We start from the raw sequence: 144179 nt of genomic DNA on the forward strand, positions 1-144179 counted from the left end.
CGGAGCCCTCTAGCGGCAGAGAACTGCAAGTACGTAGACATGGAGAATAAAGGTGCAGGAAGTTAATAACGTATAGAATTTTAATATATTTTCATACTCCATTTTTAAAAGTTGGCATTGACGTTTCATGTGCTGCAGTACTTTTCTGAAATTACAAAAATTACTCAGAAAAGGTAACGTTTACCCAAATGTGAATAAATATTGCAAGGTACAAAACGGTCTTGTACCTAGAAACAAATATTATACCGAAATTTAAAAGCCTTTCAGTTGACAAAAGATTCTCAGTAATGTGTTTAGGTACCTCTCTGTTACATTATTACTCTACAACAAAGCAGTAGCTAGTAAGTGAAATCAAATGAAGCAGAAGTCTTTCCAAACAGCAGTTACAAGTAGAATACATTTTAAAATTGAAACTATCGTACCACAGACCAAGTATTCATTCCAAGAGTCTCCATTTGCAGGCATAATTACTTTACAGAAGCGATTTCGTCACTCTCTGAATGTCGCGCCAGGCTGTTTCTTGTAACTGGCCAACAATAAGGGAGTTCAGCACCCGGCCACACTGTGTGAATGTAAGTAGGCAGCGAAGTCACGAATTGAGACTGGTGAACTGTCTTAGTTCCTTCCTGGTGTACAAATAGTATGCTTGCGGAAAGGCTAAGTCTCTTTGGTTCGAAATATAGCAAAGGGGAAATTACGAGACAAGAGATACTGGTCGCATGTGCGTAACGACAGGCAGACCTTTGAGAGCGGTTATGTAAAACGTCAGAGTTTCCTTAACACTTCAGGGAAAAATACGTACCAAAGACGGTAGCAGAGCGACTGTTGTATACGGGGCGATAAAATTACAAGCCGTAAAAACAAGACTGATTTAATATGAGACAAGGAGCGGGAGCAAGAGGGATAAAGGGAGCAAGTCTTTGGAAGAGGAATTTGTACGTCATGAGGAGCCTGTAGCGGCCCAAAGAAATTACTTAAAGACGGATTCCTCCGTTCATCCACTCAGTCACGAGTGAGTAGAGCACTATCTACATCTACATCTACATCCATACTCCGCAACCCTTCTATTCCAGTCTCGTATTGTTCGTGGAAAGAAGGATTGTCGGTATGGCTCTGTGTGGGTTCTAATCTCTCTGATTTTATCCTCATGGTCTCCTCGCTAGATATACAGGGGAGGGAGCAATATACTGCTTGACTCTTCGGTGAAGGTATGTTCTCGAAACTTTAACAAAAGCCCGTACCGAGCTACTGAGCGTCTCTCCTGCAGAGTCTTCCACTGGAGTTTATCTATCATCTCCGTAACGCTTTCGCGGTTACTAAACGATCCTGTAACGAACCGCGCTGCTCTCCGTTGGATCTTCTCTATCTCTTCTACAACCATATCTGGTACGGATCCCACACTGCTGAGCAGTATTCATGCAGTGGGCGAACAAGCGTACTGTAACCTACTTCCTTTGTTTTCGGATTACATTTCCTTAGGATTCTTCCAATGAATCTCAGTCTGCCATCTGCTTTACCGACGATCAACATATATATGATCATTCCATTTTAAATCACTCCTAATGCGTACTCTCAGATATTTTATGGAATTAATTGCTTCCAGTTGCTGACCTGCTCTATTTTTGCTAAATGATAAGGGATCTTTCTTTCTGTGTATTCGCAGCACAATACACTTGTCTACATTGAGATTCAATTGCCATTCCCTGCACCATGCGTCAATTCGCTGCAGATCCTCCTTCATTTCAGTACAATTTTCCATTCTTACAACCTCTCGATATACCACAGCATCATCTGCAAAAAGCCTCAGTGAACTTCCGATGTCATCCACAAGGTCATTTATGTATATTGTGAACAGCAACGGTCCCATGTCACTCCCCTGTGGCACACCTGAAATCACTCTTACTTCGGAAGACTTCTCTCCATTGAGAATGACATGCTGCGTTCTGTTATCTAGGAACTCTTCAATCCAATCACACAATTGGTCTGATAGTCCATATGCTCTTACTTTGTTCATTAAGCGACTGTGGGGAACTGTATAGAACGCCTTGCGGAAGTCCAGAAACACGGCATCTACCTGTGAACCCGTGTCTATGGCCCCTCTGTGTCTCGTGGACGAACAGCGCGAGCTATTGACTATGAGAGTCAATGAGGGACTGGCGAGAGCGAAAGATAAATCTGAATAAAACTCGGTAGAAGAACGCTCTGAGAGTTCTATTACAGTCAGATTAGGAAGATGGTAATTGTGTCAGCACACAGGCAACCTAAGGTGGAAACCTTGCAGGGCTAAGTATAGGCTAAGCAGAGTTATCTGCAGTGGTTGCAGCGTAACAGATGGAATCCTAGTCCTTTAGGTAGGGATTTCAGAGTGTGGTGTCGTGGGTGCATGTTCTGTTAGTACTGATTTTAAGTAGACGGAACTGTGGTAGGTGGTCACCGTCTCTGTGTAGAGACTTGGTCTCTTCCTTTGGAGCAAGTATATCAGGAACTGGTGCTGTTTTCTGAATAATTTCAGAAGTTGAAAAGCACTCATAGCATTTGTCATTTCATTACTTATTTCCAACTTTACATTTTGTAATAAGGGATTTCACTTAGACCAGCCAACTATTTCCCTTCTTCATGACAGCTGTCGCCCAATCCCAAGCATCACTCACGTTTGGGACGTGACACTTGCACACAGGTCACAGTGAGACACGTCGATACTTGTGACTGCTAAAGCCTACCTTCAGTGGAAGGCTGGATTCCTGTCAATATAGGACATTACTGATACCTGTATTCAACATTTACTCCTATTAAGCGATCCTTCATTCAATAGACTTTCCTTGAACTATGCTACAATAAAATAAAACCTAACGTACGACGCTTTTGGCACGTTAATTAGAGGTTGGTAGCAGCCGTCTCTCTGCACACATCTAGGATACTATATGTACTACATAATATTCAGCTTTAATGTTTCCAAAAAGTGTGACGTTAATTGAAACTGTAACATGATCAGTAAGCGTTTGCGGTTGACTTTTTCCAACTGGCATAGTTGAAAGGAACTGGTGTATGGTATCATTGGATTACGGTATTGCAGAAATACGAAATAGGTACATTACCATTCTACATGTGGGGCACTGAGCTGCTGTTACTCACATAAATAGTTACTCAGCTGTCACCAATGTACACAGTTCTGTCACAAAAAGAAAGCTCTCTTTAGTTTTCGGAACAGAACCTAGCTATTTGTCGTTGCTGTTATTTTTATCTGACCACTCGGCTATTGAAGCTGACAGCTTCATCCGAATACAGCGATCAATAAAAATAGGGAGGGACTAGCTATTCAGATGTATTTCTAGCACCCGTAGCGGAGTGCCTAAACGCGAAGACAAGTGTACTCGAGCATTTGGCGGGGTACGGGTCAGCAAGTGTCCCCTGCGTGTGTTGGTTTACTGCCAGGCTTGGCGCAGCGCAGCGGGTCTCTGGGGAAGACGGCACCAGTGCCAGCAGCCGCCGGCAGCGCATGAAGTATTCAGCGTGGCTGGAGGGGGGTAGCTGGGGAGCAAGGGGTGGCAGCTTGGCTCTGGACAGGCGGGCACCTCCCCCCACACCCCCTCCAAACCCCTCAAACGAACCCTCTTTCGCCATCTCTGGCGCAGATGCCGTCCCCAGAACAGCTCTCAGTAGCACTCCGGAATATCCTGTCCTGCCGACTCACTGAAAATCAACCGCTGTCGAAAACCACATCCGCTACACCACCCCATAGAAAGCTCAGGGACCAGGTCAGGCAACGAGGCAGCCCCACCGTTTCACTCAGAAATATTTTATTTTACCGCCACGTCCCAGCACTGTAAAAAATGCAGTTTATTGGGGAATGTTGTACAGTGGAAAACATTGCAGACTTTCACATCTAGCCAACCCTGTTCGAGGGCGTACTGAACAGCAATGCTTCAGAAATCTTTATGTGATAAATCTTCAAGCTTTTTAAATAAATTGTTAACATTCTACCTCTTTATTCTTCATGACAACATATTTATTTTTCAACATATTCATCCTGGTGGTGAACACATCTCTCCCAAAGAGAGACCAGTTAGTTGATACTGTCACTTTAGATATGTTTGTGACCCAACAGGTATCTTTGGTCGAACAGTGTAGTCGGACCAGCTTCCAGCTTCAGTGAAGCGACATTCGGTAGGCTTCACTGCTACATGTCACTCACTCTTCCGGTGTATTTCTACTCTTCACTGCCGTATTTCAGTGGCTCAATCGCAAGAGAAAAGCTGAAGACCATTGTCAGAATGGACATCTTTTGGATTGCGGAAAACATCAGATAAAGGCCCGAATGGTACTACGTGAAGTAGTCGAGTTCTTGGGCACTGCAAATGGATATTTTCTAAGAGTCCACAAAAATAAGCCAACAAGGGTTCCAAAAGGTACCAGCGAAGTAGATATACAGTCGATGCCACGGCGGTTGAGACTTTGGCCAAGAAGAAATTATTTGCTGTGGGGCCGAAAGATTTTCAGCACAAGCGCGACACTGTGACGTCATCCGTTCAATATTTCCGTCCACGCCCGCCCAAGCACAGTGCCAACGCGCTAAGTGTTTTTTTTTAGCACAATTCTCCAATGTCCTTGGTGGAACACTCGCAACACATCTTGTTGCAACACTAGGAATAAGCACACGCGATTGTCCACATACATGGCCTGCCATTCCACAAGCAAAGCAAGTCACATTACGCATAGGGCAATGTTACCTTTTTTGCTTGGAAAAGCAGCAGTGACATAATTTATCAGCAGACACACGCATTGACACTAGTTTACTCTGGCCACAGTGGGGTGGCCTGCTTGCGCACGGCGGTAGGTCGCAAGGCAATATGTTTGTCACTTTCCGTTACACTGCAGACGGGAGCTACCTCAAAGTTCCCACGGCACTATCACACCAAGTCCTCGTATGAAATAAATTTGTAATTTTTGTTTAAAAGTTGGATCAGAGTGTTTGAGAATTTGCTTTCGAATCCAACTGTCTGCCACATTGTACGTAATTACATCACGAATCATTGCGTCACAATAGCATAGTCCACTGCTACACTGCAAACAACACTGTCGTGTCAAACCCTGAAATTCACTCACCCATAGACAGTACATCTGTTCCAGCTTATTTCACAATCGAAAGAACTAACGAGCTGCTACAACCGGTATCTGACCGTCCGTAGTACTTATTGAGGGCAGAAACGAAATCGCCAAAAACTATCAACTCCAGCCTACTAGTCGGGAATAACTTCTGAGCGAGGCGATAAACTGCTTTGTTGGCCATTGATAAGAAATAAGGAACTTTTGCAGTACCTTGCACTTAATGTGCAGCACAATGAACGACGAACTGAGCGTGGCAATCGTTCCATCCCTTTTGTTGTTCATTGAAAGCTCTGAACCGCGGAATACACGGAGACGGTGCCATGGGAGTCGCTGGCTGTTGTGGCGGAGTTGATTCAGTAGCGGCTTGTACAGTAATAAGCTGCTAGACTGCCGTCATCAAGCGTTCTGAAAGTGAATAAACTTCATTATATCAAAGTTACCAACAGCTGGAGGTGTAGACGCAGGTGATGTAGGAGGCTGGTTAGAAGCCGTTTCAATGAGAGGAGGGCCGCAACAAAGTAATTATACACAATTAGCGGAAGCGCTGAGGCTAGTCTGAAAGAAAGAACACAGTTAGTATCAATGCGCCTGCCAAAGAAAAAAAAGAGAAGTATTAGTGACACGCTTTGACGGAGCGGCGAGGAGCAAAGCCAGCGTTGGTTCTGGAATGCTTCTCGCCAGATGTTGTGTCGGCTGAGCTGGGAGTCAGCACCAACACATATAAGGAAGGAGAGAAGTTCCGATAGCCTCTGGCAGGAATCCTAACACATCTGTACAAAACACTTTCTAATTACCAGATAATTTTATCTCTTATTGATTGGCGAGTCCACGGAGTGCTGTGTGAACAACGATCATATATGTTAAATTAAAAGGGAGGTCAGCGTTGGCCTTAATATTGATAGTTTATTGATAGCAGAATCGATTTTCGATCACATGGTGATCATCTTCAGTGCTGTACAAATTAAACTCAGACACTGGTATCAAGTTATCAATAACCAAAACTTAGAAGCGATCACAATAACTCTAATTATTTTTAGGAGTCTCAAATTATTGTGATCGTTTCTCAGTTTTGGGCCGGCCGCGGTGGTCTAGCGGTTCTAGGCGCTCAGTCAGGAACCGCGCGACTGCTACGGTCGCAGATTCGAATCCTGCCTCGGGCATGGATGTGTGTGATGTCCTTAGGTTAGTTAGGTTTAAGTAGTTCTACGTTCTAGGGGACTTATGACCACAGATGTTGAGTCCCATAGTGCTCAGAGCCATTTGAATCATTCTCAGTTTTTCTTACTGATGGCTTGATACCAGTGTCTGAGTTTAATTTGTACAGCACTGAAGATGATCACCATGTGATCGAAAATCGATTCTGCTATCACTAAAACATAAATATTACGGCCAACGCTGATCTTCCTTTTAATTTTAAGTTAATTTAATTTTATCTCTATTAGGGAAGAAACATAACTTGATTCCTATGCTTCCTGTGTCTCCTACATACAAGTACTCTACCCTGTATTACTACTTGCAGAATGGAGGCTGTTATGTCTTCCTAATACGCAGTACCGATGCTCTAGAAGTCCGAGACCGAACAGGGCCCAACCAGCGATGGGCGCCTAGATAATCAGCGTTGACGGGAGGCTCTGAACTCTGTCTTCCTGTTGGTGTGGCGCTGCCCGCTCGTTCAATTGGCACGTGAGTCACTACCATCTGCATTCGTTTCATGGCACTGAACTGGTCAGTGTGCTGTCGCTGCTTTAGTACAGCACACTAATAGAGTGGGCAAATGAAACACATAAGGATATTTATAACTCTAAATAATAAAATGAACATAAGGAAAATAACCAGCAAGAATTTCGACATAGAGAGGGAAACCAATTCTGTCACATTAAGCATAGATGATAAAACTTTTGGTTGTGTAACAAACGTAAACTTTTAGTGGTGAACATTGACTGTAAGTTAATGTGGAATGAACACAGACAGAGGTGAATAGAACGGCAGTAGTGTGTTATACTCTTAGGAGCCTCTTATCATCTTTGCAACAGCCCGTTCTCACAGTGTTCAGCTGTGTATTGATTTGTTAGCTATAGGATTCTTTTGTGGTAATCGAGTGCGCACAACATTGACCCAGTTCTGAAACTATATAAATGAACTGTAAGAATAATATGTAAAAGTAATCAGACTCGTAGTAAGGAACTATTTAAAAAATTTGGTCTCCTTACCGCACCATGAGCTACGTTGATGTTATACGGTGTACTCAGTGTATGACCATAGCACAATAATATGACCCAAAAATCTTAGCGAGGCATGATACGTACATCAAAAAGGCAGCTTAGACGCCATGGACTGTGGAGAGTTCGTTGCAGTCGACAAAAATATTGTGTGTATTGAGGTCGAAATTGAGTCTGACTGTGAAGTGATCTGGACGCGATTAACAGGTCAAGGGGCAAAATTAACGTATGTTTTGACACACCATCCGATTTCCCGTATCAGTTTCAGAATAATTCTAAGAAATTCAGCGTTCAGCAGCGCGAAAATGCACATATCATGCAATACTATTTGGAATTGAATTTAATATACCGAGTAAAGACTGGAATGTCTACGGATTCATATTAGGTGGTAACGACAGACAGTCTTGTGATGTACTTTTGAACATGTTTTATAAAAACTGTCTTGAACAGCAGTTTCAACAGTCCGAACACAGTGGTATAATTTAGACCTTGCAGGTATGACACTATCGACGGTGTCAGTACAGAGACGGAGATTAGTGATCATCATTTCATCATAACGACGATGGTTATGTACGTTAATAAATTCATCAAGAGTACTAGAAAAATATTTCTGCTAGAAAGATCAGATATGTTATTAGCATCGCTAATAGACACTGAATTGACATCTTTCAGTTCCAATATGATGGACGTAGAGGAATTATGGGAGAGTTTAGAGAATTTGTTAAGTTCGCCCTAAAGAAGTATATGCTGAGTGACGGGATTAAGGGCGGGAAAGACCCACCGTGGATTAATAGCAAAGTTCAGAAACTGCTGAGGATTAGATTAGATTAGATTAGATTAGTTTTTCGTTCCATAGGTCCGTGCTGAGGAGATCCTCGTGGATGTGGAACATGTCAATTTTTTTTAAAAGCTGAAATAACAATACTAATAGTATGAATATATACAATACATAATTTGTTTCTATTAAAAAATTCAATGGAGTAGAAGGAGTTGGCCACTAGTAAGTCTCTCAGGCTCCTTTTAAACTGATCTTTATTTGTACCAAAATTTTTTATGTTTACTGGCAAATTATTGAAGATGAGTGTTCCTGAGTAGTGGACCGCTTTTTGAACTAAAGTAAGTGCTTTTAAGTCCTTGTGCAGATCATTTTTGTTCCTGGTATTGTAAGTACGAACTGAGCTGTTTGTTGGAAAAAGAGATATATTATTTAGGACAAATTTCATTAATGAGTAAATATACTGAGAGTCAGTAGTTAGTATACCCAGTTCTTTGAAGAGGTTTCTACAGGACGTCCGTGAATTTACTCCACAAATAATACGTATTACACGCTTTTGGACTCTGAAAACGTTTGTTTGACTTGAAGAGTTACCCCAAAATATTATACCATATGACATTATGGAATGAAAGTAGGCAAAGTATGCAAGCTTTTTCATTTTTATGTCCCCTATGTCTGTTAACACTCGAATTGCAAATACAGATTTGTTAAGGCTTTTCTGCAGTTCTGTGGTGTGCTCTTCCCAACTGAATTAATTATCAAGTAGTAATCCCAGGAATTTAAGACTGTCAACCTCTTCTATCTGCTCTTCTTCGTATTTTATGCATATGCTGGGTGGAAACCTCTTACAGGTTCTGAGTTGCATATAGTGAGTCTTTTCGAAGTTTAATTTCAGTGAGTTGGCTTTAAAACATTTATTAATATCCATGAAAATATCATTAGCAGATCTTCCTAGAACTACACTTGACATACTATTTATTGCAATACTTGTGTCATCTGCAAACAAAACGAACTCTGCTTCTGGCAGTGTAAACTGATGAGAGATCATTAATGTACACAAGAAAAAGCAATGGCCCTAAGATGGATCCTTGTGGGACACCACATGTAATTTCTTCCCATTCTGATGATGACTGATGACTCAATTCACTAGTCCCTTGCACTGACACCCTTTGTTTCCTGTTAGTGAGGTATGACTTGAACCATTTTGCAGCACTGCCCGTGACACCATAGAATTCTAATTTACTTAAAAGGATGTTGTGGTTCATACAATCAAACGCCTTTGACAAATCACAGAAAATACCTGCTGCTTGTAATTTGTTATTTAATGAATCAAGTATATTTTCACTGTAGGTGTAAATAGACTTCTCGATATCAGAACCCTTCAGAAATCCAAACTGTGTTCTCGATAATATGTTATTTGTGGTCAGATGGTTGAGCAGCTGCCTGTACATTACTTTTTCTAAAATTTTTGAGAATGCTGGCAGAAGTGAAATCGGTCTGTAGTTTGATGGTATCTCTTTATCCCCTTTCTTGAATAAAGGCTTAACATCTGCATATTTTCGCCAGTCAGGAAATGTACCAGTTATAATTGACTGGTTACACAAGTAACTTAGAATTGTACTTAACTCACAAGAACATGCCTTAATTAACTTTGTTGATGTTTCATAGTACCCACTAGAATGCTTTGTTTTTAAAGATGTTATTATGGAAGTTATTTCTTTTGGTGAAGTGAGTGATATATTCATGTACTTGAAGCTATTTGTGAAGGCTAGTTTCAGATATTCAAGGGCATTATTTACTGATCCTGAAAGTCCCATTATATCAGTAACGGTTATAAAGTACTTGTTAAATAGATTTGCCACACTATGCCCATCAGTTACTAATGTGTCATCTACCCTTAGTGCTATTTGTTCCTGTTCCTTTCTGCTTCTACCAGTCTGCTCTTTCACTATATCCCATATTGTCTTTATTTTGTTCCCTGACATTGCTATCTTCTTCTCGTAGTGCATTTGTTTAGACATCTGAATTACTTTTTTTAATGTTTTACAATATTCCTTGTATTTAGCTAAATCATCAGCATCGGAGCTATTCTTGGTCGACAGATACATTTTCCTTTTAGTCTTACAGAAAATCTTTATTCCTTGTGTAATCCATGGTTTTATTATAGACTTCAGTTTAATTTGAGAAACTTTTAGAGGAAAACAGTTTTCAAACATGGTACTAACATTGTTCATGAATGTATTATATTTTTCATTCATGTCATGAGCACTATAAACGTCTTTCCAGTTCATATCTTTGAGCAGTTTTCTAAAACACTCAATTTTTGGTTGATTGACTACTCTCCTGTATTCAGATTTAGCAGTCTTGATAATCTGCTTAGTATTTACATCTAAAACAAGGAGCTGCATGTAGATGTATGTAGATGTAGATGTAGATGTAGGAAGCAGACTGTTACTCTCTCGGGTCAAAGAAGAAAGCACAAATGACGACAGACAAAATTTCGTAAATATACGTGCGTGTGTTAAAATATGTATGTTCGAAACATACGAAAACTACGACCGTCATGCCTCAGCAAAAGATCTTGCCAAGAACCCGAGAAAATTCTGGCCATATTTAAAACCAACCAGCGTGACGAGGGCTTGACCTTTATCGAGTCACTGGCTGACCAGTTCGGTGTAGCTATAGGAGACAGCAACAGGAAAGATGAAGTTTTAAATCTGGCGTTCGACAAATCATTTACATAGGATTTTAAAAACATACTGTCGTTTAGACGCCATACAGAATCCCATATGGAGGACACAATAACAGCCATCCCTGGCGGAGAGAAGCTACTGAAACTTTTGAATACAACTAAGTCGCCATGTCCGGATGGAATCCCTGTCCGATTTTACAGAGACTACTATACGACACTGGCCTCTTACTTAGATTGCGTTTATCATGACCCTCTCTCCTGGATCAAAGTCACAATCGAATGGAAAAAAGCGCATGTGACCTCCGTATATAAGAGGGGTAAAAGAACAGACGAGCAAAATTAAAGACCAATATCCCTAAGATAGGTTTGTTGCACAATTATTGAAGAAATTCCCAGGTCGAATACAATAAATTTCCTTGAGTCAGTACTGCATAAATTGGTATGGATTTACAAAGTAACGCTCTTGCTTATCTCAGAGCGCTCTTTTGTCGCGTGATAACCTGCAAATAATTGGTGAAGGACAAAAAGCAGAGTCCCTATTCCAGGTTTCGAAAAAGCGTGTCCCACTGCAAATGCTAACGAAGTTCCGAGTATACGGAATAGGTACCGAAATATTTGAGTGACTCGAAGACATCTTAACTAATAGAACCCACTAAGCATGTTGTCATCCACAGCGACTGTTCATCAGAGACAAGGATCGTCCCAGAGAAGTGTGATAAGACTGCTCGTACTCTCTATTTAGATAAGTGATCTGTCACACAGCGTGAGCAGGAATCGGCGGCTGTTTACTGATGATGCTGTGGTGTACGGGAAGGTATTGCCGTTGCGTAACTGTAGAATGATGCAAGCTAACTCAGACAAAATTTCAAGTTGCTGTGATGTGTGTAGAACAATGGACTGTAGAACAAGGGACATTAACACTATGGGTAAAAACAACAATCCCACAGTTTTATAGTGGGTGTGATGTGTGGCACCTATCTATAAACGCAAAACAGTTTTCGAATACTTGCCGGCCGGTGTGGCTGAGCGGTTCTAGGCACTTCAGTCTGGAACCGCGCGACTGCTACGGTCGCAGGTTCTAATCCTGCCTCAGGCATGGATGTTTGTGACGTCTTTAAGTTAGTTAGGTTTAAGTAGTTCTAAGTCTAGGGGAGTGATGACCTCAGATGTTAAGTCCCATAGTGTTCAGAGCCATTTGAATCATTTTTTTCGAATACAGCATTAGTAGTGTATCGCTTGACACAGTCACTTCGATTAAATAACTAGATGCAAAGTTGCAAAGCGAAATAAAACGGAATGGTCGACTTCGGTGTAGTAAATAGAACTTTAAAATAGTGTGATTCATCAGTACAGGAAACCGCGTAAGTAACACTAGTGCGACCCGTTGCGTCCTGCTCTAACATTAGGGTTCCCACCAGCTCGGATTAACGGACGATATTGAAGCAAATCAGAGGCGACCTACTGGATTTGTTTGCGGTAGGTTTGGTCATCAAGCGAGTATTACGAATAAGCTTCGTGAACCCAAGTCAGATTGCAAGGATGGGAAACGACGTTCTTTCCGCGAAACATTATTGAAAAAATTTCGACAACCAGCATTTGAAGCTGACCGGAGAATGATTCCATTGTCACTAACGTACATTGCACGTAAGAACCTCTCGTGCGAAAGCATGTAGATAACCTGATTTTCCTGGCTCTATTTGCGATTGGAAAAGGAAAGAATATAACTAGTAGTGGTACAAAATGTTCTCTGCCATGCTCCATAAGGCAGCTTGCAAAGTGTGTATGTAGATGCAGATGTAGACATAATTGAGGGCGTAGGATGGAAGAATGTAGGATGTCATATTACAGCTAATCGTGTCGGGCCTCAACGAAGCAATCAGGAGACTAAAATTTCATAAAAATGTTAAGGAACAAGAATGTAAAATATTTCCATGTCGCATTCACTGAGAAGGAACCTTCAATAACGGTATCGCTGGGGAGAGGTCAACAAAAGAAACGGCAGTCTTGACGTCCGTTCTCGCCCCAAGAGGATGGGCTCTGCGGCCGCTAGTAGAAAGTGTTGGAGGGCATGGAGGGGAGGAGTAGGGTAGGGGCATCCCGTGGATGCCGGCCTCGCGTCGCTGAATGGCGCCCTCAGACGAACAGCGACGTTAATTAACGTCGCTTGTTGGCCCTCTGGGCGAACAGTTCAGGCCAGCGCCGGCAAAGTGTTCTGCCGGCCGAGCGCTCTCATACCGTATGAAAGAGGCGCTTCTCTCTCAAGACTGCGCTAGTTGCCACGGTCATATTGAGGAACTGCACACGTACGTCACACCGTTCAACGTTTCAAGTTAGCCAAGTGGATTTTGGTTGCCTCCGACCAGAAAAGTTTGACAATCACATTTGGTTCAATTCCTTAGGAATAGTTGCAGAATGATGTAGGTTTTGTCATTAATAATACATTGAAAATAAATGTCTGAAACACATATAAATGGAGAAAGTACAAGAATGTTTCTAGGAGGATAGAACAGGTGTTCGCCTGTGGCCTTTCTGATGAAACCATTGTACCTGCACCTGTAGTTGTGGTCCTAAGTGTAATTTCGTGTGGCAGCTCAAACAATTTCCTGGTTATCCTATATACCCTGACTGCAAAACTAAACAGCATTCGATGGGATGTTTTCCAATAGAACAACTCTCGACCACATCCCGCATCTTGTAACTCAACTTGCTCTACAGAGTGTAAACATGCTGCCTTGGCCTGCGAGATCACGAGATTTGTATGGAATCGAGCACATATGGGACATCATCGGACAGCAACTCCACCGTCATCCACACCGGCATTAACTGTCCCTGTATTGACCAACCACGTACCACAGGTACGGATCTCTACTCACAAACTGACAACCGGCTGCTGTACAACAGAATGCATGCACTTTTGTGTGCTTACAGTCAACATTCCGGCGTGTACACAGGTTATGACTGTGCTAGCATTCCACATCGAAATTGTTTATCTCGCTCTTACATTAACCAGTGACCTTGCAATGTTAAACAATGAAAGATGTTACCTAGACAAATGCATTCCCGAAATTTGATCACTCTACAATCATTATTTCTTGCTGTTGCGAGTTTGTTTCTATCAGTGTATATCTGAAACATGTAGCAGCTTACTGCATACGTAAGAAGATCATTGTTATAGGAATTATTTGAGATGACAATTATGGAGGAAGAAACAGTAAAAACACTAATTTGCGGTATCCACAAGTGTTCATTTCCTTAGTCCGAGCTTGCATAATACTTCGTCGAGAATATCGCAGGTATTCTTTAATGGCAACAAATTTCTCTGTTATGCTAACAGTGATAATACAAATTAAAAGTAGCGTTAATATGGAGAGCATTATACGTGCTCTCTAATATGCCAGAAACAATAATCACAGCAAATGCAGAAATCGATAATGACAACTGAGTTATATTTTCATCAGGAATGCCTTACGCTGATTCCATTTACTTACATATATACGGTCCAGTCACATTAAGGGGCTCCGCAAAAGCTCAAAATCATGAAAAGTTCAATTTTCACTTTTTTGCGTTTTCTGAATCTGCAGACTATTACCTTTTAATAGATATATAATTTATTCAATTCCGAAGACTACAACTATTTTTAAATTTGTTTTGAAGTGTGTTCTACATGGGCGTGACCCACTGTGGCGCTGTTAAACTGCTGTCAAATGGTGTTATTATTAACGTCCGTGTTCATCAGGTACATTTTAGTGATGTGAGATAAAGTATGTGTTGTGGCTAACCTGTGATGGTTCAATATATATCGCTGGTGTGAATGTCGATTGTTTCATGTTTATTTACTCTGTCGTTATCTCGAAAATATTCGTAATTAATTCTGTTTCTTGAGTCTCTGTTTTGTTGAAGTATAATAATGAGTAAAAGTAAAGTTATTAGAAATCCTCTGAAGGCTTTTAAGAAAAGGAGAAATGTTGGAAAGCCAAAGGTATGTGTTATTACTGTAAACAATAAAGACGATGAAAATCCCCAACATAGCTTGTGTCCCAAAGAAGAAGACAGTTGGTGTAAATATAACAAAGGATTGCTAACTGGTGAAGTGTACACTCATAAGCATAGTCTGCCTCATGCAATAATGGAGGTGATAAAATCTATTTTCAGAGACTTAGCAGCACCTGAACTGTAGAAAAAGTGTATTCGCGGAAAAACTCAAAACCCCAATGAAAGTGTAAATAGTGTCATATGGTCGAGAATCCCCAAGACTGTATTTGTTGGAATAGAAACACTTCACTTTGGTGTGTATGATGCTGTTGCGACTTTCAATGATGGCAACATTGTAAGGTGCAAGGTATTTAGAAATATGGGAATGAAGATAGGTTCTAACATGGTATGAGCGATGCTTGCTTTAGACAAGGAACGCCTTCGGGCTGCAGACAGGGCTGTAGAGAGTCTATAAATACAAGCAAGAGTAAACTGGAGGAGGAACAAGAGGAAGCTGGAGGAGGAGTTTGCAGAGGATGAAGATAATCCATCCTATGGACCTGGAATGCACTAAAAAGTTAATCCAATCTTTGTCGCTCGATTCCCAAAACTTTTATTTTCTCATACTAATTACATGTTTTCTAAGGATCTTCCAAACATATTTGTTTCAAACATTCAGTAAATGTTACACAGTACCTTCTGCATAATGTAACACAGCCTTTTTCCAAAAAACTGTATATTTTTGAATATATAAATCAAAAATTGCAAAAAAATGTGAATTTTCATTACAATTGAAAAAAAATCATCTTTAATAACTGAACTAAAATTTTGTAAAATCCCTGTGTTAAGTTGTAGCCCATATTCCAATAAATAATCTGTAAAAAGTTCAACTTCCTACCTCAAATACTTTGTGAGGAAAGATGTAATTTATAAGCGTTATTTTAACATTGCAAGTATAGGGCGTTCCGGAGCCCCTTAATGTGACCACCTCCTATGTTCGACGCCAGTGTGCAATAACCACTGACTGACGCCACGTGTCAGAACTCATAGTATACAGTGATGTGCCTGAGATCGTGGGGTGCCTTCTAATATTATGCTGGAGCTCGTTTAGACTGTCGTAATGCAGCAACTATATGTGGCATGGACCCAAAATCTCGCTGAAAGTCTCCTGCAGAAATGGTGACCCATTTGCCTCTATAACCGTCCATAATTGCGAAAGGTTGTCAGTGCAGGATTTTGTACATGGACTGCTGACCTCTCAATTACGGCCCACAAATATTAAATTGGCTTGATGTCGGGCGAACTGGATTGTCAGATCATTACTTTAAACTGTCCGAAATGTTGTTCAGACCAATCGCGAATATAATGGCCCTGTGACAAGGCGCATTGTTATGGGAGCGTAAAGTCCATGAACGACTTCAAATTTTCACCAAGTCGCCGAACATAACCGTTTCCAGATCAACGATCTGTTCAGTCTGACCGAAAAACAAAGTTCATTCAATATTAACACAGCCCACACCATTATTGAGCAACCACCAGCCAGCACTGTGCCTTGTTGAGAACTTGGGTCTATTGCTTCGTGGGGTCTGCTCCAAAGCTGGACCCTACCATCAGCACTTACCAACTAAAATCAGAACTCATCTTCACAGGTCACGGGTTTCCTGTCATCTAGGGTCCACTCGATATAATCGCAACCCCGGGAGAGATGCTCCAGGAGATGTGCTGTTGGCAAAGGCACTTGGCGTGGGTCGTCTGCTGCCGTCGCCCATCAATGCGACACTGTACTAACGGTTACGTTCGTCGTACGTCCCACATTGATTTCTGTAATTGCGTCAAGCAGTGTTGCTTACCTGTTAGCATTGGCAGCTCTGTTCCAATGCCGTTGCTCTCGGTCGTTACGTGAAGGCCGTCGACCATTGCGTTCTCCTTGGTGAGAAGCAATGACTGAAATTTGGTATTCTCGGCTCACTTTAGGTACTGTGGATCTCGGAATATTGAATTCCCTAGCGATATCCGTAACTAAATGAGCCATGTGTCTAGCTGCAACAATCATCACGCATTCAAAGTAGTTATTTCCCGCTGTGCGGCCATAAGCACATGCGAGACCTCTCCACATGAATCACCGGCCTACAAATGATACCTCATCCAATGCACTGCCCTTTTTATATCTAGTGTATGTGATACTACCGCCATCTATATATGTGCGTACCGCTATCCCATGAGCTATCACCTCAGTGTATAAAGGGTGTCGGTGGGAGGGGGAGGATGTGGAAAACAGTGCTGCCTTTATCGTAATGCGGAAACTGAGCGATTTATCTAAAGGGCTAAAGGGCAAGCGTGGCAGACTTTCTCAACGACTAGGTCTGTAAATTGTTCGCGTGCTGCAGTGGTTAAAGTGTACCGTGCATAGTAACATGGCGCTATCGAAAACCGGAGCCAAGGCAGAAGTGGTGCACAAAGAGCGAGGGTGATCGAGGGGTGCGCAGATGTGTACGAGTCGTTGGACTTGCAACTAATGAGCAACTGTTCGCCCAGATAAGGCAAGGCGCTACCAACAGTGTCACTTCAATGATTGCTCAGCGAAGGTTCCTGCTTATTGTCCTCCGCACCAAGTGCCTCATTCGCGCAACAGGATGACTGCTGTTCACCGGCGATGAAGGCTGGAAGTTGCACTGGGTGTAAACTGAGGGGCGACAGGCGGCCTTATTAGATGAATCACATATTGTGCTCCATCGGACAGATGGCCGTTGGCCCGTATCACGTGAAATATCTGGAGTAAACACCCCGCAACTATCGTCGAGAAAATACAGGCCGGAGGAGGTAACGTTGTGATCTGGGAAATGTTTCCGTGGCATTGCCTGGGTGATCTCGACATTCTGGAAGGCACAGTGGAGGCATGTATCCTTGGAGGCCATGTATACCTGTACATGCTGATTGTTTTTCCTCGGCACGATGGCACCTGTCAGCAGAACAATGCAAACCTGGTACAGTACGTACATGGTTCGAAGAGTTCCAGAATAAGCTTACCGCATTCACCTGGTCACCAAACTTCCCGGATTGGCTGGCTCTGAGCACTATGCGACTGAACTTCTGAGGTCATCAGTCGCCTAGAACTTAGAACTAATTAAACCTAACTAACCTAAGGACATCACACACATCCATGCCCGAGGCAGGATTCGAACCTGCGACCGTAGCGGTCGCTCGGTTCCAGAGTCGCTCGGTTCCACACTGTAGCGCCTAGAACCGCACGGCCACTCCGGCCGGCAAACTTCCCGGATTAAAACCCAATCGGGAATCTGAGAGAGCACTTTACGCGCAGTGGAGCCTCAACCGAGCAGCGCAGTTGACATTCGTGTTATTACACGGTTATTACAAAACATCTTAAATATGCTAAAAAGCATTACGTATAAAGCAAGTCGCATTGTAATGGTACGAAAAATCACGTATAAATAAAATATTACTATAAGTATTATAATTAACGTATTATAAGAAAGGTGTCTTTTGTACTGCAGATACCGCCAATGAAGAGGGGATGACTGAAATTACTCCGGTAAAATGTCCTACATCCAACAAGCAGCTTACGTGACACCATTAATTATTAATATCCCATTAAAATGATATCTAATTTAAAGGCTGTAAATTGAACTAAATACCTAGGCATTACAATTGCCAACAACTTAAATTGGAGCGCTTTTATAGATACTGTTATGGGAAATGCAAACCAAAGACTCCGATTTAATGGCTAAAAATTTAGATGCGACATGTCCAGTAAACAAAACTTCCAACACTACGCCTGTTGCTCTTCTGCCACAGATTACTGTGCGGTATGGATTTCTTACTAGCAGGATTGACGGGGGCCATCCAAAAAGTCCCAAGAAGGGAAGATCGCTTTGTATTACCGCGAAATAAAGGTGAAAATTTCACGGGTAGGATAAGCGAGTTGGGGTGGCAATCATTAAAAGAAAGGTGTTTTTCCGTTGGTGTGAGATCTTTTCACGGAATTTTAATCGCGGACATTCTCCTCTGAACTTGAACATATTTCATTGTCACCACGCTAAATATGGAGGAATGACCATCGTAATAAAAAAAGATAAATCAGAGTTCGTATAAAAAGATGTAGTGGTTCATTTTTCCCACGTGCTGTTACGAGTGTGGAACGGCAGACAAATATTCTGAAGGTAGATTGAAGCACCCTCTGCTAGGCTCTTAATTGTGATTTCCGCAGCAATCGCGTGGATTTAGATGAGAGACATATTTACAGTCTCTACAAGCTGCAAAACATCAAGAAGACAGTAATAAATTTAATAATGAAGTCTGTGTACTAAAAGTGGTTTAGAGAAAGCAGGTTTATGTGGATGTAAGTTGCAGTAGGTGCGTCGGAATAAAGGCGATTGTACAGGATTGACTAGCATCAAGTCAAAACCGTGAGATCGGTTTTGATCAAATCGTGTTTCCATCCATCATGTGATCAGTGATTCCTCTTGTAACCGATTAGCAACCTTAAATTCGTTTCTATTTTTAATATGGTCTTAATCATACAAGAAATCAAAGGTATTGGCACCTCCTTATACGTTCAACTGTCAAGGTGACGTGACACTAACGCAGAATCCATTGTGTGTGCGGAGCCTAGGAACATATTTAGGAAATTCACCTCTACAAAACAATCGTTGTGAATTATGAAGCATAGAATAGCTGGCAGCCCTGCAGGTATTTGAAGCATTATACGCATTTACTTGCCTGTGGTAACAGACTGTCAAACCGAAAACATTACGTTGAAATGCCGCTAATTAATCGGTTGTTTACGTAATAGGCTTCCGGCAAAGAGTAAATTCCAAAAGCGAAGCAGTTAACGGTAAACACGGCAAACACTGTGCCATGGACAACACGCCCTGGGCGTCTATTATTGCAATAGTTTGTTCCGTCCGGAAGCTAAACATTCTCGGAGACGTGTGTACTTGATTCGAGCCTGTGTGCGACTATGCAGTGTGCGTAGTTGGCCTCAGTGTGAAACAATAACGGAACGTCCAAACATGGCCCCCAGTTATAAGCTCGTCACACAGATATGTACTTCATACAGCTAGAGGACATTTATACTGCTGCTTGGCTGGAGCGTCAACATAAACATCGCAACTGTTCCCAACAGCGGACTTCGGTAGGAAAAACATTTTTATCGTTAGAAAGTGGAAGTGTCGTCTGCGTATTTATGTTCTTAAACGAAAGTCTGTAAAATATACTTCCACGACAGGTACGCACAATTCCAGTTTTGCCATTAGGTTTTCTTATCCTTCATCATAGCTTTTTATTGATTGTATTGTCAATTCAAAAAGTTATATTACTAAACATTGCCATCATTTCAAAAAGCTGTACTGAAGTCAGTGTTTTATGGTTTTGAAGACTTTAAACCATTTGAGAGATCTAAACAAGAAATTTTACATTTAAAGTATCATTGTTAGACCTTAGATTTCAGGTAAAAAACTATTTCGTTCCTCATTAAACACAGGCAATAAATGTTGCACATACACGAATTACACAAATTTATGATCGAAAATTCTAGTTTTATAGCACCTAAAAATACCTAATTTCAGGCTAGTACCTGATAGTAGTGGGACTACTTTCGTATGGTCTCAGTCTGCACTGTTGACAAATTTATTCAAGATGGAGGCGATGACGTCACCCAAGATGGCAGCGTGTAGACTTGGAAACAGTGCATGACATTATCCAAAATGTTGGGTTTTGGCGGGAAAATAGGCCAATTGTGCTACCTTCACTAACCTAACCCCAGAAAAATAGCGCCAAATTTGAATTTTGGCAGGGAAATAGGCCAATTGAGCTACCTACACTAACCTAACCCCCAGAAAAGTGGCTGGAAATATCAATTTTGTCAGGAAAATAGGTCAATTGTTCTGTGTCCACTAAAATAACCCTCCATAAAAATTGGCGCCAAATTCAAATTCCAACATGATACTGGATGCAATAACTGTACATGTCTTTATTATTATTCATTATCATTTATTATCATTCATTACCATTTATTATCATTTATTATCATTTATTATTATTTATTATTATTATTATTATTTATTATTATTATTGGACTACCACCACTAGAAAATTGCGCCAGATTCAAATTCCAACACGATAATGTCTGGAAAACTGTACTTCTACTTATTATTATTATCATTTATTATTTATTCGAGATGTCCGATTTCGACGAGAAGAATGCCATTTGCGTTACATCCATAACAAAAATCTGTCACAAGTTCAAATTCCAACACCATAATCGATCACACATACGAAATAATCCACATCCTCCAAACTTTTACAGTCGCTTATCTTTTTTCACTGCTAACCTATCAAAATCGCGTCAAATAATAAACTCCACTTGTACTAACGTGATTCACATCCTCTGATTTTGCAAGGAAAAAGGACTGAAGTCTTTATTTCAAGCAGTACAGTCATCACTTGTTCTCCAACAGACTTAGTACACACCCTTGAGATCGCAGAAAGACCCAGTGCACTTGCCACTAGGTCCAGACTCCAACTGATTTAGTTCAAATCGTCGCCAGCAGGGAAGGCTACCCCTGGCGCCACCAGTCAGTGGGAGCCCACCACTGGTCCAACGGCTGCTCGGACCGCGCTAGCTGCTGAACCCTGTAAACATGTTTTCGCCGGACACACTGGAATCCGCTGATGCCAGCGTCGCACAACCGTCTGTCCATTCACGATCCACCACGTGATTGACATAGAACGCACTGCCACACTTTTGGTGCCAAATTGCTTTTGCTGGAAGGGTTGGTGCCTGTCCATGCCTACCTCACGACAGTCGGTCGGCCGCTCTACCCCTAAATATGTTTTGCTCGTTCGATCTTGCATATTATGACTTTGGCGGTGTATGGATTGAGGGAATTGTACTTGAAAATTAGCAATCTTTGCAAAATAACGAGAGAGAGCGCCTGAAAGCAAAGGTGGATGGTGCTTCGATAGCGATGGCGTTAGTAATTCGACTGGTAACTTGAATTAGAGCTAATGAGAATGCTCGATTGATTGTGATGTGATATGGGAGTGGTGAGAACATTTGCATATGTTGCGAGCAGGAAGGCTATCACATTATGTCCTGGAGGAAGACTGGATTAGGCGACATTTTGGTAAACAGGTACTGTTATGGGAGGAATTTCCGTGCATACAAGCTGAGGCATGAAGAAAGCAAAAGTTAACTATTTCTGGGACACTATACAGTCCCAGAGAGGTCAACTTGGCTCTTATTTTTTGCAAAGAGATGTGACGTAGAACAATTTTGAGAACGTTTGAGATGGTGAGTCATCACGCACACGTTTCGCGGCGAGGCGAGAGTCATGCTGGGTATTTAAGTATGGTTATACGTGTGTGTTGGTGTCAACATGCCTTGCATTCAACAGCAGAGACAAGCAGCTCTTGGAGATGCCTCGAATGTGAGACTGGTGTGAGAGCTGCTTGGAAGGCAACTTTCACCGGTGTTCGGTGGCAGCGGCTGGCGGGTGTGAGCTGTGGCTGCCTCACTTCGCGGGGGTTGTGGCGCGTGTGGTGAAGCGTCAGTCAATTGCCGGTCAATTGCCGGCCGGTTCTAGGCACTACAGTTTGGAACCGCGCGACCGCTACAGTCGCAGGTTCGAATCCTGCCTCAGGCATGGATGTGTGTGATGTCCTTAGGTTAGTGAGGTTTAAGCAGTTCTAAGCTCTAGGGGCCTGATGACCTTAGAAATTAAGTCCCATAGAGCTCAGAATGATTTGAACCAATTTTTTTTCGTCAGTCAATTGTCACTTACGGTCCGTTAGAATCGCTAAGAAGGGACAGCAGGTTCTGCTATTGTGGAATGGAATTCTGAAGCATCTTCGCCGGACTGCAGTTAGAGTGAGGAAGGCCGAACGCGCGTGGCTCTGCTTGGAGTGAGCGTTTTGTGTAAATAAACGCCCGGTCATTAACGGCGCCTACATACCACTTTGGCCTGCGTTTGGCTGCAGCTAGCGGTTGCACTCCCGCCCGATCACATCAGCACGTGTGTGTAGGCGAACACCTATTTGGATAGGAATTTCTAAGGTGTTATGTATGAATGGGAGGTGCCGCCACCTCATGATTGCAGAAGCCGAGCATAGGCTGTGCGCGGTTTGACATCTGAGGTATACGTCACTTATCACTACCTCCTGTGTACTGAATGGACTGTGCTTGCACGCATTGATTGCATTATTTCGCGATCGGGTGTGTAGGCCCTCATATGCGCTATTTGAATAGTTTACGAGTACTTAGCATGTCTACACATCATTGTGCTGTATTATTTAGGAGCAGTTTGCAGGTCTGCACTGAAATTATTTCCGAAAATTATGAGTTGTTTGGCTATTTGGACTTAAATGTTTTGCGTTATTTACGAGCAGTTCGCATGTCTGTAGGCTTTGCTATGCATTATTTTTAACTGTTTACAATTAGCAAGCGTGGGTGTAGAGCGTTATAAATGAGTTATGTAGGACTGGTTTGCAGGTCTGTATGGTGTGGGACGTCAGTGCATATGTTCTGTGATACATATACTGCATCCCTAAATAATGTAAATTCGTTCCTCCATTCATGGGTCTAGTGCAGGATGAGTTCTTTTACCAGAAACCCGTAGGAAGAGGTTGCGTCCTGTAGGCTTCACTTCCAACAATTTTCTAAGGTTGGTGGCGGAAGCGCAAGTTACCTTCCTTTACTGACAGAATTCAAACTCGGCGCTGGTTCCTAGGAAAAGGTGGCGGTCTCCACCTTGAAAGCATTTGAAATTAGATAATTGAATTGGTTTTCAAACTTATATGAAACTGTAAATTGAATTATTTAATATGAATAAAATTGAAATGCATGTAAGTACCCAGGCAATTACAGCTTAGATGTGTGATGTGGGTGTTAGTATACTTACGGAAGACTATGTCCAACGTGTGTGTATGGAGGTGGCGATCGAGGGTGTGTGACATAAGTGGTCGGACGCCCGTGAGAGCGTTCTTTGTCGAGCACACCATGTGATTTACCGATGGTTGTGTGACGCTAGGGCAGATTCCACTCTCCAGAAAACAACTTTGGCGCCAAGTGTGTCCTTTGTCCGCCACGAAACCATGTGCTGGATTTCTAACCGACTGTTGTGACATCAGAATCGGCAGATTCGAACGAGTAAAATATGTTTAGTGGTCCGAGCGGCTGACCGACCGTCGTGAGGTAGGCATGGACAGGCACCAACCTGTCCAGCAAAACAAATTTGTCGCCGAAAGTGATACAGTGCGTTCTATGTCGACCACGTGGTGGGTCGCGAATGGATGGGCGGTTGTGTGACGTCGGCATCAGCGGGTTCCAACGTGTCCGGCGAAAACATGTTTACAGGTTCCAGCGGCTAGCACGGTCCAAGCGGATGCTGTAACAGTGGAGAGCTACCGCTGACCTGTGGCGCTAGGGATAGCCTCCTCTGCTAGCGACGATTCGCACTAAGTCAGTTGGAGTCTGGACCTAGTGGCGAGTGCACTGGGTGTTGCTGCGATCTCGAGGATGTGTACGAAATCTGTTCGAGAACAAGTGTTGACAGTACTGCTTGAAATAAAGATTTCAGTCCTTTTTCCTTGCAAAATCAGTGGATTTGAATTACGTTAGTACAAGTGCAGTTTATTATTTGACGCGATTTTGATAAGTTAGCAGTGAAAAAAAATAGGTGACGGTCAGAGTTCGTAGGACGTGGACTATTTCGTACTTGTGATCGATTATGGTGTTGGAATTTGAACTTGTGACAAATGTTTGTTATGGATGTAACGCAAATGGCATTCTTCCCGCCGAAATCGGACATCTTGAGTAAATAATAAATGATAATAATAATAAATAGAAGTACAGTTTTCGGGAAATTATCGTGTTGGAATTTGAATTTGGCGCATTTTTCTAGTGGAGGTAGGCCAATAATAATAATAAATAATAATAATAAAAACAATAATAAATGATAGTAAATTATAATGAATGATAGTAAATGATAATGAATAATAATGAATAATTATAAAGACAAGTACAGTTTTTGCAGCCTTTATCGTGTTGGACTTTTAATTTGACGCCAATTTCTTCTGGAGCGTTAGGTTGTGTGGACACAGCACAATTGACCTATTTTCCTGCGAAATTTAAAATTCGCGCCAATTTTCTGGGGGTTAGGTTAGCGGAGGTATCAAAATTGCCTTTCTTCCCGCCAAAATCTGCCATCTTGAATGACGTCGCGGCGGCGCTCTCTGGTGCAGAGGTATGAACTAACACAGTTGCACTCCGGACCTCGTAGCGAACACATGTGCATCTTATAAGTAGTAATAATAATAATTGATAATAATTGATAATAATTCATAATAAATGATAAAAAATGATGATAAATAATAATAAAAGATAGTAAATGATAATAAAATTATAATAATAGTGGTAAGTACAGTTTTTGAGACGCTATCCTGTTGTAGTTTGAACTTCCAGCCATTTTCTAGGGGGTGGGGTGTTAGGTTAGTAAACGTAGCACAATTGGTCTATTTTCACGCCATTTTCGTGGTGTGACGCATTATCCTGCTGGAATTTGAATTTGCGGTCAATTTTTTTTCTGGAGGGTTAGGTTAGTAGATGTAGCCCAATTGACCTATTTTCCATCCAAAATTCAAATTTGGTGCCATTTTTCTAGGGGTTAGGTTATTGGAGGTAGCACAATTGACTTAGTCACCAAAATCCGCCATCTTGGATGATGTCATGCACTGTTGTCAAGTCTACACACCGCCATCTTGGATGAGGTCCTCGCTGCCATCTTGAATAAAAGTGGCAACAATGCAGTGTGAGACTGTACCAAGATAGTCCCACTACTCCTGACTGTACCTGAATTTTTAAATTCCAATTAAATGAAGATTTTTATGACTAATATTATCTCATGGTCTTCCCAGCTAAGAATTGCACAAATATTTTAAGGAAAATAGTAATGTTATAGTACCTAAAATTCCTAATTTCATGTTAGAACCTGATTGTACCTCATTTTTAAAGATCCTAAAAATCCTAATTTAATGTTATAACCTGACTACTAATTTTAAAAAATCCAGTGAAATAAAGTTTGTATGGCTAAAACTACTCTTCTGGTCTTCCCAGCTACTTAGAAAACAGTAATTGAATGATGAGTGGTTTGTTTGCATGCGTGACACCAATCGTGAGTCAGACGACGACAGCACGCGACAGACTGCTCGAGTCAGCGCTGCTGCGCAGAGCGTTGTCACTCGCTGTGAACCGACAAATGGGACGGCAGGGCACGGAGGAGCTTTGTGATCTGCCTTAGGAGCCATCCTGACTCGTCGGAACAGCCTGTTCAAAACACCTGCTCTGTCTTAGTTCAGTCGATCAGCGTGCTCCTTGGATGTGGTGAAATATTTCACAACGACAGTGTATTTGTGGAAAGTCAAGTATGTCGAAAGTAGCCAGCTCCAAATCATCTCTGATTCATCAGTGGTTACAAGTATTTCCTAATTTCTCGAGAAACAGAAGTGTTATTCACTGAAATGTATGCAACAAACACGTAAGTAAAACGTTAATCTTTTATGTGCTACCCCGCGCAGAGAGCAGTGAAGCCACTGTTTTCCCGTGTTAACTTGTACCAGATACATGTGAATACAAAAATATTGTTTCTAATCCCTTAATGTAGGTTAATTTTGCTAAGTAGATCTCGTACGTAAATTCTTCCTCAAAATATTTAGGATTTCTTTTTGTTTTCAGGTAGCATTTAAGTGAGCATATTGCAGGGGTTAAACACCAGTCAAATTTAAAAAATAAATCAAACTTAAAACAAAAGTTTGTAACTTAATCAAAAGCAACAAAAGAAAACGAATTTCATATTGACCTGTTTCGAGTCATTGTTGCAGGAAACATACCATTCAATGCAGTTGAAAACAGGCAGTTCAAAAGTTTTCTAGAGAAATACTGTCACCGTAACAATCGATCAGACTCCACACTGAGAGATAACTATTTGGATACTTTGCATGAAAATACATTGAGCAGGATAAGGGAAAATACAGGCGATTTGTATATGTGGGTCTCTGTCGATGAGACAACTGACAGACAAGATCGATAGGTGTCTAATTTTGTTGTTGGAAAGTTACTTCCTGGCACTCGCTCTTTACCTCATCTGATCTGCAGCTAGGAGCTAAAAAACACTAACCGGAAAACAATTGCTAACTTTGTTAATAAAGCCCTCAAATTGATTTACCCAACAGTCTAGATCAAAATAATGTACTTGTAATCTACACTGATGCAGCCGCATACATGAGTGCTGCTGTTAAATTGTTGAAAGTATTTTACCCAGCCTTGCTCCATATCACAGGTCTTGCCCATACCATGAATCGTGTAACTGAGACGATACGTCTTGAATTTCCATTTGTAAATAAGCTAGTTTCAACCATCAAAAAGGTTTTTATTAAAGCACCTAGAAGAATCCAGTTATTTCGAGAGGATCTTCCCAACGTATCACTTCCACCAGAACCTACACTTACTCGCTGAGGAACGTGGCTAGAGGCCGTGAAATATTACAGCAAGCATTTGGAAGACATTAAGAACATTGTTCTTAAATTGCGGGAGGAGGCAGTGAGCATTACTTCAGCTAAATATCCTCTAAAGTACCCAACAATTTCCAACAACACAGCAGACATAAAATCTCCTTACGCATTTTTGGTCTCAATCGTTAAAGTTGTAGAGAGTTCAGGGAAACCAGTCTACACGCAACAGTGACTGATAGAAGAGATGACAAAGAAAAATCTACTTGGTCCCAGGTTCTATTGGTATGAAAGTTAGTGACGACTAAGGACAGTGCTACATAAAAACACCAGGACTGACCGCCCTCTGCACAATGGCTAACGTCTTATCAAGTAAATCAACAGAAGATGAGTATGCGGTCCCATTGCGCCTAATACCGTCATTTAAATATGGTCCGATGACATCTGTTGACGTGGAACGCTCATTCTCGGCATATGAGATGCTATTAGCAGACAAGAGATGCAGTTTCTCAACGAAAAACCTAGAGAAAGTGTTACTTATTTACTGTGACTGTAATTATGGACATGGACACTAATATAATGCTGATTATTGTCAATCTATTCATCTTTCTGGACAAGTAAATGTCTGATTTTGATCACCTATTTTCTGATTTTTGTAACCTACTATTTTAAGTGATAGAACCTATTTTTAGGATTTTTACAACCTAAAAGTCCGAGGTCTAATCATTATGCATTAAGTAGAAATTGAAACCTCACTAATTGAAATGGAACTCAAAAAACTGGAGCATAAAGAACGACACGTGTGACTGATGTTAATGAAATATAATTATATTAAAATTGTACAGAGAAAATTCTTCACATCAATGATGCCTGTGTCCGCAGCTCGTGGTCGTGCGGTAGCGTTCTCGCTTCCCACGCCCGGGTTCCCGGGTTCGATTCCCGGCGGGGTCAGGGATTTTCTCTGCCTCGTGATGACTGGGTGTTGTGTGATGTCCTTACGTTAGTTAGGTTTAAGTGGTTCTAAGTTCTAGGTGACTGTTGACGATAGATGTTAAGTCCCATAGTGCTCAAAGCAATTTTTTTGAATGATGCCTGTGAAGTGCGATAATTTCTGGTTTCAGTTGTCTAAGAAGGGAAAAACCCTTACAGCAAATGGGAAACGTGGTTAATACCTACAAACATACTGAATAAGAGCTGCATTCCTTAAGTCGGTGCAGCTCCCCCTCTCACTACAGACAAATGCGTGATGCACAAGCATTAGCATACAAGGCAACGCATGTGATTCCATATGTCAGTTGTAATATTCCTGCGTCTTCCAGCCCTGATTGCTCTATTATCAATAAAATGGCACTACATTCGGTGGCAGATAACTGACGTCAATTTCTCTCTCACTCTCTCTGTTTTTATCAGTCTTCTGGTAAGTTTGATGCAGCCAGACAGAAATTCCTCTCCTATACAAAACTCTGCATCTCAGAGTAGCACTTGCAACCAGCCTCCTCAATTTTTTGTCGGATGTATTCCAGGCTCTGCCTTCCTCTACAGCAGTGGTCGTCAAACTGTGACTCGCGGCCCGCGGTGCTCAGCCTTTCTTTTTTATAATAGTATGTTTCTAGAAACTAGAAGCAGACTCCAGCAACTTAAGAGATTTTTTTCTCCCTGAGTAACAAACAAAATATTTATAGAGACTGTAACTTTTGTAAATGTGCTTGATGTTAACTGAGGACCGGCGAATTCGACCGTGAGCCGGGTATATTTTGCCGTTTACGTCTGGATTAGAGTGGTACGTACGCGCCCACTGCCCGCTGTACAGAAGCGGGAGGGGGAATATTTTGTTATTCCTCTTCCAATCCTGACAACTCACCAGCATGCGCAGCTAGCACCGATCAGCTGCTATGTATAAGTATCGAACGGAAGTAACATGGATTCGTGAATTAGTATTATAGAGATGGCCGTCTTCAAAAGTGGCACATGTTTGTATCGAGTAATATGAAATGAAATTAAGGTCTTTGTAATATGAGGGCTGTTAGGAAAGTGAGGTGCGATCGGTCGCGATATGGAAACCACGGTGAAAATCAAAAAGGATTTATTTTCAACAGTTACCTACACCTTCCAGCTACTTCTGTACATAGTCGCCGCTCCGGCTTAGACATTTATCGTAGCGTTGTACCAACTTTCCAACACCCTCGTCTCAGAAGGCAATCGACTGTGCATTCCGTCGATCCTCTATGCTGGTCTACATTCGTTGTCTGTGCGAGAATATTGTCTTCACAGGTAGTGGTTGGTGAGGGCAGAGATGAATCTCAGAGGGAGCCAATTACGGGCTGTTTGGTGGGTAATCAAGCACTTCCCACGAAAACCGCTGCAGGGGCTTCTTCACTACGCCTGCACTGTGCGATGAATAGTTATCATCAATAAGGAAACTCTGACCGTTATGTTATGTGGGCTGGATGACTTCAGGTGAAATCTCTCACCAGGCCCTCATATTTGGAGGAATACTCTATTTTCTAGGCATTTTTACGTGCTCACTGTGCGCTCACCACTGAAAAGAATGACGTGACGCGATCGACGGGCATACTATAGACAGTGCCCATCTGGGCAGAGCTCCATCGGACTTTCTCTGTAGTTTCCATTTCGCACCCTATCAGACCTTGCTTTCCGAACAGCCTTCGTACAATGCCATGAATAGAAAGTAAAATGACATTCAAAACACCTAGTAAACCTTGTAATCATGTCTCAGACTTCAGTTACCGTTGCTGATTAATGCACAGTTCAAAACAATAAGGGGAACACGTGTCTCACTTCCGGTATGTAAAAATCGTTTTTGATGCGGGCGGTACCTGTGGCCCTATTGCATGGCTTGAAATCTTCGCTTTCAATGTAGGCTGCACTTAAAATCATTTTCCATCTGTTGGCGTTGTTATGCATTGACAGTGTCTGCTTAGCTCTGAGACGGAAGTGAGACCTATGTACTAGAGTCTTTTAGTGAGGTACACAGACGACAGTTGTTCATTTATGGACGTTGTATTCCACTAAACACATGGAATGCGACATATTAATGCAGAGTAAGTTACAAGGGCGGCCTGTTTAATCCAAAAAGGATGGATATTCAGTCGTGTTGCTGAAGATACCAGTGCCTCTCCATCTGACATCCGTAGGTTGTGGTGACGCTACGGGGAGACTGGTCAGTGCACAATGCGAGTTAGACAAAGTCGCAGACGCATTGCAGCCCCACGTGAAGACCGGTATCTGACCAGCTATGTTTTGCCGGCCGCGGTGGTCTCGCGGTTCTAGGCGCGAAGTCCGGAACCGTGCGACTGCTACGGTCGCAGGTTCGAATCCTGCCTCGGGCATGGATGTGTGTGATGTCCTTAGGTTAGTTAGGTTTAAGTAGTTCTAAGTTCTAGGGGACTGATAACCACAGCAGTTGAGTCCCATAGTGCTCAGAGCCATTTGAACCATTTTGAACCAGCTATGTTTTGCGGCGTCGTACGAATACCGCCAGAGGACTGTAAAACGATTTCACAAGGTCGACTTTAGCCACTGTGTCCAATCAGACTGTAATGAAAATGTTACAGGAAATGACCTTATGACGCTGACGTCCTATTCGAGGGCCTCACTTGATACGACAACATGCTGCAACTCGCCTTCAGTTCTGCCGTTCCCATGTCGACTGGTTACTTTTTCCTTGTGAAACGTGTTATTCACACAGGAGAGATGACTGTATTCGTGTCAGGAGACCTGTGGTTAGCGGTACATGCCACATGTTAAAGGTTATATGATGTTGTGAGGGTTCAGTGCTGATATGCCATGCGTATCTTGTCGTAGATTTCTCAAGTATCAGCAGCCATAATATGAATATGAAACAAGCTCTAGTAAAAATGCAATCCGGAGTAATAGCCCCTCATTCGGATCTCCGGGAGGGGACTACCAGAGATCTCGTTTCAACAGTTCATAGGAAGAAAGGAAATAAAAAGAGCTATAGTAGAATTGGAACGTGGAACGTCCGCACCTTACTGCAGATGGGGAAGCTCGAAAACCTTAAGCAAGAAATGAAGAAAATGAAGTTGGATATACTAGGAGTGTCTGAAATGAGATGGCCTAACTGCGGAGGTTTCTGGAGTGATGAGTACAGGATAATTCACACAGGAACGATAGAGGATAGACCTGGACCAGGTGGGGTTGGAGTAGTTATGAGTCGAAAATTGGGGCAGAGAGTGAAGGGATATATACAATATGGAGGAAGGATAATACTTGTCAGTCTGGATACCAAACCTACAGAGACGGTTGTGATACAGGTCTATATGCCTACCACAAACCAGGAGGATGAGGAAGTTGAACCTGTATATGAAGAGTTAAATTGAGCCTTGAGAGGAATCAAAGGAGAAACAAATTTAATAATCATGGGAGACTGGAACGCAATAGTAGGAGATAAAGAGGTACAGCCAGCTGTTGGACGCTACGGCCTTGGTAAAAGGAATGATAGAGGAGACCGACTTATAGAATTTTGTAACAGGAATCAACTGATAATATCGAACACGTGGTTTCAACATCGCCCCCGTAGAAGATACACCTGGAAGTCACCAGGGGATAGAGAACGATACCAAATTGATTACATTCTAGTCAAAAATACATTTAGAAATCAACTAAAAGACTCTAGAGCATACGCAAGCCCAGATATTGTGAGTGATCACAACATGGTTGTTGCGGAATGCCGACTCAAGTTCAAATGCATAAGGAAGAAAATAGGAAATGGAAAACTGGATATAGGGAAGCTTGGAAACCGTGAGACGCAGAAGGAGTTCCAAGAAAGGGTTAAGGATCTAATTCAACAGCATCCTATAGAGAATGTAGAACAACATTGGGAAAATATGAGAGATGGCCTAATAAAAGCAGCTGAAGAGATAATTGGAAAACAAAAACTTGAAAAGAGGAAGGAGTGGATAACTGATGAAATAATACCTATGTTTGAGGAAAGAAGGAAGCTCAAAAATAATGAAACGGAAGAAGGGAAAACGGCATACCGAGTGCTTAGGAACAAAATCAACAGGAAGTTGAAGCAAGTAAAAGAAAGATTCCTTGAAGACAGATGCAAAGAAGTTGAAGACCTTCTGAAGAAAGGGAACCTTGAATTAGCATACAAAACAGTGAAACGCTTCTTCTCAGGAGGACAAAGGATTAGATGTAATGCCCTAATAAGAGAGGATAATAAGATGGTGTATAATCATGAAGATATAGCACTTACGTGGAAGGAATACCTAGAGAAATTATATGGAGGCAACGTACAAGATGACATGATTGAAAGTGAGGACGAAGTAGATAAAGATGAACTAGGAGACAGCATACTAAGGTCCGAATTTGATCAAGCAATACAGGCACTTAAGCACGGAAAAGCACCAGGAATTAACTCATTGCCTGCAGAAATCATCAAAGAAGCTGGAACAGAAATAAAAGATAAATTGTATAAATTAATCTGCCAAATATATGATACTGGAGAGCTGCCTGAGGACTTCAAAAAGTGTATTATTGTTCCATTACCAAAGAAAATGCCAGCAAAATCGTGTGCACAATACAGAACCCTCAGCCTAACATCACATGCATCAAAAATTTTGACGACCATCCTCCTCAGAAGAATTGAAGGGAACGTGGAATGCATGCTCACAGAAGACCAGTTTGGCTTTAGAAGAGGGAGAGGTACGCGAGAAGCCATTATGGCCCTAAGGCTCATAATAGAAAAAAGAATGGAAAAAGGAAAGGACACCTACATAGCATTTGTTGACCTCGAAAAGGCCTTTGATAAGGTTGAATGGAAAAAAACTATTCCAGATATTGAGGGAAACTGGAGCTAAGTACAAGGACAGGAGAACGATATGGAACATATACAAAGAAGATGTGGCAATAGTGAGATGTGGGGAACATCAACAACAAACAAAAATTAAACAGGGTGTGAGACAGGAATGTGCACTCTCCCCTGTCCTCTTTAATATGTACATACAGAAAGCGATGGACGAGGTCAGAGAAAAGTTAGGACAAGCTAATGGAATCAGGATCCAGGGAAAAGTAGTTGATATGCTGCGTTTTGCGGATGACATTGCTGTCCTAGCGGAAAATGAGGAAGAATTACAAGTAGTGTTGGAGGAAATGGAAAACACTCTTGCTACACGGTACAACATGAAAATTAATAAGTCAAAAACGAAAATCTTAGTTGCAAGCAAACAAAATAATCAAGCAATTACGAATATAAGGCTGAATGGAGAGAAGCTGAAAGAAATACAAGACTTTGTCTACTTGGGAAGCAGAATAACATCAGATTGTCGTAGTAGGAAAGATGTAATAAGTAGAATAAATCAGGCAAAAACTGCATTCTATAAAAGGAAAGGACTCCTCACATCAAATATGATAAGTCTGTCGTTAAGGAAGCGGTTAATAAAGACCTTTGTTGGGAGTGTGCTTCTCTACGGCAGCGAAACCTGGACACTTGGAGAGGACGAAAGAAGAAGGATTGAAGGATTCGAAATGTGGTGTCTGCGAAGGATGTTAAAAATTCCATGGACGGCCAGGATGACTAATGAAGAAGTCCTGCAGAGAGCGGAGGAAGTTCCAGTTCTTTGGAAGACGGTCAAGAAGAGGAGAGATATATGGATGGGACACATTCTGAGACATGAAAGTCTTCTCCACACTATAACGGAAGGCCTTGTGGAGGGCAAAAGGGCAAGAGGCAGACCTAGAAGAAAGTACATAAGCCAGATAATGCAGGACCTAGGATGCGGAAGTTTCACGGAATTGAAGAGGCTGGCCGACAATCGCACTGAATGGAGAGCTGCTGCAAATCAATCTTAGGATTGGCAACTTAAGAAGAAGAAGATCTTGTTGTTCATTGTCGCCTTACCGTCATCACATCGAATAGATCCTGCTGGATCATGTGATAGCTGACGCATATGGTGGCTGTCCTGAATTCCTTGTAATTCCAGGGTCCATGTGGCGGGCGTTAGCAAGGATGTCTTGCGAGGTGGACAATGAAGCAAAGCAATGGTCGGCGGTGAGTCCCGCCCTAAAGCCCATGGTGCGTATGTGGGGCATGTTTGACATACCTGCTCATGGTAGTCCTTTTCCGCCACAGCCTTAGCAAGAAGTCTCATAGGCTCTCATTGAAGCATTGGAACGGATGCAAGAGAGTGACCTCGATAGATTTGTACAGAGCATGGAATGTGTCAGCGGAGATAACACGTTATTGAAGGTCTCACAATCTAACGAAAAGCACTCGAATGACTGTTTGTTGCCACTTCGTTTTTGCCGTTTCAGTTCTTATATGTAACCCATCTATGATGTAACAATGTTATGTTGTGCACTTAATTAGCGATACATAAAGGTATAATTTGGTAACATACCTAGTCCTCAGTTACTGCTCTGTGTACTGTGGCAGACACGCAAAGCCATGTTCCCTTAACTCTTTTGAGTAGTGTATAATACATTAATTTGTGTAGGTTACCAATTAATAGCAAGATCGACAGGGAAGGTGTGTTAAAGTGATCAGGACGGGCAAAGTGTCCATTGGATATTTATTACCCTGAGCAGCGCTGCGGGCTGTCGAGAAGAGGTCAAACTAGTTTTAATATACACTGTAATTATTGTCAGTGAGATTGACATAAGAAAGTAGTAGCACAACTTTTTAGTAAAAGGTTTATGTTTTTGAGTCGTTTGATTTGAGTCATGTGTATTACTCTCGTTACTTCATTTGTACGGGCAGTAACAATTTTCAAAATATCTAAGTTCAAACAACTTCATTAGGCCTAGTAGATCTGGCGTGTGATCGGAAAAGTCGCCACATTACTACATCACTGATGTAAGAGTTCGTTACTTGAAAAGAAAACATGGATAACAGAACAGCTAAAACTGAGTAAACAAACACTGTTTTTTGCCTTGTTCACAAATTCTATTATGGTTACAGGACAACCTACATTTCAGGTTATAAGCCCATTTTCAAGTACATTACTGATTCCAAAGATGATAATGCAAAGATAAACATCATAATAACGCAAATACAGCTATCTCAACATGTTAATGCACCTATCCTTCGCTTAATGTAAAAATATTTCAACCACCATTTTTAACAAATTACGTATGAATTACACAATTCAGCAATTACACTAACATAACCAAACATATCTATGAATAAAGTTATGCATCAGCCAAGAAACTTTTATCTACTGATGGATCGAGGCCCAAAGGTTTACATTTATCCCGGAGTTGTGATTTCATCCAAAGAGGTGAATAATTGAATTGGGTATGCTCGTTTAATATCATGTGTGGGAATGTACACAACCGTACTTTAATTTCTAAAATTTCCAATTGGCTGATTTTGGTCCGCTTTTAATGCGTTTGTTACACTTGTACGTCTATTAGGTATTTGTGATTCAGGCTTCTTCAATCTCCAGCTTCTGTGATGTTCTCTAAGCATGGAGCAGATTGACTTCCCAGACTGACCATTGTAACAAGACTGACACTCCCGATATGTGATCTTACAAACCCTCCTTTTAGTGGTAGCTGTTTGTTTGTTTGTTTGTATTTTGTACTGAACAAGCAACAACATATTGTGTTAGGGACACAGAAAACCACAGATAAACCCTTTGCCTTCAAGATGTTACGTTTTTCATGAAAGGTAATCAGCACCATTTTTTTTTTATAGTTTGTCTGCATTTTTCAGTGGGAACAGTAGGGACCTGGCTTGCTTCTTCATCCTTTTACCTAGAATTTTGTCAATTGCATTGGGTTCAAATTGATTATTTGTGGTTATTCTTTTTATTGTATTAAGTTCCTCGTCAAGATCTTAGGACATATGGATAGAAAGGAAGAGTTGGATCATGTGGTGAAATGCTGCATATCTATAGGCTGTAGGGTGTTAGGAGGAAGCTGGGTGAATGTGTCAGTCAAGGAGTCTTTTCGATAAATGTTAAAACTATGGCTCCTGTATTCTATCTTTATGCTAATGTCCATGACATTTATGCTGCCCCCCCCCTCCCCCCAACTCCTTGCCGACTTTTTATATTAGTGTGCCACTGGATCATATTTTCAACAAATTTGCGGAGTTTTCTATTTTAAGCTCTCCATGTACTAAGGATATCATCAAAATATGCACAACATGTTTTGCCAACGGTTCCATCTTAAGAAAATCAGTCTACTATTTGTCCATGAACATTTCTGCTACGGAAGGGGGATAAAGGTGAGACCATTCCCAGACCGTCTGCTTGGTGATAATGGCCCACCTGAAAAAAGAAATAATTTTGATTTAAACATCGTTACACTATAGTAACAACGCTCTGCTGTGCTTCTGGATTAATATAGCGTTGATACAATGATGGAGATGGGTTAACTATGAACTTCATCCCATATGAGCACCATGACTCGCCTATGAGACTGAACGCCATCCTCGTGGGGAAGGTCAAATCCGACCGCGAAAAAATGCTAAAGCTCAAAGCGGTTGTGAGGATGCGATGTTGTTTACTCAAGGCAGAGAACAAGTTGTCAAAAATTGTCAAATGTATGTGAAATCTTATGGGACTTAACTGCTAAGGTCATCAGTCCCTAAGCTTACACACTACTTAGCCTAAACTATCCTAAGGACGAACACACACACCCATGCCTGAGGGAGGACTCGAACCTCCGCCGGACCAGCCGCACAGTCCATGACTGCAACGCCGTAGACCGTTCGGCTAATCCCGCGTGGCAGAACAAGTGGAAGCCGTAATTCTGAAAGCAGCCGTAAATCCTCTATGTTGGATCGAAGACAGCGAACGTTTAGGCCTGCAGCGCCCAGAGCAGTAAAACGGTTGGTGGTGAGCACTGGCGACATTGAGGTCGGCCGGGCGAGGGTATCGTGTGGTGACACCATCAAGAGGCTCTTCCAGACAGAGAAGGTGCAGACCATTTGTCTTTGTTTGACTTCTTGGAGTCTTTCCAGTTGGCACAGGAAGACTATGATGTTGGTTGACTTGAGGGACGGTTGTGCAGCTTGTAACTTCGCCCTGTGAGGAGATATTTTGGTGGCGTGTTGCACAGCTGGAGGAGCAGACGGAGACGCTACCATGACTCTGGGTGATATCACAGCCGCGGTGCTAAATCTGACATCGCATGTCGGCTTAGCCATGTCCTTCATCGAGCGAGATGTAGCAAGAACAGTACTGTACATGCCAGATGGTAGAATGCAGTGTTTCTGAGTTGGCAACAACTTGCTAGCGACCGGGTAAGGCACTTTACCTTCACCTGGATGTCCTGGAGAGCCCGCTCATTTAGGTAGATGGGACAATAGTAGGAGGAGGCGGCATGATCGTCATTTTAGCTGATGCAGTGAGGAGGAGGGAGCGGACAATCGCCCTCGTGGGCATCCCAACCATAGGTTACACATTTGGCTGGCTGTCGACAGGACTCTAGAGTTTGGTTGTAACGATGACACTGGTAGCAGCGGATCAGGTTCGGAATATATGGTCTGACTGTGATAAATTCATAACCTATTTTGATCTTTGATGGAAGATCCAATCTATCAAAAGTGAGAAAGAGAGTGCGTGAGGGCACTAAGGAGGCATCTACTTTTTTCCATCACCCAATGCACTGCTATGATACCCTGATGAGAAGGGTACGTTTCGATTTCTGCTTCAGCCAGACCATTGAGCCGCCTAGTGTAAATAACACCATGGGAGGAATTCAGCGTTTGATGGGCCTTGATACGAACAGGATAACCATGGAGGAGTGAAGCTGCAAGCAGTTATTGTGCTTAAGAATCAGAAGCCGTTGACTGTTAAGATAGTGGCTTATTGCGAGAAAACCCCCATGATTGCCAGCGTCTCCGATGGCGCGCTCCTTCCTACTGGAGAGCCCCTTCAGAAGGGGGCGCACCCGCCTTAGGTGACTGTTTGCATCTCAGGTCACACCTCCCGAACACCTGACACAGGGACCAATCGGCAATTTGGGAAGGTAGCAGCTCTGGCAATCACCCTTCCGTGGACCTAGCTTGTACCAATTTGTATGTGCGAATCCTACCTGTCGACCCAGGGCTAGGAGTTACTTGTTACTCTGTCACTTGCTACACGTCAGACTAGTGGGCTAGCCTTCAGGAGCGCACAGGGAGGAAGAAGGAAGAGAGGGACATCAAATACTGAAGCGAGGGAAGGGTAAAAGTAGGTGAACGAAGGAAAAAAAAAGGAGCAACGAAATACGTTGGAGAGTAATCTGATATTGACTACAGCAAATGCAGAACACATTACAAAAACAGCCCAGAGATGTTCTCCAGGGGAGGGGAAAAAGAGCAGCAATAGGACAGACATGCAGCGTGGTAGGGAAAAGATGCTACAAAGGTTGGGCCCCCATGGTAGCCAAGCACTAACCCGCCAAAGAGCGGCAAACCCTCTGGGGTTTGGAGAACGTAGATCTCCTGTATATTTAATTGAATGCTAATATAAGTAAGTAGAGGAATATTTTCTAGTTTCTTGCTTGTTCTAAGTGGTTAGTAGCGGAAACTGATTTCGTTTGCTAGTTGTGTATCTGTGAAACAGGTACATATGTTGTGAAGTATTAGTCAAATGGTTCAAATGGCTCTAAGCACTATGCGACTTAACTTCTTAGGTCATCAGTCGCCTAGAACTTAGAACTAATTAAACCTAACTAACCTAAGGACATTACAGACATCCATGCCCGAGGCAGGAATTGAACCTGCGACCGTATCGGTCGCTCGGCTCCAGACTGTAGCGCCTATTCCCGGGTTCGATTCCCGGCGGGGTCAGGGATTTTCTCTGCCTCGTGATGGCTGGGTGTTGTGTGCTGTCCTTAGGTTAGTTAGGTTTAAGTAGTTGTAAGTTCTAGGGGACTGATAACCATAGATGTTAAGTCCCACAGTGCTCAGAGCCATTTGAACCAGCCATTTTGTAGCGCCTAGAACCGCACGGCCACTACGGCCGGCAAGTATTAGTCTTGTTGGCATAATTTACCTGACGGGGACGAAGTGTCATTTAAATGTTGTTAGGTTCAGCGGGAAGGATTTTGTGCCATAATCCTCTTACTTCAAATGCTGCCTTAAGGAGCTGTAATTGGGCTGCAGACGAAGTTCATTTATATTACTGATTGTCAGTTTTCTAGAAGAATACCTTACGTTAACTAAATTGCTTGTAAAATTGAGGCTACACTAGCATAACACCCAACCCAAACCCCACTTCACCAAAGTCATACCCCGCAACACCTCGAAAGTCAAATATGTGCTCACTACAGTTCGAGGGGTTCGGAGAATTAGAGTAGACACAATGCTACGTATACCAGCTGTTCAGCCAAACCATCGATGATGACAGCTTCACAGTCAGAGCCCTTAGTATATATTCAACACTCTGGACGTAGCAGGACAGCTCTTGTATGTGAATCATCAGGTGATATCTGCAAATGAAATGTGACTTTTACTAATGAACTGAACTTTTCTAATGTGTTATCTGTCTTGAAAATGAAAAGTTGTGTGATATTTCCATTTCTTCTACTCCAAAGTGTATTTAACTTGCAGTTCGTTTTTGATAATAGATCTTCATTTCACTTTCATTATAATTATTGATTTCACTTACTGATTACTAAAGCGTGGTAGAGTAACATAACACACAGACTATTTTTGCAATACCTAAAAGATTTTTTTTTTCTATCAGACGCTTCTATATCTGTGTACAATATCTGTTCCTTGGTAGATGGCGATGTTGTGCATTGGAACATTTTCTTTTCGGGAGCAACTTTTCCGTAATGCCAAAAATAATTGAAGCACATCAAAACTTTATACTACGTTGTAAAACTGGAATAATAGGCAACATGAAATTTCTGTTACACAACTAACTGGAGGCGAAAGTATGAAAATTTTTCGAAAGTACAACACTCTCCCTTAATGCATCATTCTGCATTTTGCCACATAGAGCATAGTTCGCACAAAAAATTCGTAGTTCTAGCAGTGTTTGATGCTTAGCACAATTACATCATAAAAAAGACGACATTTCTTGAGAATATTTCATGTGATACCTGTTTGACCCTGTATCAGATACGAGGGCTGTTGAATATGTAACGATCCTAATTTTTATGGTCATAATTTCTCGCTCAAAAATTTCATCTTACGGTATTCTTTTAGCTTGATGTGTAACAAACACGCCGTAGTGGTTTCATTGTTGGGACTCCTGGTTCCCACCTGTGAGCGTCAGGCAAAGTCAGACATATTCAGTATCGCCTACCGCTGCAATGAAGGTAACACACGAGGAACAACATGCGGCTTTGAAATTCTGGTTTCGTCTCAACAAATCTTCAGCTGAGGTCTATACTATGTTACAGGAGCCGTATGGAGAGTCTATTTTTACCTACAGCACAGCTCGAAGGTGGTTTAAAATGTTTAAAGAGGGGAGACGATCAATATCAGAGGAAGATTGACCCGGTGCTCTAGTTACTACTCTTATGGAAGAAAACAACATCACTGCTGCTGTCATTGTGAGAGAGGATCGACGAATTACCTTAAGATCACTTTCTGAAATACTGAACATTTCATTGGGTGCCACCCACACGTTGGTGACAGAAAAATTACACATGACACGTGTTTATGAGGAATGGGTTCCAAAACTGTTGATTCCCATACAAAAGAACATTCGTGTGCAGGTCTGCATGCAGTTAAAGTTGATGTTAGAGAAAGATCCGGAGTTTCTTACAAATGTAATCACTGCTGATGAAACTTGGCTACTTTTTTTTGATCCTGAGAGCAAACAGCAAAGCTCAGTGTGGAAATCTCCTTCATCACCAACCCCCAAAAAAGCAAAAGCAGTGCCTTCTGCTGGGAAATTAATGGTCTTCTCATTCTTTGATATTCATGAAATGGTTTATCAGCATGTTGTGCTTGACATTATTAGAGGGATGTCCTGAAACCATTGTAGGTCCATATCAGGCACGACATTTCCTTGAAGCAGGCTGGATGCTGCACCAGGAAAATGCGGGGCCGCATATTGCCAATATTGTTGCTGAATATCTTGCAAAATTCAACGTTAAGTGCCATTCTCACCATCCCTATTGTCCTGATTTAGCCCCATGTGACTTTTTTCTACTCCCTAACTTGAAGAAACGTCTTCGTGGTAGACATTATCAATCATCAGAAGCAGTGGGGTAGGCTGCCGAGGCGATTTTGAAAGACCTCTCAAAAAAATGGATTCCTGCATGTATTTGAAGACTGGTAGAAACGCTGGGACAAGTGCATCGCATTCGTGGGAGACTACTTTGAGGAGTACCCTCTCTCTCTCTCTCTCTCTCTCTCTCTCTCTCTCTCTCTCTCTCTCTCTCTATATATATATATATATATATATATATATATATATATATATATATATATAGAGAGAGAGAGAGAGAGAGAGAGAGAGATAAGGTTTATGTTCCAATAAGAAAAGCTGAAAGTTTGTTGTTTACTAACCTTTACAAGCTCCAGAGGACATCGCTACAAAATCGTAATATAAGAAAGTCAATGATCCGGATTGTGATATACATATCAACATTCTCTCTTCCAAAACCTAGAGGGATATGATAAGCTAAATGAGGCGCTACGTTTGACTTTGTTGGTATCAGGAATGCGCAGCACTTTGTTTCGCATTTTCCCATGCAGTTCTTTCAGCAGTTCCTCAGTAGCGGCTCCCTCCACACCCGATTTAGCCACATCAACTTGGGCTTGAATAGTATATGCTTAATTTTTGTTCCAAAACTCTCTGCATAATCTGCATTGTTTTCCAGTTTCTTGAGTAATGCATGAGATCACTTATTCTCACTTTGATGTTAATGAATAGTAGTTATCGTGCGGTACTATGAAATGAAACAACTCATGGGCCATTTTCAGTCGAATAGGAGACGTGAAACTCAGTTCTGGGAGCGTATTGTTCATGATCTTGGACAGTAACAGGTGAGTACAGTTCGAGATAATCACACAGTGCTGATGTGCCTCAATCCCAATTTTCTCGATATCAGAGATATTGCGAACCTGATGCTCATGTAGTACAGGTTCTTCCACAAGTAATATATTGTTAACGCATGTTTGGTAAAGCGAAACACTCTTATACTTACATCTAGCACCCATCGACAAATGGAAGGGATAAATGATAGAGAAGGTGAGATCCGAACCACTGGTGAATCTTTTGTTATCTCTAATAGCAGTGTACACAGTTGGCATGTTCAGTTGGAGTGTCTGGTGGGTCGACTTTCGGATCAGTCAGTGGCAACGTGTGTACCTTCATAGGTGAAAGTGCTTTCTGAGAAATAATTCGTGAGTATGTACTGGAGCTGTCAAGGGACGGAAGTCTGAACTCCTTGGAGCTCGCAGCTAAGGAGGTGGCGATTTGGCAGGAGTGTTGTGTTGCGTTCCAAAGTCGTCATGCGTACATCTGTTTCAACGACCGTGGTAAATTATAAATCGTAGCCCAGTTATTCGCTTCCTTTATCTAGGACACAGCGTCTCAGTTCACGTAACTCGGTCGATACAGCGACCGTAACCTGTGCTGTCTGTGAGTATTATCGAGATTATGAATTTTATTGACTCATGTAGCATGTAAGTCGGGTGTAGAGGAAATGGGGTAGTGTGTGACAGCTTGTAATTTGAACAAAATATTTCGCTTCGTTTGCTACGTCTTTTGGAATAAGTGGCCTTTATTTAAGCAAAGATAGCAGCGTTACAATTGTTTTAGCTTTTCTGTGCTGTCCTCCACGTTGGTTATTTTGTTGCACTGCTTTACGCAGTGCACGTTAGCCTCACGGAATACGCAACGCAGCACTGCTTTCTGTTTATTTCACTGAAACTTCGTAGACTTCGTTTCTAGTTTGATTGCTGTTGTCAGACTAAAGCAGTTAAACCGAAAAAGTCTATCGGATTTTTATTTTTGTGAAGGCTCCTTCAACTTTTTTGTTTACGAATTTGATGAGCTTCGCAATTTTGCCTTCCGCAAAATTTTATCGTGTAGCGTGGATAATCCATAACCGGCTCATATCCTAAGGAAACGGGCGCAACACTTTTAGAGCAAGGATGTGACCGTAAGATCGTATACTTTCTCTGAGTGGGTGGAAATGACGATTACATTCCACGTACGTATGATTCAAAGAAGCCGACCTGGTAGGCTGAGCAGGCTGCAGATGATCTAGGAAATGGCTCAAATGGTTCAAATGGCTCTGAGCACTATGCGACTTACCTTCTGAGGTTATCAGTCGCATCGAACTTAGAACTAATTAAATCTAACTAACCTAAGGACATCACACACATCCATGCCCGAGGCAGGATTCGAACCTGCGACCGTAGCGGTCGCTCGGTTCCAGACTGTAGCGCCTAGAACCCCACGGCCACTCCGGCCGGCTATCTAGGAAATCCAGCTATGCATGAATGTTGCGATTAATATCACTCCAGCTCGCATGAAGCATACGTTTCCTTTTCTCGTACGCTTCAGACCTTGCAGCGACACCGTCAACAAGCTATTTCGGTTCGTCTTTCATATTACTTCATAAAAGTGTATTTTTATTAACCATTGAGATTTCCATGTTAAGATTTATGGAAAATGAAAAATTTTGTTAGAAAATAAAACCTGAATTCACAATCACTCGTATGTGTTTCTGTTATGATAAGCGGGAGGGTAGGTAGGTTAGAAAATTTAAAAAGGGAAATGGATAGGTAGAAGTTAGATACAGTGTGAATTAGTGAAGTTCGGCGGCAGGAGAAACAGTACTTCTGATCAGGTACAAAGTGAAATAGGGGCAGCGCAGGAGTGCGTTTAGTAATGAATAAGAAACTGGGAATTCGGCTAAGTTACTACCAACAGCATAGTGAACGCATTATCGTAGCCAAGATACACGCGAAGCCAGCACCTACCACAGAAGTACGAGTTTACATGCCAAATAGCTCCGCAGATGACAGGCACATTGAAGAAATGTATGATGAAAAAAAAAATTACTCGGATAGTTAAGGGAGACGAAAATTTAATTGTGATGTGGGAGTGGAATTCGATACCAGGAAAAGGAAGGGAGGGGGGCAAGGAACGAAAGAGAAAGCCACCTGGTTTACTTTTTCATTTGATTTAGAAGCATGAAAGAAAGATGTACACGTAGAAGAGACCGGGGGAGATCGGAAGGTTTGAGATTAATTGCTTAATAGTAGTATAGAGATTTTGCAACGAGATTTTAAATTAAAAAGCATTTTCAGGTGCCGATGTGGACTCTTACCACAATTTATTGGTTATTAACTGTGGAACAAAACTGAAGAAATTGTAAAAAGGTAAAAACTTAAGGAGATGAGATCCGGATAAATTGAAGTATCCAGAGGTTGCTGAGCGTTGGAGCATTAGGCAATGGTTGACTAGAAAATGAAAAAGAAATACAGTGGAAGACGGATGGGTAATTTTAAGATATGAAATACCAAACGAGCAGAGGTTTAAGAAGTACATAGAGGTTCTATACGAGGGAGCTGAACTTAAAGAAGGCAATGTTACAGAAATGGAAGAGGATGTAAGTGAACATAATATGGGAGATATTACATACGCCACTAAGAGAAGAATTTGATAAAGTACTATAAGACCTAGATCGAAACAAGGCCCCCAGGAGTAGACGACATTCCGCCAAAACTGTTGACAGCCTTGGGAGAGCTTTCCCGCGTAGTGAGCAAGATGTATGAGACCGACGAAATATCCTCAGCCGTCAAGAAGTATGTAATAATTCCAATTGCAAAGAAAGCAAGTTCTGACAGGTGTGAATATTAACAAAATATCAGTTCAATAAGTCGTGGTTGCAAAATGAAACATGAATTCATTACAGAAGAACGGAAAATCTAATGCAATCCGACAGTGGGGAAGGTCTGTTTGGGTTCAGGAGAAATCTTGGAAAGCGTGACGCAATACTGACCCTAAGGCGTATCCTAGAAGGTAGCTTAAGTAAAGCCAAACCTACGATTATAGCATTTGTATACTTAGAGAAAGCTTTTGACACTGTTGACTGAACATTCTCTTTGAAATTTTGAAGGTAAAAGGGTAAAATACAAGGATCGAAAGGCTGTTCACAACTCTTATAGAAACCAGACGGTTGCTATAAGGGATAAGGAGCATGAAAGGGAAGCAGTGGTTGAGAAGGAAGTGAGAGGGTTGTAGGCTGACGATTAGTTTAATCGTTTCTACATTCAGCAAGCAGTAAAGGAAACTGAAGAAAAAATTAGAATAGGAATTAAAATAAAAAATAAAAATTTTGAAGTCTGACGACATTTTAATTGTCTCAGAGACATAAAAGGTCTTAGAGGAGCCATTAACTGGAAAGGACAGGTCTTGAAAAGAAGATTTAAGGCAAAAGCAAAACGGGGATAATGGTGTATAGTCTAATTAAATCGCGTGATGCTGAGGGAATTAGATTAGGAAACGAGATCCTGAAAGTAGCAAAAAACTTTTGCTACTTGTACAGCAAAGTAACTGATAATGGACGAAGTAGAGACGTTACAAAAAAGAACACTGACAATGACAAGGAAAGCGTTTCTGAAGAGGACAAATTTGTTGACATCGAATATTGATGTAGATATTAAGAAATCTTTTCTGAAGATATTTGTATGGAGTGTAGCCATGTGTGGAAGCGAAACAGGGACGGTTAACAGTTTAGACAAGAAGAGTTGCGAATGTTGTTCTATAGAATAATTCTGAAGTTTAGATTGGTAGATCACATAACTAATGAGAAGTTACTAAAAAAATCGAGGAGAAAAGAAATTTATGGCGCAACCCGACTAGAAGTTGGAATCTGTTGATAGGATACATTCTGAGGCAACAAGGGATCGTCAGTTTAGTACTGGAGAAAAGTTTCGGAGGTAAAAGTCTTGTAGGGAGACCCAGAGATGAACACAGTAAGAAAACTTAGGAGGATCTAGTTTGTAGTAGTTATTCGGAGATCATGATGCTTGCACAGAACAGCATGGAGAGCTGCATCAGACCAGTCAACAAGTCTTCGGATTAAAAACCCCAAAAAAGGGGAGAGCTTGACGGAGAGCTTGTGTGAGGTGGTAATGGCAGGAATGTGACTCGCTGTGAGCTGTGCGGGAATATCAGACAACTACCTTTCCATTTCGCTTGCAGTCCATCAACATTGTTGTTCCACACCACCATCGTTGTCATTGTTTCGTGTAATCGATTTTGTAATCATCAGGCTGAATGTTGCCATTGAAATCGTTTACGGCTATTACACAGCAGGTAGTATTGGTCGTTGTTCGTGTCCTATTGCATACCAATTTGCTTAGCATCGTACCTGTATCTTCACTGAGCTTTGCTTTAGTTGTAGTGTGACTCTGAGGTCAAATTATGTAGTCATCTAGTTCCTGATCTAGCTTCGTGATGGTCAGCATGCATAACAATCGCTTCCGTAAGTTGTATTGGCGAAACCCGTATTGGGCAGTGCATGCGAATATTGGCAGCTTCCCAAGTCTCACATAAGTTATGATATGTTATCGGTTGTGAAAATTTCGGCTGTGGGCGCGCTGTAGCTACAAAGTACAGCTTTGGTCGAACGTGAAAGCAAGTGCTCTCTACCGTGAGAACGGAGTTTGTCGTCAAACACTGCTCAAGCTGAGAGTGTAGATTTGTATTAAAGTCGCAGAGTACGTCCAAATTATACAATATAAAAATGTGCTTAATTTAGAAATGCGTTTTTCATTTGGCCGAGTTGGCCGACAGTTCAAATGGGTGTAATGGCCACGTCTCTGTAGGCAGTATTCGTACTCTCTGTGTAAACAGTTTTTTTTATTTAATGGTAGAGTGTTCCCATTGTAATACAGGCGAAGAAACACGACTTTACACATCAAGTTTCGGCACCATGCCCCAGAGATTCTAGGGACAGCCGCTGTCGGTGTGAGATATGTGCAGCCTACTTTGTTCGCTTAACTCGTAGTGATATTTGAAGTGTCGGTTGTGTACAGTTGTTTTAAAGCATTTATATTTAGCACGGAATTTATGATTAAAGTCTATAAATAAATAAACAAGCTAACGGAATCACAAATAATTAAGCAAAATGATTGGAATAGTTCTGTTGGAACAATGATGTTGAAGAAACCGGAGGATTACATTTGAAACCAAATAAATGTTTATTAACCAAAGATAACACATATGAGATTGATGGCCTTCAGACGAATAATGGCTGCAAAATAATAAATGAAACAAAAAACAATAATTACACAGCTCTACAAAATAATTTTTTTTTTTCGTTGCCAGGGAAGTTTGAACGAAAATGGGATATTGTTATGATACTCATTCCGAGTATATTTGTACTTTTTCCAAATTGGCTCTGGTTTTTGAGATATAGGTTATTTGTGGAAATGAGAGTTTCATGTGGATAATATCGACTGCAGGGTCCATATATGGTGTAATGTATTTGCTACCTGTTTTTTAATTAGTGATATTGTACTATCTTTACTAAACAATTGTGCTCAGGGAGTGCATCTGTGTGGTTGAGGATTACATCATGCAAACATCACACTGTCAGCATGTGTTCAGTCCTGTTGTGCGGTGCATGTGTTGAAGATATTGAGGGTTGTGCAGATTTGAATTCGGCGGTACTCGACATTCATTTGTTGGCCGAGGTAATCCCCGCAACAGCCGATAGGTAGCGTTCAGTGTAAACAAGAAAAATGGCGATGGTCGAAAGTCACACACATGTGCAGTGCAGCTTCAAGGAGATAGAACCTTTTCATCGTGACGTAGCAAATAAGAGGTGAGTATTCATTTCACACAAAACAATTAATGATGTTTGTTGGATGTGATTGACATGCGAATACAAGGAAGTTCTGCATAATATGTAGTATTTGTGCAATTTTGTTTTAGGAAAACATGAGTTCTTCACGCCGTCTTTGCGTGAACCATCCAGATGAGTTCTGCTACATTTGTGGTGAATACGTTCTTCAAAAGAACAGGAAGAATATCACTCCTTTTGTGAAGGAAGCGTATCTGGCATATTTCGGAATTAAACTTGGAGATCAAGACAAGGCGTGGGCACCCCATAAAGTTTGTAAATGCTGTGTGGAGTGCTTACGGCAGTGGACAAAACGAAAAAGGAAATGCTTAACTTCGGAGTGCCTATGGTATGGCGAGAGCAGAAGAACCATACAGATGATTGCTATTTTTGCATTGTTAATGTGAAAGGTTTTAATAGGTTCAAAAAACGAAAGTGGGAAAGTCCCGATTTGGAGTCAGCAAGAAGACCGGTGGTGCACAGCAACGATGTTCCTGTACCAACCTTCACAACATTACCCACGCTAACATCATCAGATGACGATGTGCACGGCGAGGAATGTACAAGTAGTGGTTCGGAATACGAAGGACGTGAGACACAACCCCAGCAGTTCGACCAGAAGGAGCTCAGTGACTTGATACGAGAACTCAATCTTTCAAAGCAAGCATCAGAACTCTTAGCATCCAGGCTTAAGGAAAAGAACTGTCTTCATCCAAGTGTTAAAATAACAGCTTACCGGACGAGAGAAGAAAACCTTCTTCCATACTTCAACCAAGAAGAGGTTATAGTGTATTGCAGCAATATACCTGGACTTTTACTTGAATTGGGGCTGCCGGAATATAGACCAGAGGACTGGCGTCTCTTCATAGACAGTTCCACTAGAAGTTTAAAATGTGTTCTCCTACACAATGGCAATCGTTACGCATCTATTCCTATTGCCCACTCAACAAAACTTTGTGAAGCATATGCTAACATCAAGATGGTTCTGCAGAAAATTCAGTATATGCAGCACCAGTGGTTGATTTGTGTTGATTTGAAAATGGTGAACTTCTTGCTTGGACAACAAAGTGGATACACAAAGCACCCATGTTTTATCTGCATGTGGGATAGTAGGGCAAAGCACGAACATTGGAAGCAGAAAACATGGCCTCCACGGGAACATATGGCTGTTGATGAAGCAAACATCATTAATGAACCTCTGGTTAGTAGGGACAAGATTGTTCTTCCACCATTACATATTAAGTTAGGACTAATGAAGCAATTCACCAAAGCTTTAGACAGAAATGGTAATTGCTTCACATACATCTGCAATACGTTCCCTGGACTCAGTAGTGAAAAACTTAAGGCAGGAATATTTGATGGTCCTCAAATTCGCAGGCTCATCAACGATACCAATGTTACAAGTGTCATGACTGTCACTGGGTCCTCAAATTCGCAGGCTCATCAACGATACCAATGTTACAAGTGTCATGACTGTCACTGAAGCATCGGCCTGGAACAGTTTTGTCGCTGTTGTAAAATGTTTTTTGGGCAATCATAAAGCTCCCAATTACGAGGAACTGGTCAAAAACATGCTCACTAACTTTCAAAACTTAGGAGCTAACATGAGCATAAAATTGCACTTCCTTCACAGCCACTTGGATCGATTTCCTCGTAATCTAGGTGATTTCAGTGAGGAACAAGGAGAGCGGTTCCATCAAGATATGAAAGGAATAGAGGAAAGATATAAAGGAAGATGGGACAGGCATATGATGGCAGATTATTGCTGGAATCTGCAACGTGACTGTTCTGAAGAGACCTATAAAAGGAAAGCGTGCAGGAAGCGGTTCGTCATGGACGGAAAATGATATACTTATAGAGAAACTTTTCAATTATGTTTTATACGTGGACAAATGCCTATCAGGTTTTCATAGAAGCTATTTATAAAGATTATTTTCTTTTTTCATTGTAGTTTGTAGCGCTCGAGTTCAGTATTAGCAATTTTTTCTAATTTTTTGAATAAATCATGCATTATCTCAAAACATAGAGCCAAACTGCATAAAAGGTTGCTATATTCGTCCTCAGCACCACTAACCCATCCTAAAGCCACTCAAATATCCTTGGCAAGAAAATGAGTGTTGACCAGTGTTATTTATGTAGCGCAAGCACAGCGCTGAATACAGAAACACGTTCGAGCAGGTTTCATTCACCTGTACAGTACTTAACGATAATCTACAGCAAACATTCAATTTCCGAAAATGTATTTCCCAGGTATTGGTCGTGACTTAACATTAAGGTTGTTATTCTCAATAATTACTGCTACAGAAGTGCAACAAATCTGTCACACACAAATATATGTATCAATTGCAGCAAATACGTGTAATTATAGTTCACATTTGCCTCAAATCCCATAAACAAAATTCGTGTGGTATGCCATCATCCAGTTGTATAACATGACTGCAGATCTGCCGTTGCTATATGAAATAATCTCAAAATCATTTTCTATGCTCAGTCATGCCAGGGAGACTCTCAACTGAAATTTATTCTCTGCTGAGCACGTCTGCTACGAAAGATCCTCGGTCCTCACTCACCGAACACGCGACACCCTTCTCTCGCAACGGAGCCTCTCTGTCGTTCTCTACTACTAATGCAACCTCTGGTACCAACGTGTGATTTATCACTCATGTTTTCAGGCGTCCTAAGATAGTCAAATGACTGTCATAACCTTCCAAAGTGATTTAGGGAACAATACATTATCGAATTTCGAATTTGCAAAATCACGACAGTGAACTTAAGTTGCGTATGAATGCTGCGTTTTGCGAAAATGTTCCTACGGGTGATGATCCGGAGGTGACGCCGACGGATGAATAGCAAATTATCAACTTAACACTTTGCTAAGGGCTTAACAACATATCAAGCCGTAAATGTTACTCGCCGTTTCAACACTAATCTTGCATCTCGAACGGGACGCTTACAATCAGTGTATGTTGCCCGCTTCAGTGAGAGACATTAATTTTGTGGCAAAACATATGCACGAACTGAGACTTTCGCTGCGAGCAATCGGGAGATGCATTATAAAAATTACTAGGAGAGATGAAACAAAAACAAGTGTGTCGGAAAACGGAGTTGAGTGCAAAGTGCAATAAAAATTACGTGTAGGCTGTGTAATTTAAAACACATCACATGTATTTTTGTGGTACATGTCGATATTTCTGGCAATCACCACGAGTGCAGGAACATACAACCACACAGTCATTGAAAACACTCACGGCATTGAGCAGCTCATGTTTGTAGGCTCGCAAATTCGTGGAAACGAAATATTATATCTGTGCAGTTGGTAATTAGCATAATTCAAGTATACTCCAGTTTTTAGCGAATACCGTTCAGTTAGCAGTCGGCATAGGTCAGTTATATCATAATATCAGTTGTACGCAGGAAAACAGGTGAATAGATGCCATACGGAGAACCGAAGTCCTCTGCTAGATCCGAGAGAAGGGCTACGAAACAAAAATGGTTCAAATGGCTCTAAGCACTATGAGACTTAGCATCTTAGGTCATCAGTGTCCTAGACGTAGAACAACTTAAACCTAACTAACCTAAGGACAACACACACATCCACGCCCGAGGCAGGATTCGAACTAGCGACCGTAGCAGCAGTGTGGTTCCGTACTGAAGCGCCTAGAACCGCTCGACCACAGCGGCCGGCAGGCTACGAAACAACTATGTAATGGAAGGCAGGTGATCGAATTAGAGAACAGAAATTCTTAGAATGGATGGGTGTGAGTGAAGATCATAATGCGTGATGCATGGAGAAGATTTCTGTCCAATGTACTAAAAAAAAAAAAAGAAATGGGCGCCCCTAAGAAATTACCGAATGGTTTGGAAGTCGGTAGATGTGATGCATATGTACAAACATGTGATTATAATTTCAGCAAAATTGTCCTATTTCTTCAAGAGAAAGAGCTTCACAAATTGAGTAAATCAATAACGGTTTGGTCTACCTCTGGCCCTTATGAAATCAGTTATTCGGCTAGGCATTCATAGAGTTGATGGATGTCTTTCTGAGGCATATCGTGTCAAATGTGTCAAACTGGCGTGTTAGATATTAAAAATCCCAATCTGGTTGGAGGGCCCTGCCCATAATGCTTCTCGAGGCTCAGCTCGAAGCAGGACTCATCACTGAAGGAAACTGTAGTCAGTGTTATTCCTGGCCGAAGACGTGTCTCGAGGCGCCCCAGACAGCAATAGCATACCAACCAGACTGTCGCCCGTCATACGGACCGACAACCAGGAGTTATGGTCTTGGGTGCCCGTTCATTTCGTAGCAGGACCACTTTGTTTGTAATCAGCTGCACCCTTACAGCACAGCGATACGTTGACGACATTCTGCTCCCAATCGTACCCTCACAGCACAGCTGTACGCTGAAGATATTCTACACTCCTTTTTGTTGCCCTCCGTAGCAAATTATCCTGAGTTTACATTTCAGAAGGATAATGCCCGTCCGCACAAGGTGAGATTGTCTACTGCTTGCCTTCGTGCTTGCCAAACCCTACCTTGGCCAGGAAGGTCACCAGAACGTTTGGACCATTATGGACAGGGCCCTCCAACCAGCTCAGAGTTTTGACGATCTGACCTGCCAGTTGAACAGAATCTCCCTCAGGAGGAGATCCAACAACTCTCTTAATAAATTGAATGCCAAGTGACTGCTTGCAAAAAGAGCAGACGTAGTCCAACACGTTATTAACTTAATCAATTTGTGAAGCTCTTTCTCTTGAATAAGTCTCCAATTTTTCTGAAATATTAATACTAATCATTTGTTTGTCTTTGAATATACTGGGTGATCAAAAAGTCAGTATAAATTTGAAAACTGAATAAATCACGGAATAATGTAGGTAGAGAGGTACAAATTGACACACATGCTTGGAATGACATGGGGTTTTATTAGAACCAAAAAATACAAATGTTCACAAAATGTCCGACAGATAGGGCTTCATCTGATCAGAATAGCAATAATTAGCATAACAAAGTAAGACATAGCAAAAAGGTTGTTTTTTACAGGAAATGGTCAATATGTCCACCATCATTCCTCACCAATAGCTGTAGTCGAGGAATAATGTTGTGAACAGCACTGCAAAGCATGTCCTGAGTTATGGTGAGGCATTGGCGTCGGATGTTGTCTTTCAGCATCCCTAGAGATGTCGGTCGATCACGATACACTTGCGACTTCAGGTAACCCCGAAGCCAATAATCGCACGGACTGAGGTCTGGGGACCTCGTAGGCCAAGCATGACGAAGGTCGCGGCTGAGCGCACGATCATCACCAAACGACGCGCGCAAGAGATCTTTCATGCGCCATCTGTCGGACATTTTGTGAACTTTTTTTTGTTCTAAAAAGCCCCATGTCATTCCAAGCATGTGTGTCAATTTTCACCTCTTTATCTACGTTATCCCTTGGTTTATTAAGTTTTCAAATTTATACTGACTTTTTGGCTCTGAGCACTATGGGACTCAACTGCTGTGGTCATAATTCCCCTAGAACTTAGAACTAATTAAACCTAATTAACCTAAGGACAGCACACAACACCCAGCCATCACGAGGCAGAGAAAATCCCTGACCCCGCCGGGAATCGAACCCGGGAACCCGGGCGTGGGAAGCGAGAACGCTACCGCACGACCACGAGATGCGGGCACTGACTTTTTGATCACACTGTACATCACACTACCGATTTTCTTCCTATTCGAATTATTCCTTCGTGGTGCGTAGTTTTCTTTGTTTTCATGTGTATAACCAAAGAATATCGAAGAGCACACGACGTATATTGGTTATGAACCGAGAAGACGAGCGATACTGTTGACTTCTGTCGTATATCCTCCCTCTTAAAGGCGACATTTCGTTATTTTACCTATTATGATAATTATATTTTGTGCTTTAAACATCAGATTGGAGGTCCTTCCGATCGTACTAGATGTAAGATTGTATGGTAACTTATCTATTTACATATTTTTTGTAGTTTGACGGCGGGGGCATTATAGCATCCGTCATTACGGATGCCAGCATGGACGAACCATTAATTGAGCCCATTAGCTCTGGAATCATATCTTGTTGGTCTAACTGCTTTTGACAAAACAAAATGAATCGTGTTTTACTGAACTAATCCGTGCCTTTGTTGAACATACAAACAAAGGCGAGGGCGCCCGAGTGTTTGCCACGTATGTGCCAGGTTTGTAAGGTGGACTACAAAGTGGGAGCTTGCCGAGCTCGCTGGCATAGCACTGTCTCGCACTGGCGCCGGCAAACTCCAATAACGAACGCGATCGGTTCGTTCAAACGTAAATGGGATTTTAGAAGTTGCGAAGACTCCAAGAGGGGGAAAAAAAGGACCGAGGCTGTCAGAGAGTGAAAGGAAGGGAAGAAAAGCGCTCCAGCCCCTAGGCTCTCGTTCCAAATACTTCCATTCTTTGTCGGTGCAGAGTTTTTGTTCCTGTAACTGCTTTGTATCTCCGAAAGCAACGGCGCAATTTGGTTTAATGAGAGCATTCCATCTCTCGGGAAGGAAGCGATGCAGCTTCACGTGAGAAGCAACTTTTATCTCGAAAAACATCTCAATTCTTTCTGCAATGATGCCTTCACTTTACTTTTTTCAGTCCCTCGGAAGCGGCGGCCTCCGAAATGGGATACTGGACATTAGCGCTAATGTCTAGACGTATTGCCGTATCGCTCCCTCCACCCTCCCTGAAGTTTCTGGCCACGTCAGCTCCAACAGTATTCACCACTCAGACAGCAGGAGGCGTTTCAAGAGGTATGTAACACGGACATGTCTTCAATCCACAGCTGAGTATTGTAAACGATGCTGACGCACACGACGGCGTCAATTTTTGCTGTGTGTGTGTGTCCTACAAGAAAGACAAATAGCGAGTTGGGATCGAATGTGCTGGCAAGTTTTGGCTCTCTGCCGAAAGTGGTGCCGTTAAAGCGTGGCCTGAATCTTGTATCTGACATTGGGAATTAGGAGAGAGAGACTATAAAACGCAATAAGTGTCTCGTTTCATATGAGAAACAGCCGCTACTTTGCAAAACACGAATGGAAAAAGAAGGACTGAATAGCTGAATTTAACGACGCGGTACGCCAATGCTGTCTCTCGCAAATGAAATGGGAAAGTCATAATTATCATATAGTAAAAGGGCCTTTCGTGAAGACAAAAGAATGCAGTTATGTAGACTACTTGCAAGAAGCGTCACGAAATCATGGAATATAAAAATAACTATTAACACGATTACTGACTGTTCTGTAGTATATTGTTCATGGACGTTGCATTATTCATTGGAGAATAAGAAAAATAAAAACTGATGACTCTCAAATCGTCTAACACATAAACAAATACACACGAAGGTAGAAACAATCTTACATCACATGTAGTAGTCTTGATGCTAAGTACTATGCATCGTTAGAGTGGGTGCAGTTTACTGTCACCCAACCATAATTTATAAGCAGAGGGCGCTTCTAATCTGTGCTGGAAATTATCTAGTTCGAAACATTAAGATTGCAATCTAGTTTTTAAGTCTCGGATGAATATGTTCGAATGTTCGGAGTAAAGGATATCATGATGACGAATGTAACTGAAACATAGGTTTGGGTAGATCATATAACTAATGAGGAGGTATTGAATAGGATTGGGGAGAATAGAAGTTTGTGGCACAACTTGACTAGAAGAAGCGATCGGTTGGTAGGACATATTCTGAGGCATCACGTTATCACCAATTTAGTATTTGAGGGCAGCGTAGAGGGTAAAAATCGTAGAGGGAGACCAAGAGATGAATACACTAAGCACATTCAGAAGGATGTAGGTTGCGGTAGGTACTGGGAGATGAAAAAGCTAGCACAGGATAGAGTAGCATGGAGAGCTGCATCAAACCAGTCTCAGGACTGATGACCACAACAACAACAGTTCGACAACCTACGTTAGCCAGTGATAGAGCCATAGACGTAACGCGAGGGCACTTTGGTGTTTATAATACAGTAACTATTTTCGCTGTAGATTCGTAATGAACACGCCTCACCACTTCCTAGTCGAAGCTTGTGCTCCATGTTTAGTAATTTCATTATCATCGGTTAAGCTAGAACCTCAGATTTCCTCTCTCCGTAAGGTCTGACGACGTACACCGAAGCTTCCATGAACGACACGCTCCTGTTGTCCAAAACATGCAACTGAAGCTAGATCAGGGTTGTGACGCAATGGTAATTTTCTGCAACTAATACGAGAAACAATAAAGAAAGAACCAATTCATGTTAAAACCTTCTTTTAATATTCGAGCTTACAAGTTTCCATTTCGTCTTGTTTATGTCTCATTCGTCTCTCCAATCCTTCACTCGTATCCAGGAAACTATATTTCGGTGCTGAATAAGCCTCTTTAGGGCTGGACCTCTACGTTTACTGCGTAATCGTGCTCTGTAGCTGGTAGCTTCCTTTTAGAGTGTTTACATATAATTGTTTCATAATCGTAATTAACGTTATTGGTAGCACGTCTTCCAATCATTTTACTTTCCTTGTGAACTTTTCGTCTACGAACAGTTCAAGTATAGGTACTAGTGCTGCGCTATGAAGAGTCCTAGAGAGCCGAAAAATTTATGAACTAAATTTCAAATTCTTATAGCCACCCAGTGTTCTTCTTCCCCCTCTTCCTGTTTCTAAAGGTAAAGATTTTCTAAGACGTGCCTTCGAGCAAGAAAGAGAGGACATCTCATACTCTTCCATTATAAGTTATTTCGAGAGAAAACCAACAGTACTAACACTTTTTGTGTGTATATTTTTGCATGCAGCATGGAGAGCTGCATTAAACCAGTCTCAGGACTGAAGACCACAACAACAACAACATTTTTGCGTGTGCAAACGCGAGTTTCTTTGGTGCTTTGCGACTTCGAAGTTTGAATACGGTGGTGCCAAACTGTCTTCAGACTCTGTTTACGCCCTCCAAAGTCCTTTTCATATGAGGACTTTACGTGAATATGTCGTTGACATACGTTGAAGGGAAGCAGTTATTCAGATCATGGGCATTATTACATATCTGCTACAGTACGAGATCTGTCTAATTTTTCTGAGATATTTCATCCGTGCTACATGTTTTACAAAACTGTCCGTCTTCCAGGTGTGTAGATGCAACGAGACAGAGCTCTACTGACATTGAGGGGCGCGCCACATGTACAAACAGGATTGGAAGGGGAAAGTGTGTTCCATGGGTGTCTTACTGCGTGTGTTTTTCGGCTCTCCATTACTTTCGTTTTTTATAATTTATTACTTTTTCTTTTACGTATTTCATCCCCATCTTGTTATAACAGGAATGGATATAGGAGACTTTCATTATTTTCAGCTCACTGTACCTGTAGTTGGGAGTGGGGATAAATGAATCCAAATTGGGTATACTTTGGAGAGACCGTCCAGTTCCAGCGTTTGCCTGATAACAACGAGAAATGTCATGAAAACATTGGCCGTAATTAAGGGACTGGAACTCTTCTAATTTATTGGCAGTGAGGTGTTGTAGTGGTGGGTGTGCTACGAAGAGTATCTTGTATGACATAAGCATCAGAAGAGGACGTTTTCGCAAGTACCTAGGTAGGTTTTGAAACACGGAGCACCCTAAAATACTTACTTGAGCGCGGGAAAGTTTACAACACCGAATTTTGACTACAGACAATGGACAGTTCAAAATTTACAACCATTGGCAAATCTTTATTTGTCATGTATCAAAGATGCCCACTGATCCTTGACTAATCAAACGTATAAATATTAATCGCTGTTTCTTCATCCATATAACAGGAACTTTCCGTAGCCATGAACTTCCTCCTGAACAAAACGTTTTTTAAGATAGTCTTACTACTCGCGAGTGCGAAGTCGTCTTAAGCTCCAGCAATATGAATTGAAAATTAGGCCTAACTTCTGTCACAAAGAAAACACGCATTGGAAATCTAATTGCCGGACCTCACATCGACTGATCACGGATTGAAGTTACAAAGTGCATAAAGTTAGTGATCACAGAAGGAAGGATGGTATGTTGGAATGAACAATGGGGATATATTTAACAAACTAAATTGATGAGAAGGGAACATTAATTTACCAAGTTCTAAGCACTCGTGAGCTTCATTAAATATGGAAAATGTATAAAAGTTCTAAAACTACGGTTCCTGAGCCGTAGCGGCTCTCTGGATATCGCCCCTTGCCCTCTGTTTTGATTTTTGTTCATCGGTTGCGACTCGAGCGCGAAGTAGTTCATTCTGGTGGATGGAGATAGATGCGGGTGGTAGGAGTGGCTCGTTAATTAGTCGTGGATTTTTCCGGCGTTGGTAATACTTGAGGTGGATTGTGGACTAGCGGAGGAGCTGAGGCACTTGGGGCCGTTAACGGCTGTTGCTACTTGGACCTGGTTCACTTGTCTGCCAACTGGAGAATTCGTGCCGTCAGACGTGGATTCTTGAAAATGTTTCAAGGTGATTTCCCTGAGCGTACCTCGTTTTATTTCAACATATTTTCTGGCCTCTATATATGCGGGTGTATTTACGCTGAAGTTGTATTAAGTGCTGTTTACTGTTTGCTCCTGATATCTGAATTCATGCTCACGATTTATTACACAGGTCAGTGTTACAATCGGTTAAGATCAGAGTGATGCTGAATAGTGGTTCAATTTATGCGTGCCAGGGTTCTACTTGTTTCACTGACATTGTTAAATCGACAACCTGTGACCATTGTGGATATCTGTTCTTTTACCTCCTGTCAGTACTGGCAGTTGGTCCGTTCAAGGCAGCAGTGATTTTGGTAGAGTAGAGGTCGTATTCGACAACCTTGCTATTCCGCCAGATATTTTCTTGGTAGTTTTGGGTGTCGCGTCTGCACCAGATAGGCAATGACTGCAAGGCTGATTTATAACTGAATATTTTGTGAACAAATTTTATGTCAGATTTAAATTTTGTTTAGATAGAAGCGTTTTAAGATTTAAATTTCGTTGGACTGTTCACTTGATTTTTCTCTAGCCTCCCATGTGTTTGCAATTGAAATTGTGTCGCCACACTTAATGGTTCATTGAGATGTTCTGGGCGTGAAGATATTAGCAGAATGAAATTTTCGCTCTACAGCGGAGTGTGCGCTGATATGAAACTTCCTGCAGATTTTAACTTGGGGCCGGACTAAGACGGAGCGAGGGACACATTGGTTTAAAACTGGACTAGCATTTGGGAGGACGTCAGTTCAAACCCGCGTCCGGCCATTCTGATTTAGGTTTTCCGTTATTTTCCTAAATCGCTTCAGGTGAATGTCAGGAGAGCTCCTTTGAAAGGGCACGGCCGACTTCCTTCCGTATCCTTCGCATTAACTGTGTCTACCATTGTGTGATTGGAGCCCACTCCGCGTACAGAATTCATATACAAGATAAGTCGTATATGTTTTGTACTGTATCTCAGAATCCTGGACGCAATTTTGGAGTGTATGACGCTCTCCAAGAGGCTGATAAATGCTGTGTTAAATAGAAATGTATTTATTTTGCTTATTACCATACCTTCTGGTTGCATATTGAGATTGGTGTATTTTTTACTGTTGTATTTTTATATTTCTTAAGGAAAAATGGGAATGCCGTGTGGCTAGGGCCTCCCGTCGGGTAGACCGTTGGCCTGGTGCAAGTCTTTCGAGTTGACGCCACTTCGGCGACTTGCGTGTCGGTGGGGATGAAATGATGATGATTAGGACAACACAACACCCAGTCATCACGAGGCAGAGAAAATCCCTGGCCCTGCCGGGAATCGAACCTGGGACCCCGTGCGCGGGAAGCGAGAACGCTACCGCAAGACCACGAGCTGCGGACATTTCTCAAGGAAAAAATTTTCATATGTTAATGGTTTCCAAAAACGTCCGTAAGCATCACGAATTTCGTCTGTGGTATTCACATAGACTACGGGGTGAGGGGTTCACTTGCCGCCGCTAACAGCGATTATCATGCATTGTTCAAAATTATTCTAATAAGCACGTGTTGTGATCCCTCGTTTCCTGGATTAAGTCCTTGTCTTATATTGGCATCATCTTGTTCCTTGTATGGGCGAATTATTATTAGTATGACTGCGCCACTTGGGGCTCATTAAATTTCGTTAATAAGTTATGAGGATTGTCGTTCAACTTTCGACAGCTTGTTAATAGTTCTAAAATTTTCATTTGAAATGAAGTATTATGTACTGATCTCTTTCCCTCTAAGAGCTTATTGTTAAGATCGATTCAATAAATCAGTATGTTTCTTTAAATGAAACTGACATCTTTCTCTGTATGAAAGCTTCACATTGTTATGTTGTTGTTTCAAAATCGTTAACTCTGTTTCAGTTTAAGGGGAACACACCCTGCCTATCTAACCCACGTTAATTTAGGCAACTATTTGACCATTTCTGAAAAACATGATTTGATACAGTACCTTAATATTTTTACTGTATCTTACATAATGCTAATAGAATCAACTATACTAAAATCTGCTACATCCATTTTACAGTTTTTAAGAAATACTTTTTTTAATTTATTGACAAAAAATATTAAGTTTCTTCTGCAGAAAATATTTTTTCTGAACTTCCTAATGGGGGAATATTAATGAACATAGTATGAGAGGTGGCTATTTATGTTATGCAGGGTCTCTGAAAATTTCATTCATTTATCTATGATAGTTTCTGATATAATGGGGCATATGTACGGAAAATTGTAGTTAGCAGGACATTGAATTTAAAGAAAAAACTTTAGAAATTCGTTACAGTAACTAAAACTGTCCTACTGCATATGATGGCCCTTCTGTGGCCTCTAGCAAGTCTTCCAGATTCTTTTCCACCTTCCTGGATGTTTGTCTGGCTTTCTTGGCCATATTAGATGCAGACCTGTCTGCATTAGCTATCCTCATTTTATCGCAGTGTGGCAGCCCAGTGATAATATTTTCACCAGGATTAAATCCCAGCTTTTACAGTACCCAAAACTTTTAAAAATTACCACAACTGAATGTAATAACAGCATCATGAACGCCTAGTTTCATTGTATGCATGCCTACAAATACAGTTTTAGGAAGGCGGTTCCAAATTGTTGTTGTTGTTGTGGTCTTCAGTCCTGAGACTGGTTTGATTCAGCTCTCTATGCTACTCTATCCTGTGCAAGCTTCTTCATCTCCCAGTAACTACTGCAACCTACACCCTCCTGAATCTGCTTAGTGTATTGATCTCTTGGTCTCTCTCTACGACTGTTACCTTCCACGCTGCCCTCCAATACTAAATTGATGATCCCTTGATACCTCAGAACATGTCCTACCAACCGATCCCTTCTTCTAGTCAAGTTGGGCCTCAAATTTCTCTCCTCCCCAAGCACATTCAATACCTGCTCACTAGTTACATGATCTACCCATCTAATCTTCAGCATTCTTCTGTAGCACCACATTTCAAAAGCTTCTATTCTCTTCTTATCCAAACTATTAATCGTCCATGTTTCACTTCCATACATGGCTACACTCCATACAAATACTTTCAGAAACGACTTCCGGACACTTAAAACTATACTCGATGTTAACACATTTCTCTTTTTCAGAAACGCTTTCCTTGCCGTTGGCAGTGTACATTTTATATCCTCTCTACTTCGACCATTATCAGTTATTTTGCTCACCAAATAGCAGAACTCCTTTACTTCTTTAAGTGTCTCATTTCCTAATCTAATTCACTCAGCATCACCCGACTTAATTCGACTACATTCCATTATCCACCTTTTGCTTTTGTTGATGTTCATCTTATATCCTCCTTTCAATACACTATCCATTCCGTTCGACTGCTCTTCCAAGTCCTTTGCTGTCTCTGGCAGAATTACAATCTCATCGGAGAATATCAAAGTTTTTATTTCTTCTCCATGGATTTTAATACCTACTCCGAATTTTTCTTTTGTTTCCTTCACCGCTTGCTCAATATACAGATTGAATAACATCGGGAAGAGGCTACAACCCTGTCTCACTCCCTTCCCAACCATGTAATATCTCTTTATATTCGATGAACTATTTTGATACAATTCTACCCTTGAATGGCGTTTACTAATTTTCTATCTTCATACTCGCAGAATCCTTGCGCAAAGTAGTTTCATACAATAGCTATGCCATGAGCGCATAATTATTCTTTGTAGTACTCTCTCTGGTGGTTGTTAGAAAAAAAAAGCTTCCGAGATTGTCTTCGTGCCGATTAGCCTGAGCTTTGTTTGAAGAATTTTAATCTGAATATTGCGATTTATGACAAAGGATAACTGATACGAAGTAATCCAAGAGCTCCATTACTTCTTCGGAGGGTTAAACTTCATCAAAGCCAAATATGCGCTTAATCTGAAGTTTCCCGACTGATTATACAACGCTCCCAAAATTACGAGGCATTTTATTTGTACAGATTAGCAGACTGCCGCAAAGCACGAGCCTGCAGAGCAGAAGAATCATCGCCTGATTTCATTCTAACAAGTAAAATTTCTGAATCATTTTGAGTGACTGAGCTATGACTGTGTATCCTATTATCAACGATTGATTGCGCGAACGAATTGAGAACTACATAATTACATAGATAGGAGGAAAAATTACAACCACTGCTTCCCTTTCGTGTCCCTCGACTTTTATAACCGTCATCTGGTTTCTGTACAAACTGTAAATAGCCTTTCACTCCCTGTATTTTACCCCTGCCACCTTCAGAATTTGAAAGAGACTATTGCAGTCAACGTTGTCAAAAGCTTTCTCTAAGTTTACAAATGCTAGAAACGAAGGTTTGCCTTTCCTTAATCTAGCTTCTAAGATAAGTCGTAGGGTCAGTATTGCCTCAGGTGTTTCAATATTTCTACGGAATCTCCCCGAGATCGGCTTCTACCAGTTTTTCCATTCGTCTGTAAAGAATGGTTCCAAATTGTGTTGTTGAAACATTCATTTTGGTTCCGTGTCAGCCCATGAAGACATTTCCTTAGAAGGTCAGGATGAGCCAAGTCTCTGAAAATAAGTTTAATTACGGTAATAACAGCAGCAGTGAGAGATTGCTGGTGAGAATAAGATTCTCCAGTTGCCTATGCCCTATTGTATTTGCACCACGGATTTTCTCCTGACGGATACAATCCATGACATGGCTTATCATCAGTAGAGGACTTACGGAAGAATATGGCCCAAACATCTCTCTTCATTTCCTCTAGATTTTCTTTATTTCTCGTAATTGCCTGCCCATAGTATACGTGCAAGTTTTCTATTTCAGTTTTAGTTCATTGACACTGTCCGGTCAACAATTTTTCATCTTCGAATTTTTTTCCTCTCATATCAACAGTTAGTTTTCTTAGTCTTGTTCCCAAATGTTTTTGAACATGGTCTACACATTCTATTTTGATAATAACGACATCTCCGTATGGCTTAGAGTTGACAGTGAGTGAGTTGACAGTGGGTGACAGAAAAATTGACTTGGCACATAAACACACGTGGTGGGAAAATGCTCTTTAAATGCTCGAAAAAAAATCCGCAAAATCCTTTTCAGAAAAGCCTTAATCTATCGAAATATGATGATAACCGAAAATCGATTTTTTTCGACCTGAACCACGGTGTGGTCCCCTTAAAGAGAACCTACATATTTTCATGTAAGCTTATTGCCTGTTGCAATTCTTAAACCCTTTAGGAGTAAATCATTTTGTGTGCAATAAATGGTAAATGACGATCCAATCGTGGGGTACAGTACTTCCATTAAAATCGTTATTGGAGATTTTGGGGCTCCGAGGCTTCTCTGTTACAATTACATTAGGATAAACAACCTTCATTATTACGCAAGATTACGTTGGATCAAGGGCCCCACAGGGACGCACATATCCTCACAAGTAAAGACCCAAAAAATCACACAATAGTCACCACCATATTCTAGCAGTAGCTGAATAGTCATGGTTGAAGTCCTACAGTGGTAACAGGTGTCTCCTCTAATCAGAAGACACGAGAGACACCAGTTTACTCGCCCTCAAAAATTTTTTCCAACGGTTTAATGTCCAAAATAATCCGCCCCCAGTAGCCGAGTGGTCAGCGGGACAAAATGTCAATCCTAAGGGCCCGGGTTCGATTCCCGGCTGGGTCGGAGATTTTCCCGCTCAATAACAGGGCGTTGTGTTGTCCTAATCATCATCACTTCATCCCCATCGACGCGCAAGCAGACGAAGTGGCGTCAAATCGAAAGACTTGCATCCGGTGAACGGTCTACCCGACGGAAGGCCCTAGTCACACGACATTTATTTTATTTTATGTCGAAACTTTGATGCAACGCGTCGCTCGCACGTGACTGTGAAGGAGCCAATTGCGAAGGCACCGCCTACGTGAAACCGTGCAGGTGACGCTCCGACTCTCCTCCTCGGAGGCGCATCAAGCCAGGTCCTAAGGTTGAACTTAGCTGCCGTTCCCAGGCCGTTTGCTGCAAATTTAAACCAAGGAAGTCGGCGTGAATTGACCAAGTTGCATGGATTTGCAATCAGATCCACATTCATTCAATCTAGCGATTGTCATTTAGTACAGATACAATGTATGCTGAGTTTCAAATGTAATAGAAGATTTAAAAAACAGCTCAAATTCGTTCCCCAGCGTGATCTTCCCTCGATCGGAAGACACACGCAGAGAAAAGACACTCTGCTGAAGCCGGATAAAACGACAGAATCATCACAAAATTGTGTGGAAGGTGCATTGATTGCTGCCTCTCATATACATCAACACTAGAAGGGGGGAAGGGGTCAAAATGACCTCTGCCATACATTTATCGTTCATTGTCAAATCCAGTTTACTTACTACGTTAATGAAATTATATGAATTTTTCTAATTTTTTCTCTTCTTTCTGAAGATTTTTTAGCATTTACAATTTTTTTTATATTTTCTTTGCCATTTCATTCAGTATACCTAGAACGGCGGTAGGGGTCACTTCGACCCCGGTTTATTTCCCCTCTGAATGTAAGTAAATTATCCAGCGGTACAATGGAAACATTGAGCAGTAACGCAGACAGTTGCTCCTCAGTGTTGCAACCTGGCAGGTTCAACTTCTAGCTCGCCATAGCTAATGTTGCGTCACTCAGGCCTTTTTTGCCCGTGAAACGCGTTTTGTAACATGTATCGTGAGCGTGGACTTTCTGAAAAAGAAGTGATACATCTCTTAGAGAATTCCGAAGATGAATCTGAAACTGACTTCGCTGATGATGATGATGGTTATGTACCTGACACAAATGAAGATAAAGACATTGTGAACAAGGGGCGATTAATGAAAGAGGATTCAGGTGCGGATATACGTGAATCATCACCTCTTCTACCACAACAGGTACAGCTGGAAGCGACTACAAAGATAACTGCAAGGGATGGAACCGTGTGGCAGATTGGAAATTATTTATCTTCTGGAAGGCTGTCAGCTGTGAATGTACTGAAGGAGAGAGAAGGACCCATTGCTTATGGTTACCAACGAGTAGATAGCTCTGTCATCAGTGCCTTCCGTCCTATTTTTGATGAAGCAATGGTACGTCTCATGAAGAAATACACAGAATCAGATGCTCGAAAACTACCAAAAAATGAGTGGACTGTGTCACTTGAGCAACTGGTGAAACTGATAGCCATCATGTACGTTCGGGATGTATTGCACACAAAAGGTATGTCTGTGGATGATCTCTGGTCACACTCTTGGGGTGTCTGCTTTTATCAAGGACGTGATGCCAAAGCACAGATTTCATTGGCTTCTCAAATTTCTCCGTTTTGATGAAAAATCAAACTGGGCTGAACGCCGGGCAGCCAACAAATTCGCTCTTCTATCTGAAATTCGGGCAAATTTAATTGAAAACAATATTCGACTGTACCACTTTGGAGAAAATATAACCATTGACGAGTAACTGTTACCAATCAAAGCAAGATGCACGTTTACTCAGTTCATGTCCAACAAACCAGACAAATATGGTCTCAAATTCTAGTTGGCCGTTGATGTAACGACAAAGTATATACCTCGGAAATGAGGACACGCATAGACAGTAGCTACCACCTGGAGAGTACTTCGTTCTGCGTCTCATGGATCCATTAGTAAATCAAAGAATAAATGTGACCACAGGCAATTACTTTACGTCTCTTCGACTTGCCAAAAGCTCAAAGAAAAGAAAACTTCATTAGTTGGTACACTGAACAAGATCCGCCATGAAATCTCCCATGAAGTAAGGAAACCGAATGCTGAAATTCACTCCACCACAATACTGTACAATAGCGGCAACCAAGACCACTCCTTCACTGTGTACCAAGGAAAGAAGAATATAAAAATTTCATTCTTCTGAGTACGCTGCATGCTGAAGTAGCAATAAGCAAGGAAGGAAAGAAAGAAAATACCTGAAACCGTAACTTTCTACAATGCAACAAAGTAGGGGGTGGATGTGTCGATCAAATGACCCATAAATATACTATGAAGGTTGCATGGAGGAGATGGCCAATGCATGTCTTCCACAATATAGTGGACATGACAGCAATAAATGGGTGGGTCATCTATAACATAGTAACGAAGTAGAAAATGAAAAGGAAGAAGTTCATACTTCATCTGGCAAATGAACTCAAGGGAATGACAGAGCAAGAACATCAAGCAAAGGAAGTGGATATGGGACCGAAACCACGTAGAAAGCGGAGGAAGAGCCGAACCAGCCTGAGCAAAGACAACAAGACCAGCGAAAACTGTGCAAAGCGTCACAAAGCCATGTGTGGAAAATGTGCACGTGAAACAGAAATCACGTGGCCAAGTGCATCTAGCAGCTTCAAATGACTTGAGTGGAAAGTAATACACAGCTGTTTGTGAAACACGTGTGAGAGTAAAATGGACCAAATATACTAAATGTGTCTAGAAGGTTCTATGAATAGTTAATATGCTAAAATCTATAGTTAAGAAACTTGTTTGCAGTAGCAACAATAATTTTTTATGATACATTGTTGTTCAGATAAATTAGTAATTAATATTTATAATTGTAAATAAATGTTTTGATTACTATAAATAAAGTAAGGATAACAAACACTAAAAAAAGTACCGGTTCACGTCAAATATGAAACTAACTTTAGGAAAGTCAGAAACTCCGTCGTTCTAGTGTTAAATAGCGGGTGATTGAAAAAGAAAGAACACATCTCAATTGCAAATTATAGACAAACCATAAAGGAGAGTTACACATTGTCCATGTTACTGGATACAGAAATATTCAAAGCCGTGGGACAACGGCACTTTTGTTAGTGGGAACATGGCGACTACACCACAGGAGAAATCATTTTGTGTGTCGGAATTTCCGCAAAGTCAGTCCATTGTTGAAGTGCAACGTGCATTTCGCCTCTTCGATCCAACAGGATGCCATCTCTTCACAAGCAGATTTATAACTGGATTAAGAAATATTTTGAGGTTGGTTGCATACGCAAATGGAAGAGCACTCTTCGGCTACGTACGTCTGACGATAATATCGAGCGTATCCGAGATGGGTCCACACGGAGACTTCTGTAGTCTACAAGGCGGGCAGACCAAAAGCTTCAACTTCCTCAAATAAAGGTGCAGCGTTTTCTGAAACAATACCTGCTTATGAAGCATAACAAGTAGGGGTCATTGCAACAACTGCGTCCTGACGACCTAACAGCAGACACAAATTCCGCATTTCAATTCTCCATGATATGGCAGAGCACCCTTCATTGGTGCTACTCCTCTTTCCGGACCAGACGACGTTTCACGTAGCGGGTGAGCTGAACCGCTGAAATATAGGAATTTTGGGATAGTAAAACACTGGCGTTCCCATCTAGCGGGCCTCTGTGACCGTGCGGTTTTAGGCGCTTCAGTCTGGAACCGCGCGCCTGCTACGGTCACATGTTCGAATCCTGCATCGGGCACTGATGTGATGTGATGTCCTTAGTTTAGTTAGGTTTAAGTAGTTCTAAGTCTAGGAGACATGACATCAGATGTTAAGTCACATAGTGCTTAGAGCCATTTGAACCATTTGTTGCCGTCGAAAACGAAACAGTCTCACCAAAACTGGGTGTTTTCTGTGCGATTTCTTTTAACAAAATTTATGAACCTTTCTTTTGCGGAGGAAACTGTGACATGAATGTCATACATGCTGCATGTATAGTTGCTTCCTTAGTTTCACAACGATTCCAATAATTTCCTTATTATGCATGGCTTATTTTCGCCTTGAGTGGCAGCGTTATCTTAACAACACCATCCCACTATGAAAGATAGGAAGAGGTGGACAACAACATCTTGTTCATCGCTTTTAGCCTCCCAGGTCACCAGCCGTGACACCTCGGGATTTTTTTTTTTCTGTGTGAGTACATAAAATACAGAATCGTTTTCCCATCTATGGCACCTACTCTTCAAGATATGGAGAACCGAATTGTTGAAGATGTCAGTTCAGTAAACTGGGACTTGATGATTGGTGTATAGAATGAAATGGTTACCGTTTCTATGTTTCTCGATGCCCTCTGACGCAGCATTGAAACAGCAAGGAACGGAGATACCGTACCTGTCATTTAAGCTAACATCAAATCGATACCCAACCAGGTAGAGCCATAGTAGCTGCTGAAGGTGGCCGCTCTGTGTAATACATTTGGGATCTTGTGTGCCTGCAATCACATAAATTTAATTACGTTTTTTCTTAGTATATTAAATTCATAGTTTTTATCGTGCTAATTAAAAGAGCGCTCTGTTTTACTTGGTAAAATCTTCCTAAAGCCAAGATCCCATAAATATTTCTTCGTTATAAACAATCTGTTTCGACAGACTTTGCCATTATCTTTAGGCCTTCAAAAATTTGTGTTATAAAATGTTTTCATTTTGAGTTGGACCTCACGTCTAGTTGTCGTGTAGATAAAACGTAGCACGTAATATAAACATTCTCCATAAATAAAACATTTAAAATCAAGAAGCACCATGTGCGCATACCCGTGTCCAATTATGTACTTCTCACAGACGACTGTTAGTTCATAACAAACACAGTAGCAAGTCTCATAATGCTAAATTCTGTGAGGCCTTCGTCTATGAACATGACAATGTGCTCAAGGCTTTTCTTGATTTTAAATGTTCTGCTTACGACAAACGTTTATATTATGTGCTACATTTTATCTGCATGACAACTAGGCATAAGGTCAATCTCAGAAATGAACACATTTTACAACACAAATTTTTGAAGACATGAAGAAAACAGCAAATTATGTCGAAACAGGTTGCTAGTAATAAAGAAATATTTATGCGAACTTGGCTTTAAAAAGATTTTACCAAGTGAAACAAAGAGTTTCTTCTGATTTCAGGCACACAAGGTGCCAAATTTAGTTCACAGAGCAGTCACCTTTGGCAGCACTATGGTTCCAGCCTGACTGGGCATCAGTCTGAACTTTACTCGGCTGAGAGTTACGATGTCTTCATTCCATGCTGTTACAGTGCTGTGTCAGAGTCCATCAGCTGCAGTTCTGGCAGCGGGACACCCTCTCGGCACCCCATTTCCGAAAGTTTTTACTAGGTGAGGGATCGCGAGAGCGTGCTGGCCTGTGCAACAGTCGAACACCCTTTAAATCAGAAAAGGACGGGAAACATGCCGTCTCGTGCTATCTTTATGAAAGATAGCGTCACGGAGACCTCGAAGGCATAGCACAGCCACGGGCCCTAGAAAGTTAGAAGTGTACTTATAACACGCTATTCGAACCAGGAGTGATTGTGTACCGCACTCCATTGTATCCAGTACACTAGGTAACGTTCATTTACCTCGAAGCGTCACGGTCGAGCCGCGTCTGTCGTGATCCTGTACACAGAGCTGACCCTATTCCGAAAGCACGATGTGTTGTCTTTCCCTTGGTCTATGTTGCCGTTGGGCACAAAATTGCCTGTGACCACTCTCTACTATCGTGTTAAGAGAAGCCGCCACTATGGACGCCGTGGTGCTATTGAAGTCATCACACAGTGTCGAAAGGATTCTTGCTGCAGAGAAAGATATTTCGTGACTTAAGGTCCGTGACGAGTCTACGATTCCTTGCGCCCGAGAGAAAAGTATGTCTGTCTTCTCGGGCGCTAGTTGAGAGGGACAGTTGTGACCTTGCACAACAGTGTGTATGGACCTTCTAACGCCATCGATTCCATATTCACGTGACAGCGGTGGCGTCGTTATCTACTTGAGCAGGAGTATTATTAATCACTTTAATTCTTTTTCTTAGTGTTCACTAAGTGTAATCGGGTGTTCGTAGAAGCCTGGGGATATGATGAACTTCCTGCTGCTGCTGCGTTTGCCGCCTCCCAACGCCCTTGTGAGGTGCTAGTGCCCACGTCCCCATTGTAGGTATCTGGCCGGCAGACCGCTATTAATTTCAATCGGCGCGACTTTGCAGTCGAGCCAGCTAAGATAAATTCCAGCGTTTGCGCTTCACTGGGTCTAAGTAAACTTCTTTGTTTGGCCATTTCGCGCAAGTTAAATAGCGGCTCTGTTACAATTTACTTTCGTGGCGCAGAAAGCACACAAAAGGCCGTAAAGATACCCAGGAAGTTTACAGTATCAGTCTTTATTATGCCCGAGAAGAAACAGGGCGCCGTAAAGAAGCAAAGTTCTGTATTTCATTCTAGCTGTTTGGAAAAGATGTAATTCAGAAAGTCAACACCAAACTTTCAGCTAGGCTGAGGAGACAAATCTATCCAGTGCGGCAGGTTGTGATACGCCTCAGTGTATAGATAGCGAAAAGGAATCCGAATGGGTCTTTGACTTTTGAAAATAGCCAATCGCTGTAGAGCAGAAAATAATTTCTTACTTAGTTTATTCATCTGTGAACTGTACATTGTTTACTCTATGAATCAAGTTTACGTCTATAGTAAGTTAGAAGAAACATCTTCCTTTACTTACACTTTTTAATTACTCTTTGTCCCTTGAGACCAAAACGGATTGATTACAACAATGGTATCTAATTACAGAAACTGATTAAACTTTTTCTTTTCATGTTGAAGTACTGCTTACTGCCTTGCTTAGCACTGTATTCAGTGCGTTTTTAACGAGTGCTTACTGTTTCGTTCTTCCCAATTGCCAACATGCAGCAAAAGCAATTTGACCAACCAAATCTTATTTCATCGAAAACTTGTTACGGTGTTTAAAGAGATTTCTATGGCTTCTATAGAGGAGATTCTACTCACTGCAATGAAGCGCTTTAGAATAATAAACTCAAACCAAAATTTCATAGTAATTTGAGAAGCACTCTTAAAGCGAAGGCCGTTTTCCTCTATGTTAATGGTCTTTATTTTGTATGGGAATAGCGATCAATTTTGAACTCTAATCAACGTAACAGAATATGTTTGCTTGAGGGACTATTGTAAAATGCATAATTAGTGATTAAGTATGTCTTTGAACTCTCGACCTTCCCCGCCTCTCTCCCCCCCCCCCCAAATCCCCTCCTTCCGTTACCCCTCTAATCGATTTTGCCAAAAACGACCATAATCGCCTTTGCCTTACTTCACTCTCTTCTTGCGTAAATTTTGAATAAATGTTATGAGGCATTTCAAACCACACATGAAAAAGATAAATTAAAAGATACCATGAAATTTTTATTAATCCACAGCAATTAAACAAGATTATCCTAAAATGATCGCCAGTATATTTGGACAAACTTTCTTAGTCAGCCACTAGGTTCTCAGAACAGTAATTATCACGCGTCTAGACTGACGTAGTAGTTAGCGCAACTAACGAAAAGAAAAAAATCACTAAATAATGAAAAGAAATGATGCTAATGCATTTAAAACATTAAAGAAAATGAGGCGTATTAACCTGGAATGACGTGTTATCAATCGTTACTGAAATCATTAGACTGCATTACGTGTCGGTAACGTTTACCTACATAGGATACCCCCATCATTATTCCAAATAAAGCTTACAGCATTTCAGTCTTCAAGTAATTCGAAAATATTTGCGTTAAAAAACCAACCAAAACGGTCACAACGTCGGAATACGAAACACTTTAAGGCAATAATTTTTAAGGAGCTAAATTGATACAATTATAGTTATCCTTTTTACCGACGCTTTGCCAATTTTACTGTATTTAAATTAACTAGATCTTTAATCACAAACTGAAGTTATATTTAGAGTCTCTAATTGTTAAATAGTAATAACACTCTTTTATATTAAATTTATATTACATCAAGAATGGTATAGGACGCTGGTAACAATAATTGAGGTGAATAAGTAGAGCAAAAGCCTAGCAGTGTGCATAAGTAACATTATTTCTAAGGAAACTAACTACAAAAGTCACTGCATATGCATTGTAAAAGTTCTCACCTAATCTGAATGTGAAAAGTCTTCATAGTTGTCGATGCCGCTGAGACGACGTCGTTGATGTCATCGAAAATTCTACATTAACACCAGCAATTACGAGAGCACTTTGATTTGCTTTGATCGGTTATAGGGCAGGATATTTATTTCATCTGCCGCTTACATCGTAATCTGCGTGTTGGAACAAGTGTAGTCTTGTGTGAGCTTCAAACTTCCACACTGTTTTGTGGCTGATACTGTAATGCCTACTGCTCATACACTCTGACGTTACGCACTCATTACCCAGTCGCATTCCTATCGCTACAGTTTACTCTTTGTCAAATTCACAAAAGCACCTAACTTTCCCTAACGTTTCCCAACTGTTTCCCGAACTACAGAAACACAGGGTAGTATTTATTTACTTAAACTACATAGGTGATTTAAAGTTCTTTAACAAAATGTGCCGTACATATGGAAAACATATTTGCATTGGAATTACGCGACTAACATTCTTGCTACTACAAGGATAAATAATAAGCCGGCCGGTGTGGCCGATTGGTTCTAGTCGCTTCAGTCTCAGATCGCTACGGTCGCAGGTTAGAATCCTGCCTCGGGCATGGATGTGTGTGATATCGTTATATTAGTTAGGTTTAAGTAGTTCTAAGTTCTAGGGCACTGAAGACCTCAGATGTTAAGTCCCATATTGCTCAGAGCCATTTGAACCATTTGAAAAAAAAAAAATATTTGAGTGTAATAATTATTTACATTAAATTAAAAGATCTTTTAAAGATCGTTTAAAGAAATTTGAATAAACAATAGAAAAACGTATTTGCATATGGTTGCAACCCCCAGAGCTCAGGGGTTGTAATATTTCAGAACGACAGAGTTGAGGTATGGGAGAGAGAGATGACTTAAGCCAAAGTGTGCAGAGTAACACAGCAAGTGTGTCATTGACTTTATTACATCCACAGTACACAGCTGCTCTAGGGCTGAACTCGGCAGGGGCGCCGTGCAGTAAGCGTGGGTCAGCAACAAGACGAATGCCACATCTGCAGCCTCAGCGTCTGGTTGCCCAGACCTTCGGACGTACCGATCCCACTCGCGCCACGTCTGTGAAGTCGTCGGGTTCGTTGACTGTGCCCACAACCCGGAACACGACTGATTGCTCTCTCAAGCACCAATTGTGGACCCCATGTAGAGCGCCGAAGGGAAACAGCCGACCACCGTCGTTGTAATGAACCTGAGCAGCTCCGGCCACCAGAATGGACAGCTAATTCATTGCCCGCAGACCGACGGCCGGCAGGCCGCGAGTTCGCGACCCGGCACCGTTCCTGCTGGCGGCAGCCTGCAGTCCGCAGGAAAATGTCATCCAGAGAGCGAAGGCTAGCAGCTCTCACGCTCCTTGCGCCGGTGTACCACCAAGCTGTGACGCACCCCGGAACAGCAGTGATGCGTCCGTGCAGCTGAGGTTGGATGTACAGTAGCTTCAGTGGGCTGTTTGGCTGCTGTGTTGAAAGTCGGTAGGTTCTAGCTCAGTTTCCGTCACCTAGCTCTCTCGTTTGTTTCTCTCTCTCGTTCACTACCTCACTAAATCTTACCTGCAACCTACCGATTTTCATTACTATTGGCCAATCTTTTAGGTCTAACCTACTTATTTTCAGTAAATACGCATTTTTCATAATAAATTGCTCAGAAAATGAAGAAAAATTAATATTTATTTATCACATTCACTTATTATAAAAAAATATTTTTTCCTACAAAAGGTGCACGCAAGAAAATAAATTTGATATATTTTTTATAAAAGGTGTTCCTAAGAAAAAAAATTAAATCATTCTCACAAAGAGGAATTCCTGTTAACATTTACTGGCTCACTAGTTTAGTGTGTTTTATTACAAAAAGTGAATGTAAGAAAATAAGTAGAACCAGGAGAGCTTCTATGAAGTTTGGAAGGTAGGAGACGAGGTACTGGTGGAGTTGTGAGGATGGGGCATGAGTCGTGCTTGGGGTGCTCAGATGATAGCGTGCTTGCCCACGAAAGGTAAAGTTCCCGAGTTCGAGTCTCGGTCCGGCACACAGTTTTAATCTGCCAGGAAGTTTCAACTTTATTTACATTTTCTATCCCTTGCCCAAAATGTTCATAATTCTTTCTTCTTTAGCAGCAATAACATTTTTATGTACTGTTTTTCATAAATGTTTTTGGACACAGTTCTACCACATTCACATGTTACGATTTTAGAACCCTTTTGCTTTTTACATTGTTTACAAATCCAACAGTTTCCATCTGTTCGATATCTATAAACTTCTTTGATATTCTTTTCCTTCAGACAGTACCCACAGGCTTTAGCTGTTTGGTATTGTCCATCTAATGATTATAAAATGTAAAAGAAAACAAGAGTTTAAAAAATTATACCGAGTGAATTCTATACCATGAAACTCATCATTATTTTTAATTTTCTTCATTAATTCGTATCTCAGTTTTAAATTTTCGTTTTCAACATACTGAAAATCCCATCCACTCATTAAATTCAAATATGTGTCTCCTAAAATAATTCCAAACTCATTATTAAGTTTGAAACAAATTGTCTTTCCATATCTAGTGTTTAAATATACACACCAAGTAATGCTATATAAAACGCTTACTTCTAGCTTGCTTACTTTTTTAAACTCTTTGGAGTTGCTGACACTGGTGAACTTCTTCAGAAATGCTTCCATTCATACAGAAAAATTTTTATTAAGGAAATAATTATTTATTTTTCTTAAATAATAGTTTAAAAAACTAGAAACAGTAAAATCATTTTCTGTGTTCTCTCATTCATTTATCAAAACATTTTTACAGAAGATATATTTTATGAAAACCATCTGAGTAATGTATATCATCTACATGGTAATGTATCTATTTTATTTTCCAAAACATATCTTTCATCATCATGGGGACTCAGTGCTTCCTTCCTTATATCAACTGTATAGAGTTCATGTTTTTCACTTCAAAACTTATTAATTCTTCTTTACTGTTCTCCATTGTTAAACATGCAATATTTATAACCTTCTAAGCTGATTCTATTTTTAACAATACATTTCTTAAGTTCTTTAGATTTTTTCTATATTTAATCACCAACTTTGTAATCATAAATTTTTGCTCTCAAACCACAATATCATTTCATTATTTTCCCATTACATTCGCCATTCATTTTTCCTAAGACTTTCTTATATACATGTGGAATCCCATACATATTGTCTGACATATAATCACTTGTATAATCAGTCATTGATTTGATGTTTTCATACAAATATACAGTTTACATATGGTATGTGTAACTGTCTTTATCTTGATAGCACAAATGAAATTTTTTCCATATTTTGGTTCCATTATTTTATTGTGAAAATCATAAATCAATTCTTTTGATAAATCAAGTATACCAATGCCAACATAGATAGGATTATTCAATATAATTTTTGTCATATTGATATGAATTGCAAAATGATTTTCATTCAATATAGTTCTCTGTTTAAAATTAGGCTTGGAAATTAACTTATCACACTTTCCACCATCTGAAAATGATTCTTATAACCGCTCTGTTTCTTATATTTTTCTATGTCTTAAGAAAAACAGAATTATTCATAAATCTGAAGAAATCATTTTTCAAAATCACTCTTCAGTTGTATGCTCATTTGAGTATTCAAATCTATATATTACTTCAATCAAGTATATTGTTTAAATTTTAAGACTTAATGTAATTTGGTTATATTCATTCTACATCTACATCTACATGCATACTCTGCAATTCACATTTAAGTGCTTGGCAGAGGGTTCATCGAACCACAATCATACTACCTCTCTACCATTCCACCCCCGAACGGCATGCGGGAAAAACGAACACCTAAACCTTTCTGTTCAAGCTCTGATTTCTCTTACTTTATTTTGATGATCATTCCTACCTATGTAGGTTGGGCTGAACAAAATATTTTCGCATTCAGAAGAGAAAGTTTGAAATTTCGTAAATAGATCTCGCCGTTACGAAAAACGTCTTTGCTTTAATGACTTCCATCCCAACTCACGTATCATATCTGCCACACTCTCTCCCCTATTACGTTATAATACAAAACGAGCTGCCCTTTTTTGCACCATTTTGATGTCCTCCGTCAATCCCACCTGGTAAGGATCCCACACCACGCAGCAATATTCAAACAGAGGACGAACGAGTGTAGTGCAAGCTGTCTCTTTAGTGGACTAGTTGCATCTTCTAAGTGTCCTGCCAATGAAACGCAACCTTTGGCTCGCCTTCCCCACAGTATTATCTATGTGGTCTTTCCAACTGAAGTTGTTCGTAATTTTAACACCCAGGTACTTAGTTGAATTGACAGCCTTGAGAATTGTACTATTTATAGAGTAATCGAATTCCAACGGATTTCTTTTGGAACTCATGTGGATCACCTCACACTTTTCGTTATTTAGCGTCAACTGCCACCTGCCACACCATACAGCAATCTTTTCTAAATCGCTTTGCAACTGATACTGGTCTTTGGATGACCTTACTAGACAGTAAATTACAGTATCATCTGCGAACAACCTAAGAGAGCTGCTGAGATGGTCACCCAGGTCATTTATATAGATCAGGAACAGAAAAGGTCCCAGGACGCTTCCCTGGGGAACACCTGATATCACTTCAGTTTTTACTCGATGATTTGCCCTCTATTACTACGAACTGCGACCTTCCTGACAGGAAATCACGAATCCAGTCGCACAACTGAGACAATAATCCATAGGCCCGCAGGTTGATTAGAAGTCGCTTGTGAGGAACGGTGACAAAAGCTTTCCGGAAATTTAGAAATACGGAATCAACTTGAGATCCCCTGTCGATAGCGGCCATTACTTCGTGCAAATAAAGAGCTTGCTGCGTTGCACAAGAATGATGTTTTCTGAAACCATGCTGATTACGTATCAATAGACCGTTCCCTTCGAGGTGATTCATAATGTTTGAATACAGTATATGCTCCAAAACCCTACTGCAAACCGACGTCAATGATATAGGTCTGTAGTTCGATGGATTACTCCTAATACCCTTCTTAAACACTGGTGCTACCTACGCAATTTTCCAGTCTGTAGGTACAGATCTATCAGTGAGCAAGCGGTTGTATATGATTGCTAAGTAGGGAGCAATTGTATCAACGTAATCTGAAAGGAACCTAATCAGTATACAATCTGGACCTGAAGACTTGCCCGTATCAAGCGATTTGAGTTGCTTCGCAACCCCCAAGGTATCTACTTCTAAGAAACTTATGCTAGCAGCTGTTCGTGTTTCAAATTCTGGAATATTCCATTCGTCTTCCCTGGTGAAGGAATTTCGGAAAACTGCGTTCAGTAACTCCGCTTTAGCGTCACAGTCGTCAGTAACAGTACCATTGGCACTGCGCAGCGAAGATATCGACTGCGTCTTGCCGCTTGTGTACTTTACATACTACCAGAATTTCTTCGGATTCCAAGAGAAAGACACTGTTTAAGATTTTATAGTAGACTACTTAATTCTGTTTGATGGTCAAAGTAGTCAGTAACTTATATTCTTTACTTCTTCTTACTTTTATTTTTTGGAGAGAGTGGTCCCTTCTTATGTAAATCATGCAGTTCTTTGTCTTATTCTGAATCTACTTCAAAAATATAACCAATTATATCAGCATTTGAAACTTCACTTTTTTTGTACTATCAAAAGAACGTGGTTTTCTCGGTTCAAATTTTCCCAATGGAAAATACTGACTCATAGCATAACCATGTAAACTGATTGTATCTAAATACACTCCTGGAAATGGAAAAAAGAACACATTGACACCGGTGTGTCAGACCCACCATACTTGCTCCGGACACTGCGAGAGGGCTGTACAAGCAATGATCACACGCACGGCACAGCGGACACACCAGGAACCGCGGTGTTGGCCGTCGAATGGCGCTAGTTGCGCAGCATTTGTGCACCGCCGCCGTCAGTGTCAGCCAGTTTGCCGTGGCATACGGAGCTCCAGCGCAGTCTTTAACACTGGTAGCATGCCGCGACAGCGTGGACGTGAACCGTATGTGCAGTTGACGGACTTTGAGCGAGGGCGTATAGTGGGCATGCGGGAGGCCGGGTGGACGTACCGCCGAATTGCTCAACACGTGGGGCGTGAGGTCACAGTACATCGATGTTGTCGCCAGTGGTCGGCGGAAGGTGCACGTGCCCGTCGACCTGGGACCGGACCGCAGCGACGCACGGATGCACGCCAAGACCGTAGGATCCTACACAGTGCCGTAGGGGACCGCACCGCCACTTCCCAGCAAATTAGGGACACTGTTGCTCCTGGGGTATCGGCGAGGACCATTCGCAACCGTCTTCATGAAGCTGGGCTACGGTCCCGCACACCGTTAGGCCGTCTTCCGCTCACGCCCCAACATCGTGCAGCACGCCTCCAGTGGTGTCGCGACAGGCGTGAATGGAGGGACGAATGGAGACGTGTCGTCTTCAGCGATGAGAGTCGCTTCTGCCTTGGTACCAATGATGGTCGTATGCGTGTTTGGCGCCGTGCAGGTGAGCGCCACAATCAGGACTGCATACGACCGAGGCACACAGGGCCAACACCCGGCATCATGGTGTGGGGAGCGATCTCCTACACTGGCCGTACACCACTGGTGATCGTCGAGGGGACACTGAATAGTGCACGGTACATCCAAACCGTCATCGAACCCATCGTTCTACCATTCCTAGACCGGCAAGGGAACTTGCTGTTCCAACAGGACAATGCACGTCCGCATGTATCCCATGCCACCCAACGTGCTCTAGAAGGTGTAAGTCAACTACCCTGGCCAGCAAGATCTCCGGATCTGTCCCCCATTGAGCATGTTTGGGACTGAATGAAGCGTCGTCTCACGCGGTCTGCACGTCCAGCATGAACGCTGGTCCAACTGAGACGCCAGGTGGAAATGGCATGGCAAGCCGTTCCACAGGACTACATCCAGCATCTCTACGATCGTCTCCATGGGAGAATAGCAGCCTGCATTGCTGCGAAAGGTGGATATACACTGTAATAGTGCCGACATTGTGCATGCTCTGTTGCCTGTGTCTATGTGCCTGTGGTTCTGTCAGTGTGATCATGTGATGTATCCGACCCCAGGAATGTGTCAATAAAGTTTCCCCTTCCTGGGACAATGAATTCACGGTGTTCTTATTTCAATTTCCAGGAGTGTATTTTAAACATTTCATATCTTTTTATCATCAAAATCATTCATATATTTATTATTTGCTGTGACATATCTTTTACAAACCTTTGTATACCACCTCTTATTCTGTTTTCAATCATTAAAATCACATCATAATTGTTTAATAATTCTAGTGGTTTTCTGGTCTTTTTCAACATTGCATCAAAATATAGACCATGTGCAGTAAAACACAAAAATTGATCTAAATCATATTCTTTAATACAAGTTTTTCTATTTTCTAACAAATCAACCAGAAGCAATGTGTTTGTTTTAAGATGTTCATATTTACCAAGCTTCCTGATATTAAATTTTTTCCAAAATAATTTTAAGTGTTTATAAACTTCATCACTTATTTCACAATCATTCAGTTTATTGTAAATTCTTCTTTTGGTGGATATTGTGTCTCTTCAAATTTCTTCCAGGTATCTATGAAATCATATGGATGTACACATTTTTTGATTGCTAAATTGATAACTCTTCTGAGAAAAACTTCTAATGTTTGTCATTTGACTAATTTGCAAACTGGATGAAAGTTTGTCAAGTGATGAAGCCATAAAATTAAATGTGTCATTAAATCTCATTTTAAACTTATTGTCCTCTTACCAAAACTAATACATCCATCTTAATTATTTGGTATTAAATTTATTTCTTTTGGTATCATAACCAAGTTCCTCAACTACTGATATGAATCATATCCAGCAATTTTAAGTAAATATATTGGTAAAATATCATGATGTTTCCATTATAAATTACAATTATTACATAATGGATTGATATATTTTTCAGCAAATGATCGTAATTATATACTTTTTATTATTCCCTGTATGATGGCATCTACACAATGTTCAAATTCTAGAGTCAATAAAATACTTCTGGGTTTATGGCCACATTGTCAACTATAAAATTCCACCATTTAAGCGACTATTGCCAGAATTTAATAGTTGATAATGTGGGCTCCACCTAGAAAAAGGTTATTGTACGACAATGGCCACAGAAGCCTACATTTACATACAAATGTTAGTTTCATAATGAGTTAATTGTTCATTGGTTGTTAATGGTCAGATTTCGTCAATTTCCAAATAAATTCTTCCAATTACTTCTACTTCTTGTTTTTTATATTCAATAATTTTTATGATTATTTGGTCCTCTGTATACAAAACCTTTATAATATCCATTAATGTAGTTGAGATAATAATAGTATCTGCTTGGTTAATGTGCTTGATTTTCTGGATTTGGTTGAAAGTTCTCCATCTTCAGCAGTAAACGTTTAGATTTAGTAAAGATCACTAATAATTTTTTTTGTGTAATTTCATAATATTTGAAACCAACATTTCATCCTTCCTCTGGCATTTATATTTTTAATGCTTTGTTAATTCAACAATATTTTCTGTGAGTATCTAATTCCTTATTTATTACTGGAATTGAGGAAACATATATCAGAAATAAGTTTTGCCTTTGTATGTTTACTAATTTGACTCGAGACAAGCATAGATAAATATTTTGTACAACAATAGTGTGCATTAGCTCCATCTTCAAAATGAAGGAGACTTACATGTCTTTGTTTCTTACTTTTCGTAATTTTTAATTCATACACTTCAATTTTTTCATAACAAACATTTACAGATACATGAAATCCATTATTTTTGGGGTATTATGGAGCACTAGAGGGAATTGAATATTTTGGATTTTCTGATAAAGATCAAGGCTAACCTTTTTGTACTTTATTACTCTTACAGCATTTCTATCTATATGATATAATGCATATTTTATAGTCCACAAAAACAATTTTGATCATAATTTTTTTAAATTAATACAAGCTTTCTTATTTCTGTTGTATCTGTTAATTGGAAGTAAGATGATCCTCTAAAGGGAACATGTTTATTAATTCCTAGCTGTAACCCAATAACTCTGTTTAACATCCAATAAGATCCATATGTATGAAAATCACCCATTGTTAATAATATACTTTGTTTACCAATTCATTTTTGATTGTATAGTTTGTGTCTGGATATTAAATTCCATAATATTTCTGTTTGTATGCATTTGGTACCCACAGAAATGATTAAAACTAAGTATCAAACCATGCTGATTGTTAGATTGTCTTTTACAATTTTCATATTTTTGGTTTTACTGCTGTTATGAAATGGTCTGGTTCTGTTGTGTTTATATTATTTCCAAAATTTTTCTTTGATAATCTGTTCAGAAATGCACTATCAGTTGCATTATCTCTAACTGTTCATCTCTCTCTTGGTTTGTCAAATAAAATAGTTTAAAAAGGAAATAATTTTTATCATTAGTTCTAGTTTTCTGTTTTTCAAATGCATTAGCAGAAAATGGAAATAATTCTTACAATTGTTTAGTTTAATTATTTGGAAAGATTTCATCTTCGACTGCAATTCTATAATAAGGTAATTGTTTCCAAATATTGCCCCACACCTCCAGTTTGAGATATATATTAATAAATGTAGTTATATCAGCTATTCTTAGTTTACTATTTCAACTTAAATTATGTCTTTTACTAAAATCATGGTGTTGAAGAACCTGGAATGGCAGTCTTATCGATTTGGGATTCCTATTTATAGGAAATAAAACTTATTATACTTGTAAAAAATAATTTTCAAAATCGATCACCAGGAATCTTTGTTTAGTAGCTATTTAAATATTAAGTAAAATATTACTGTACTGATGGACTCAGTGCTAAACATGATTACCCTTTCATATTTTTTACATTGATCGTTATGTTTATCTTTATGTGAGGGATTTATGTGAAAGCAAATTAAATGTTTAATTTCTTGACAATCTTTATTCTTTTGTAAGGATGGGCGCAGTCTGCAACTCCTGAAGCAGCCTTACGGCTGTGCACTCCTTCAGTTGGTGTGTCAGTTTCATGCATTGACAATAATATTTTTGAATGCTCTTCACTTGGATATCGTTATAAATGAATTTATAATAATGTTTAGAAATGTTTTCTCCACATGCACAAGGAATTTGGTAACTGTTGCAATTTATTACATGGTATTCGTTTATACGTTGTATACATTGTCCTATAATCATTTTTTGTATATTTCTATGAAATTATTAAATGACTTATCAGTAGCAGAAAATTTACTCAGTTTGGTTTTGATTGCTTCCAATTGAGTACAAAAAGTTTATTAGCAAAGTTTGAAAAATTCTATAACCCTCTTTTTCTTGAATGAGTCAATTGTAGACCGCATTAACAACAAACTTATATATCATAATAAGGAATTGTGATGATTTATTAAGGAAACGATCCTTGGTCTTATACAAATCAAATTGCTGATCATTTAGGATATGAATGGCATAGGCATTCCATTAAAGACAATCTTAAACAAAAATAATGCAAAACATATGAAAATTTTTGAGCAATGAAATGATGCACCTTAAATATATACAAAATTCAACGAAATTTATTAATGAATCTGGTATATATCCTATAGTTATGAGATAAACACCCTTTGGTGAAAACTTACAAGATTTGGTTTTTGAAGAAGTTTTAGCATCAATTCGAAAACATGGAGATCATACAATTTGAAAAAGAAATAAAGGACTGTATAAAGGTCAAATAAATCACTTAGAAAATTTAACTAGAATTCAAGGAGATCAGTTTCCAAATTTAAATGGAAGAGTTGATAGTGCTATAGGAACTTTACATGGAAGAAATGAAAAATAAATTTATTATCCTACATTGTACACCAAACACATAACGTAAATTTAAGATGCACTCTTATTCTTTTAAAATTATTTCATGGAAACTGTGAATGTAATTATTATGTCATCGAACACAATGAAAATATGTTGAGAAACAGGTATGCAGAATCGAAGATAGGCATCCACATTGTGAAGAAATGTTAACACTTAATTACACTCCTAATTCTATACATTTATGAAAGTGAATGAAAGAAATTAATAATTATCTATAGGCATAACTATTTAAATATTGTAAATGATTACATACGCGAACAACAGATTAGTGATATAATTACTCATCACCAAAATTATGTGAAGAACAAGCAGTGTTCAGACTGGTGACTGATGAAGCAGTCTTTAGATGGTGTCTGTGTCCTGCAACTGCTGGTGCGGCAACTACTATTTTCACAAAAACCAGTAGTAGAAATATCTTCATAAAAATACTGTTAATATCTTATAAGGTTAATCTAATACCATGCATTGACATATAATAAACTTCATCATACTGTGTTGTAATAAAATTTTCATTATATCTTTTAATAACACTTCTACACATTTGACAGTTAATTTGGCCTTTTAACCATTCATCAACACACACTTTATGAAAAATATGATTACTGCTTGTATTTACAAATTAATGATTGTCATTAGTTATGCACATAGAACCATCATAATCTTCAGTCTGTTACATCAATACTATTTAAGTTTGATATATTTTTGTGTGAATGATTCTGAAAGAATTTACATTTCAAAATTATTTCTCGATTAACTTTATCTTTAAATTCTATTAAAAAACCTTGTGATAATTTCTGTTCCCCTGACATACCGTCCCAATTTAATTTATCATGAAATTCCCTAACAAAATCTTCAGACATGTCATGTTCATATGATTTCTATTTCTACTAGATGTGCTTGCCAAAAATCATCAGTACTGAGAGTAAATACATTATTTTTTCTTTTAAAATTTTTTCTCATCAGTTTACATAATTCATTAATAATTTAGTCTCACTTGAAATTATGTTGAAAATCTGTCATTAAATTGTCAGACAATTTTTGATCATCAGATTTTTCTTCCCATTTTAATTTGTCTTGAAAATGTCTTATAAAGTCTTCACTCAATTTTGGAAATGATGATGTGTTACACCAACGTAATTTCCCTTGGCATTCTCTTACAAAATAGTTTTATAAATTTTGATTCAATGAAATAGAATCCCCTCTTACTACATCGTTAAATTCTCTCCTAAAATAATAATTACCTGTTTTATCTTTAACTGGAGTAACCCAAGAAAATTTTGAAAAACTTCACTTACACTTAATAAAAATCTATATCCTTTACTCCTTTTTCAAATTCGTTGCAAATTACCTGAATCCATTTCTACTAGATGTGCTTGTAAAAATCATCAGTACTGAGAGTAATTACATTATTTTCTTCTTTTAAAATTTTTTCTCATCAGTTTACATAATTCATCAATAATTTAGTCACAAATATTAATAGATTTTGCTACTTCACACACAAAATTTTTTAACAAATTTACTTTTTTAGTTTTACAAAATGAACAAAGTCCCTCAATTCTCTGTCTTCCACTTAAAGTTTTTACACTGTGAGGATGATGTGTATTAATAAATGTTTTACTCTTCAAACAGTAGATACAATCATCCTTAATGTTGAGCTTTACATTGTTATGAATTTATATAGATAAACAATTAAGGAAATTTCAAATTATTTCACCAAAAATAATTAACTTCACATCAACTGGAACAGTTTTACCAGACTCATTTAATCATATAATTAGAAAACTTGATTTATTTAGTATTATTGAATGATAAATAGGCCATATTTCCTAAACATTGTCATAAACACTTAGCGAAATATCAAAATCATTAAATTATAATGCTTTATCTGTATCTTAAAAAATAGCACCTTTTTTAAGGATAAACCAGTGTTCAAAATTACATGTTTGTTATTTGTCTCCAGTCATAACTGTGAATGCAATAATTTGTGTATCATATAATTTATCTTTAAGATTACTTAAATCGTTTATGTATGGAGTTAAATCTGTTTTTGTGAAATACACTGGAAAAGCTTTTTGTACTTTCTTTTTCTAAAGTAATTAGATTATAGACATAATTATTCAGTTTAACTGACATAATAATTCAGTTGTGTTAGAATACTCCAGTATTCAGGTTTTGTTACAAGATTCGATAGCTTACTTTCTAAATATTTTTGTGTAACTGCAACTTTAGCATCCATTGGATCATTTATATTCACAATTCTTCTGGCTTTAAAGCAAACACAATTTTTTCTTCTTTTAAAGATGCTACCCAGATATTTAAAAACTGTTTGATTAATGTTTCTATTTTATGACCAATATTTGTTCAAAATTCTTTTAATGTTTTCTAAATCTATTGACCCTTAAATGTGTGAGATTTATGCTGCAGATTATTCCAAAATATTCATTTAATAAAGTGAAAATATAATCATATGTACAATTGAATGTTATTAATTTTAGCACATTCAGACACTGATAACCATCTAACTATCTCATCAAAATGTTTTATTCGCTCAGTATTGTAGTACAGATAATTTTTCCAAAGTGTGTAACAACATGATCAGATGTATTGAAATTCACTATTCCAGATGCCAATTTTTTTGTACATTAGATAATTCATTAATCATATATACTCCATGATAGTGTTTAAGTTTTAACTGCACAGCTAGGTTTCCTAGAATTAATTAATGGATTAGGATATGTATTGATTATTATTTGCAATACTTTCACTCTACTTCCTTTTTTCATTGGCAAATTTTGCGTTTTTCGTTCTTGTAGTTCTTTATAAGTTTTTTCTTGCTCATTACTGCATTTGCGTCCATCCCTGGTAGCTGAGTAGTCAGTGAGACAGAATGTCAATCCTAAGGGCCCAGATTCGATTCCTGGCTGGGTCAGAGATTTTCTTTGCTCAATGACTGGGTTTTGTGTTGTTCTAATCATCATTCCATCCCCAGCGACGTACAAATCACTACACTGGCGTCAAATCGAAAGACTTGCACATGGTGAATGGTCTACCCGATGTGAGGCCTTTAATCACATGACATTTATATTTTTATTGTATTTGTGATTGCTGCAGAACCACCAGTGAGTAAACATGTAATTGCTATACATACCGATGAAGCTAACAGTAGTGCAATAAATCCATCTTCATGTTTTGTTAACCTAGCGAGGAGGCACATTGGACTTGCATTTGGGAGGACGACGGTTCAATCCCGTGTCCTGCCATCCTGTTTTAAGTTTTCCATGATTTTCCTAAATCGCTCCAGGCAAATGCTAGGATGATTCCTTTGAAAGGGCACAGCTTACTTCCTTCCCCATACTTTGTTAATCCAATGAGACCGATGAACTAGCTATCTGGACTCCTCCCCCAACAACAACAACCAATGTTTTGTTAATCCTGAACCTTCTATCTTAGTTATTAGATATTCGTTAATCTGTTTCACAACTCTAATAACTGATGTAATAAATAAATTTTCACCACTCTTTCTTTTTTGTCCATCAGTTACAAAATTAGTCAATACTAAGTAACTGTTAATCGATTTTCTTTTAGTTTTGGCACTTGGTAGCAAATTACAATCAATACTAAAGTTATTCAGCCACATAGATTAAAAATATATGAGTATTAATATTTTTTGGCTATCCCCAAGGATTTCAGCTATCCACAGGCTTAAGCCTGGGGCAGCCAAAAGGCTGCTTTCAGCTGACACTGCAACTGCAGCTGCAATATGAAAACCAGCGACAGGCTGCATCCATTCCGAATTTTCGTTTCCATACGTTATTCCTCTAACTGTAGTTATACCTAATTTTTCTGCTAATGAAGTATCAGAAACATGCATTCTTTCTTTTGCAGGAAGGTGAACTGTGTCTCTTCGTTCACACATTTTTATTTTCTCTAGGCGATAGTGTGTTTCTTACAAGCTTCATCTAAAGGAATTATTCCTTGGTCTCCTCTAGTTAGTAATCCTTTTAACTTTGTTCCAGGATCACAGTAATAGTAACTGGGAAGACATTTGAAATGTTAATTTGCTAATCTAACCTGTTTATGAACCCTTTTTCATGTTTCCTACTTTTACAAAACGTGTGTCGAAAGTTATTGAAATGTCTAATGAAATATTAAATTCCTTTGAGATTATGGTTGTACTAAAGTTATTTGGTAACATCTATGCAGTGACAGCTTTTTGTTTCCAGCTCATTCTTCTCTGTAAATTACTTACTGTTAAAGAATTAAATCCCTAACATCCAATTATATTCAATGGACTTTTTGACTATTTCTGTAGTAAACCTCCACATAATTTTTTGTGGTGCTTGTTGACTTACATATTTACACCATATCAGATTGATTAATGAACTACATTTCTCATCTCTACCGCATTTAGTTTCATTAGTACTATGATTGTTATTCTAAAAAATTGAAGTTGCTGATATTAACACATCCTAATAGTTATATAAAGCATCCTTATAATATTCATCTTCAACATTGCCTATAGTCAAGAGTTTCATTAAACCTGCAGATGCTTTATAATTTTTATCTATAATGAAAATGTTATTGTAAATTTTAACTTCTGAATCCCTTGCATATTGTTTAACACTTTCAAAATGAAAACCAAAAATTTATCATTGAATGTGCGAATATACTTCGATGTTGTTGGGCCAATGCAGGTAGTTTTAGGTGAGATTTTGTTTTCTTTCTCCTATTCGTTCACCTTTCTCAGGACTTCTTCTAGATGTTTTCGTCTTTGTGATGAAAGACTTTCAGTTTTAAATAAATATTTCTCAAGTGAAGATTCTGATGGTCGTGGTGGAATAGGAAATGTATTATAATTATCTTTATCCTGATAATTTGTAGTTTGTTTCTTAACCTCTATTTTCTTCATTAGCTTCCAGAACATTATTACCTAAGCCTTACATTCCTTGGTTTACTTGTTTGATAGCATTGATCGCAGGTTGATATTCTTTTTTACAATTTTCATGTCCTGGTCTTGGTTTTTCTCCAAAGTTTGAACTGTTGTTTCCATTATTCAAGTTTCTTTCTATTTCGCTAATCTTTTTAAATAACTTCTGGGTCATATTTTGCAAACATTTATTAGAGATGAAAAACAGCAATGAATTATTTTTAAACATTTAACATTCCTGTTTAACATTTATTTTTAATGTTGATGTTGTTAGAGTCTAGTTACCCTTGTGTTTTTGTGAAATCCTGTATTCCATTTCTGAACTTAAGTTCATTTGGCTTTCTGAATATGTGTATTGTAAAAAAATCCAAACTGATCATTTCAATATTTCATACATATTTCTTTAAAATCATTAAACTTCAAATCACCTTTCACAAAGTCATGACAGATATGATATAAATTTGTGTTACCTTGTCTGAAAATATTTCAAAATTTCAGATTATTATCTAACTAATTGTTTTGTTATTTTTGAATAAGTTTGAGCTAAGTAAAAACAATCTATTCTGTCATGTCTGCCTCTAGTAAAATATTCTCTGACTATATCATGATGAAAGGGTACAATAATTCACAACACAGAAAAGATGTACGAATACTTCGTTGTTCTTGTCAGAGCAGTGGTTTTTTGTATAACAACACTATTTCATTTAATACACTGAAGCCGGATACCAATGTAGGAAAGAAGGGCAATTTGTATGTTTAATTATTCCGCTGTGCACTTCATTAAAATAGATCCCTGAATCCAGTTTGGTAATGTTTATGAAATGAATGAACGGCTGGTCGTCTGCTGACCATAGATAGTGAAGTTAAATTCTATAATCATCTTTGAGACGGTTCTCTGGTCACGTTCGGCCAAACCAAAGAGAGTAAGTATACCAGAGCACTAGAGGGCCAGGAATGTGGCTGATCAGTATGGTGGCAAGATCCTCCCCCACTTCTGGAGAAGTATGGGATGACCAGATGAATGGCCATGTTTCAGCACTCTGTCACTGGTTCCTGAGGTGTGAAGATGTGCTTTATGTGTGCTCCAGAAAAACAAATTTCAATGAAAGTGGTACACATGTAGAATATTTAAGAGTAGATGAACTAATAATTTGTCTTTTCAGAGACTTTTGGCAGGAGGCTCATGTAAATTGTTCAGAAAAATATAGGCAGGTAAAAATTCATGGGGAACATAGGATTCTTCGGAAAAGACAAAGAAACCATGTATTATAATTATAAAACGAAGTACTAGTGTGTGGTAGTATTAAGATGAAATACTTGTGTGTGTAAATCTAAGTTGAAAATAATTAAGATTTCCATGTGCTGAACTTGAATTAGAGACAAGCATTTCCACATGGTGAGTATAGTGTTAGTCTCAACCTGACTATGAGACAATAAAATAAATTAGAAGTGCTTGTCGGAGCATTCATTTGAGGATCCATGTGTGAGACAAATTAGATACCAAAACTTCAATTATGAGATACAGCCATGTTATGCCAGCTTGAGATTCAGATACTATGAGACTGAGTTAAGTTGAGTCAGCCATCTGCCCGGCAACACCATGTGGGCTGCATTGCGCAGATAGGTGTGCATAAATCCTGCAGAGTTTGTGGTGAGAAAAATATTATGTGGGTCAGTGACGTTTTAATCTGGGATGACTTGTTTCATGTGGGAAAGGAGAACTAGTAGATAACCAAACATTTTGTTTTTAAGTTATTTTATACTGCTAGTGTGATTTATTATGTGTATTTAATCTGTGTGATTTGCATGAGACGGTAGTGAATTTAGTGGATCAATCATGATTTTTCCTAGTACAGCACAAATGTCAGTTAATCGTTATGTTGCTAATGAATGAGGTTACAAGAGTGTGGGAGAGGATGAAGTAGCGAGAGATTCCTTACCAATCCAGAAAGTGTACAGTAGGTGTAGACAGAAACATTACAAGACCATAGAATAGTAAGATGCTTATGTTGTGTCATGCCCATTGGGCGGAGAATCACTTGTTTAACTACTGTGCTGAAGTGTAATACAAGAAATTTTTCAACATTAGCGTCAAATAATTTATTGTAATAAAACAGGAGATATATGAGACAAATAGTGGTTTTGATTATTGAGCTATTGGGCTGTGGGTAGCTATTTTGTTGAGGTAGTTTACCTAACCTCCATTTTCTGGGATGTCCATATTTTGATTAAAGCATTATCCACAGAAAGGAAATGTCGTCTTGCCAGGGTGGAGTGAGCTCATCAGAAATGTACAGAAGGAACTAGTCTGATGCATTATCCATTCTGTTGTGTTAATAAGTAAGGACGAGAATAAATTATAGCTTAACTGAAAGGCACTATGGCTCATATTTCAAGCATAGTTGCAGTGGGTATGATAACTCATGGAAATATTTATGATGTACGGAATAATTGCAGTTGTTTGGCAAGCTACTCATCTAGTAGGCCTGACTACTAGATGCCACAGAATGGGCCAGGAACCTCCCAATGGTTTTCAGAAACAAAATCGTCTAATACTACTACTGAGTTATCTAGGCATTGATGCAATTGAACGATTTCATGATTCTTTCCAATAAAACTACCAATATTTTCGTTATGCTTATCTTCAATTTTTCACATCTTTATATAAATTCTGGATACTTTGGTTTATTTAAGTTTGTAGGATAAACATACGAATGATGAATTTCATTCCAGTTCAACCATTCTGGTGCTAGGATATAATTGTCAATCATTAATGTAGTCTTACCACAACCACTAGGACCAATTACTGCACATCAAATAGAATTTGATATGAACTTACCATGTTTAGTTTTTGATTTCCTTCTGAAATTCTTTTTTTCGCTTGGCAATCTGTCATTTATTTAAATAAATTTTTATTATTATAAGTGGTTCATCTGTTTCGATTATATGCTAAGTCCTCTGTTCTCAAAAGAATATTGACTGTACCCTGCAGACATAGCGAACCTACTCGTGTCATGGCTAAGTGGCCGTCGCGTCAGTTAAATGTGCCGGTGGCCTGGAACATGGCTGACTGTTCCCTCAAGTTTTACTTGCGAACCCCATGTGGAGAGCAGAAGAAAGCAGCCGCCGTCGTTGTAGTGAGCCTTAGCAGCTCCGGCCGTCCGTCTGCGGCAGTTTGCTCAGTGCCCGCAGACAGTTCTGTTACCTGGAGGCCGCGAGTTCGCTCCCCGTGACCGGTGCTGCAGACGGCAGCTTGCAGTCCGCCGGGCGATTCGAATTGACTTAATGCTCTGAGCCTCCGGGCTGTCTTATTTATAAGTGTTTTCCGTACGCCTCTGACGTAGTTCCACGGAGGTGAAAGTGGAATGCTCTTTGACAATTTCAACGTCAGCTTTCCTCAGCCCGCTTCAGCTCCTACGCACAGGTCACTAAGCACTGTTGAAACTTCACTTCACATTTATGCCCCTCGGGCCGTGCCTTCACGCCTGCGGCCGTTGTCATAAACCTGCCTCACAGAATCGTTTGCTAAATATTAGCGTTGCTCACGACTGCCATCCAATATGCTAACCGGTCTCTTAATTACTGCCTTCCAGCGATAGCTTCGCGAGATTTACAAGAAATCCCGGACTCCACACCTGTACTTACTTGTCGCGCAGCAACAGCAACATTAGTGTTAGCACACAAGATCAACAATATTTGAGCGTAATAATTATTACTATAAAGTTATAAAGGTGACTTAAAGTTAATATGAAAAACGTATTTTGATTCCAACTACTGATCAAAATTCTTATTAGTGCAAGATCAAATAACATTTGAGAAAAATATTGAAAAAAAGTTATTTCTTTGTTATAGTCTTACGAAAGGAAATTACGAATTAAATTAGCGTTTTACTTGACTAAACTGTCATACTGTTTAAATTTCTGATATAATTTATTTTCTATACCATTAACTAATTATCAGTCCGATGCAGGCTCATCCTCAGATGGAAGCGTTAGAGTAGCATTATCTTACAACGAGTAGCTCCATATGATGATCGTGGTGATGCACTACCTAGTGGTGTCACTGACAAATTCATTCTGATAATATAATTTTCCAGATTCACAGACGCTGACAAGACAATGAATGAGGACATTCTCTACAAAACCGACGAAGCAAGGAACATACGAAGATATGGACGAGATGAAGGGACAGAATTATGGCGCATGTGTTAAGACGCCTAGATTCAACTTCCATGAATCCATGGTTGCTGTATGCTGCATGTAGCTGTAGTTGTGCATGACACTTGCTTTCCGCAGAGCCTTGGCAGGCATTCTGAACTTGAAAATGGCACCTGTATTTTTTGTGAAAGACGCCTAAGACCATTTGCATTTCTTCCTGTTTCGCCGTACTTTCTTCCTGTTTCACCACACTTTCTTTCTTCATCCTGACCAATTCAGCAACCCACATGTTATTCGGTTTTGTGTTAGCCGACGTACTTTGTCTACTCACTATTGTCTCGGTTTCATCCACGCTCACACTTGGGTCGGAAGTCCCGCTACCGATCGGGGAGACAGGCTGCACATTTTCTAAGTTCAGATTTACCGCAGCGCAACTGAAATCGGGGACAGTCCCGTGGCTTGTCTCACCCACGCCTGACTCCTCTCTTTCCGCGGCTACCTGATTAGTGGTAACTTCCTCTGCGACTGACCTATTTATCCTCGCATCGCACTTCGAGCGACCACGTGTTCCCATTTTGTATACTGGAATCACACTTTCGCACGAAGTACGTAGTTAACAGAGCTTCACTCACGGAAAAACAAATTCCCGGCCTTGACTACGCGAATCACGAGGAATTATATTTCGTAGCCTAGAGCAAGCTATAATTACACGCAACCTAACACAGTCGTCACACCCAGCCTAACACATGTATAGTCTCACGCAATGTAATTTAAAATTCCCCAAAATACATGAATACAACACACAATGAAAACTGCCCCCAAATCATACAAACAAAATCGCAAAGCAACTCGGTATTTGCAACGCTGATTATTCACAAATTGGATTTGTGACAGATCTGGAGGATTTAACCATTTTTATTGCATCCTAGTAACCTCACAGCATCACAAAAGTGTTCCTAATTTGAAAGAGATCCTACGCTAAAAGGTCGCCATTATGCGTTATACATGTTTTGCGCAAAGCCTTGGCAGACATCCTCAGCTTGAAACTGGCACCTGTATCTTTTGTAAAAGACGCCTATGTTCGTTTGCGAGAGAAAATATCACTACAAAATTTCTGATTATTGGTTAACGTTAAGTTAAAAGTTTGAATAACTTAGCTGGAATGCTAACGAAAATAAGACGTTGCTGTGAGACCAAATTAAGAATATTATGTAACGACGACATTTTATTTAATAAAATCATGAAAACAGCTCCTAGATCACTCACTTACTTAATAGTACGGTTACGTGGAATGCTGGCCCGTCATCAGTGATACAAAAAAAAGCAGTTTTATGCAACCTGACTACCTCTCCTAACTAAGGTGACTATAGGAGCCATCACGCAGAGCGTCCATACTCACCAGGGTCTCAGCAGGGAATGCCTAACCGTCTCCCCTCCTCCAGGGTCCACACACAGTGGCCGGAAGGGCTCACAGTGTCTGCAAAGTGGCTATTTGCGAGCCTAACGGGGCCTGGTAACGTGCAGGGAACTTAAGTCTCTCTGGTCCAGTGAAGTCGCACTCTACTTAATGCAATGTTTGGCTAAACTGCATCTCCACTTTCACAGAACCCACAGCATACAGCCCACGCATACGTCAGCAGGCGACCCGCATTCACATTTGCAGACTACACTACGTAAGAGTGATAATATAACATAATTCCGGATAAAAAATTCTTGAGTGTCGGAAGGGTACCCAGGTTTGTTTTGAGAATGTGACTGTTGTATCAAGCCATTTGGCGGTTCACATGGAGCCGTTACAGTTGGCTTCACGATTATTCATAGTGTTGCCGAACACTTCCGTCTGAGTATAAGCTAGCAGTGGCTGGAAAATTATTTAATGATACAGAAAATGAATCGTATCAGAATTCAACAAAGCGATATATTTAATAATATAACCATATAAATCATTAATAAATAAATGGCACAATATAGTCTATTTTGTATAATTTTGCACACTATGCACTAATTATGTGCAAAATAAGTGGTATTTCCTTGCACTACACGATCTGGCGTCTGCACGAATCTATATATAGTTTGTAAACAAAGGATTGGAATATTCATGTACGTAACTTAAGAGACTTTCGAGAGCCACGAATCCACATTTGGTATGACGTTGAAGAGCGAGTTGAATGGTAGCCTGATAACATCGTGGGACATGATGAAATGACACTGATACAAGGCACGGAGGAGATAGGTCATTGACCGTAAGCAGCTCTTGCTGTGTGTTGCGTCCCTCCGCTGGTTCAATACGGAATATCAATACTATGCTTGATGTCCAGGCTTGGCAATACAGGAAGCGCAATGTCTCGCACTACTGTAGATCATACCATACAGCATAACCTACCGTAACGCCCCTCAATGCTGCATAAGCGCCCTCTGGAGGTCAGATGTGGTCGCTGGTGCTAGTACTAGAACTGCAGTGCCTTCGCCTAGACTGTCCTAAATGAGCCGGACTCAAGCCCTGGGAGATAGCTGCCCCAACCAGATACGTCGTGTTCTCGCTGCAATTATCTGTTTATCAGTACAATGAAGGGCCCCTAAGTGCATAGCCACACACCATCAATTTAAGAAGGCTCTGATGTTACTGCTGGGGGAACAGTTGCATGGTTTGAGCTGTTAATTAGGTCTTAGCGCCATATTGTTTCGTTAGTGTCACATATTTTAACGTGTTCAATTGCGATAATGACCCTAAAGTTATTATCCTTTATTTTCTGTTTGAGGGGACGTTCAGAAAATGGATCCCATCTGTTCACAAGTAAGACTGTATGTCAAGCAAGCATTATATGCTAAGTGGAAGTGTGTGGTACCTAGAAAAATGATGATGCAGTCCACCTGAAAGAACATAGTAAACCTAAGAATGCATTGCATAACATTACCCTATAGATTACGTATTAATAATACTGCACTTTTCATATTTACTACATTTCTAACGCTGACTTATAATCTTATTGAGATAAGTGAACTGTATTTCAGTGTTATGTAAAGTTTGTATTTATTGTCCATAAAGTGATAAACTGATGACATTTTCACTGGTAGTATGTGAAAAAGTTACAAAAACTGACGTGAAGTTCTTGTAGAAGATCGTCAGTCAGTGGTTGTAAAGCAAATTTCTTACTGCCCATTTTCATTGTTTTAATTTTTTAAAATTACTGGTTTTGTTTGGACATGATCAAGTCATGGTCGATATCTGGGGAGGGTTACTGTTGAACTGAAACTGCTCCCTTTAGAAACAATTACAGCTATCGATGGACAATAGAAGATTTCTTTCACACTTTAAAACGGATACTGCACCCAGAATGTCGTAAAGTGGGCAGTTTGCTGAAATCTGTACAGGAAGAGCAATATTGGCCTTTATTTCTGATATAGCTCAAGATTTTGATGCTGTTGCATTTACAATTAGAGTATTGTCTAGTACTAACTCAACCGTATTAAATGCCACTGTTTCTAATTTAAGGATTTCTTTGTTAATACACTGTTATTCAAAAGGAGCTCGGGCTTTCAGAAGGTAACGACGTGAAAACTGTAAGACACAGGAAAATAGACACATAGCAGAGTGTAGATCATTTTTCTTAGTTTCTAACACACTATAAAAGTAGTGAATGTGGGCGCCTCTTGAGAAGAGATAAACGTCAATAAGATAGTCAAACTCTTGTCTTACTCATTTTCAACACGTTGTTGTCGATATCAGCGAGCCCATTACTTTTCATCCTTCCAGCTCTTTCCGATTAAGTTGCAGTGGAGCCCGAAAAACACGATCTTTGATATAACCCCATAAGAAAAAATCGCATGGAGTAAACCATGTTCCCGTAGGGGGCACTGAAGAGCACGAGAGTAGGGTGGGAATGACGTGCAATCCAACGCTGAGGTGTTTAGCCATTGAGGTAGTGATGAACATACGAAGGAAGATACGATGGAGCACTATCTTGTTGCAAAATGAAGTCTCTGCAGGGTGACTATAGTTGTGGGTAGGCCATTGCTGCAGGAAAGCTTTGTACACGAAACCGGTCACTGTGTTATCCGAAAAGAAAATTGGCCATATTCTTTTGAAGCGAACATGCCGCAATAGACTTTAGGTGAATGGCGAACGTGTTCCCAAATCTGGTTTGGATGTTCTGTGCCTAGTTACGCACATTATGACGATTCACTTTTACAGGCACATTGAAAATCGCTTCGTCACTGAAAACCGCTGACTATTAGCCACTGAAAAACGCAGAACGAAGCCCATTGTCCCCATTTGGCAACTATAGTTAGTATAGTTTTACAAGATAATATTTACGTAGAAAGCGCCAGACGGTTGACTCCATTATCTGCAGTTCTCTGCCGCATTTGTCATCGATTATTCCCGTTCACACTGTCCATTCTTGATGCTGATACTGGTCATCGTGCTTTCCTGTAACCACATAGCTGCCAACCTCATGCAGCATTCAGACCACCAACGAATAATTGTTTTCTATGTTGGAGCTTTTGCCTGATGTTTGGTACAATACCATCATTGGACCTGTGGACTTTGCAGCTACGCCACAATGTGTATTACGAATCAATACTCACAGAGATAAATCTCTTGTATTTTATGCGCCAGTCATCTTGTAAAACACCATAGAACCTTATGAAAAACCGTGTATTTGAGAACATCACGATTTCTATGAGCCAAGAACTCACATACACTAGACATCATCAATTGACCGTCGACCTAAAAAAAAAAAATATATGTTAAAGAAGCAGCATCTCAGATTTAACGAAACTAATGTAGGCATAGGCGTGTAAAGTAAACCTCAGAGTTAGAAGGACTGCAAAGATGTTTTCTTCTTATACTGGGGTGACTTTTATGTTTAGTGTTTCTTCTCCAAATACTGTTTCGTCAACATTGCTATCATACTTGGCTATATTTCTAACTTCAGCACAAGAGAACACTGAAAGTCATAGCCAGGTGCATAATATAAATTGGCACCCTCTATACCACCATACAGAAAAATGTAAATAGACAAGCGAAAATTATTTAGATGACAACATTACATTATCTAAAGCAACTCAGAACTAAACTGATATTACATTAAAAACTCTGTTACTTGATTATGGTATGAAATAGAACATTGTAAGCCTTATGTGAGTAAATCAGTATTCAATACCGAAGAGTTTCCGTTACACAAATAGAAAGCGGGCTTATTGTTTAGTGTACCCATTAATGAAGTTAAAGAGACCTGTGATGGAAAAACTACATTAATTATGATAGGGAGAAACATACTGGTGCTAAGTAACACTATTCTGAGGATTTAATTGATATCTGGTGAAGCTGAGCCTTCTGTTGATAATGCTTTTGAACAAATCACAGGAAAAAGTGTGAGAAAACCTGCGATAGATCTAAACTACAATTAGCATTTTGAAGCTACTCACAGAAGTTCAACTGTGTTGATTTAATACAGATTCTATAATAGTTTGCTATTAAATTGCACCTTACCACAGGCTTGTACAATTTGAATAGCACTGTCACGTTTCTGTGTCGTGCCCTATAACAAAGCCAAGGTCTGCTTAAAATTTTTTAACTAGTCCAGCAACTGAGCAATAGTTTTGTCAGTTTATGAGTTGCATAGGTTTTTGAGAGGCACTAGAATATTTGTATGCCCTGTTCTAAAATACTATCAAGAATTTGTTGTAATTTTTAAATACTTCCAACAATTGGGCAACAGTTTGATCTGTTTATGCGCTGCATTACGAAATTTTCTAGAGCCTTAGCACCGAGAGACAAAACCGACTACCTGTTCATTGATGAAAATCGCTTGACATTTCAGTTCCGTGACAATCGTGGTAATGTTAGTGGGGTCTATTGTGGTCATAAATATTTATGTGTAACCGGTACACATGTTGTGGTGTTGTGGTGATCCAGAACATAAGGTCGCTATAAACAGATGTGGCATACATTACTCCAATTCATTCAATTAAGGAGTAAATATAGCCTTCAGTTAGAATCAGTTCTTTGTCAGATGGATGAATTAGTTGTAGAGTATATTGCAAGTTCTAGAACAGCATTCAGTTCTATATTGTAAGAGAAACGAAGGTAAACTGAACTCATATACTATAATCTTCTACATATCCCACACTGTACTATTCTTTGCGTGTTTCTCATCTTTCAAAGTGTATCCACAACATCTAGTTTAATCAGAAGAAGCAGATCCCGTATGTCCCTCACTTGATTGACAGCTTCACAGGATTAAAGTCGTTATATCAAAATCAATTGAAATACAAAGTGTCATGTTACTTAAGAGCAAAAGCTTTGTTCAACGATGAAAATTAAATCATGGGAATGCAGTAAAACATTTTGAAAAATTCGTAGATTGCAAGTCAGATATTGTGGACATGAAAGCGTTATATGTAGGAATAGTAGTAGCAGCTTTATTCATCCTTAGATCTCTTTTTACAAGGATATAGGACATGTCAAAGTATTTACAAGTTTAGATCAATTTAAAATAAGCTAATTCGTATACACATATATTTACAGACTTCTAGTTAGAGACAATCATTAGATTTACTCTTGGTACACAATACTTTTTTTAGAAATAACTAATTAAATAATGTAATACCAAACTGTTCATTCATGTCTCACTATCCGTCACTGCACACACTATGCACACATTGTTTCATAACACTTCACTCACAATAATACACACACACACACTTATATATATATATATATATATATATATATATATACTGGTGATCCCTGGGCCATTTTCTGTACTGCTACTTATAATTTGCTATCCTGAGAAACTGTGTCAGCATCCCTCCATAAAGGGTGAGATGTTGAGATCAGAAAGAGGAAGAGGTGTTAATATTGTGCTATGCGTAGCTTGGGCGTAACTATTTCTAGAAAGGAAAAAAAAGGGAAAAAATAAAAAGTGAAGGTGTTATGTGGAATGTTGGATGTTTTATAATCATTATTATTCTTATTATTATTCATTTGTATAACATTTTTTATCAAACCCCAACTCTGTTTTATCTAAGTAATCCTTCAATGTATAAAATGTATTGCATAACAGGTACCTTTTTGCTGCCTTTTTAAATAAGTGTATTTTTGCTATTTATTTAAGCTCTTTTGGTAATTTATTGTAGTTTCATTCCTTTGTAGAAAATGCTGTTTTGAGTTTTATGTTTATTTTCCCTTGGCAAATGTAAGTTGAGTCTATCTCTTGCAGCATGGTCATAGAGAGTTGTTTGTGGACTAATTACCAATTTTATTTTCTTTGTGTAGAACTGACTGGTAAATGTGTTCACATGGAGCAGTTAAAATGCCCAGTGCTTTGAACAGATCTTTACAATGAGCTCAACTAGTGTTTTTGGTTATTGTTCTTATGGCTCTTTTCTGGAGTTGTTCATATTTTGTGCATTTGTTCCCCAAAAAAGAAAGCCATAGTTAAGAGTCGAGTGTACATATGAATAAAATGTAGCTAAAAGACACAGCACGTTACACACTGACAATAGGACTCTAAGGGCATAACATGCTGATGACATTCTGTTTGCAAGTACCTTTGTTTGTTCGCACCACTTCAACTGAGAATCAATTTTGATTCCCAGATATTTTGCATTTGTTACACAGTCTACAGGGTGGTCCATAGATAGTGACCGGGCCAAATATCTCACGAAATAAGCATCAACGAAAAAATTACAGAGAACGAAACTCGTCTAGCTTAAAGGGGGAAACCAGATGGCGCTATGTTTGGCGCTGCCATAGGTTCAAATGGCTCAAATGGCTCTGAGCACTATGGGACTGAACTTCTGAGGTCATAAGTCCCCTACAAATTAGAACTACTTAAACCTAACTAACCTAAGGACATCACACACATCCATGCCCGAGGCAGGATTCGAACCTGCGACCGTAGCGGTCGCGCGGTTCCAGACTGTAGTGCCTAGAACCGCTCGGCCACTACGGCCGGCGCTGCCACAGGTCAAACGGATATGAACAGCATTTTTAAAATAGTAACGCCCATTTTTTTATTACATATTCGTGTAGTACGTAAAGAAATATGAATGTTTTAGCTGGATCACTTTTTTTCCTTCTGTGATAGAGGGCGCTATAATAGTCACAAACGTGTAGGTACGTGGTTTCACGTAACATGATGCCAGTGCGGACGGTATTTGCTTCGTGATACATTAGACGCGTTAAAATGGACCGTTTACAAATTGCGGAGAAGGTCGATATCGTGTTGATGTGTGGCTCTTGTGATCAGAATGCCCAACGGGTGTGTGCTGGCCGGTATCCTGGACGACATCTTCCAAGTGTCCGGACCGTTCGCCGGATACGTTATACAAGGAAACAGGAAGTGTTCAGCCACATGTGAAACGTCAACCACGGCCTGATGATGACCAAGTAGGTGTTTTAGCTGCTGTTGTGGCTAATCAGTAGCAGACAAGTTGTGCGAGAATCGGGAATCCTAAAAACGTCGGTGTTGAGAATGCTACGTCAACATCGACTGCAGCCGTACCATATTTCTGTGAATTAGGAATTGTCTGGCGACTACTTTGAACGACGTGTACAGTTCTGCCACTGGGCACAAGAGAAATTACGGGACGACGACAGATTTTTACACGTTCTATTTAGCGACGAAGCGTCATTCACCAAAAGCGGAAACCTAAACCGGCATAATATGCACTATTAGGCAACGAAAAATCCACGATGGCTGCGACAAGTGGAACATCAGCGACCTTGGCGGGTTAATGTATGGTGCGGCATTATGGGAGGAAGGATAATTGGCCTCCATTTTATCGATGGCAATCTAAATGGGGCGATGTATGCTGATTTCCAATTAATGTACTACCTATGTTACTACAACATGTTTCACTGCATGTCAGAATGGCGGTGTACTTCCAACATGATGGATGTCCGGCACATAGCTCGCGTGCGGTTGAAGCAGTATTGAATAGCATATTTCATGACAGGTGGATTGGTAGTCGAAGCACCCTACCATGGCCCGCACGTTCACCGGATCTGACGTCACCGGATTTGTTTCTGTGGGGAATGTTGAAGGATAATTGCTCTCGTGATCCACCGACAACGCCTGACAACATGCGTCAGCGCATTGTGAATGCATGTGCGGACATTACGGAAGGCGAACTACTAGCTGTTGAGAGGAATGTCGTTAGACGTATTGCCAAATGCATTGAGGTTGATGGACATCATTTTGTACATTTATTGAATTAATGTGATATATACAGGTAATCACTCTGTAACAGCATGCGTTCACAGAAATGATAAATTCACAAAGGTACATCTATCACATTGGAACAACCGAAATAAAATCTTCAAACGTACCTACGCTCTGTATTTTAATTTAAAAAACCTACCTGTTACGAACTGTTCGTCTAAAATTGTGAGCCATATGATTGTGACTATTACAGCGCCATCTATCACAAAGCTAAAAAAGTGGAGCGCCATCTGGTTTCACGCTTCAAGCTAGACAAGTTCCATTTTTTGTAGTTATCTCGGTTGATGCTTATTTCGTGAGATATTTGGTCCGGTCACGATCAATGGACCACCCTGTATATATGATCCAACTGCTTATTCAACGAGTAACTTACAACAGTACCACAGTGCTAGTAGCGTTAATGCAAACCAGAGTAATGGCAACGATAAACAAACATTGAATTATATCCACTATAACAACAGCCGAAGTTGACATTTCGTCAGAAAGCACCCCAAAGAATTTCACAGAGTGAGAAAGATGTGACAGGTGAATATTAGCGTCTCTGCAAGATGAGTCAGTGGAATGTGTGGTACTGTACACGTTCGACTGTGCGTGCAATCTACAGTCGTGGACAAAACGAGCGAGACCCCTCGCCTTTTCGTTATGCTGATCCGCACGGCTTTAAAGTCTGCTACACAGCATAACAGGCAAGGCGACGAAGTGCTACCAACATACTATGCACAGGCGTGAAATTGACAAACTATCTGAACTTTTTAGGCTGTTTTCAATAATTTGTAAGACTATATTAATGCTGATTAATGCGTTAAAGACAATACGTAAATATAAGACAGAACTGAAAGAAGAAACGCTAACTGGTATGAACTGGGCAAAAAAAAAAAAAAATGAATTTCAACTTATCGAGATAAAATAACTGTTTTAGTAAGACAAAGAACCCCAGATCGTTAAGAATTAGCAAAATATTATCCGCATTCGGCCGCGAAACGGTCTGTGTCAACGTTCAGACCAGTCATACTGGATTACCGTTGCTGACCTACAATGAAAGTGTGCAAATTTAGCAATGCGTGAAGATTCATAACGAAATTCAGTCAAAAATCATTCAGTGTCACACTTAAATCAATTCCATTATTGACAGAAGCGGAAAAAGTAGGCAGTAACATGTATGAAATTCTACAAGTGTGTCATATTGACATCCACAGGGCGCCAATACAGAATAAAGGTAGCGATAAAACGTATTGGGGGCGCGAGAAATTCTTAAAATAGCTTTACTGATATTCTACCTGTCTCTATCGAGATTAGAACCGAAAACAAACCAGACCTTCCTTTCACTACGCTAGCAGACAACCCAGGCAAACAGCCCTCTATTATTACCCCAGACATGAATAAGCCGGCATCTTCGCAATGAAAATGGCAAAATGATCTGCAGTTTCTGTTGCATAGAGCTTTCTGGACTCAAAAACATAAATTTTCTACCTTTATGTTACCGCTTATGTGACAATAATTCGGGATGTTTATCGAAATAACAAACTACTGTTATAAGAGAGTAAATTTAGTAGGATAATTCTGCACCACCCCAGGAAATAAACGGCTGCATAGCTGCCAAACGTATTCTACACTGTTTTGAATTCTCCACTAGACTCGCCACAGCCAGAAAACGTTCATTAGCCGAAGTGTTTCTTAAGCTAGCTAGCAATGGGAATGTTCGCACTTCTAAAACGCGGTGGCATTACTACTTGGACGTGAATTACAACGTGCATAGGCAAATGGATTCTATTTGCATTCCTGTAAACGTCATTTGGATCGAAAGCGTAGCTACGATTAATATGCTGATGTATCGACAGCTACTAGAACATTTCGAATAAAGAGTAGGGGGTGTTATTTACGCGGTCCTCATCTTCAGTAGCTGTCGTAGCTGTTTTCGTTGTTAGGATTTCGTCACCTAAACCGGAAAAAACGGAACCCTACTACTCTCACTTTCTTGAATATCTATCGGTCTACCCAACCCTTAAAAACCGTTTACCTCCAGAAAGGGGAAGACATAATAAGCGGAAATGTATCGCACTTCTTGCGGTAACCGGTCCCTTGGTGGTGTAAAAAAGTGAGCTTCTATATCAACGGCCGTTTATGTAAAGAAAATTTACGCGAAAGGTCAAAAAATGACTTCAAGAACTATGCGACCAAACTGCTTAGGTCATCAGCCCCTAGACCTATAACTACTTAAACCTATCTAGCCTAAGGACATCACAGACATCTATGCCAGAGGTAGGATTCCAACTTGCGACTGAAGCAGCCGTGCTGTTCGTGACTGAAGCGCCTGGAACCGCTCGGCCACCGCACCCGGCGAAACCCTATTCACCTCATGTATAATAATAATACACTACTGGTCATTTAAATTGCTACACCGCGAAGATGATGTGCTACAGACGTGAAATTTAACCGACAGGAGGAGGATGCTGTGATATGCAAATAATTAGCTTTTCAGAGAATTCACAGAAGGTTGGCGCCAGTGGCGACACCTACAACGTGCTGACATGAGGAAAGTTTCCAACTGATTTCTCATACACAAACAGCACTTGACCGGCGTTGCCTGGTGAAATGTTTTTGTGATGCCTCGTGTAAGGAGGAGAAATGCGTACCATCACGTTTCCGACTTTGATAAAGGTCGGATTGTAGCCTATCGCGATTTCGGTTTATCGTATCGCGACATTGCTGCTCGCATTGGTCGAGATCCATTGATGTTAGCAGCATATGGAATCGGTGGGTTCAGGAGGGTAATACGGAATGCCGTGCTGGATCCCAACGGCCTCGTATCACTAGCAATCGAGATGACAGGCATCTTATCGTCATGGCTTTAACGGATCGTGCTACCACGTCTTGACCCCTGAGTCAACAAATGGGGACATTTACAAGACAACAACCATATGCACGAACAGTTCGACGACGACGTTTGCAGCAGCATGGGCTATCTGCTCGGAGACCATGGCTGCGGTTACCCTTGACGCTGCATCACAGACAGGATTGCCTGCGATGGTGTACTCAACGACGAACCTGGGTGCACATCAGTTTTTCGTATGAATCCAGGTTCTGTTTACAGCATCATGATGGTCGCATCCATGTTTGCCAACATTGCGGTGAACGGAATTGGAAGCATGTATTCGTCATCGCCGTACTGGCGTATCACCCGGCGTGATGGTATGGAGTGCCATTCGTTACACGTCTCGGTCACCTCTTGTTCGCATTGACAGCACTTTGAACAGTGGAAATTACATTTTAGATATGTTACGACCCGTGGCTCTATCTTTCATTCGATCCCTGCGAAACCCTACATTTCAGCAGGATAATGCACGACCGCATGTTGAAGATCCTGTACAGGCCTTTCTGGATACAGAAAATGTTCTACTGCTGCCCTGGACAGCACTTTCTCCAGATCTCTCACCAATTGAAAACGTCTGCTCAATGATGGCCGAGAAACTGGCTCGTTACAATGCGCCAGTCACTACTCTTGATGAACTGTGGTATCATGTTGAAGCTGCATGGGCAGCTGTACCTGTACACGCCATCCAAGCTCTGTTTGACTCAATGTCCAGGCGTATTAGGGCCGTTATTATGGCCAGAGGTGGTTGTTCTGGGTACTGATTTCTCAGAATCTATGCACCCAAATTGCGTGGAAACGTAATCACATGTCAGTCCTAGTGTAATATATTATTCCAATGAATACCCGTTTATCATCTGCATTTCTTCTTGGTGTAGCAATTTTAATGGCCAGTAGTGTATATACTGTCTAGTGAGGATAAACTGTATTCGCCAGCAACTCAGATCGTTTGATCACGAAACTTTTACGAAGCTACATTCAAACTTTGTTCGAAGTCGTCTGCAATATCCATTGATAAACACCCTAGGAATGTCGTATGCGATATCCACTTCTGAAGACACTGACAGATACTGCAGTGCCATAACAAGTAGGTAAGAATCTATTGTTATTGGTCCATGCATGACACTTTATTTCAATATCAATTTAACGCGCCTAGGTGTTCGTATATGGCTGAAACTAATAAACAAAAATTAAATAAACAGCAAACAACTTCGATGTTCAAATCAAATGAAAGTCACATGTCGCAATTACAACATAATTTTGTTGTTACATCTACATGACAAGATCAACAGGACTTCTCTGCAATGCAGACTTACGTGCCTGGCAGAAGATTCGGACTATTCCTCTACCGTCCCACTCATTAACAGTGTGCGGGAAAAAAGGACCACTTAAATATTTTCTTGCGAGCCTTGAATTACATTGTTACTATGGTTTCTTCCTGTGTAAGTTCCCGAGGAAATAATGCTTCGGCATTCAGAACAGATGTTGGTGATTGAAATTTCGTGAAAAGATCTCGCGGCAACGAAAAACGCTTTTGTTCTCATGAATGTTACGCCAACTCGATTATCAAATCTGGGACCCTCTCTCAGCTATTTCGTGACATTACAAATCGTGCTACCGTTCCTTGGACGAATTTGCGTGCACAGCCAATCACGTCTGTCAAGGATATTATAGTAGTGGACGGACAAACGTAGTGTAGGCAGTGTTTTCAGTTGGCCTGTTGCGTATTCTTAGTGTGCGGGCAATAAAACGCAGTCATTCGTTTGCCTTCCTCACAAAAGTATGTTTTCGATCGTTACAGTTTTAAGTTTTACTGGGTACTGAGATGAACTGACAGTGCTTCGACTTGTGTTTTGTCATGTAACCGAAAGTTAATTATTGTTACAGGACGCAGCTTTCGTGTTTAATGTATTCCTCATTCAACAGAGTACACTCCTCGTTCACCACACATAACTGTTTCAAAGTATTAAATTGTTACTTATGTTACCAAGTTGCAGTGGTCATCTTAACTTGCCGTTTTGAAACAAAGGAAAATATTATAGCGAAATGTAGCAACTAAGAAGCGGAGTATCCAAATAAACAAACATCGGTTTAAGCAGTTGCAGTAGGTCTACTACACAGCAACGTAAATTAGGAGCAAAGTCCATTAATAGATCGTTATCAGGATAACCAGCCCTCAAATGCAAAATGACACTACAAGAAAGAAAGTTTCCAAACATGTCAATGAGTAGTCGAGGAAAGTGGACGCATTCTGTCTACTGAATCCAAACGCACGCCTCTTACGAGGTGACACGCCAAGTGCCATACCCCGATCTTGCTGGAACTTCGCTCAGTGAAAGAGGGGACAAAATAAGCGAACACGTGTCTCGGCTTATCTGCTTACACTCTACCGCTTCTGAGAAAGCGACGGTCAAAGTGTTCAATGCGTTGTTGCAACAGTGTAGATACCTCTTAGCGGGTAAGGATTCAACTGAAGCGGTGGCTCTGCGGCTACCATAGCGACTTCGGAACTCGGAACTTTGCGCTGCGAGTTCGAAACCCGGTTTTTCCTTCCCCCTCCCCCCCACCCCTCTGCCTCCACCCTCTCTGAATTATCTACGAATGTTTATTCCAATTTATGTTGAAACACTGTTGTCGTTATTCGTCAGTTAATTTAAAAAATGGTTCAAATGGCTCTGAGCACTATTGGACTTAACATCTGTGGTCATCAGTCCCCTAGAACTTAGAACTACTTAAACCTAACTAACCTAAGGACATCACAGACATCCATGTCCGAGGCAGAATTCGAACCTGCGACCGTAGCGGTCACGCGGTTCCAGACTGAAGCGCCTAGAACCGCAAGGCCACACGGGCCGGCAGTTAATTTACTGTGTAAGAAATAAGTTAAAAAGGGAACACATAGTGCGTAGTGGTGCGATCACTCAGTTGTAGAAATAATTCAGAAGCCAAGATCGCTTAAATACTGTTCACTGGATAACCGGTTTCAACACACTAAAAGTGCCATCATCGGATATGAATGTAGATTAACATTTATAAACCATTTGGATATAACGATACATGAGGCAGACCAGATGATTTTAGATCAGCTTGTCTCATTCGTTTATAATTTTTTTAATTCATTAATTACACATAAAGTTAATCGGCGAAAAACATTTGTAGATAATTCTGATAGAGAGGCAGGAAAAAATTATAATAATAAAAACCAATATGGTCTCGAACACGGGAATCAAAGTTAAGAAGGAACGACGGTAGCCACTGAGCCAACACTTCAATTGCGTTCTCGGCTGCAGAAGGTATCTACACCATAGCAACAGCGCGTTGATAACTTTGACCGTCGTTTTCCCGGAAAAGGTCGATTGTCTGCAGATAAGTCGAAACACATGTTCGCTTATTTTGTCCTCTCCTTCAGTAAGGAAAGTTTCCGGACAATCAGCCTATGACACCAGGCGAGTTCCCCTCGTTAGTCGAGTCGCTTCTTACGCCCGGCGAGAATTATGTATGCCTCAGAGTAAACTGCGCCACTTGGAAACACGGCGGGCGGGGATAAACATGTTTTCCTTCTTATAAGGCAACCGTCTACGGCTAAAATTCGCGAAGTGTTCTTCAGGTTGCCTCAGATATTTCAGAAATGTTTCTTGCGTTAGGCCTGCCGCATATGCAAAACGTAAACATTTAATTTCATGTAATATTTATCAGGATAAGACATGACAAGAGTGGACAAGTCCCTTCTGAGAAAAATTACAGATTATAAGTTGCTCCACTATGTAATGACACGGGTACGGGCTTGCGATCCCCCGTTTATGCCATCGATTTCCGTGTTACACATACTTGGCCACTGCGTTGTGGCTGCCATCGTGGAGGAGGCAGTCTGTTTCCTACTAGCGCTGTTTCCGTAGCAGATATTAACCGCGACGAATCATTCAGTCAACGCTAAATGGCCCATCTGGCTGAGGCAGACAAGGGCGCTATAATAGCACTCCATGCAGAGGGATCTTCAAATGGCTATACAGCAAGAACTATGGGTCTTCACAAGTCGACGGTAGCCAGGTGGATCAGACGAAAGGAAGAGAGTGGTAACCTGAATGGGAGGCCTCATGGCCGTCGCCGCAAAACAACAGCAGCTCAGGATCAGCAGATACGCCGTTTCAGTGAGAACCACCCATTTGTCAACGCACGACAAATTCAGCAGACTTCGGGTCTCGTTGTTAGCAGTAAGACCGTCACTCGTCGTCTAAGGGAAGGTGGACTGAGAGCAAGAAGCGCTGCTGTGAAAGAGACATTGACTGTTTCCCACAGAGAAGCTCGCCTTGCTTTTGCTGCTGAAAATGTCGACAAACCTCTCCAGTTTTGGTGATTTTCACAGACAAAAACGTTATATCTACGACATCAACCGGAAAAGTACTTGTTTACCGGCCTGAAGGTGTTAGGTATAATCGAAAATATATTTACAGTTGCAGAAGGAGTGGCAGTGAGTCGGTAACGGTTTGGGCATGGATATCGGCCGAAGGGTGTGGGTTCCTGTGCGAAGTGGAAGGAAGATTCGATGCGCGCAATTATATATCAGTTCTGGAGAACGTGATGTTGCCTTCTGTGACAGCAAGATTTGGCGATGATCAGATCATGTTCCAACAAGATCGCTCGCCTATTCAAATGGAACGTGTGGTTAAGAGGTGGTTCGACGACCATAGCAATATTATTGTAATGGAATGGCCACCTAAAGGAGCTGACATGAATCCCATTGAGAATATTTGAGCAGAAATGGTCAGAGTAATACGAGATAAGGGGCAGTCACCGTCGACTCGCCGACAGCTTTCTGATGTGATTCATGACGCTTGGAATAAGTTACTTGAATCTCCTAGTTATGTGGCTCGAGTTGTGGGCTCAATGCCCAACAGACTTCGAGTTGTTTGCAACAGCTGTTTCAAGTTTTCTTTCTTTTTTTTCTGACGTATATTTTATATAATTTCAAGGAAACGCAGTAAGTGGAATGTGGACAAACAAACTAATTCACAGCAAGATATGTAATATTTAATTTGATAAGAGAAGAAATACTCACCTTATATATTCATGCAGTCTCTAAAAAATACATGACACACGTGTATATATATATACAAGAAGGGTACAAAACAATTCAGCTCAAATGAAAAATATTGAGGAGAAGCTCGCCGATGAAGGCGTAATTGGAGAACAAAGGTTGGGCTAGAAGTAGAGGTAAGGAGGCCCGAAAAAGCATAGAAAAATCAAATACCCAATAGAAAAAATGGTTCAAATGGCTCTGAGCATTATGGGACTCAACTGCTGTGGTCATCAGTCCCCTAGAACTTAGAACTACTTACACCTAACTAACCTAAGGACATCACACACATCCATGCCCGAGGCAGGATTCGAACCTGCGACCGTAGCAGTCGCACGGTTCCGGACTGCGCGCCTAGAACCGCGAGACCACCGCGGCCGGCAATAACCAATAGACTTTGAGTCGTTGTCGCAGCAGAGGGCGGTTGGTATGTGTCATTCGGAGCAACAGTAGAAGAATAGTTTTATTTACTGATTTTTGAGGCTTTATTGTGTGACGGCTAAACAGTGCTGCATCATGAGACCCACTATTTGTCCACATGTGGTTAAACATCAGAGGTGTAAAAAATTTTGAGAGGTGCCGAAGTTCTCTGGAAGAGTAACGTGTTTTAAACAGGAAGATGATTTATAGTTCATTTCATTTTAACCATTCACACTATGCTTTGACATTCTAATCTTTGATTTCATTTTATTATTATGTATCTTTTCTTCAACGGTAGTAAGTTTCAAGATATGAAGAATAACTGGAAGTTTTTAATTTGTGGAATAGCGTATTTAACAGTTAATATTTTCGACAAATCTGTAGTTATAGGACATATTATGAAGCAGGTCAAAAATAGCATTGTGGAAAGATCAGGTTGGTCTCTAAAGGGTAACGACGGTAAAATAGAAAATATGAAACTATGGGTAACAACTATTGTTGATAGTGAGGAGCCGTAATCGATATGCCACTATTCTGTAATTGTATTTCTGAAATTTATCGTCAATCCTAGGACTGAAACCGATACTCTGTTTTACGTAAAGAATATAACCTTCAAAATTTATTTAGCAGCGCAGAATATTAAATCATAGTTCATAGATCAGGAACCTAATCCAACTGCCTTTAATTTTATTCTGACGGATGACACTGAGACAGTAAATAACAAGAGATATAACAAAACTCTCAGAATCAATATAGAGAATTCAAGTGTCCAGTGGATTCAAAAGTTTGCTATAATAGCGAATAATTGCTTTTACTGACTCCTTCATGCCTACAGTTTCTGTCAGACAATGTTTGAAAGTAGGACTAGCAAGGTAAAAAATTTTTTGACAAATTGTCAAATTGGAAGTCGGAGAGCCAGTTACATAAATTACGATGACAACAAACGTTTTTCAAGTAAACTGATCACAGGAGGCATCCAACGCATTTATTGTGTGTTACATGCACAGTATGTAAACTGGCAACGTCACCAACACACAATACCACTAACGAGGGAACATCCCCATCGCACCCCCCTCAGATATAGGTATAAGTTGGCACAGTGGATAGGCCTTGAAAATTGAACACAGATAAATCGAGAAAACAGGAAGAAGTTGTGTGGAACTATGAAAAAAATAAGCAAAATATACAAACTGAGTAGTGCATGCGGAAGATAGGCAACATTAAGGACAGGGTGAGCTCAGGAGCGCCGTGATCCCGTGGTTAGCGTGAGCAGCTGCGGAACGAGAGGTCCTTGGTTCATGTCTTTCCTCCAGTGAAAAGTTTAATTTTTTATTGTCAGACAATTATTATCTGTCCGTCCGTCCGTTCGATGCGAGGTAACTGCGCCGTAGTATGATGTCGCTGCACCTAAACAAACATCGAAACACATGACGTTAGTCGACTACAGCGCACGGAAGAGAGAGTATTCCTGCTAACGAGGCTCCCTGGCTGGCAGTTCCTGGCTGGCAGTTGACTGTTCGCTACTTTGGACGAGAGTGCATTAAATAAGTGAGATGCATTCCGTGGAATATATGAATCCAGCAAATATAGCTCGCGACTTCAATAACAATGTCAATGAATATTTTCCGAACTGTAAGGCATCGGAAAGTTCCTTAAGGGATCGAACGATTGTCGAACATTTCTATGATTATTTCCTACATTTGATGATAAACAGTATGTGTGGTGATGATTATCTGAAAATAAAAAATGAAACTACTCACTCGAGGAAAGACTTCAACCAAGGACCTCTCGTTCCGCAGCTGCTCACGCTAACCACGCGACCACGGCCCTCTCGAGCTCACACTATCCTTGATGTTGCTTATCTTGCGCATGGTCTACTCAGTTTGTATATTTTGCTTATATTTTTCCATAGTTCCACACAACTTCTTCCTTTTGATTGATTTGTGTTCAGTTTTTCAAGGCCTATCTACTGTGCCAACTTATAACTAAATCTGAAGAGGGTGCGATGGGGAGGTTCCCTAGTTAGTTATGAAACAACTGTAGCAAAACGGAGCATCCTCGTTATCCATGTGATGGATAAGACGACTAAATCGCAACATAAATGTCAATGTAAGCATCAATTCCTGTAGGAACGTGCTTCCTGGACCAAATAACATATATTTCCTACGTCTCCAATGCGAATCATGTAGCAAATGTAATTTAAAGGACATAAAAATGTCGAGTGAATTTACTAACGTAATTATGAACCACTCACGAACATAAATCGATGGTCACATAGTTGTCAAAAGTATTCTACAGCATTGCCATTGTCCATTAGACTAGCAGCAGGAAGAAAACGTTCGCTCAGCTGTGCTGAGATATCTAGCACAGACGAACATCGCGCTTCGAAGACGCCACAGGATCGTCTGTCACCATTTCATGGGAAACGAAATATCTCAAGTGTACAGTCTTAGACATAAAAACTAACCGCCGGCCGGCTGCCACAGAGACTAAGTCCGAGTCGCTCACTTAACACGGCCAATAAAACTGACCGCCCCCGACAACTCTAAGTCCGGCGATCTGCACAATCTGGCAACACTGTTAATGCGGAAGTGGTAGGAGGAAGTGTTGTCTACCTCTTCTTCCGAGATGTTCTCGGATTGTGTGAGCCCGTGGTCTAGTGGTAATCTTCGTGCATTCAAAACTTATGGTCGCCTGTTCGCGTCCAACTTTTTTTTTTTTTTACCACATTTCGGTCTAAAGTTATGAGTCTGATTGAGCATCGAAGATAATTCGCTTAACATTCTACCCACCAGCAATAACAAGTATTCCAGAAACAACTCTGCAGGCAGCTCGTGGCTGCGTCGCGATCATAACAGCTTACGCTCGAGCGTTTCCCCGCGCTGCAGCGTCTACCGGCCACCGGCCAGACGCCACCCGCCGCCTGAAATCCGGCGCCGCCCAGATGAACGCTTCGCGACGCTGTGAGTGTGTGTCTCAACTGTCATTTTCGAATTTGAAGTTCTAGTTATCATCTTGCAGTTAAGCATTGGATTTTGCATACTTGAAAATCATGAACTACAGTTAAGCATTGTACGAAGTCGCAAGTGGAAAAAGGTGTAACATCTGCAACACCACGTTTACTTTTGGTAGAACAGAGGGGTGAATGCAGAGGAGGCAGCTAGAAGGATTTGAACTGTGTTTGGAGCTAGTGCTTTTAGGAAAAATACGCCAGAAAAAGATACTCGTGTTTCAACAAAGATCGTTCTGGCATGAATGATTTTCCACATTAAGGAAGTCTCGACTACTGATATATGTGATAGATTATCATTTTACCATCATGCGACATTTGCATCAACAGGCAACGTTCAGAAGTCTGGTGTAGGGTTACTGCATGCTCTAATTCGAAACAACAAAAATCAACGGAGTGACTATTATTGATCGTCATCAGGTCACTCATCGAGCATTCCTATGCAGTACTGTTACTTGTGACGTGTTATGATGCCTTTATCGCTAACTTCCTAAGAAGAAATGAAAGGCTGAGCCACACCAAAAGACGTGAATTCGAGGAAAGAGTGGTGTGAATATAATATTTTACATCTGATAAATCCAAAAGTGTGTTTTGGGCTACGAATTCTGCCCCCAGGGTGTGTGCAACACAGCTGGAATTTGTTGACAACAACTGAGACACCTCTCGGTCGCAGTGTAAGAAAATCGAGCAACAAAACTACATCACCTGTCCTACTGCATGATAACGCACTATGTTGATTTCAGAAACAAAACTATCCAGGAGATTGATAGGAAAGTCGTCTATCAGGCACTCGTATTGATAGGGAAGTCCTCTCTCAAGCACTTGTCACAAAATTGTAAAATTTTACCTTTCCCGCTCTTGATCGATCAACCGTCAAGGCAATTCATTTCTAGACGAAAATACTATTAAAACTACTCTGGTTTAATGACATCGTTAGAACCAGTAGGTTTCTACAGGCGTAGAATTTGTAAACAACTTTAGCATTGTCATATCGTTTTAGATATCGTGAAAGAAAATTCTGCTGCTGATTAATTTCTCTTTGATAATTACTGTTGCGTTTAGTAAACTAATGGAAAATGCAATTAAAATATTCACTGTACTAATACAAATTAAATTCAGCTTACTACAGAAACGTCACGACGGCAGTCTATCTTAATAAAGCATTAAGTATCTGTGAAACGATTGAGCCTATTTTAACACGAATTAGTAGGATATTACCGACTTTTGACTTCGAAAAGATTTGTATTTATTTCATTTCCTGTACCATTCGTTAGTATTATGAAAATGTGACATTTCATAGATAAAATTATGCATTCACAACAACAAAAAATATGTCGGCAGAAAACAAAAGTGGCATTATGAAATTGGCAGTACCGTAAGGTTTTCGCTCTGACACTAAGAGTTAGTGAAAGCAGCAAGACGAATTTTGCTCGAGCGTTGTCTTACAATTCCCTTATTGAGTTTTTATCTGCCTGCTTGTAGCTGTGCTACAAAAGAATTAAAAATCTGGCTTTCAGCGAGTCTCGAAAGGCGAAAGAAAGCAGCTTGCACCTGGTAGCTAAGCATGTTACCTGGGAACTGGTTTTTTCCTAAAGTGGGAAGAGATCCTTTTGTGGTTGAATTGTTGGCGAATGTCAGTCAGACGTGTGCCGTTGGTCTAATAAGCGTTTCAGTGTGTTGAATTTGTACCAATGATTTTTCTACAGCTTTTTCTGTCCCAAATACAGAATTGAAGTCTCCCATTAGTATTTTCACGTCATCTTGGTGAATTTTGCCCATAGTATTTTCGGTGTTTTCCTTATTTTCGATGTTAGTGGAGACACGTGCATTGATGAGCGTATATTTTTTACTGGGGCTCTGAATGAGCATAGTCATAAGTCGCTTGTTGATGGGCCGGCCGCGGTGGCCGAGCGGTTCTAGGCGCTTCAGTCCGGAAACACGCGACTGCTACGGTCGCAGGTTCGAATCCAGCCTCGGGCATGGATGTGTGTGATGTCCTTAGGATGGTTAGGTTTAAGTAGTTCTAAGTTCTAGGGGACTGATGACCTCCGCTGTTAAGTCCCGTAGTGCTCAGAGCCATTTGAACCTTTTGATTGTTGATGGGTGTGATTTCTTTGACAGAGTTGATGATAGATCTGTGTTCGAGAAATGCAAATCCGAAGATTGGTATACCTTTCGCTACCTTTTGTTGTATTTTGCTCTTGAAGACGCAATGGTTTCCCTAATGCAAGGTTTCATTGTCAGTCGTGGTTTTTGAAGAGCAAGGATGAGAATTTTTTGTCGGTCGATTTCTTTTGTGAGATTATTTAGTTTTCGTGTTTGGATCAATGTATCGATGCTTACTTTTAAATGCATGATTTTCGCTTGTAGGGAAATTTACCAGAGATCTTCGATGTTCTCTGCCGTACTAACCTGGACTCCCCAGAATCCGAAAATCCAACTGCCGCTTGTCGACAGCCGGCTTGTGTACCACCTGGGGGTAAAGCTGACTTTGCTTGCATAGTTGATGTTTGCTTGTGTTTCATTCGTTTGTCTTGGGTGATACCAGAGGGTGTTGAAGCCTTTGAAAGCAAATATTTTCAGCCGAGCTCATTGAGCTAACAGGCGGTGACCAGAGTAGCAGTGATTTTCACTCAGACGTGTCTGGATATTGGGTTCAACGGATTGAGTAGCCGTTCAGGATTGTGTTAGTATTTGGTTCACCCCTAGTATTTGATTTCCTCGGTACCACCCATATGGGGGAGGGTTTCCCCTATCCGCCACACGCGATTATTATTATTATTATTATTATTATTATTATGTCATCAGCAAATCCGATATGGTGTATCTTCCCATCACTGAAATAGATGTGTATTGTTCGATTCAGTATTTCCATAACATACATGTGGGTTATAATTACGTTACATTGCAGCTTGTAGACTTATTTCTCACTTTTTCTTAGACATTTGCTACCTGTTACTCCATCATAGGAATTGATGTGCGCTGCATTGTTGAAATACAGACGTTCAAATTACCCGATTTCTGTAATTTCATTTCGATACCAGATCGTTCTAATCGGATTCAGCCGGGCAGTCTTAATGTGGATAGCCGACTACGACTCTCATCATATGATAGACTGGGTAAACCACATTCTTAATCAGACTGTTGAATATAGATCACTTATCTATGACAGGGCCTGAATTACTAAACACTGTGGAAAATAATAATCCAATGTGCTTATTACAGATACGCTATTTAAATATAAATATATGAACTAACGAGATAACAGTTTATTCACAGGAGCAGATCCCCATCCATCATAGCAGAGCAGTACGAGACTGGTTTCAGGGCCAAGAGAGGATAAACCTGTTGCCGTTTGTTCCACGATCACCAAACATCAACCAGATAGAGAATATGTGGGCAGAGGTAACAAGGCCATTGCCACGTGGATCTACAAAAGCAAGCGACCTTTGGACAAATATAGAAAACATATGTTGGAACGTAAACCATCACGCTACACTGTCGACGACTTAATGAAATCAATTACTGAAAGTATAAAATAATGTTCAAATGTGTGTGAAATCTTATGGGACGTAACTGCTAAGGTCATCAGTACCTAAGCTTACACACTACTTAACCTAAATTATCCTAAAGACAAACACACACACCCATGCCCGAGGGAGGACTCGAACCTCCGCCGGGATCACGCAGCTCATGACTGCAGCGCCCCGGACCGCTCGGCTAAATCCGCGCGGTTACTAAACGTATACTCGTCCAGAAAACTCATGTGGACAATTATCCGATTATCGGTCAAGCTTTGCTTTGTCGCAGCTCTTTCGCATACAAGTCCGTTTACTTTCAGGCTCCTCCTTACAATTCTTGCAATGCAAGGTAATTGAAAAAACTCATCCACTTGACGCCAACTGAGGAACTGACTGGTGCATGTGTTGTTCAACACACAGTAGTTGTCACCCTCACAGGAATCAATGACTGTGTGTGCGTTTTCGTGTTCATGCACAATCTGAATTAATACTATTAACATTAGAGAGACAACCAACAATAAATATTGCACCAAATATGACTGTAAAGTATTTTAATGCGATGTGAAGTTAGAAACTGAATTTTCACCCAACCCACGTCCTGCATATTACATTAAGTAAGATGTATTAACTCCATAGTATCGTTAGCAGAGACAGTGCGCTCTTGTTGTCGAGGCTCGCGACAAGCGCAGCGATCAGCAGTGCCCAATGCCGCCGCGATTTGTTTATGTTGGCTGAGCGTGGACACTGCAGCAGACGCTTCGCCCTAAACAGAAAGAAATCACCTTGGCTCTGACTGCAGTGAGCGGATATCACTGCCTGCGTGTTCTTATAGTAACCAACGTGAGACTCTACTCACAGGTGCCATGGAGCAATTGCAACGGGTATCATGTCATTAGTCATCAGAATATTAACCAGTGATGAAATGTCCACTCTATTTGAATCCATCAAAATTTATCCAACATACAAAAATTAACTGCAGGGCTTTCATGTATGCACCACACAAGGAAATATTATGTCTTGGAAGCATATATTTCATTTCCTCTTCTCATATTAACGCCCTTGTTTTAGAGTGAAGTGAGAAAATAAACACGAAAAACTTAAGTTCCTGAGAAGCATATAAGTCATTTCCTCTTCTCATATCATAACTTCTGCTTTAGTATGAGGTAAAAATATAAACAGTTTAGGGTTCTGAAACATAATGGCTCTGAGCACTATGGGACTTAACTTCTAAGGTCATCAGTCCCCTAGAACTTAGAACTACTTAAACCTAACTAACCTAAGGACATCACTCACATCCATGCCCGAGGCAGGATTCGAACCTGCGACCGTAGCGGTCACGCGGTTCCAGACTGAAGCGCCTAGAACCGCACGGCCACACCGGCCGGCTCTGAAACATAATATGACACCAGATTCTTACCGTAGGCGCTATCGGAAACGCAAAAAGCAGGGAGCTGTCCATTCTTTGGTCCAAAAGTCTGTCTCCTTTCATGCATTACTCACGCTTGGAGATTCTTATTTAAGGCCTTGTGAGCATCAAGTTCTTCAGCAGAACAAGCCTTATGTTATTGCGCTAATTATGGTATGGAAAAAATGCAACAAAGACGAGTTCCCACAGAGCAGTGAGGATATTTGCACATGTCTGTATTCAGCAATGTGTGCCAGCTGCCACAACACTTCACAGAATCCCTGCGACAGGCAACACAACTGTGCGTGCACTTCAGACTTCATTCAGTAAGACGTCAGTAGATGGATGGAAACGTCAAATTAACGTTGCTTTTCGAGTCGTATTCAATCGAGAATGAGATGTTATTACGGTATTTAAACGTTCTAGCAATTACATTTCTATAATTCCCATATGAGTATTCCGATAGCATACCAATGATTCCCACAGCTACAGGAACACTACTTGTGTTACCTCTTAAAAAAAATACTTATGCAGTGCTACCAGATGAAAAGATCAACCTTACACAAACTGTGGGAAGTATGCCTCACAACCTTCGTACCTGGATAAAGAGCTTTTCCTATTTGAGATATCTGTGAACGTTGCTGCATAAGACGATTTAAGAAGAAACTAAATTCCTTCAGCTACGACAATGTTTAAAGAAATCGTCTTAACGGCACTAAATCGTGTTATGTGAATCGTTTACTGGCTGTACTCTGCCGCATTTCGCTGGTTGGAAGGCAAAAAGCTTACTGAAAAATTTCACACAAGGAAAAGGGGGACGAAATGTCTCCCACTGGAAAGTCATGTTGTTCTATTTAAATGATTACAAAATCAGCTAAAACGAAGAGTGAGGCTGTCAGTATAAGCACATTACTGTTGTCAGTGTTGCACTGCCCAGGGCCTGTGATGATAAAGGGCCCGTTTAGGTCAGGCGTATTGTATACAGAAGTGGAAGAGAGAGTACCACTAAATTCCACAATCAGCATTCATTGTATACACACAGAAATTACTGTTACAGTGTACTATTGGAGCCCAATGAGTGAATTGCTCATTTTCCCGTGAAAAAGAGCACTGACAAACAGTCTTCCTTACATTAGGTTACTTAAACTAGTGTCACTCTGAGTTAGAATTTATGGTCAGCGACTAAGTATAAGGTCAATGAGTCGGATGCGGGTTTTGCAACTGTGAAATACTTTCCTACATTATAGTAGTGAATATTAAATCTGAACTAATAATAGGAAAATTTTGAACTTGTATGGCTTAGAATGAAAATCTTTCTGTTTATTTCAAAGGAAAACAGTTGATTTTCTAAAACATTCTGTGCCATACACAACTTAAAACAGGTCACGTCGACCAAATCTTGTGGAAGAACTGACAGCGACGTATAACGGAAGGCAGTAAGATCACTTGGCTTTTGGTTTGGCAGGATTCGACAGCCATTTCTAGGCGCAAGTAAATTAAGAAATGCAGCGAGTTTTTGCTATCAAGTAACGTTTCATCAATTACTTTAGTTTTAATGTAATCTGCGAGTAATGGCTGATGTTTGATATTAACATGAAAAGGACTGTGTAGACAGGGAAAGAACCTCTTGTTGAGCAACTACTTCTATAATGACCAAAAGGCATTAAATGATCTTCAAACAAACACATGGGTTCCAGCAACGGTACGAAGGAAATGATAGTAACAATGACGGTAATAATCGAATTATCCGGTAACTTCACACTTCACAGTGGATTTTCTCGAACTAAGAAATTTGCTGAATTAGTGGATATTTCAAAATGGCTTTACATCGAGGCTATGATGCCTAGAAGAGTCCTTACATACTGCTGGCATGAGAATAGCGTAATCTCCACGTCAGAAGATTGCTTCTACTTAACCATTTAATAGACTTGCATATTTTCCACCGTGACTAGTTTAGCAAGCTAAGCACATCATCCATTACAGCACACCCCTTGGGGCTGGGAAATGTGGCCACAATGGCCTGGTGGAACAGGTGCAATGCGTGGGTTCAGGCATTTACTTTTAAGAGGCACAAACAGATTTACTTTACCTCTGGTAACCTCAAGAGAAAGACGTTATAATCCAGAATCCGCATTAAACATCACTTTCCTTCATTACCAATTGGGCAGAGCCGGTTTACGTTGGGAAATGACATAGGCGGAAGTCATGGTAAACAGAAATACTGGTCCAGTAAACTTACTTACATTAGAAAATTTTATTTTATTTGATGAAACGATAGTCATTTAAAGGAACAGGGCTCTTATTTTTCTTGTACTTGATTGAACTAGAGACGTGGAAAAATATGGTGCTGGACTGTGATTCGAATTCGTATCTCATCTTTCGAGGACCTGAATCTCTCGGAACTGTATAGTTCAATCATTTCGTTCCTTTTCCCAAGACTGAAATCTTCTCTAGGTCTCATCCAAAGGTAAGTATGTGGGTCCGAATCCTGATCCGGTACAAAAATATTCATAATTTCATTTTTTAGTCCTATCACGTGCATACCAGTCTGCTAGTGAAAATTAACGTGCATGTTTAATGTCTGTTCATGTGTTGCCAACAATGGCAATACGTGTCGTTACTTCTGGTCAAACACGCACACATCTTACTGTTGTTGAGTAAGCAAGTGTTACTTAAGCTATGCTCGTGGATGATAATGAAGGACGGTAGGCGTGCGGTTCGATTGTCGCTCAGGCACAAAAATTTGTACCGTTATTTTAGATTCAAACATCTAGCAGCTGGAAAGAAAAACGTATACGTAACATTTGATTTTACTTAGTTAACAATCCGATTGCGTGCTGGGTTCGTATCTCTGTCACAGAAATTCACATCATGCGCTTCATCTTTAAATGCATAAACACTTTGTTCCTTCTGAATGGAGGTATATCACACATCTTTCGTGGTTAGTTAACAGGGACGAAGGGGTCTTTAAAGAAGTCCCGGTTTATTACAAAAACTGTCGCCTTTTTTTCAGTTTTAGATTTGGTTACTGATATAGGCGAAAATTTCTGCAATTCGTGCCTCTTCATGACTAGTCAGCAATATGATTAGATTAGATTAGATTAATACTTGTTCCATAGATCATGAATACGACATTTCGTAATGATGTAGAAGTGTCATTTTAATGAAAGATTTCTTTACATACCATGATTCAGTTTCTTTGCAACAATTTTTTACTCTCTCTCTCTCTCTGTCATTATTTTTTATTTTTATCTCTCTACCTCACTCTCTCTCTCTCTCTCTCTCTCTCTCTCTCTCTCTCACACACACACGCACACAGTCTTTTTTTATTTGTATTTGTTTGTTGTGCTCGACTATCACCGAGGCACGAAAACGTTCGTCAATGATTTTCTTAGTTTTGAGTACACCTACGAAAGATATATGAAAACAACTATGAGAGTTACTGATTTATGAAGCTTAGTTTGCAGTCAGTTCTGAGTATTATTAGTAACTACGCTCCAGTCCCTAAACCCAGTTACAGAAATGTGAATCAGACGGATTACGTATTCCTGGCCGTAGCAGCCGCGTCTTTGAGACGTCTGCTATGGTCACTTCCTAGCCCACTGTGGGATCACATCGGTTCGTCTTCTTCCTGCTGGTAATGTAACTGAGATTTGGCAACAAGGCAAGGTATATTTGGCAACTCTGTCATCGACGAGTTACTTCCTGGTGTGCACGGAATTAAGCCTCATAGTTCACTTGATTTTTCCTGCCATTTCCATTGAATAATCTGAGTTATTATTAGCGCTTGAGTTTAAAAGAAGATTGTAAATTTACCGTTTTCAGCCCAGGAAAGTCGTTGCACGTGAAAATCGCATCTAATATCGTCCTTTAAATAGCGGGCTACGAGTTCTAGCCACTACTGATCTCGTAAGAGGAGACATAGCCGTATGCTCTTCCCTAGCTCTGTGGAAACGTTCTAACCTGAGAGTAAGCGTCTGTTATTGTTTGCGGTTCCAGCCTTGCTGACTGTAACGTTTTTATCCCTTCTGTGAAAGAGCTACAAGCAGTCAGATCCCACATCGATAAGAAAATCGCAAGAAAATACTTTCGGCTCATAGTGCAATGGTGAAAAACTTACAATGCTGCACAACAGGTAACGCCTCTTTCCGCTGCTGACAAACAAATTTTGGGTTTCTAGGAATACATAACTTTATTTATGAAATGCCACATTTGCATACCACTTGAGTATGACACAGAATACCAATGAAACGCAGACCCAATCGAAATCTAAGTGATAAGTGTTTTACTAATTCGTGCCGATAGAGGCACGCTTGTGTACAGATACTGAGTTTATTGAAACAGTCTTTTGTCGTAAGGTTATCGTGCGTAGTTTTATTTCATTTCTTATAATACAGTGCACAATTTTCGTACGGTTTCTTTTAGTGTTATTAAAACATAAGTTAACATGAGAGATAAATTATTCATCAACGATATATGCGAATTCTCTGATGTTATCTATAATAGTCTGACAATGCACATACACTTTATTGATTACATGCATGTAGAAAACTTGTTCTGAGTTAAAGCTGTCAAACAAGGTTTTATGAGGAATAAAATGCCACTGCCCCACGACAGCTAACGTAGAAAATACTTTCCTGACGTATTTTGGCACGATGCGCTCTCCCCATACATAATACAAAATACTGGCCATCTACTGAACCTGAAAAAAACAAAATGTCGCAGAAGTTAGCCCTTTTTCCACATGCGACTATTATGGGTAGAGAAATGAAGGGAATTATGTTCAAAGTTCCATTAGCTCGATAACTTCAGCAGACAGCAGTATGGCGTTTTAAAAAATGTAGCAAAGAATGTACTCAAACTCGCGACGTCTTATCAACAGTACGCGACGCCTACCGTTACGCTCCTAGCTGACACATAGTTACAACACCTCCAGAACTCAACAACAATTCCTGCAAAACTTGCGCATTGCACAGTGCTGTGAGATAATGCATATGGCCGGATCTAGACTTCTGAGAGACAGACAGTTACAGCCTTTCTTTTGCACTGCACCACGTTTTTAACAAACAGATAGCGCAATAGGGTTGCTCAAGTCGAAAGGAACACTTCCTGTATACGTTTCTGCATCCTACACTGTTGACAGTTCTGTGTAGGTGTCAGTTACGTGATTTTATTTCGGTGATTACAAAATAGGGTCGAATGTATGCACTGGGTAGCCGAGGCAGCTGGTTCATGGTTATTTAGTCAACCAAGTAAATGAATGTACTGAACATGCTGCAAACCACTACAGGGAGTCTGTGTGTCAGAATTCTCATCCAGTGTGGGGCAACATCGTTATGATAGAAAAATGAGTGATAGGGAAGAGAGTTTGATGGTCTCTTGGATTGATGCTAGGTTCATTTGTTTATCGTCTGGGTTCGATTCCAACTTCCGCTGATGATGTTTGATAAGGAGAGTCATATTCTGTTCTCTTCTGGCTACGCTTAGTGAAGAAGATATAGTGGCATTGTTGTCTGACATTCATGTAAAACATGATATTCCTTCTCTTCCAAGTAGACGTTAGGTTGAACCACAATAAATATACTAGTTATTTATTCCTAGTGACGAAACAAACGCTATTTAGGGTCACAGGACACTTATTCCATCTTTTATTTGAGCTTCTGTATGTCGATAAAATTGGTTCTGATCTGGGAATGCAACTCAGACCGTCCTTAAGGCGGAATTCGATTCCTTCGTGACAATACAGCTCGACTGCAATTTGTTGTTTGTTCAAAACTGCAGATTCCTCAACATCTCCACATATTGCGCGTGAATGGGTTCGAATCCTGGCCTGGCATTAAAGTTTTCATTATGTATTATCAAGCTCTAGCATGAGAACACCTATCGGCTGGTGGGTAATAATTTTTATTTTTAATGTATTTTCATTCGTTGTCAACACTAACGGTATCTGACGTTTTTGAGTCCGAGTGAGACACAGAACTGTTTGCGAAATCATTGTAAATTCAAGGATGTTATTCCGAGCTGCTGGTGGAGAAAAATTCGGTAGCTGACGTCTCTTTGTGTGCAGTCAACAACGATATGTGTGGGGCTCAATTCCCAGTCAGCACTGAACTCTTCGTCATATTATTTCTAGTTCAAACATGCTCACATGTCACTGCTCGTGTAACAAACCCATTTTTAACGATCGTTTTCTCTAGAATATCACAGCGATAGGCGCCAGGTTGGAGTCCTGGGAAGGAAAAAATTAATGTTTCGTCTCGTCATTTCAGTTCAAACATCTAGCTATTGCCTAGTAAATCCGATAAGTCACAGTTGATTGTGCCTCGATGACTATTCAATTAGGTTCTGGGTTCGAATCCCTGTCCAACACAAAGCTTTACCTCACGGCATTTCAAGTAAGTTACTTGTGAAGAAGCAATATTTAACAACTCTCGTAGTTCGTTAACAAGTACAATAGATGCTGGGTAGGAATTCTCGTCCGTTAATAATGTTTACGTTATGTAATTTAAAGTTTATATTTGCTAACTGATACTGTCTTAAATCGAGATATATCACTCTCTGTATGCCTAGTCAGGAATGACTGTTTGTTTCCGTCAGTCACGAAGTCTTTGCTTAGGCTGCACGACCTGGGTCTGAATCCATATGCAGAACGAGACGGTTCGTCGTGTCATTTGAAGTTCATACATATTCTCAACTATCTGCTCGCGAATAACTTAAATTTTTAATGTCATTTTGTGTTAAATAATAAGTACGGTATGTTATTTTGAAGAGGAAATCATGAATATGACGAACTTACTACGTGAATTACCTATCTGACGTAACAATGAGAGTGGTAACATTTCGTGTATGTCATTTATTGTAATAAATGTGAGCTTACAAGCCTGAAGAACCGTCTTGTCTGTGATAAGATGTTCCCTGATATTTGTAGTACCTTGGTATTACTTTACATCTTGAGTTATTGCGATAAAGATCAGTGTTTTCTAGTACTGACTTGTTGGAACCATTTTCAATAGTCAAACGACTGTACCGAGGGGCGATTAGAGGACCTGCTAGACAGCTGCGCTATGTGGGTTGCATTCGAATCAGGCGAAATGCATTTCAGGTTGTTCGGATGATTTTGAGCACGACTGTACGTCCGAATTAGTCGTATAACCTTGGTCGGGAGGCCCAATTTGCCCTGTCTGTAGAGCAGTCCTGTATGCCAGAGCTTGTCGAAGGCACGCTCTATGTCTAAGAAGACTGCGAGCGTACAGCGTCCTCTGTTGAAGCCTTGCGTTATTCCGTTGGTTAGTCTGATTAACGGGTCGTTGGTGGATTGATTTTGTCGGAAACCTGATTGTGTCAAAGGGAGGATTTCGTTGTGTTCTACGTACGACTTTATGCGGTCAGTTAGTATCCTTTCGTATGTTTTGCTATGACGTCGAGTAGAGATATCGGTCTGTAAGATCTTGGGTCAGTCTTTCGTTTGTCAGGTTTTGGTATCATTATTGTTTTGCTAGTCTTCCAAGTAGCGGGTAGCGTTTCGTTTGTGAGACAATAGTTGTAGATGAGGGAGAAATGGGTGTCAGGAAGTGGGCTGGTGCTTTCCGAAGGTGTATACATCTTATGTCATTTTGTCCTGGGGCTGTGTTACTTCCTGAGTAAATGGCATTAATTATTTCTGCGTTGGTGATCTCTGCTGTCAGCGTGTTTTCGTCTTCTGTTTCTGTCGTTAGGGTGTTTAAGGTGATGATTAGTTGTTGCTCGACGTGTTGTCTGACTTTCTTGTCAAATTTTGCATCTTGTGGGAAAGAGTATACTTGCTGCAGTATTTGTCGAGATGCCTCGGCTTGTTCTACTTTGTCTGTTGTAGGTTCGTTATCCACTAGTAGTGTAGTGTTTGCTGTCTGTCGTTGGCCCGTGAGTGTTTTAAAGCGTTGCCAAAATTTCCATCCTTCCCTGTAGTTTAGTCTTCTGCATGTGTCGTCCCATTGTCTTTGTCGGTATCCATCCACTCTTGAAAAATGCATATACTGTCATATTTGTGGAACGGGGCGATAAGAACTGATGAAATGTGATCGAACGCAACCGAATGCGAAAAAGAATGTCATGGAGCCTATCGTGAATCTACCTATTGTACGGTACAGACCACGTACACTTTTTCGCAGCACATTAAATAACTTTCTAGTCATATTACTATCAGATTAACAAGTGTACGTGGTCTGTACAGTAAAATAGGTAGATTCGCGATACGCTCCATGACATTCTTTTTCGCGTTCGGTTGCGTTCGATCACTTTTCATCAGTTCATATCGCCCCGTTCCACAAATATGACTGTATATGCATTTTGCAAGAGTGGCTACCTACGTCGTGCACGGTTTATAACTCACAGGAGTTTGCCTTCCATCTTCAACCTGCGGACGACTGTGATTGCTGTGGTGCGTCATTTTTCATTCGGTGTTCACAGTGCAAGTTAGTCGTTTGTTTTGTACATTTCTTGAATGTTGACAACGTCCATTTTGTGAAGGGTAATACATACACTCCAAAGAAGATTGGCTGAACCTCCCGTACACTTATTTTCTGTTGGCCCTGATGCACATGGTGAATCATTAACAGCTAATATTTCTACTATTATAATTGTTAACACAACACTTTCAATTGAACCTCACTAAGGACTCGACTTGACACCTCTCACCCAAAATATTCGTTGCCAATTCTCGGTTATTTCGCATTCGATTGTGTTCCATAACGTTCCATCAGTTCTCGTCACCTCGTTGCACCTATATGCTTATACATATGGGTCATCGTGGTGAACCAATACAGAAAATCGACACTCAAATTTGTATTCCGAAACGAATCTGCACCACCAAAAGCACTCGAAGTCAAACGTTTTTCACGAGAAGAGGTGAAAATCCCAGGGTACGACCTCATCGGTATACATTTATCCATCGTGAGCGGTAAGGTCTATGTAAAGATCGTTAACCATGGAACATGTGAACGATTCCTTCTGGAGCCAAATAAAGCCTCCGTTTCTACTACTTTGACTGCCAATGGGTACTAGGGACGTTGATCATCCTGGTTTGGGATTCTACACGATCAGGATTTTCAGACAGCCATTTGAACTCCTAGTAGAAAATGTTTAGTTGACTCCTCACCCCTCAGCCACGGTGTGCAGCCATATCACGTAAAGATGGACGCAGTTCCGAAAATATCCTATTCTAAACAGCGTCCGTCAGTTCCGATCTGAATTTAAAAGATAAGTTCCGTCATATCTGTGAATTGCTAGCTGCCATACCATCGTCATTTGCAACGGACAAGTCCTGCTACGGATGTGGGAAGGAGGGGTACTTCCTATCCGATTGCGTTCATGCTTGGATCAGCAACTACGCCTGCAGACCTGGCGCCGCTGTCGTAGCCGACTTTGCTTCTGGTGATCTGATGTCGCCACGGCATCCGACACTCTGTGATGACCCATGGCAGTATCCTCCGATGAGGCGAGAAGGTGAAACGCCCGTTCTACGTGTCGTGGACAACGGTAGATGACGATGTTCATGACGATAGAACGGCTACAGACTCGCTAATCGAGTCACCTGCGGCCTTTGTGGAGCGTCGGCAGTCGCTGCCTTCGCCTGACACACAAGGGAATTCCAGAAAGCAACGATCCCTAAAGTGCCATAAGCGGAGGTACAGAGCGGCTTCAGAACAAACTGAGGACCAGTCGCTGGAGGGCGAGGACTCCACCTGTGAAGACGTTACTTCCACGGAGGCAAACACCGCCGGCTGCAGTGAAGAAACACTGAAAAGGACTTAGGAAGTTTCTCTGTTGATCCATTGTGCATATGGGACAGCGATGGGTCACGTACCTACCAATGAAAATCGCCTAAACAGTCGTATGTTTAGATAATTTATTTTATTTCACTTTATTCCTACGCACCCACAGCCGAACAATGAGACGTCGATACTCTAGATGGGCGCTGCCTCCACATGTCTGCGTGCGAGCACCTATCTCGTGCCCTGAGGAGGCCATGGAAGATCGTCCTGCTCTCCGTTCAATGATGTGGGGGAGTACGAAGACGCCGCGCAAATTGTACCGACAGAGCCGGCTCCAGCCGAGGTGTTAAGAGTGACCGGAGGTGACGATGTAATTTGGCACTCAGTAGACGTTTCCAACCTAGTTAATAATTTCGCACCCTCGGTTCGACTACAGGCTCATCATATCAGACTAGACAAGGCTACGCCTAACAAGTCGCCCGCTCCAGACCGTCGGCCGCTCGAATTCTATAGGACTTTCCGGTAGCTGATAATGTCACATTGGATCTCCATCTGCCGGATTTTGAGTGCTACCTGCCTTCCTGCGTGGATTGCTCATCCCCATAAACAAGCCGTCAGGAAGCTGGACAATCGGAGGCAGCCGTCCGATTACAGTTTTAGATTCGGACCAGAAGAGTTTTGCCCGGCTTCTGGCTGCGTGAATAAAGACGGTCCTGCCTCTGATACTTTCAGTGGGGCAAACAACACAAGGAGGAGAGACCAGCCGCTGGAAAATATAGGGGTTCGATAGCTGCCGCCACATCCTGGCGCCTTCGAGTCACTGTGATCTCAACTGACTTCGACCACGCTTATTATAGATGGCACCACAAGCTTCTTATGTCGATTCTATCTCACATGAGTTCCTCATCTGACTTTCTCGAAGTAGTTTTGAGACTTACACGAAGCATCATCTCATGTACTGATGAAATGGCGTACGCTGGCTCCTATGCCTGTCCGGACTTCAGTTCGATAATGATGCTCGCACTCCATGATATTTCATGCGGCCTCACTGGACCCACTCATCGGAAGGCTGGGACGCAGTCCGTAAGGGACTTTGTTCGTGGGCCACACCTTGCACTGCAAGGAGTATGTTGACGACCTTCTACTTCTGGACCGATCAGGTGATGAAGTGCACTCTGTGCTTGAATGGGTCAAATGGTGTGGATTGGCTTTGAGGAGCAATTTGACTGCAGGGAAGTCAGCGGAAATGCGTCCTGGGAGGGAACTGCAGGAGAGCTGCGTGACATTCTTTCTGCAGGTGCAAGTTATCAGATATATGGGCATTATATTTATACGGGTTATTGGTTGCCAGCTACCATGGACTGTAGACGTTTTCTGCAGACGATAAACACAGACGTCCGAAAGAACGTACTTCGATGCATGTCCCCGATACTGTGTGTCGAGGATCTTAACCTTCATGTAGCTACCAAGCTGATATATGTGGCTTAGATTCTCCCCTTACCAAAAGCGATGCGGCAGAGACTGCAGGCGGCATTTGGATATTACACCCTACCAGATTAATACTTAAATTCAGCTACGACACCGTTACCCACCCTCCATTTGAGGGGGGACTGGACTTATATATGTACGAGGGTGGACTGCAGCCTTATATTTGTGTACAGTGGTGAAACTGTGGACATGGCCCTCTGCCAGGGGAACTGATGCTGTCATCCGTCCCGCCACCTGTTGTGATTGTGCACATTGTTTCCTCTCTTTTCAACATCTCGGCATGCGTACTCGAAAATAGCTACGTGCGTCCTGGTATCCCTACCATTCGAGCTCCAAAGGTGAAAGACATTTATCGTTTGCTGCTAAGATCCAACCCTCGCAAAGTTAGTGAGAGTAAAAGCATGGTTACACTATGACATGCGGTGCGGAGAGCAGTCCAACAGCCATTCTTCGCTACATGTGTTCGAGCGATGTGGTATCATGTCGTCAATCACTCTTGCGTAACTAGACATAGGTCGCACGCTATTCGATTGCCACATTCTCCCCTCCGACCACTGTGCCTCCTCCCAGATACTGGCGTATGGATGCTGGTATGGAAGGTCCTCACCTGTCATCTTCGCATCCAGCATCACACTATTCACCCCGAGGTCCTCCTATCCTGGAGGATACTTACTTCTCAATCACAAGGACTCAGGCTCTTACACGGTTCTAAGACACGTCCATTTACTACCAACTCCGCAATGATGAGAAGATAGTTGTTACCTATTGGTAATATCTCCAATATAATCATAACCACTTGACCACAATCCTCGATATCAACAACTCTTCGCAAATTATTTTTGGATTTTTTTAGCCTCCCCCCCCCCCCCCGCTCACGGGGAGTAATGGGCAGCGGATAACCCCATTAGTGGATCTTGACATGAGGAAAAATGTTGATCGACTTGGTACCAGTAAGCATTGCCCGCAGCTGGGAAGTGCCCATGTGAGAGTATGCGGGATTTGTTTTTCATCATAGTTTTAATTTCCTTCGACCGTGTGGTCGTTGTTTAAGCAATATAATTGTAGCTTTTTCCGACCTCTTATTTGTTCACAGATATTTCCAGTTCACCCTTGTGTTGGAAAATGGGTCCACTAAGTAAATGTGACTAAATTTTATTTCATCTTGAGATGATTTATATAATTTAAATTGTTTGCAATGTCTTCCCTACTGCAGAAGTATTTCGTACTAAACCCGTATCCAAAATTTTGGAGTTGCAGAACAAGGACAACGAAAAAAGGAAGGAGGCGGTTAAGACAACTCGCACCCAGTGGGATATAGGGGTTCGAATCCCCGTCTGGCACGAATTTTCACACAAACGCAGCTAACGTAATGGAAACCTTTGAGTAAGGTATGATAAAGGCCCAATATCTGAAATTATTAGTAGGGAAAGCAACTGGAAGACTGATTTGTGCGGAGCTGTTTGTGACAGTTCTGTATAGAAAAGTACTGTACATGTGAGATACCAGTTTTGCTTTGGAGTTCGAAGACCTTATCAGGTACGTGTGAGCGAAGGCAATACGTGAAGGCAAGACCATCAGTACTGCCCGTAAAAGGCGTAAACAAGATTTTCAATGAATAAAAAAGGAAATTTTTGAAAATAGGCTGACCATGTTTTCGTGAAACTCTGCTGCCTAAAACAGAAATCGATTATTTGAGAAATTCTGTACAATCATTCTAGGGCGTCTCGTTACGAAAATCACGACTCCGCAAAAAGAGAGATTGTACAGGATACCGACCAATATAACAGTATGTCTTAGCTCTACACTTGAATGTAATAGGATAAGAAATCGATAATATTGACATGAAACATCTGCCACCATTCAGTATGTAGTGGCATGGGAAATGTATATGCAGAAGCATCCAATTACTTTGCAACCAAATCTAAATTGCGCACCAATCACCACTGCAAAAACCATTGAGGTTCCTAAGTTTTTTAACAGAATTATTTAATTTAGCCAATACATTTAGGCACTATGGCTATGAAAAGTATTTACTTGCGGATTAAGCTGAAAAACTGAGAAATGGAGGACCGATTACATCCGTGTTTCTTAATATTTTACTTACATCTAGAAATACTTTGTGATCACGGTTGACATCCACTGCATTTAAAATTGAAATACCTTTCAAATTATTTAAATGTTATGACCTTCTGCACTGCAAAGACAAACTTATTTTTTAAAAAAATACGATATTAAACAGCTATAGTGAAAAAAATGTAGCTTATCTGCTGTAGTTTCACAGCAGTAATTACGGCTACTATTTTTTTGCTGTTCGCATGTATGCATGTGTATGATTGCGAATTCTAATCGTAATTATACGGCCACATAGCAATGGGATTAACGTGAATGTGTTTATATGTGATGCAAACATTTAGTTTGGCACCGTAATAATGATGGCGGCTTCACATAAGCCGACATTACGACCGTTTTGCTTATTATTCACATGATCATATTCATAATAAGGCGATGTGTGTCATAAACAGAAGTCATCTTTGGCAGATACATTCAGTATTTGTGTGTTAAGTGATACGTGCACATATGGTCTCCTCGCAAATGGACGCAACCGGAACTGGCGACCTGAGACAGTTCGTGATAGGTGCCACCGGTGGAGCTTCGAAGTTCACCGCCAACCACAGGAGCAGCCTAATCAGCCAATGAGATGGACTTCCGCATTGTGATAAGCGGTACGCACAGGCAGCAACGGACGTTTCATATTGGGCATTGACGTACGACAGTTCTAGTACGGAGTTACAGGGTCGCAGTTCGTAGCTAACCTTATAGCGAAGATCAGTCAGCGATGCTCAGTCTACAAGTGAAGTCGCCTACAGCCTTCACATAAGGACAACTGCTAACCACAGTGATTGAAAGTGTTACACTCAGGACGGATATAGTCTTGTTGTCATTGTATTCAGTAAGGCAAGCCTTGACAGTCCACTGCTTAGTTGTATCCCTCCACAAGCACATCCAACCCATTGCTGTACACCTTAAGCATCGCAGTGCAATAAAGTGTGTATTGTGTGTCACTAATTTGTTTCCACTGTCATAGTTCCTCCGTCCACGATGGAGCACCTAAACCTAATACAAAGCATGCGAGCCGTTCTACTCAGACTTGGCATACACCTCCGGACCCATTACAAACGACCCGTTAAAACATGACACGAATGTTGGTTAGAAAGCAATCTATTACCCATCGACATGGACATTTCGTTGCTAAACGCAAATTTTTATGCAAAATACTTTGATGATAATTATGAACCATAGAGGGTATAGTCCTTTAAATTAAACCTAGAATAACCAACAAAGATATCCTGTAGGGTATTTTAAATCAACAAACGGTTATGTTCTCCGGATATCGTCAGGTGAAATCTGTCTTACATGTAGTTGGAACAGTGTTTTGAAAAGTACATTTTCATGGTACGTAGCACCCTTTTGTTACCGCTAGGTTTCATGTTATTGTATAGTGAAACGTTGGTGCCACGTCAGCTAACTGTTCTAAGAACGTAGCGACAATAAACCAACCTACAGAATAACAGCAATGGTTTTTTCTTTTCTTTTCCTTATTTTTGGTGTCATCAAATTTTTGAGTAGTTGTATTTGCAGTTTCCCTTCAGCACTGAGCTCCTCAACCCATTACATCATTTGTATTCAACGCCCTAATTTTTTGAAGGTATTCAAATTTATGTCATACCCTACAGGGCTTTACAGAAGCTCTCCTGCGAACCATGCAGAACTAGCACTCCTGAAAGAAAGGAGAGCTTCTGTTAAGTTTGGAAGGTAGGAGACGAGGTACCGGCAGAAGTGAAGCTGTCAGTTCCGGGTGTGAGTCGTGCTTCGGTAGCTGAGATGGTAGAGCACTTGCCCGCGAAAGGCAAAGGTCCCGAGTTCGAGTCTCGGTCGGGCACACAGTTTAAATCTGCCAGGAAGTTTCGTGGAAGGAGTTGGTTGACAGAGAGAGGGGTACAAGGAAATTGGCAGAGATAGAAGAGACGACAGTATACGAAGGTAGAGAAGGGAAGAATAGTTGGGCAGCAAGTGGGGAGTAGGAGATAGTTACAAATGTGGTGATACACAGGTTGCCGTGCCTAGATATCTTGGGATTGGAAGGACTGTACCAACGAGGAACTGAACATCATTCATAGCACCAACAAGTTTTAAAATACATTATTGAATTTACATCAATCAAATCAGTTAAGAAGCTGAGATATCCTAAACAGTGATTATAAGGATTGACACAATACGGATCTCAAACACAGAGTGATGCAATGTGTGTTTCACATCAGATCACTTTGATTTAGAACAAGTATTAAAGGAAAATTACTCAAAAGGTAATCACTTGCGTGAGCATCTAGTGGCAGTTTCTTAAGAAAAATCACTGGAAACGTTGCCCGTCAAAACACGTTATCGAACTTAGCAAAGCACATAGCGAGAACAGGAAAAAATATGTACATAAATAAACTCTGCTTACGAGTAAGCCACTCAGTGGCTACTAACAAGCCTCGATGTTGCTCAAGCTTTCGCGACGTCTTACAAACAGGCACCTCCCAGTACCCAGTCTCCGCCACTCTGAAACATTAATACCACCAAGTCACATGCATGAACATTTACAGTCATTAAGAGACGCGTCATGAGGTCCAGTTAGCGTTATGTGACAACCAGCAATGATATCCCAAAGGTCGGCAAGTTTTTTTTAAGCTCCAGATGGAACAAGGCAATTATTTCCGACCTAATTAAAGGTGTTGAACATTTTTAAAACGAAATGTCTTCTACTCTAAACATTATAGGGCCACGCAATGACGTAAATCATAAAGGCAAAACAGGATAATAATTATTTAAAAATGTAACAACTCATTAAACAAAGATCAGCTTAAAGATCGGCGCCAGATGCACACACAAGGTGAGATCACAGTATTAAAAATTATCTTATGCCTTAGGAAGGAGCAGTTCGTTTAACAACATTAACAACTTAGAATTGCACTACAGGCGAGAAACCATTATTAATTTACAATATAAAATGCCGACGTAAGAGCTGGTAAGCCAACAAAATGTAACGCTCCGACTGGCGGGATCTAAGTCAAAACGACAAGTGATCGCACTGTACCAGCGTCGCGATGTCACTGATGTATGGCTTCCTGCCACGTAAAATTGCATGGGCGAACCAATCGACCACTATGGCAAGAATTAGGTACAGTTTTGGTATCGATAGTCGATGTTATGACTGTGGACCGCTATTCGTTCACAGAAGATTCAAGTAGTAGCGCCTGGCAAACACTAGTAATTGCACTCTTAGACAACAAATTGAGGACAGGTCAACCCTTTTGCGATTAGCAGATGCAACGAGAATAAACACTGACGAGACAGAGGGATGAAATGGCTCTGAGCACTATGGGACTTAAAATCTGAGGTCATCAGTCCCCTAGAACTTAGAACTACTTAAACCTAACCAACCTAAGGACATCACACACATCCATGCCCGAGGCAGGATTGAAACCTGTGACCGTAGCGGTCGCGCGGTTCCAGACTGAAGCGCGTAGAACCGTTTGGCCACCGCGGCCGGCCTGACGAGACAGTAGACTCAAATGCTAGATAAAAACAAAAAGCATTTTCACTGTACGCAAAATTCGAGGTAGTAGAGCAATCCTACTACAACAGAAATAGATACACCGAAAAGTTCAAATGACACTGACAACTGCTTTCTACCAGCAATGTCGAGACTAGCAGAATAAAGCGACAACGCACGTAATCTCCCTATCGTCCAAAATAAGACACCAACATTATTTCAGTACGATACCTGCATATATTATGTCAAGCTAAATCGAAAATCCAGCTTGCAATTGTCCTCACAAGCAACTACCTCCTTCCAACGCAGAACAATCCCTCTGTAATGACCTTGTAATCTTTTGATAAATTTTAACATTCACCTCAGATATGAAGTGAGTGCAAAGACCGATTCATATTAAACTAGTATTTGTACAACGTTTATACCGGCATAAAGATAACTGAAGCGGTAATTCTATTTCTTTCTGTGTAGTCTAACGTTGCTACGTAAATAATGATACGTAATCTATTTCACATAGTAATCATTACACCTTTGTGAATATGATCGCTAACTTTTCGTAACAACTTGAAATAGCCCGCCGCGGTGGCCGAGCGGTTCTAGGGGCTTCAGTCCGGAACCGAGCGACTGCTACGGTCGGTGGTTCGAATCCTGCCTCGGTCATGGATGTGTGTGATGTCCTTAGGTTAGTTAGGTTTAAGTAGTTCTAAGTTCTAGGGGCGTGATGAACTCAGATGTTAAATCCCATAGTGCTCAGAACCATTTGAACCATTTTTGAACTTGAAATAACTTCAATTCTGATTTCGACTTTGAAATTAAAATCCTTCAAACACGTCACTTGGTTACACTTAAACTTGAAATTACAGCACACTGAAATACAAGCAACAGCCACTAAGTAACCACACGTAAAGGTTTCTTTTGACCCAAGAACACTTTTCTTTATTTGGGGTAGGTATCTGAATACAAGTTCAAATCTCGTAAGTGATCGAGTGCCAGAAAAGACTAAAGCCACCCCCTCCACCCTCTCCCACAGGAAAGGAAATTGAAGAACAAAGAAAAATATAAGCAAGATACCTAGGCGCCACCGCCTCTTTTGCCTTAACCTTAAATAACAATCCAAACAAAACCGAGCCTCTTGAGGCGTTTGCACAATGCAACCCGCTAAAGTTCCCTAAATTAAATCAAGCCACTCCTTAATTGTACTAACCAAATTTATTGTTTAGTTACGTGTTAATTGTAAATGTTTCCTTTCGATTCCAGTTGCTTACCAAGACAACCTACTGGTGCGATCTCTCATATCAAGGTGAAACTGTTCGAATATACACGAGCCAATTGTAGATCCACTGTATGATAGTGGGATCCAAGCAACAACCAAAATTGTGTTCGATGCATTCCCTCCTCGATACACACCAATCACTAACGAACCACTCCCAAAAAGAGATTCCAACCCAATTACTTATGGGCGTGCCGCAACCTCTAATCATACAACTCGGACACGATATCGGATTGTACCGATTTCCTAAAAATCATGATTTGCAAATCTCTCTAACACGGCTCACGCTGTATTTTTCACAGCAAAATAGCCACTCCTTCCTCCTGAACTGTCCACAGGACGACATCCAATCGACCGCCCAAAAACACAATTTCACCAAACCAGTGTCTAATCGGCGACTACTTCAAAATCCTGGAACCTACTTATTTTCGGTAGCTCGGCCTTCGGAGGAAATCTACAGTCGCAGCTACGTCTATCAACATGGGCTTTAACGATAAAGTTGCCACACTATTTCCGTAAAATGCTCAAAATACTACACTGGCTTCACCAGCCAAACTCCTTCACCTCTCCCAAGCCTTCAGCACCAATTGCGGTGCTTCTATACAACACGTAGTGGATCAGTACTATATCCGATCTAGATCTACCCCGAGATTAACTTTATCGGTAAGAGGTCTACTGGGGAATTAACTATTTTCTGATGCCATAAAATGTGAACCATTTACATGATAAAACACGCAACGCCACGCCAACTTCTGACAGTTAAATTATTATTCCTTTAGGCCGTCGGGTAACATCGATAACGGCTGGCTGCGTCGCGTTGCTGACGCAGCATCTCTGAAATCAGCGATGACGAGCTGTTACATCCTTGAAGCCGCACGCGTTCGCCACCTGTTTTCTCTGCGGGGCACTCGGGCCATCTAGAACATGTTTTATCGCCTTATAATACATCATACACATATGATTATTGTATTCACCATGAGTTATTGGCCATTTACCAGATCGGATGATAAGCAGTTGTAATGGCAAAGGAAATTCGTGCTTTTTACACAGCACAAAGGCAACACAAGAAAATAGTTCTCTCAAACGCTTAAAGCATCATGTTAACTACTTTGTGAAATCCGCGTAAGGCGGAATGAGTGACATCCAAACAGTTATAAAACTTCGGCTCATGCAGAAAGGTGACGGCGGAGACGAAGAAGCTTTCAGATGCCAAACGTTCTCCCATTTGCCCGGCATTAAACTGCTTTCCAAATGAACGTTCTACGGAAGATTCCACAGACCAACTGCGGATGTCCTCGTGCTGACCTGACGGCCCCAACACAATCCGCTTATGTTGCCTTCCTTAATCGCCAACGAAGGGCGCCCCGTGTACACGGGCCATCATCAGGCAACGAACCCACGGATCTATACAAGAGGCACACACGGCCACAAGACTGACTGACTGGACCGTTACTGTCTCCGTTAAGCCACTTCCTCTCTCTCCGCGCACCACGCCTGTCACCGCCCAAGCAGCTCTCCCTCCCTCGACTGACTCTCGCCACGCCTCGCGCCCTCTTCCCTTGCCAAAGATAACTGCGACAGCGTGAGGCGAGATATCGAACGCGGCAGAGCTCAGGTGGGAAGGAGAGGAGGAAGGGAGGAGCATATGAGCGTATGAGCAGGGAGGGTGTTAAGGAGGGGGTGAGCAGAGAGTAATGCCGACGAGGATGCTAGCAAAGGGGGATGGAGGCGAGGAGGAGATGGAATGAGGGAGGGCAAGAGGACTGTGGGCAGAGAGAAAGAGTGTGGGACGTCAGAGAAAGGGAAAGTCACGCAGTGGGGAGGTGGGGGGTGAGATGGACCAAGAAATAGGGGCGGAAGAGAAGTGTGCTATACATGTTTTTCTACATATATGCGAGCGAAAGAATGATGAAAGAACTAGTCTAATCTAATTAACAGCAACTGAAAATAAAAACCACATAAATTCTAGTATTTCAGTTTTTGCCTTGATTTAAAATTTAATACTTCAAGAGGAGCAGTGGACCCGCCGGGTTATCTTTGTTATAAAAGCAACCGAAGCATAAGAATTCGGAGCACAACGTGCAAAATAAACGTTCTCGTTAATATAGCAACATATCTCGTGGTATGGTGATAATTCCTCGGCCGACAGAGTATTTTCTCGAAAGCATAAGCCAATAATTGATTGTGAGTCAAGGAATGTATTTTAATGGCATCGCTTCCAATTGATTAGTCTTTGCCGTGTGATCTGTAAATGACATGCCTATAATTGGCGAATGTAATTCTTCACTTGTCGGAAAAAGTGTACCTTGCGTGATCGACAGAAAGCCACGCACCTGGACGGAATTGCTTTCAATTAACGCGCCAGTATACCGCTTTCATTGACAAACAGGTCATCGAATGAAGATGGATCAGTTTAGTAACCCTACGGCTCAATATTTGACAGAGACGGCACATTTTCTACGAAAGGTCTCAAAATTGAGTCCAAAAAATGATAAGTGTCTCTGTGAGCTTTCCTAGTTTACATACATTAATATACAGAGTTTTTAACTCGAGGACAAAATTCATCAATGGCTTCCTAGAGACAAAAGAAGTATGTTTTCCATGAATCTTTGTGCCTTGAGCGTCTTTATGATAGATATAGCCTTGGAAAATGCACTGGTTCTCTTGAATAAATTTAAAAATCAAAGCAAAAAACTACTAGAATTTACATGCTTTCCAGTTTCAATCACTGTCAATTATAAAAGATTAATTGAGATTGTTGATGATGAAATCTACTTTAATCACATTTGAAAATATTATTTCTCTCGTGAATAATTCCACGTTATGTCATGATGTCACAAAATACATTCGTGTCACATACTTACGCGCCAAAAAGGAGTATAAGAATGGATTTGAACATGAAGTGCCAAAATCAAAATTATGCTCTTAGCCACTCCGCTCACAACTCACCTAGTTTCACAACGTGCGAGCAGACACCATAGGTTGGGACAAAAATCTTACTGTCATTTCCTCACAAACTGGTGAGTGTTAGTACCTGCCATAAAATAGTTTTATCTTTATTTTCACCCTTATTTCACCCTACCGAAGTTTCTGTTGTATCAAAGAGCTACCTACGGGCTTGGGAAGATTGTTTTAATAAGGGGCACGCGGAAAATCACATCACCTCAAACTGTATCTAAATCATTCAACATCACTGAAAAATATCGGCAGTCTGTATGGCGGTGAATGTAATTTCACGTGGCTTGTTTACATTAAATGCCGCGAGATGAACTAATTAGATTCGTACCTCGTCCGAAAACTTCGTCATGTCATACTGGACAAGGTGGCTGAGTTATTAAAAAGGATGCCACAAAAACTTAACGCTGCTCTTTGATCTTGTTTTGTTCGTTATGTTTATGTTGCTTTCCTCTCCCCGATACACAAATTGTTTAATTAAGCGTTTGCCTACACTTCTGTGTAATCCTCTTTAAAGTTCCACCTCTGTACCCCAATTATAAAACAGCCATTTTCAGAGAAGACCAGCACGCCTTTGGGAGGCAGCTCACATAAATGAGATTAAGAAATATTTATTTCTGTGAGACCATGACAACTGCTAGCAATATATTTCCCTTTATTACGACCTATACTAATCGAGCAGCGCTTAGAAGAACGGGGAGTCATTTTTCTTTCTTATAAATCCCTAAAAATATGTACAAAGCGAATGTCAAAATCACACAGCATGCCACACAATTTTACAAGCTAATTGGATTTCAGTTCCTGCATAAAATCGGTGGCTGTTAGATAACTCAATATCGTGATGCAACGAAAACATCATAAGTGTCCGAAAAGGATTTCTTTCATTCCTGCGAAAATATAATTCAGATTTACTCACGTAATAAAATGCGGCACTACTAAAATTCAATAATTGACTCTTTGATGGAGTCGTTTATTTCACCTCGTAGACTTTAATTTGACCATTATTATTGCCGTTTCAGGTTTTAATGAGAAAAAAATATATATTATTATTATGTAAAATGAATGTATGAAAAATGGGAAAGTAATGGCTTTAAATATTTTTGTTATTTACTCTTTCAGTACGAACTTTGTTGTAGAATACCTTTTTTTACGTGTGGTAATAATAACTCATTTAGACAGAATTAAGCACATTTAAAATTACGTGAACCTTAGCAACCCTCTCCTGCTGATAAATTCAAACTATCTGATTAATAACATTTATGATTTTGAAAGTTATTTAAATTAATTTTTTTACGTATTTCGGCCTTGGCACACATTTTCTAAATGCAGTGGTTTTTTAAATATTTACTGAATTCCTTCCCGGCGTTAGCTATGGAACACAAGACTGTCTCAGTTAGCATAAAATGGTTAAATATTGCCAAGCCGACCTGAACGTTTAATTATCATTGACAAAACACACTTTACTATACGTTTAAGTTATTTGCTTTAGAAATTTTAAGATCCAACAGATTAACAACTTCAACGTTAATTATCCGCCTATGAATGCACAAATGTAAAACCAGTAATAAATTCAGTCAGCCTCAGGATCGCTGTAAGAGAAAAATATTTCGTAATTCACTGCTAATTTCACCTGCTCCTGATTTACGGGTTTGGTTAATTTTATAGCAGAACAATTTTTTTTAAATGTGCCGCCGCTGTAAATCTTTCGGTCGCGGCACAGCCCAGCAACACCAACGATAATCGCTAAAAATGCTGAAAATTCTTTAAAGAAATATTGTAGATGACATGGGCAAGCTAAATAACATTAGTAATACACAATTTTGATAAATTATAATGTATTTAGACCATAACAATAATTAAAATTACACACCTTTATAATTTCTACTCTAATGGCGGCTAAAGATAGATACAGATAAAAGAGTCTACTCATTCATATGATACTACGTCACAGGTTCCTCTCTCTCTCAGCTCTCGAGGAAGACGACAAAGAATGCACATTTTGTAACGCTATTTATATTATTGCTGAATGAGATTTTCACTCTGCAGCGGAGTGTGCGCTGATATGAAACTTCCTGGCAGATTAAAACTGTGTGCCCGACCGAGACTCGAACTCGGGACCTTTGCCTTTCGCGGGCAAGTGCTCTACCAAATGAGCTACCGAAGCACGACTCACGCCCGGTACTCACAGCTTTACTTCTGCCAGTACCTCTACTCCTACCTTCCAAACTTTACAGAAGCAGTCCTGCGAATCTTGCAGAACTAGCAGTCCTGAAAGAAACGATATTGCGGAGACATGGCTTAGCCACAGCCTGGGGGATGTTTCCAGAATGAGATTTTCACTCTGCAGCGGAGTGTGCGCTGATATGAAACTTCCTGGCAGATTGAAACTGTGTGTCCGACTGAGACTCGAACTCGGGACCTTTGCCTTTCGCGGGCAAGTGCTCTACCAACTGAGGTACCGAAGCACGACTCACGCACGGCACTCACAGCTTTGCTTCTGCCAGTACCTCGTCACCTACCTTCCAAACTTTACAGAAGCTCTCCTGCGAACGAAGCAGAACTAGCACTCCTGAAAGAAAGGATATTGCGGAGACATGGCTTAGCCACAGCCTGGGGGATGTTTCCAGAATGAGATTTTCACTCTGCAGCGGAGTGTGCGCTGATATGAAACTTCCTGGCAGATTAAAACTGTGTGCCCGACCGAGACTCGAACTCGGGACCTTTGCCTTTCGCGGGCAAGTGCTCTACCAACTGAGCTACTGAAGCACGATCCACGCTCGGTACTCACAGCTTTGCTTCTGCCAGGACCTCGTCTCCTACCTTCCAAACATTATATTATTGCTGATTGTGAATGTCTCTTTGTAATCTTACAACATTATTTTCCTCTGTGGCTATATTTTACATTTTTTCATGGCAGGTATTAACATATTTCGTAATTACATTATGAGTATAGAAATATTACAATCGTAAATACATCAAGAATATTAATACAGAAAATATTACAATTATAACCAACGTCCTTTATACAAAATTAAATAATATTTTTTGTTAATCAATTACAGTACATACGAATTGCTTTTTGTTGGTATGAACTGTACTTAGTGTTCTCATTACCGTACACATTCCTAACAGGCGTGCCACAGTTGTTGTTAAGCATTTGCAAATGTGCACACTCGAGTTCAGCAATTCTGTGTGTCATTTCATTTTATTAATAGTGTGTGCTGCCAGGGAACGTTACAAGGTATAGTACATTTATATATCTTTAGACACATTGTATCCTAAAGTGTTGAGTTAAAAGAATTGCGGTTTGGTTTTTGTGGTGTCACCGCTAGACACCACACTTGCTAGGTGGTAGCTTAAATCGGCCGCGGTCCATTAGTACATGTCGGACCCGCGTGTCGCCACTGTCAGGATCGTAGACCGAGCGCCACCACAAGGCAGGTCTCGAGAGACTGACTAGCACTCGTCCCAGTTGTACGACGACTTTGCTAGCGACTACACTGACGAAGCCTTTCTCTCATTTGCCGAGAAACAGTTAGAATAGCCTTCAGCTAAGTTAATGGCTACGACCTAGCAAGGCGCCATTTGTACCATTGCATGTATCTCAAGATAGTCTCACTTGTATCATCAAGAATGCTGTATACCAAAGGACGATATAAAAGTTCAGTGTTCTAGTAGCTACGTTCTTTTCTTTATCACATTCATCACGTATCCTGTTCCAGACTTAACGCCAGACGGCGTGAGTTGACGCGTGCCCTTTCGGCTACTGCACTGTGGACTGGCTGCCTTGTCAGTCCACTACAGTTTTAATAACAGTTACGCAAATATGAATAACTGTGGTTTAGGAATACATTCATACAAAAGACAAACATCAAAGGCAGTATAAAGACCACATTTGGAATAAGCATATCATTGAATAAATCCTGGCAGATAACGCAAAGTAAGTTTGCCGGCCTTGGGAGGGATCCGATAACTGAATTAATTATATAGGTGAGTAGCAGGTAATGAATGTCAGTGAATAATGGTTAGAGCGTATGCTTAAAGAGTCGCAGAAAGCAGTGTAAATGATACCCAAAATTGGCCGTTGATTTTGAGGCATTATAAATTAGAGATGGTCTAGATTACTAATTTAAGGTTCTGTCAAAATTAAATGATTTACTTCGGCAGTTTAGCACTCTGTATTTAATGCTATAATTTTTGAGCCGAGTGATTCTATGAAATGACGATTTAATAAGAAAATATCCCGAAAGTCTAAGTTCTTTCGACGTCAAAGCAGTTTAAGTGACTTAGAGTTCCAGTGGAACTTATTGTGAATACACAGTTTAAGGAAAATTGTATGTTTGAACTGACTCTCGATTTGCTGAAGTTTGAAAACAGAATGTGACTATTGTCTTTACTTATAAACTTCATCTGCACGTTGATGTACATTAAGACTTTTTTACCTACGTAAACTGACATTCTGAATGCCAGATGTCCAAGGTTACTCTTTAGTTCTTTGGAGTTTTATAGGCATTTTCGTGCGCGTTAGATGCTATCGATTTCGTTTATACCTTGTCTCATTGTTCAGAAATTGTTTCCCCTTTCTCTTACAGGAGTGGCAGACATTCGACCATATCAGGTACACACTGGAACAGGAACAAGTAAGTAAAGATGTATAGGCATTTTAGAAACACTATTTACCTATAGAAACTGCAGTTTCCCATTATTTTTCAAATGGACTACTTCGTAAGTAGACTCCAGAGCATTTCGAACAAACAACTGCTCTCAGTAAATACACATACAAAGGGGTTATAATTCAAAATGTTATAATATTATTCCAGGACGGTAATAAATAGAAGAAAGATCGTGCAAAGTATGTCCATCAGCAAGGGTTGCCGAGGTAATAGAAATCGGGGAGTAGACACAAATATACGTTTAATGTTTAGCAATTATAAACAGTCATCTTGTATTAAACGCTTCAAGTACGTGAATCTAACTATGAGTGGTGAGGTAAGGTTAACATAATTTTTCAGACAGCAGACGAAGCAGTGGACAGTATTACACACGAAAATGATGACAGTAATTCAGGAGACATCTCAGAACTCTTTACCCCGCGTATCATGTGAGGCTTACGAACGTATTAGACGTGGACACTGGACACAGTGTACCTTGCCTTGGCTATGTGCCAAACTGTGAAAGCAGGTGGTAGTTTACCTCTCCGTATACCGTGCGAATTGGGCCACTGTTCGGCCCGGACAAGTCTGGAAAGCTCAGAAGGACAGCTACTGTACTGGCGTTCACAT

Source organism: Schistocerca nitens, chromosome 8 (assembly GCF_023898315.1).
Source record: "Schistocerca nitens isolate TAMUIC-IGC-003100 chromosome 8, iqSchNite1.1, whole genome shotgun sequence".
Classification (NCBI taxonomy): domain Eukaryota; kingdom Metazoa; phylum Arthropoda; class Insecta; order Orthoptera; family Acrididae; genus Schistocerca; species Schistocerca nitens.